At 41.3% G+C, this 144,179-nt stretch overlaps 2 long non-coding RNA genes across 4 annotated transcripts; one reads left to right on the top strand and one right to left on the bottom strand.

Moving 5' to 3' along the window:
• Positions 1-38,682: 38,682 nt before the first annotated feature.
• LOC143661954 (uncharacterized) lies at positions 38,683-142,972 on the bottom strand. Of its 2 annotated transcripts, none has more exons than XR_013165035.1 (3): positions 106,751-106,893; positions 106,514-106,628; positions 38,683-38,707 (listed from the first exon to the last, which is right to left on the bottom strand). It is a non-coding gene; the product is annotated as an uncharacterized LOC143661954 (long non-coding RNA). The 2 variants fall into 2 exon arrangements; XR_013165036.1 differs by lacking the exons at positions 38,683-38,707; positions 106,751-106,893 and adding exons at positions 142,187-142,294; positions 142,843-142,972 and having other exon boundaries at positions 106,420-106,628.
• On the top strand, positions 131,976-143,603 carry LOC143661952 (uncharacterized). 2 transcript variants are annotated; one of them, XR_013165033.1, is made up of 3 exons: positions 131,976-132,065; positions 133,007-133,333; positions 143,091-143,603. It is a non-coding gene; the product is annotated as an uncharacterized LOC143661952 (long non-coding RNA). The 2 variants fall into 2 exon arrangements; XR_013165034.1 differs by lacking the exon at positions 143,091-143,603 and adding an exon at positions 133,622-133,942.
• Positions 143,604-144,179: the final 576 nt, after the last annotated feature.

Raw genomic sequence — 144,179 nt, 5'->3', positions numbered from 1 at the left:
CAGACATAGCAGTGGTGCAGAAGAATGGAACTGAGGGAATAGCGGGGTCCTGGGATCCAAATGAGGGAAGGCACCATGGATGAAGCAATGGGACCTCTGTCAACGAAGGTTCTGAGGGAATGAAGAAAGATACTGGGGTTGCCAGCATGGACACTTTTGTGATTTCAGACTTTAGGCAGTGGGATGAGAGCCTGAGGGAGGGACTCTTACACACAGCATGAATGTAGAAACTTTCAATAACTCAGGACCTTGTATATATTTCTGTCATCACACATCTTAGACCAACCAGGAAAAGAGAGTTCAGAAAAGGGACATCAGAGGACAGTCCAAGTGCTAATAGGGTTTACTACAACCCAGAAGTCTCTATGTGAACAGGTATCAACTGAATCCCCCAGAGGAAGCCTGGAACCCGCAGAGGGAAGGGCTGGTGAGGTGGTAGAAAAGAAAGAAAACTCATTATCTATTTGCACAGTTCAAAAATTAATAGTAAGTGGAATAAGGGCACGGTTTGAGTATTAGACATATTAGAATAAAAAATGCGAGCTGACCTCTGTATTTTATTTCTGGCTGCCGCACCTAATGTGGGTCCTTAATAAATGCCTTGGATGACCAAGAAGCTGACGATAAAGCAGATAAAGGGGGGAAATGCTCCACAACATTTCTGTATACTCATATAAAAACTACTACTGTGTTTTCCTAGATCTGCCTTAAAGCAAACAATGACAATTACAGAAAAAAATTTTAATGTTTTATTTTGAAGTAATTATGGATTCACAAGAAGGAGGTTGCAAAGAAATGTACGGGGAGGTCCTGCATACCCCCCTCCAGCCTCCCCCAGGACTGAATCTTGGAAGCTACAGTACCAGGTCAAGGTCAAGAAATGGACACTAGTGCAATCCATAGCCTATCCAGACTTTACTCTGTACACACACACACACTGTGTGTTTTGTGTGTCCATGCAATTTTATCACATCTAGCCTTGCATAAATACTACCACAATCAAGATACTCTCTCATGTCATTCCTTTATAGACACACCCATCCTCTCTCCACCATCCCTCAGCCCAGGAAACCACTAGTTCATTCAAAATCTCTAAAAGTAAGCTATTTCATCAGTTTCACATCCATGGACTCAGGCAGTATGTACTCTTTTAAGATTAGCTGCCTTTACTCAGCATAATTTCCTGGTATTCACCTAAGTTGTGGTGTTTAGCAACAGTTTGTTCCTTTTTATTGCCAAGAAATATTCCATGGCATGAATGTGCCAAGGCTTGTTGGATCATTTACCCACTGAAGGACATCTGGGTAGCTTATAGGTTAAAGCATTCATGAATGATGCTGCTCTAAACATGTACACAATTTCCCACGTGAAGTTAAGTCTTCATTTCCCTGGGATAAATACCCAAAAGTGCAATTTCTGGGTTGTATGGTAAAACAATTTTTCATTTTGAAAGGAAATGCCAATGCCAAGATATTTTGAATATTTTCTCATTAGCTAGTAGCTGATTTTTGGGTGGTACTATTTTCCTTATTCAACCACTAAAGTATTTCTTTCCAGCATCTACTCTCCTAAATAGATAACCCATTCTCCATGCTTGCCTTGATTATTCCAAGAGTCTGCTGAAGTGCCCTCCTCTATTCTTGTCCTGCTTCAAATCTCTGAGACAATGATCTGGAAATGGACTTCCAGAGAAAGGAGTATTCTGAACCCATCTGCCCCTAAAGTAGAATTATTAACTACGTTCTCTGGCTCAATCTGGCCATTCTACCCCAATCCCCTACCCTTTGCCCTTTAAATTGGAGCCACTTAGAACTTTCTTTAATTATTTAACAAGCCAGAAATTGTGCTATTGTATGCTATTCCTTTCTCTCAAAACTTTCCTTCTGTCTCAATTGCCATACCATGCCCCCAACCCAATTTGAAGACTCCAATTCATCTTTCCAAACTTGGCTGATAACTCCCTCTGGGAAGCTTTCACCAACTTCTTAAAACTAGGCTGGGTGACCTCCATGTGACCTATAGAATCACATACTTATTACAGTTTTCTGTAAGTGCCTATTTACTTGTCAGTGTCTTCCTTTAGACCTGCACTCACCTTTGTGGTAGCCACGACCCACGTGTGACTACTGCGCACTCAATATGTGGCTAGGTCAAACTGAGATGTGCTAGAAGCATAAAATATCCCCTAGGTTTTGAAGAGTTTGTATGAAAAGTAAGAATATTTCAAAGATATTATTTTGGATATATAGGATTGAATAAAGTATATTATTACCACTAACTTCACCTGTTTCTTTTTATTTTTTTTAATGTGGCTACTAGAAAAATTAAAATTACATGTATGACCTTGTATTATATTTCTACTGCATAAATCACATTTGACTACATTTTCCACCAATTTTTGTCCTGTACTTAGGGCAGTGCCTGGATTCATTGTATGAATGAATAAATGAATTCTGCATTGATGGCAATTAAAATATCAGAGATGGTTTTGCACATATAAAATTAAGTTGCCACATGCAGAATAAAGGATTGTTCCCTTTTCGTTTGCCTTCCTGCCACAACTAAATTAACAAGTGGTTAATTTAGTCAGGAAATTGAGCATAAAGAGCTAATACTTTTGCATTGTATCTTTGGGAAAACTAAGAAATTATTCCTTTCATTAACGAATTTGGCAAACTGCATTAAAGAGTTGAATTGTAGAAATGGGCTGATGACTTTCAATCACCAGCAGCCAGCCTCTGTTTGGGCTCTGAGGGCCAGCCCCTTGGCAGGAGCTGGATGCCAGGGGACTGCTTGAACGCTAGAAGGTAGGTTTTCCTTCCTTGTTCCCCCACCTCTTCTGGGTTATTTTTAAAGAATAATGAGCCAAGATGACTCACCCTCAGCCCTGCAGGAGAGGAGCTAACCCAAGTGGCATTAATGTATGGTTTGCAGAGAACTTTCAAGAAAAATCAACCTACCCTGCTTCTCAGCCCCCTTAAATGACTTTCCACCTTCATTTCCAAGTCTGGTGAAGGACTCAACCATCTGCAGGGGAAAAGGCAATATGAGAGAGACACACTAAATTCTCTCTTCAGTGATCCTTTGGCTTTGAGAAAAATCCTTGAGCGATTTCCCCATGGACTCTTTACCCTCCCTGACTCTTTAGCCCCTATCAATATATATATATGCTTTATATTCCAAACCCTTAGCCTACAAAATGCTTCTCAACTGCCAATGCGAGCATACATTCCCTCTTTTCTACTTCTTTGTTACTGGTGGCAGAGAATGCTGTGCTCACAGCACCTGTTTCCTTTCCTACTCTGGACCTCTACCTAGATGACATCTCCCCTGCTTCCTTGTGGTTAGATGTGCCTCTGGTCCTGGTCAGTCAAGCACAGGCCATGTCCATACCTGGCCCCTGTGAACCTCCCCACATCATTCTCCACTCTTCTATTCTACATATTCCTTCCAAGGACAGACGGTCTGGCAAGGCACCCTGAGGACCTACCATGGCAGAGCTACCAGATGGAAGGAGCCTCGCTTCCTGAAGCACTGCATGCAGAGCTGCTCACCAAGGACCCACACTGAACAGTGATGTGAATCTAGCCCTGCTGTGATTAGGAAGAGAGGCCACATTCTTACTCAACCTCCTCTTCAGAAGGTGGATGCTAGGGTGACCGTGGTTGATAACTTTTGGCTGATGTTAGCAGGGATCCCAAGGAACAAAACAGCTACATTAAGAATTGGGTGGTTTTCAAGTAAAAATCAAGGGAAAGGGAACCCAGAGATCCATGATAGGGAAAGCTCTAAGACATATATCAGTCTTGAGCAGCAAAGACCCAGCATGATTTCTCAGTTCAACAAAGAATCTCAATTTTGTAGCAGATGTTGGATTAAAGGTATGACCAATGTCAGATGGATTAGAGCTGCCACTGAGTGAAGCGCCATGGGGTCAAGGACACAATAGAACAATCAGCCTTGATGACTATAACTAGGCACGGTTATCAAGGCCTGTGGACCAACTGGAAGCAAATATATGAGAAAAGTATGAATTCTGAGGAACATTTGAGAATTAAGACAAGTTTGGGTCTCCAAACTCATCTGAGCAGGAAGCAGGCAGCAAAACATGCACAACTCTCAGGGAAAACATATTCACTAGCCTGAGTCCAGGTGAGGTTATGGAGAATAGACAGCAAAAGTCAGCCAACAATGCAGAGCAGCATCCGGGCTTTTTCACATGATACCCAGGACAGGGGTGATGCAATGTCTTCCCAGAATTTCAGAATCGTTATGAACTAGGGACTGCTGTATGTGTCCCTGTGTTTCCTTTGCTGAGTAAGAGTTTTACTGTGATCATACCATCCCTTTTAAACCACTGTACATGACTAAGGACTGGGTCGGGGAGAGAGGACCTCACATCATTGGAAATTCCTAGATTTGCCTTGGATGTTCTGACTATTTGGAATTTGGGGTTCTTCCTTTGGGGAAGGTGTGAGTGTGCTCTGTGGTGATCAGAAACTGAAGTGTATGAAAGAGCAAAACAATGGAAGCCACTTTTTGTCTCCATGCAACCATTTTCCTTCTCCTGCTGAACACACTACGGAGCATGTCCCAGGCTCTTGCAGATACGTGAAGGCAAGTGACAGCTCTGGTCAGCAAATGAGGGCAGAGGTAACACTCACTTCCTCTAGGATTGACCCACTGCAGACCTCCCACAATGATCCCTGTCCCCAATCTATCTATCTATCTCATACTCTCTCTCTCTCTGTTTCTCATCTGCCAATCTATGGCAGAAGATCTAGCAGAGGACCTCAGCTCCTGGATCACAGGTTGGAAGGCTGCTCACTGAACTGCTGAGAGCCCCTAATTGCTCTGCTCCATGAGGGAGACTAAAGTCTATGCTGTTAATCCACTGAGTTAGTTTATTGCAATAACTAGACAACCTTATCTAAAAAAAAAATCACTTTACCAAATTTAACAGAGGTAGTGGGAAAAGATACTTTGCAATTAGATTCTACCCCAAAACTTTTACAGTTCAGCAAATCACGGGTGTTCTTGGGAATCTGGAAAACAGCAGAAGTATAGTATGATCCCTTGGAACTTTGACCCAAAAGGCTGCGGTTGTGAAAACTTGACTGAGCTCCCATTCCATGAAATCACAAAAGACAAGAGCGATAGAAGGGCCTTGGTCTCAAGGGGCTGACAATCTAGTAAGAGTCCTCTGAAGTCCACTTACAGAACCACGTTTATCACCCAGATATTTTCATCTCCAGAATCCCTATCATGACGACAAACAAGGATAAAAGGATAAACTAATTACATTCCAGTAACGTGAGCAAGTTGAAAAATAAGCTCATTTACATTTCTTCTAATCCTTGCCCTTTCTCTCGACACCATTTTGCAAATAAACCATAAAAGGTTAAAGAACAAACACCAGGAAAAAGGGACGGTTTCTATAAGCAAATTCTCATTTCAGTAAATAGCTTTGATTTCATTTCCCATAAATTATATACTTATGTGATTTCAGAATTCTAGAACTGCACAGAATTGTATGGATAATTTAAGCCCAGCTAAAAAATGGCAGGAATAGCTAAAATCCAAGTTAATTCTAAAGTGTGCATTTCCACTCTAAAGCAGTTAAGATATTATCATCTCTATGTGCTAAGGCACTAACTTAAGTGGAATTTAAGCAAGTCCTATGGAACTATTAGCAATTTCCATACCATCTTGAGCAATTATCAGAGAAGCCTATTGCTGTTTGCCCCACTTCCTGAGGCATATCGTGAGTCCAATCCCCTTATATGTAGAAAAGAGCCCAAGTTCTGATTACCGTGACTCACAGTAGAGCAAGTAAAACATCTTATGCCATGTTGCTTCTAAGTACATTGCAGTCAAAGGCTGTACTCAAAAACATTCCCAAGCACTGACTGCAAATACAGTACTTCGGCTCACTACACATTTGAACATCCTACTTCATTTTAGATTCCATTTTCAGTTTAGTTCCATGGCCTTAAAATCCTTTTTCAAGTATCTCCAAATAGCACGGAACAAAGAAATATTTTAGACAGCAGTATTAATCCGTGACCACAAATTTAGCAAAACTGCTGAAGCCAGAGGGGATGTAGGAATATTGTAGTCCTCTCACAGAGAGGAAAATACATAGTTGAATGCAAAGAGAAAAGCTTGGCAAGGAAGGGGGGGGGGGTTGTTTACACGTAGATTTTTCACTTGAGGTGGTCCATTGAAACCCATAAGTGGTTAAAATGGGAAATGTTGAGTTGCATATATGTTACCATAATAAAAAGTGTTAAAGAGAGAACAAAGGATTTTTCTTTCACTGAGCAGAGAAGTTGCTATGGATTTAAGACCAAGTTAAGCTTGGCAATTTGAATGCTTAGGGTATAAATCCATGGAGAAATATATAGAATTGTTAGGGCTTTAGATGATTTTGCCAAGTTAATGTGATAGGAGACAAAAGCCAAGATCAGCTCAGACTCCTGCGTCCCCTTCTGCACTCCGCCCACAGCCTGCCTGAGGTAAGGTCCCAGACATGGCCAGGAGCTAATGCTGCGTTCTAACCCTGGGTCTCAGCTTCTTCTCTATAACTCATGAGGCATAGAATTGATTTTTGTGGTTAGGTGCATTTCAGTTCTAATGTCCCACAAGACTCACTACAAATTCATTCCCTCTACTTGCTGCAGCTCAGAAATTATATATTTTAGTTACTTCTTATGGATTTTCTGGAACACGCTTTCAATGGCTATTCTAAACTATTTGCTTCCCTTTGTTTCAATAACATTTTCCTTTTCACTTGGATCTAAATTAGTCTTGCATGCAAATTAATTTGGCTTCCAGCTGATTATAAATGAGAAAACTTCTTGGGTTGAATCTTTGGAATTTGGGGTCACATCAGAGCTGCAGAATCCACACTTTCCCCTGCTCTGCCCGGCCTCTGCTCCAAACCCTCACTCCCCATCATGAGCACATGATGTCTTCAGGTTTTCTGTCTGCTCTGTCCACCATCCTGTTTGAGTCACCTGGAATCAAACTCTCCAACTTCCAGCATTGTATCCTAACCTCACATTCATATTTGTATAGCCTCCTTCCTCTGCAAATAGGCCACTGCCCATATCCTCCTCTCTTCTATGTTTAATGTAAAAATTTTATGGTAACAAAAACAAATATATTACCTTTTCAAACCCATGCAAATCTCCCCTTTTATTATCTTCTAACTTTAATTAACATTTAGCTCTTCCTCACCACTTTTTCCAATATGTGACCTTCCAGTTTCCCAAATCACTGTCTAGGAGAGGACTCAACACACTCCTGACTTCTCCTTGCTTTATCCAGGTCAGGGTTCCAGCACTATTCCTCCAGGAAGCCATTCCCATTGGAAGTCAACACCATCTGGTTAGACCTACCAGATTCCCACTCTCTACCTGCATCCCCACTCTCACCAGCTCCACCACTCAGGTTCCCCTGTGTAGATCGCCAAACTTGCTTGTAAGATTCACACAGAACATTTGTTAAAAATACCAACTCTGACTCCAGTGAAAGGGTCCAATAACCATCATTGTTAACTCTTGCTGAGATGATTCTTATGATCAAGAAAGAGACACCGTTATTGCCTTTCTTTGTTGATTTAAGTACCTACAGGTTAGGTGCCTTTAGTTAGCTATTGACTTAGAGCAAGTTTCCTAATAATTCTCTAAGAACTTTCATATGTAAAATGCAAGTAAGGTCAGTGACTTCAACATTCTAATACAAGAATTAGTTATAAAAATGGCTAGGTGTAGGTGCCGTGTCTGGTGTCTAGACAGGATCACCACCCCCTCGCAGTGGCCAGCTGTGATCACCCACTCCGACGTCCCAGCAGAGACACCAGAGACATGGTGAGGAGCTTCTGCACACACTGGTCTCAGGGTCCTGGGGTTTCTTGGCCCCGAAGACATTCATTCTCCTTCAGTTTCTACCGGCAGGTCCACACTTCAGCCACTGAGAGGCACACACTAATGATCAAGAATGAGAACTGAGGTGAGAAGTGGAATATTCTGGTGAAAAGTAAAGGACTTACAGTCTACAGATGGGTTATAATACCAACTCTGCCAATTACAGGCTCAGTAGCTTTAGACAAACTATGTAACATTGTGGTGTCCCAGGTTCCTCAACTGTAAAATGGTGGATTAAAATAAAAATACTTTAACAAGTTATGAGAATTACATCAGGCATTCATACACAGAGCTTAGTAAGCATTAAGTAGGTGATAGCTAGGATATTGCTGATAGACATATGTGGCTAGGATCGCTGTACAAAAAAAAAAGATTCTTCTAGGAAGAGGAGAAGGAAGAACTCTGAAGAAGCAGTGGTTATGCTGAAATATCACAGAGTGCTGGTGGCCTCCGACATATCGACATCATCATCTATGTTAGGGACATCTGCAGAAAATTAAGAAAATAGGAACTGAGGAAAATGAAAACTGTTTGGAATAAGCTCTGTGGAGAAAGTGCCCTCAAATGACATTCAATATTAGTTTTTACTTGCTAGGTTGAGCCAGGCTTTGGATGCTGTGCTGCCAACACAGTGGCCACCTCCTCAGGCACCTCTGAGTTCAGCTGGGAAGTCCTGGCCATGAGACAATGACCATCTATTTGCAGGGGGGGCCATTTGGCCAACTTTCCTCAATAGCTTAGAATAAAGGTGTAGACCTTGGTGATAGGTTATACAAAAAAAAAAATCTGATCAGTTCAGACTTCAAAACTATGTAGGAGGATAGAGAAACAACTAAGCTCTCCATATTTTTAGAGATTTATTCTCTCTCTCTCTGTCAAGTCTGATGCCACAGAGAAAGCAAAAAGATAAAGCATTTCCAAAAGCCATTCTGACTGGAGATTGAACTCAATTCGTTTTCCTGCTGCCAGCCAAAATGCATTTTTGTCCACCCATGAGTGATTTAGTCATCTGCTGCTTAAGTAGCAAATATTAGATGGAAACTTCCATGAGTATTTATAATAAAAAAAAATGTTTAGCTTTGACTCATAAGTCTTGGATTTGTTTGGCTTTGTCTTCAATCTTCTTTTTCTTTGAAATTAATGGCAATCTGTTAATGCTGACTATTCAGGAAGCCCAAAATTAAATGCACTCCTGTGAGGCCATGGTCACTCATGTCCTTGAATGACTGCATGTCTGATTTACTTACCCCCCCATCAGGTGCATTTTTAAGACTTTCCAAAAGATCCCAAAGTTCTACTGGTTTCCAGGTTCCTCATTATATCCTCAGTCATGGCAAAATTAAATCCTAGACTTGCTCCATTTTCTGTTCCTTTCAATATGGTGGAGTCATCAAAGAGTAACTTTCCTGAGGTCCCAGCCTCCAAGTGGTGATTCCAGGATTCAAATCCCCAGCTTGAGATCTCACTATTACACAATGGGGCATGATACCCAGAGGGAGTATGATTCCTCCTCAATCCCTTGGCTAAAACCACCGTAATGTCAACCCTCATTAGAGCCCAGTGGTGAGGACTCAGCCTCAGTCTTGCTGACCTGAGGGCAGCACCCTGGCCAAGTCACCGCTACATTCCAAGTCATCTCCGCTTCTCAGGGTTCACTGACAAACAGCTTTGGACTCTTGCCCTCCCACAAGGAAAAAAAAACTTCTAAATAGTATTAAAGCCATACATGTTCTCTGTATTATATTTGCCAAAAATATATACTGCAAAATATGCACTTTGTATGAAGAAAACGTACTACTTTGAAACTACATGAACTGTGAGTGAGGACACTCAACCAGGATTCAGAGTTTTAATCCAAGCTAAAACATTAACTCCCTGCTTGACTGTAGGAAGTTTTACTTAATTTCTCTGCCCCAATTTCTTGATTTCTGTCTAACCTCCTCTAGGTTATAGATTTTGATCATGAAACTGAAATGTCCATAAAGGGTAAGACTACTTATTTTTTCTGTTTCTGTTATTTGTCCCATTAAGCACCTCACCTTGCACATGGGAAAGAGGCACCATCTATGGTTGTTGAATGGATGTTAAGATAAGTCTGGCAAGCTCCAAAGATCAATGGAGTGGATGGATTAGAGAGCCCTTTAGAGACCATAAATTGCTTCATCACTGGGAATTTCAGGAGAGGATGTTCCCTGAGAACAAGCAGATGGACCAGCGTAGCAAAATGTCTAGAATGCACATCACTATACAGTACATTTCTTCACGTTGCCGAACTTGTTACATGGTGTTTACAAAGGCAATTAAAATGGAAGCTGTGTAAAATGTGTTTCTCTGATTCAAAAGTTATTCCAACTTTCTACTCTCAAAGGTCAACTGAATCAAGATGTGGTTATAACAGCTCTTCCTCATTAGCATGCACCCAGAGTCTGGGAACTAATAGTGGCATTTGGGCACAGATTGCTCACTGATTACTCTTTCAGTAAGCCACATGTCAGGGATGGGACGCGCACTTGCCTAACATTCCCTTTTATCTGTGGGGGAGTTTTATTTTATCCAGCACCTTAAGACTAATTCTTTCACACATTTGTCTCCAAAATTAGGTTTCCTACAATCCCATTTCTTTTTGTATACCAAGTTCGCTATTCATCTCAATTAAAAATTCACATGATCTAAGATAATTGCCAAGAGAAGAAGAGCCCAAATTCCTGATAATTAGAGAACTGAAACAGAATTAATAGTTGTGCCCAAGTAAGAGATGCAACCCGATTCCATGCCCGTTAGCCCTTTGTCTTTAAAGGGGATTTCACAGATGTGCCTGCTTTAGGGCCTGGTACAGAATTACTTTGGTAGGATGTTTCCTCATCCACAAGGGAAGCTGAGAAAGCCTGCCCTTGACTTGATTCGCCAATCTTCCAGAGCTTTGTACAATCCCGTACAGAGAGTGCATGAGGAACAAGTAGCATTTGGTGCCTCGAGGGCACTCCCTGCCAGCGACATTTTTACCTTAGGCCAGGAGCTGCCACAAAATAATCCCAGGTCTTTAGAAAACTACATCTACACCTATTTTTCCCATGTGTCTTTCAGAATGTGAGATATGTAATGATCTCTAAATAGAAGAAGAAATGGGAATGTGATATAAAAGACAAGGATGCACCCCACTTAAAATTTAGCCCACATCCTCACTGAGAGGGAAAAAAAAACTCGCTAAGGATAATATTTTTAAAACACATCTAAATTTCATCTTTGTTTTTAAAATGAACAGACTGAATGCTCTACTCACATGCTATAACATATTTAAAGCAGTATCATTCCATATTCAACAAATACACAGCAGATCATGTTGACACTATGCTGAATTTCACATGAGAACAGTAGAGACACATAAAACAGAGAAAAGGATCTGTAAAAACAAAGACCCTGAGAGAGCTGACAGATCTTAAAGGAATAAAAATCTGATATTTCGGCTTTTAATGACCAAGACTTCTAAAATGGTATGTTTTTATAACCACAGACCCGGTGAAATATTAAAGGAACAGAGATTTCCACATCCAAATCCTTCTACAGTACCCGAGTGAGTATTTTGATAAAAGTGGATTATGATGGCTCTACCCTAGAGGCCCCACAGTTTCCCTAAGATGCAAGTTTTGTGAGTGGTTTCCTAAGTCCAGTGGAAACATCTACTTTAAAATGAGCTCAGGAAAGTCTTCTCACTGGCAGAGCCATGAGTTTGCTACAGTCTGGGAGATGGCTGGAATTTGATAAGTCAAAGTTCAGGAGTTTATGTATATCTCCTTAATGCTTCTCTACCCTCTACATTCATTTCTGTTTGGCATCATAAAAGACATCTCACATGTATTAGTCAGCTTTTGCTGCAGTAACAAAACAACCCCTAATCTCAGTGACTCACAACCACCACCACTTGCTTTTTGCTCATGGCTTTGGGAGTCCCCTGCAGGCCATGTCCCACAATGCAGGTGGAGATCAGGTATGTTCTGTGTTGCAGTGAATACCTTGGACATACTCTCATCTTGGTGGAGGGTAGGACCACAAAAGTCCAAGCCTAATCACATGGGTACATTTAAGGCCTCTGCTCAGTGGGTCACATCACACATCCATCCATGGGCCAGCACAAGTCACATGGCAGGCCAGCATCACTGGACAGGTGCTCTGCAAAGGTGCTCTGCTCACAGGGTGGGCAGGAGAGACAGAATACTTGCTGAAACGGTAAAAGACGATAATCTCACATAATGTAGCTCTATAGGATATGCTCAATTATGCTTTCTGTCCTGCTTCAATCAAACAGAAATGCCTCACACTGCATTTCAGACAGCTGTCACTCTTATTCTGAGCCATAGATTTACCATCTAACCTGGCTTCCCTGTGTACCTGAGCGTCAGGCCACACCTGCCCCCTCCCCCAACTGGTGCACCTGCATTTCCTGAGCTGGTAGAGCCCTGCCCCACCCCAGAGGCTTGGGGCAAAACGGTTGTCCTCAGAGATAAATAAAACTTGACAATCTCTTCTTCATCTTTGCTTTTATAACCAAGCTTAGGACATTTCACAACATGCTATGGTTCATTTCGTTCATGTTTGTTTCCACTGTTGAACTTCGTCTTCCTTGAATGGGCAGTTTCCCAATCAGCTCCGTATCCACAAGGTTTAGGCTACATATTCGTAAGCGTATTTCAACTGAAGTTTCTAAAAGCAGGGCATATACCAAAATACATGCCTTAGATTTGGAGCTGCCCATTTCCTCTTCGATTTATTAGCGTGAAGACCCATGTAACACCATTTTTCCACAAAGGAAAAGACTAATCAGTGCCCCATTGCCCTCAAATATGCCAGCAAACATAGATATCATTCTCCTAATATTAAGGATTATAGAAACATGAGAAAAATATCTTGAGTACTTGGAGCCATTTCGGTATTACAAGATGTCTCGGCCTGCTCAGCATTTAATTAGTCATTCTGTCTGTCTTCATGTAAGAATATAGCAGGCAGTTGCTTAACTCACACACGCTTTGCAGGGACTTCTTTTTAATTCATTCCTTTGCCATTAAATGGTTTAGACTCTCATTTCCAGGACAGGCTTCTTTTAATCAACAGACTGTGCAAAGCATCAGCAGGAAAACAGAGAGTCGTGAGGGGAAGGCAGTTATTTCAATTTCCTGGTAAATGAGTTTTGTAAGACTGCATTCATTGTGACAAATGCAAACTTGCTTCAGAAAACAGCTCCTGGGACACAGTCCTTCATTCCTGAGGTGGCCACTGCTCAAAGTCCTCTTACAGCCGCTCGTCAGGATTTACAGGGACAAGCAGCTTCCTCATCCCGGGGCCCAGCCAGGCGACCTTTTAGTGCCAGCACATTTCCAGACAATGTAAACAATGTCTGCAGGTTCCAGGGCGGCTGATCTGAAACTGGTACGAATGTAGGAATGTTATTATTTGGGGGGAAGATAAGTGTAGCAAATATACTATCGGCTCTTTTTAGTAATAAGGTATCTTCAGTTTCCAAATAAAGAAATTTTTCTTGATGACAGACTAAACTCAGCTCTGCAGAAGACTGGCTCCTGTACAGAAATCTATTTATTACAACCCAGAACTACATCACTGATTATATCTTATGTCCAAGAGCAAGTGGATGCAAACACCCAAACAGAGAGCTCCGCGCAGAGGTCGCAAGGCAGAGCCGCTCGCTGAGACTGGGCCCCAGTGCCCCGCACCCCCAGACCCGGCTCCCACATGCCAGCACACCCACCACCACTTCCAACTGCTTCAAAACTCAAAGCACGGCAGAAACAGGAGCTAACCACGCAGAGAACGAGGCCTTCGAGGCAAATTGAAAATTAATCTCCCTTGAAATCAGAATTAATCTGGAGGATTTGGGGTGAGGGGGGCATCCTAGATATAATCTCCTCCCTTGCATAACATGCTTTCATATTGTTAGGGTGTCCCCTCACTCCCCTGCTTTAAGCCTGCAGTGCACTTCTATTAACTTCCCTTAGGATGCAACCTAAAATCCTCACTGCAATTCTTTGTCCCCGCCTATTTCTTCCTCCCCAGTGGTCATTCTCTCCTCCTTCTCCAGGCTCCAGCCATGCTGACCTTCCTTCGGTTCCCCAAATGTGCTAGGTGCCTGAGCCACCTCAATATCTTTAAACACAGAGTCCACCGGCTTCTCATGGTTCCCTTACCCTGGCCACTTCCTACTCGCTGCCATGGGCGACTGCACCTCTCAGCAGCCCCCAGCCTCCTTCTCTCCTGCACTCCACACTTTTCTTCTGCAGCCTCGAGCACCATGATGCTCTCAGCCCTGCTCTCCATGCACCAGTAGAGTCTAAGCTTCCTGGCTCAGCACCACATTAGCTTGCCTACCTCTTCCAGCATTCACCTGGCACATGGGAGGTACCTACTCATAGTTTCTAATTGAGTGAACCAATGAATAAGCTATACACCAGGAGGATAAAGAAAAAGAAATGTAGCCAGGTCTGAATGCTAGATAACATATGTGATGATGTACAGTCGCCGCATTAGAGTGAAAGATGCTCTTAGGAAGCATGAGCTGCCTGAGACCTCCCTGCTGACCTAAGGGATGGAGGTGTGTCAATCAGACGTGGACCATGTTACCTGCCTCCCCTTTGAGTCATTCAGTGAGTGAGAGGCTAAAAAGCATTTTCAAAGTTCACCATGCTTGTTGATAACGCTGACTTCACCATTTGAGTTCCCGCTAGTGGCCAAGTAGGAGTGAGAACACTCCCATTTTACAGATATGGAAACTGAGACTCAGAAAAGTTGAAGGACTTTCTCCAGTCTGTACGGCTAATGTGTGATAAAACCAGAGTTTTAATCTGAAAACCTAGGACTCCAAACCCATACTATTTCATTCATTTTTCAACCATTTGTTGATTGAGCAAATCCTCATACCACTGGCTGTGCAGGTTTCTCTGCTAGATATTGGGAACCAGGCTGTGAACAAGATACTTGCGGGATCTGCTTTCAAAGAGCTTGGTGATAGTAGGAGCAGACAAAGGGTAAAGAGGGAGACAACTAAATAAAGATAATGCCACTTACAGTAGGGTTTATTAAACAAATGTCCTGAATGCTGGCCATGGTGACAGGGCAGAGTGGGTGCGCCCTCAGGCCAGGGGCTGCGGGCCCTGGGAGGAAACGGTGCTCCATCTGAGCATGAGCAACAGGAATAGCCGGCCAGGGAAGGAGCTAGATCTGGGAGAAGCTTCCCAGGGAGAGGAAGCAACAGGTGCAGAGGCTCTGGCAGGCAAGGAAGAGGCCGGGGTGTGGGAGGGTCAGTCAGCAGAAGACGGGGAGGCTGAGTCAGGGCCGGGGGTGGGCCCTGAGCATGGGGGTGGGTCTAGGGGCCAGTTTATAGAAACCTAAGTCAGATACTGACACTTGCCTGCTAGAAACCCACCTAGGAACCAGGCATCCATGGCCAGAGTGGGTGAAATATGAAGGTGGGCTACACACCAGGAGACAGATGATAGCAGCTTGAATTAAGGTGGCAGCAGCAAAGGATCCAGGCTCACTGCTAGGCTAGAGGACCAGGGGACAGCAGGTACCAAGGAGGACTCCCCCAGGTTTACCTCAAGGTTCTGGGCCTGTGACAGGCTATTGTGGGGAGGGTTAGGAGGCTGATATCAAGTTGTAATTTGACCGTATTAAGACTGAGTAGGCCAGAGGTTCCCAGACCTTGGGACTTCAGGCAGACATACAATTGGCAATTTCTTTTAAAATTAGGGAGCCAAAACAGGAATACCAGGTTATTTTGCCAAGACATTTTCATAATAAATATTTGGGAAGGTCTTTTTGTCAGAATAAAGGATGGACTTTCCACCATACTAAAGTCGTTTTATTGAATCTTATTAAAAGATGGTCGGTCATTTTCCTTATTTCTCAGTTGTCCAGTGAATGAAACCTTTGACCTTTGACATTTCACCTGGAGCTTCCTCGCACAGGCTCTTCTCAGGGCAGAGGGTGATGCCTCGTGCATCTCTCCATGTCTTCAGCCAGACTTGTCTCGAGTTTCCAGATACACAACCAAGCAGAGAAGGACTTTTCCAAATGCCTTTAAATCAACTGTGCAAACACCCAACATTCCCCCACCCCCCAGTTTTTTCCTTCTATAACAGCTCCTATCTTAGTCAGTGGTTGTCCCATCTGCCCAACAGTCAATGTTTGCTGAGTCAGAAACACGAAGGAAGGGCTTGCACCCTCTCCACAGCCACCCCAGCTCCTCGGGGCTCCAGTCATGTGAATTTGGCTGCCAACTACCCACGTCTTCACCCGCTACCCCTCCGGTCACCACCGCCGCTCAGCTGGACTGCAGCACCTTCACCACCTCCTAGTGTGCTGCCGTAAAACCCACTTTCACACCACCCTTGTATCTTCAAAATAGCTACTAGAGATTTACTTTAACTTGACTGGGAATTAATGCCCCCACTGAAGTAAACAAGAGCATCCCCTTCATGATGGAAAACTTCACAAGCAACATTTTAGATTTTTATTATGTGAACAACCCAGAAAGCCATCTAAAGATTATTTTTTAGACAATTGAACGCTTAAAAGAATATTTCTGATAGGGTGCACAATTCAAAAATATTTAGAAGCTACTATTGTAGTCAAACAAATTTAAGATTATGAAGAGGAAAGCATTAAATAGCCATCCCATGATCAAGCAATGAGGGGATAAAAAAAATATTGTGAAGCAGCTGGTGTCCAAAGGATGTAACTTTTTAGTAATTTTCAACTTTTTCCTGTATCTAGTCTATTACCAATCCTGTCATTGTTTCCAATAGAATGTTTCCTGCAACATCCCTTGAGGTAATTGTTCTGGAAGCTTCCACCTCTCTCTGGCAGGGTAGCCATCACTCCCAATTTTACTCATGTCAGCTTAGGTATCCCAATTGGGACACTCATTCAGGCTGTGCTTTTCTCAAGTTTTGTTCATGATTGGTTTGCTGAAGGTAATACCCAATAACTGTAAACACATCAAAGGCGGCCCAGGAAGCTCAAATGAAAAACTCATGTATTGCAAATACTTTGAATAGAAGTATGTCTAAGTCTTCCATGCTCCATTGTATTCTTTTCATAAATTATTTGCATTTCTCATAATATTTTGAGCTGGAGTTTCTCAAATCTTAGAAATAAGGAGCTAATTGCCTCCTGAATTCATCTTAGGAAAACATGGCCTATGTTTGTGGTTGTCTCTGGGATCTGGCTTTGTCTCCTTTTCTTACTGAATAAGGCACTTCAAATCCTCTCTGTAACAAGAAGGGGAAGTGCACAAATAACCAAATGACTACAGCATCAGGACAATGGCCAGTGCAGGAATATTAATCTTTGAAGAGGGCTCTGTAAGGGATATTGTGGGCACCGTTATTTCCTTCAGAAACAGCACTGTAAATTCAGTGGGACAATGATTCATTGCTTATTTATTAAGCACTCCCTGCTTTAAAGGAACAAGGAAAAATAAGGCATAGTCCTCAACTTTACAAATTCAGGATTTAGAAGGAGAAGCCCCATGCACACACAAATGTCTAATAGAAGATATGTCATGATTAACATTAAAATGTACATTTAAAGTTTCATAGGGGGAGTTACATCCTATGGGGTGGAGCCAAGTAAGGAAACATGTCAAGCAGGAGGTGAGATTTGGACAAGAAATTAGAAAACTAAACTGTTTTCCTGAAGCATCAGCAAAGAAACCTCTTCCTGGGCCCTAAAGGTGTCTTTTCAGAGAGGGATGCTGGGGCATTAGGGGTTCTCAATGTGACAATGATTTTAAGAACCTAGAAATGAGTGAGCCCATGAACTCTGTTCTCAACACCCAGAAGACAATCTTGATGAGTGCCAGAGCCCTGGGGAACACTGATTTTCTCAAACCCCACCTTCAAGGCTGCACAGTTGTCCGTATTGCAGGGCTCGTCAAGGAGAAGGCAGATGGGGGCAGGGCAGCTGTGCTCCCAGGAAGCAGCTCCTGCTACACAGGCAGCCCACCTGCCACCCATGCTCCTGGATCACACCCAGCACCTGGAGAAAGAGTGAAAGCAGTGCCTCTCGAGACTCCTACAGAAGAAGGAAAGGAGGCTCCAAGCAGGGCTGAGTGATTTCTTCTGTAGTCATCACAGGCCACTTTTCCCCACAGCCAGCCTCCTGCCCAGGAAAGGAGGGCCAGCTGGTCTACCCACACCCAACGTTAAAGCAGAAGGAAGTAGCCTGGGTGCCCAATGGAGTGCACCTGGGGGATAAAGAAAGTTTGTCCACCACACACCTGCTGGGAGAGCACAACACCCCATGAATTAACAGCCTGGCATGCTTTATTAAAAATAAGGCCCGTTGATTCTCAGAAAGGTGTGTGATAGTCTGGGGTAAGAGAAGGGAAACTTCTTAATTATGGCCAGTCTCCTAAACTTCATGGACGTCCTGTTAAATTATTTCCAGGTCACCTTTTATCTAATGGCCACCACCACCATTGTCTCCATTCCATCTCCAGAAGTCTTGTTCTTTCTTGGCTGATGCTAACTCCATTTGATTTTCAGCTCAAATATCCCCCACAGAAAATTTCCATTCTCTGCAGAGAGTTGAAGTTCTCTTCAATTTGTTCATGAAGTTATTTTAGTCATTGATCAGGATCAGGCAATCGATCGGATAATACCTGATTCAGTGGCTAGCTCTGGAACACAAACCATGGCCTAGAACGCAGGGTTGAGTCATGCCCAGAGGTGGCACTTCCAGAGCTGGAAACAAGGGACCAGACATTCCTACAAGAGGGCAAGAGGGCTGGCCCCTGCCGCCTGCCCCTTCAGTGTTCCTGACGGTGCTGTGGTCAGAAGAGCAGAACTCTGAATGAGGAGAAATTTCAGGGAAACTTGACGAACTTATTTCATTATATTTTTATACATGTGCAGAAAAAGTATTATTCAAAAAGTATATCTTGTGATAGCTAAATAATGTTTTAGTGAGTATAAAATAAAAATTCTGAATGATAAGATTTCTTTTAGTCAGAAATTAATGGGTATAATTTTTCTTCTCTCTTACTATATAACACTTAAGTATACTGGTTCTTTCTTAGATTAATTTCAGCCAAGTGTGTCTTTTACTTACATACATTGACTCTGAAAGGAAAGGAAGTAAATCCTAAGTTGCTTGAATAACTGGGTACATGGTCGTGTCATTTATTGAAGTGTAGCAGAGAGAGAGATTTCAGAGCATTGGAAGAGGTTTCTGCATTCATTTTATGAAGTTAACATTCATTTAACTAAAATCTAAAATTGAAAATAGACAAATCTAGACTAGAGTTCCTTTTTACTTATGGAACAGATGCAAAAGTTCTAAATAAAATACTTGTAAACACAAATCAATATAATGTAATAAGAAATTACCCTGTGACCAAGTAGAAATTCAAGGCTAAAAGAATATCAGGAAGTACATAAATATAATGAATAATATCAAAAGGCTCAATAAGACACTTAGAAAAATACAATAAAATTTAAAACCTCTTGCAAAACTGGCTGTTATGGATAACCACTATTATTTAAAACTCCCTTTGAAATTCTAATGAATATAACAATATATGAAACAAAATAAGAAATAAAACTACTGGAAAGCAGATGACAAAATGGCCATTATACAAATGGGATTTGATTGTGTGTCATAACAAGGAAAAAAAGAGGAAGAAAAATTAGTATTTACTGAGAGCTTACAACTTGTAAAATATATTATGCTTAACATTTTATATAAACTCTCTCATTCCATCTTCCCAACAATCCCCCAAAATATATATTTTTAAAAGCCAGAAGAATATATAAAAAGTTCAGTTATACAGCTGATATCAAAAGGGTCAAAATAATTTGTATATATCAGCAATCAACAATTTGAAAATGTACAGTTTAAAAAATCAATTTATAACATCAGCTTTTCTAATAATACTTCTGAATAACCTTACCAAAATAAATTAGGTAACTTTACTTATGTAATATAAAACATTAATAAGGGGTTAAAAGACTGCATGGAAAGAGAAACATACTATGATACTTAATGAAAAGGTCACACATTAGAAGAATAAAAATTCTGCCCAAAGTTAATTTATATATTAATTTGAAAATCCATTAAATTACAATAGGTTTTTTGAGACCATAACAGTGATTATCAAGCTTAAATGGAAAATTATACATGTAAAAATAGCAAAGAAAGTTCAAAAAGAAAGATGAGGGAGAAATTTTTATACCTTATACTAAGAAACTTTTAGTATTACTATAATTAAATGCAAAATCACGGAGAGAAAAATACTATAAAACCAGTAGTTGCTAAAGGACCAGTGTTTGATTTTTTTTTTTTTTAATTAACCAACACGTACTGGGCACAGCTAAGGGCCAGACACCACGTCATTGGCTCAGGGTACACACTGAAAAAGAAGACAGGATTCCTGGAGTTCATTCAGCTTCATTAGACTGAATCTCACAGTCCAATGGAGAAAACAGGTAATAAACAAGAAAATGATAATATGTAACTTTGAAATTTAAGGCATGCTACGAAGGAATAGATCAGGACAGAAAAACAAAAGCAACAGGCTGAAGAGAGAGCCTGCTCTAGACTGGGTGGTCAGGTGCCACCCACCCAGGAGACGAGACCCAACACTCACCCAGTGTCCACCTCACTGCCACCCACCCAGGAGACAAGACCCAACGCTCACCCAGTGTCCACCTCACTGCTACCCACCCAGGAGACAAGACCCAACACTCACCCGGTGTCCACCTCACTGCCATCCACCCAGGAGATGAGACCCAACGCTCACCCAGTGTCCACCTCACTGCTACCCACCCAGGAGACAAGACCCAACACTCACCCAGTGTCCACCTCACTGCTACCCACCCAGGAGACAAGACCCAACACTCACCCAGTGTCCACCTCACTGCTACCCACCCAGGAGACAAGACCCAACACTCACCCAGGGTCCACCTCACTGCTACCCACCCAGGAGACAAGACCCAACGCTCACCCAGTGTCCACCTCACTGCTACCCACCCAGGAGACAAGACCCAACGCTCACCCAGTGTCCACCTCACTGCCACCCACCCAGGAGACAAGACCCAACGCTCACCCAGTGTCCACCTCACTGCTACCCACCCAGGAGACAAGACCCAATGCTCACCCAGTGTCCACCTCACTGCCACCCACCCAGGAGACGACCCAACACCCACCCAGTGTCCACCTCACTGCTACCCACGCAGGAGACGAGACCCAACACTCACCCAGTGTCCACCTCACTGTCACCCACCCAGGAGATGAGACCCAACACTCACCCAGTGTCCACCTCACTGCTACCCACCCAGGAGGCGAGACCCAACACTCACCCAGTGTCCACCTCACTGCCACCCACCCAGGAAACAAGACCCAACACTCACCCAGTGTCCACCTCACTGCCACCCACCCAGGAGATGAGACCCAACACTCACCCAGTGTCCACCTCACTGCTACCCACCCAGGAAACAAGACCCAACACTCACCCAGTGTCCACCTCCCTGTTACCCACGCAGGAGATAAGAACAACCACACCACCCAGTGTCCACTGTCACCCACCCAAAGGACAAGACCCAACACCCACCCAGTATGCACCTCACTGTCACCCAGCCAGGAGACAGGACTACCCACCCACAGTGTCCACCTCACTGCTACTTTTCTCGCGCCCTTTCCATGCTTTATCTTCACCTTCACATGGTCACTCTGACTTTCACTATATTTGACATATTCATCTTCTCTTCTCTGTAGCCTCTCTAGGCTACAATTCCATATGGCAGACACGTTCACGGCTTTCAGTGGTGTGTCCCCCACATTTATATGCCATGGTGGGTGCTCAGCAGACATCTTCAGTGTGGAACCATCACTGCAATGCCTCGGACACTCCCGAGCCTGCACGCACCTGTAACAATGTGCTCACGTAGCTGCAGCACCCTCCATTTCAGTGCTTATATTAATTTCCCATTTCTGTGCTAACACATAACCACAAACTGAGTGACTGAGAAAAACACAAAATTACTATGTCACAGTCATGAAGATAAGAAATCCAAAACAGTTTTCTGCAGGCTAAGATCAGAGCACTGGCAAAGACTCAGTCCCACCTGGGGTTCTGGGGAGAATCCGTTCCCTTCCTCTTCCAGCTTCCACCATCGCCGCGTCACCTGGTCTGTGGCCTCTTCCTCCCCCTGCAAGGCCGGCGCTGCTGGGCCCAACCTTTCACCACTCCGACCTTCCCCTCTGCCTTCTTCTCCCACCCTCAGGTACCCCTGCGGTCATGTTGGGCCCACCTGGTTCATCCAGAGCGCCCCGTACCTGAAGCTCAGCTGAGTTCCACCTTCGGCCTTCTCCCCCTTGCCTTGGAGCCTCATCCCCACAGGTTCAGGGATGGGGACATGGACCTCTTGGGGCCGTGGCTGAGTCTGGACAGGGAACGGGGTCCCTCAACCGCTGCAAGGGGCTTGGCGTGCTCTCCTTTTACACTCTTTTCTACACAGGACATCAAGACATGCTCTTCCTTTCCTTATCCTTGTGCATGTTCATTTTTACACACATCCTACTTTATAGAAGAAGGTGAATTCCTAAATAAAGGAGGCAATTTATTTTGCAAGGTGAAAAGGGATGGATTTGGGGGCAGGGAGAAGAAAAGTCAGTCACTTGCTATACTCACAAAATCAGCTTAGAATACTTTCTTCTGGTTTCCATTAGCTTTATTTTTTTAATTTGACTTCCTGCTTAGTTGCACAGTAAATTCCTGTAGATGCTGAAGAAACACTTGAGGGCTGTTCTGTCTCTGTGTTTATTTTCTAAAACTGGACAACACACACTCACACCCTTGTATCTTCTCAACCTTGCTTCTCTCTCTGAAGTGGCATCAGTCCCAGGCTGTCCATTCCTAAACAAACGCTAATCGATGGCTGGCAGGGTAAGCCCATGTCCTACATGTCTGGCAACCGTTGGGAGCTGGAGAGCAGCCAACAAACTTGAGGGAAACACAAAGCGGCTTAATGCTGGTAGCTGGTCCCTGCAGAGACTGCACCAAATGACACTGTAAATACCTATAGACACACTTCACGTGTCCCAGCCTCAGCTATGGCACGGCAGACACACAGCTGAGCGTGCAATGACAGACGCTGATGTGACAGCGGGAGTCCTGGGTTACGGAGCCCTGTGGGAAGCGCCACAGACCACATGGGGCCACGTGCCCAGGCGGACACCCTGATGGCTGTGCCAGCTTCACTCTCCTCAGATTCCCGGCCGAAGACACCAGCAGATTTGTCAATTACAACTTCTAGACTCAATTTGTGGACTCAAGAGGCAGGTATCAAGAAGAGATCTCTTCATTTTTCAAACTGCCTGGGTGCTAGGGGTAAAAAGGGCTAAGATGTGACCTATCAGTGTGTCACTCTACCATGCTTTTTGGTTAGTCGGCTTAGGTATCATATTAGTTGGGGTTCTTTAAAACATACAACTGAGTGGGTCAGGGTCACCCATATTGAAAGGTAATCAACTTCGCAGGCGAGTCCCACCTACAAAATACCTCCACAGCAGCAACCAGGCACCAGAGCCTGGCTAAGCAGATGCATTAAATTAACCATCACAGCTTGTTCTTTCTGGCTATACTAGCCAGAGAGAGGTCTTAAGAGCAGTGAGCAATAAGTGCTATCAAATATTCAGCCATAACTATTCATTATATAGCTAGCCTTTGGAGGCATTTGCTTTTCATTTTCTCAGGAACCCCTAAGCCAAGTTAAGCCAGAGCCAGTACAGCATGGTGGAGACGCAGCAAGGGCATTGCTTTTGAGAAACATTTAGGGTCCACAGCCCACCACGGCAGATTGCACTTATATTTATTACGATCGCGAGGCGCCCCGAGCCCCCTTGCTGATTAAACACAACCTTATCCTTGAACTAAACCTCACACCGCCCTCTTTTGCCTTTAGGTCATCTCCTTTATGTGGGACTGGCCTCCCGTGGACCAGAGTGCAAAGAATTATAAAGTGGACCAACCTCTGCAGACACTATGCAAAGGATGAGTGAGAAAATAAATATTTTAACCTAAAAATAGTTTAAAAGGAATTCTTACTATTTATTTTATATAAGGTTTAAAATAAAGCTATCTATTAAGCGTGTGTCCATATGACAATTTAACAACTGTCAGATTCACCTGCAGTAAATGGAAATATGTGTGACTATAGTCATTCCGAGTCAAATCCATATATTTTTTTTCCATTTCACAGTATCTGAAAACTGAGAAACCATTAGGATGGCTGACTTTATTGGTAAATGACAAGAACTGATTTTTCAAGAATAGTGAAGCTTGACTTAGTGACCTTCTTCCATGCAAAGAGATGACGTTTAGCCGGATCGGTTCCTTGAAGTGATACTGCGCCCACACAGTAACAGCGCCAGCAGCGGGCGGTCAGCAACCCAAAGGGCACGCAGTTCCTGTCCCCCAACTGTATCTGTGGGTGTCAAAGCCTTTCACGTGGTTGTGTTTGACCCCCTGTGGGGTGAACAGAAAAGGTGACTGTCAGCTCCAAATCACAGATTAGACATTTGTTTTCAAAGAGGTAACATGGCTAGCCAGAGGTCACAGGGAATTCAGCCAAATGTTAACACACAGAGAACAACTGCAAGTTCACTCATTGCTACTAGCTTGCAGGCACTGAGCACTCTCTGTGTACCAGACACTGGTCCCATTCCTTTCCAGGAATTAGCTCCTGCGATCCTCACAGCAAGCCCTTGGGGGCCATTGTTCTCATTTTGCTGATGGGGAAATTGCTGCCAGAAGACTAGGGTGGGATGAGAACAGGGAGAAGTTACAGAGGCATGACAATCCAGTGTGAGAAGCTTCTTCCACAATTTCAGTGGCCATCATGGAGGACAGGAGAGCTTCCTGAAACCAGAAACCAGATGTGCCATTCCAGACAGGGAGAAATAATGCAAGACAGAAACAACAGGTGAGGAAAGTGGACACTGAGCCAGACAAAGTTCCAGGAGAGCTTTTTAACAGACTGGTAAAAAAGTGATTACTAAGCTCTTAAAGCAGACACATTGAATCCGGAGTGGTAGTTATTATTTCTGGACTTTGAGAGGCTGTTTTCTATATGTAAAACCTGGTTTACATAGAGATAAGAACGAAGCCAATCAGGTTGGAATTAAGGTAATCCAGAACACAGGGGGAAGGAAGACATTGTCTATATTTTAGAACCACACCTACTCCTTGAAACCAAATGAAGAAAGGTTTATTTTGTCCAGAACCTAAACTTCCTGTCACACATAATCTAATTCAATCTGACTGGATAGCTCATTTAAACAACTGAAACACAGGGAGCCCAGAATTAGAATGAGGGCCTTTAATCCTGCATAGCTTAATGTAATGCCTGGATACATCCTAGAATATAGTAAGCAGATAATCAAAACGTATTGGCAAAGTCCCTTGAGGGATGGCAGAAAAAATATGAAACTATTAAACTTCATGATCAGGGAATCCCCTGCAGTTGTGTCAAACTTTAAGGACACCCAAATCAATAGGCCAAGCCCTTGATCCTGAGGATTACTCTTGTGAAGCCTATGTAGGTAGCAGAGAAGCTTAGCCTACCTATAGGCATGCTTAAGAGTTACTTCTGGAGGACCTCTTTTGTTGCTCAGATGTCGCCTCACTCTCTCTAAGCCCAGCTCTGCAAATGAAATCATTGCCCTCCCCACTATGTGGGACATGACATCCAGGGATGAAAGTCTCTCCTGGTGGCGTGGGAGATAACTCCCAGGGATGAGTCCAGCCCCAGTACCATGAGATCAACAATTCCATCCTGACAAAAAGGGAGAAAACAAGTGTAACTAATGAAGTCTCAGTGGCTGAGAGTGTTCAAATAGAGTTGACAGGCTACTCTGGGGGTCACTCTTATGAAAGCTTTAGTTAGACATTGCTTCCTATCATAATTAACCAAACCCCAACCAAAACCATTTCAACCACTCCTAAAGAACACCTAGGGAAATATATAAGACTCTACAAATGTTCCATGCACCAGGTAACTTTCCAAAAATCTACAACCTCTAGATGGGTCCCTGGACCAGATAAGTCCTGAAACCTAGAGGGCCCAGCCTCTCCAGAACATCAGCAAGTTCCATCTCCCTACCCCATATTATTGACAGCCCCTTCTAACATGAAAAAGTTAGAATGGCCATAGCCCAAATACCCCTAAAGAGTGGAAAAGAAAGATCAATAATGATGGTGGAATTATACAGAGAAGGTAGGGTTTAACAAACGAATATGATTGCGGAATCAGTAAATTGGTATTTCTTTTAGTCTCCAGAATCTTAGAGTAGCTAGAAGTAAAAGCCTAAAATTGTGGCATTGTAATCATACCAAACTCAGAAATCTGTTCAACAACTAATTATTGTACTGTGCTTTGAAATTTATTGCTTTTTTGTATATATGTTATTTTTCACAGAAAATAAAAGCTGATTGTGATGATAATAAAAATGTTTATTCTTACTAGCCTCCAATATTCTGGAATAGCTATAAGGAAAAATCTGAGAGGATGGTATGGGAGCCCATGACAAACTTTGGGATCTGTCCTGTGACTGCTTGTTGAAGAGTTCTTTGAAAATAATCATTTTTTACTTTCTTTGCTTTGTATATATGTCATATTACACAAGTTAAAAAAAATTTAAATGTAGAGCTGTGTTCCAGTAGCCATGTTTCTTGAAGATGATTGTACAATGATAGAGCTTTTGCAATGTGACAGTATGATGGTGAAAACCTGGTGTCTGACACTCTTTATCTACGGAAGGGACAGATAAGTAAAACATATGGATTAAAAAAAAGTTTAAAAAAGAGGCAATTACTAGAAACCAGAATTAATTCCTTAGTCAAACCATTTCTAATTGCTTTATTACATTGGAAGTTATGGAGAACACCAGAGACATACTGGGAATTGTTATTGACAGATATTTGGCCAAGTTCTGTATAATGTTACTTCAGATCTTAAGGGGAAAGTGTGGTTTGGAAGATACATAGGTGGATTGATATGTAGCTGAATAAATAAAAGCAGAGGAAAAATATTCTTATCAACCTGGAGAGCAAGCTCCAGAGACGAGTTGCCAGCTGAATGAAGATATAGGGTGCGTCCTTACTAAATTTGCTACTGACACAGGATGAGAGAGATGGTGAGTGCTTCAAATGGCATAACCAAGATTCAAAGTGATCCAAGCAGATGCAAATGATGGACTAAAACCTATAACACGACATTTAGCAGGGGTTTATGTAAAGCTTTTCTTAAACAAGATGGGAAAGATGTGATCAATACTCATTCCAGTTAGGAAAAAATAAACATCTACTTTGGTTTTCGTTTGCTATAAGCTCAAAATGAATAAACATGCCACAATTACTAAAAAGCCTACTTCAATTCTAATCTGCTTTAATAACAGAATAATATTGAGGAAAAAGTGTAGCAAAATCCTACTGTGACATGTACTATATACATTGCATCTGCAGCCTTCTATTCTGTTTTGGATTCCCTGTTTTAAGAGGAGCATCAACAAATACATATGTCCAAAAGAAAGTGAGCATGTTAGTGAAAGTTCTGGAAACCATGACATTTTAAAAGCAGTGGAAATGAGAACAGGGCATATTAAGTGGTCTTTGAATATTACAAGGTCTATAGAGAAAGGATGAAAGAGTGAGCTTTTAAAATTCAATTCTAATAGAGTCACCTTCCTGGTTAAAACCCTCCAGTGTCATCCACCACTCCTGGAGTAAAGTTTAAAGTTCTTTACTTGTCTTATAACAGCCCTACAGAGAACTCCACCTGCCTCTACAACCCATTTTCTTACCTCTTTCTTCATTCTCCACCCCCTGTCCCCACAGCTCACACCACCAACCCCAGTATATTCTAGGCACCAAGCACCCCGAAACTCATTCAGTTTCTCAAAAACAAATTCCCTCTGGCTTTCAGGCATCTGTCCTTCTCTTCCGTTTCCTGGACCCTCTTCCTCACTCTTTGCTGAGCGAAGGACTCAGCTTCCAAACTTCCTCTTGGACCCTGCATTTGGTCTCACCTCCTTCCTGCACAGAGACAAAACTGGGTTACCTGACTCCCCACGTGCTCTCCAAACCCGTGCCCTCCCGGGGGTAGCACTCATGACGCCGCATTCTAACTGTCTGAATCCCCTCTACCCACACTAGACCCTACAGGCTCCGTGAGGATAGGGATCCATCTTCCTCTTTCACAACACTGTGCCTCATACCTACTGCAGTGAAATGAATAAATGAAATAATAACCTATTTTTCAAGAGACAGCAAGGTTGCAGGAAAGAAAACATTTGCTCAAATTAAGAATGAGCATACGATTTCCTCTGCCCTGGCCTCCTGGATCAGCATTGCCTGTGTCCTCCTGAGCTCTGGGGCCAGCTCCTTCAAGATGACCAGCCCCCCACGCAGGGATGGAAATCTGCTCGGCTGTCTACATCCAGCTCCCGACAAAGTTCTGTTCTCTGGCTGTTCGCTACCCTGGACAATTTAGAAATTAATGAAAAAATTTTCCTTTTATTCTTGAGGCAGTTCCTTAGAGAAATGTGTGTTCTTGCTGAATGATTGGCATTTTGCATTCTGAATCTAAATGCTTCTCCAGGTATTGAAGTTTAAAAGGCTCCGTAAATGCACTTATAAAATGCTATATTTAGCACGGCAAACATAAAAGAATTCTTTGTTAAGAACTAATAGTTTCCTCAAAAATATAAACTTCCAGTTGTAGAAACTTTGAGGAGTAACAAAGCATAGTAATTAAGTGGGTGGTTCTGAAAACCTTTTATTCAGAGCTTTATTTCTACTCGGTGAAGTAAGGCAACAACAGAAATCATTTACCTGAATCAATATTGTGTTAGTAATCTCTTAAAATCTTTTAACAGATTAATGAATATATGTCTTATTTATACTTTACACTCCCCAAATGCATATGAGATGAAGGCATAGCTCAGTCCCTCGTGAGGAAATCTTCTTCCAAAATCAACTTGGAAAGACGCGCATGTGTGCACAGCTGCACGTGTCTATATCAACATCGTCAGAAACTCCCCATCTCAAAAAGAAAAAGAAAAAAAAACTTTTAGCAGCATTTTCCTTGTCCTCTGTTTTTTTTATCTGTTTGAAGCATAAATTATTCATTTTACATTGGAGCCCAAAGGCAACTGGGAGAAGCACATTTAAGAGATTCCATTTAGGATGAGCCGTTGTGATACATATCCTTATTTTAGTTTCCAGGCTACTAGAACAAATACTATGCAAGGGAGTGGCTTAACATCAGGAATTTGTTGGCTCATGGTTTCAGAGTCTAGAAGGCTCGCTTCCTTCCTCCCAGGGTGGGTGACTTCTGGCTGCCCAGCAATCTCTGGGGTTCCTTGGCCTTTATGTCATAGAGCAAAGCACATGGCAGCGTCTTCTCCTTTCTTTTCTGGGTTCCACTAACTTACAGATTCTGCGGCTCCCCGTGGTTTCTCTTTCTCTGTCCACTTTCCTTAGCTTCTGAGGACTTCAGTCATCAGATTAAGGCCCATCCTCACTCATTTGGGGCACACCTTAACTGATGACATCTTCAAATGGATCCAGCCCCACAGGACCAGGGGTTGGGACCTGAATGTGCCTTTTGTGAGGGACGTGACTCAATCTCCAACACTACACTTGTTAGCTATCCTGAGGGGGTTGTGACTCTAATGCCCACTCGCTAGTAGTCAGAAAATTTCCCTCGCAAAGGTCACGGGGCACAGGCATTGTGAAGTATTAAAAAGCTTAAAAGAAGGCAAGAATAATTACCAAATACCCAGTTCATTATATAAAAGCCTAGTAGATTCTAATAAAAAAAATCTCTAGATAATGCATTGCAGGATTATTGTAGGATTATTGTTTAGAGAAAATTGTATTTTAAATAATACTGGGAAAAGGAATTGCTTTATCTGCATTAACTCACTACAATATGAACTATTTAATTTACCTGAAGTACACAGGCCTGATTCTTCTCTTTTTTTTTTCCAGAAAGAGCATTTTCCTAATAAAACCAATCCATAAATTCCTATTATGTTTAGCTTTAAAAACTTAGATGAGGTCCTTCCAAGAGAGCTTTGCAACAATAGGGCCAGAATGGAGTTTCTTCAGCATTGGGTTTGAGAGAAAAAGAACATCTTTGAGGAGGAATTAGATGAGGAACATGTGATAATCACTTTAGTTCCCATAAAAGAGGAAGCTCAAGAGGAGAACCAAATGGAACCAGTACTTCTACTGCAGAAGTTAAACCAAAGAAGTCTAGGAAAGGGGATAAAGCTCCTCTTCCTCAAATGAATGAGTGATTCAAAGCTTGCTCCAAACCTAAAAAACCAGTGCTTTCCTTGCCAACCATTTTGTCTCCAATTAATAAGGTACACAGTGACACTTTGTGGAAGTGATGCCAACATTTTATTTTGAGGACTAATGACCTGAAAATAGAAGTTTATCTGAGACTCCAGCAACATGCTCACCGTGAGCAAAAACAGATACTCCTGACATACCACAGAAAGCCAAGTTGCAGTCATGTTTGAAGAATTGCAAGAAGATGACCAAGACAGCAAAAGGTCAGAAAAGGGAGACAGAAGAAATGACTAAAGAATTGAAATGATAACTCCAGCTCAGGAGGCAATATTGACATCATGGTCAAGAATTGCTCCAAAGGCAGTTCAGCCTAAGACTGTGAACTCATGTCCCATGCCTACTTCTGTTGAGATCTTTTTGCTGCAAGCCTCTAGTGTCAGATGATCTGTGGTTCATGGCAGGGTTCTCCCTGTAGACACAGAGGGCTGGGATTGCCTGCAGTTCCGTGCAGAGCAGGTCTGGGTACCTGACACTCCCAAGAGAATGATCTTTCTCTTTCTGTTACTAGTCCACACTTTTGCATGTACAGACTTAGAAGACAATATGCTGTGCCCTGAATTTGTGAAGAGGAACAAGAAGTTAATGAAAAGATTAATTTTAATGGGGAAGGAGAAGCAATCTGTTTTGAACATACCACCATCTCTTTATTTTTTAGGGGACAATGTTTTAATAAACCACAAATGACTGGGAGTCCATAGCTAAATGGACTTGCATCCCAGTGATTGATGTGCTGTGTCCAAATCATCTTCAATGCTGCCTGCTTTCTTGAGTAAAAATATGAATTTCTGGATTCTGGACTTTGGGTTTGCCAAAAGGTGACTGCTATTGCTGCTTTTTATGAATTGGGTTTAGGAAGAGGTTTTCCATCCACTCCAATTAAAATGTTCCACTATGTGTTGGTTCCATATAAATTACTGCTAGAGGAGAGTTCTATTACAGAAAAAGTATCAGTCATTATTTTAACATTACGTGTAGCTATATAGAATATGCTTTTGCTACTTTAAAATTTTTTATGTGTATAATATATTCACAATATTCAAAAAGTACTTGGGAATACAGAGTGAAATATTTCTTATTGTTATATTGACACAGTTAACCTTGTTCTAATCATATTGTGTGTGTGTGTATTTGTACAATGAAATTTCTACACATGGATTTGCTGTTGAATAAAATTCCTGCAGGTGAAAAAAAAAGTCACATGGAAATTGATTTGCCATGAGTTTTAACCCTTTAATGCCTGAGACCCAGTATGTTCCTATATCCTATCCCTATAACAGGGAACTGTGGCATTTTAATGAACTCTAATGTCAACAGATGCAGAATTCACTCCATAACTGTTGGTCGTTAATACAAATTCACACTGTGTAGGTGCACCTCATATGCTCCTGTTCATTTTTCTTAAAGGCAATCAGATATTTAAAGGAGTTTTGGGGGTTGATATAATGTCTCTGCTCAACAGGAGTGCTCTCTGCTGCTGTCCATGGTACTTACAAACAGACTGTAGATTTCAGCTGAAATTGTATGAACAACAGGAAAATAAGTCAAGATTATAAAAAAAAAAGGCCGCACTTGCAAAATTGTATTTCAAGTGACTCAGGCACAGTTCTTCCTAAATTCTGCAGCCCTTGGTGCACTCTCCCAGCCCACAGCATACCACTTGAAACTGTTTTTTTTAAGTAAAGTATGTCTCCGAACAGGCATTATCCTCTAGAGTACTCATTGTGGAGGCTATACAATTATTCAGTTGGTGCTGCTATTGTTCCAAATATATTTAGGAATTCTTTTTTAAAGATTTTTTTATGGAACAGTACACAGACAACACAGTAAAAGCTTCCATCTCATTACTTTTATTTTCTTAGTTTTACTAACCCAAATGATGTTCTTTGGCTTGAATGTTTTATTTTTCCATACAGTTAACTTGTGTCTTTAAAGGTCTCAAATTCACTCTTCAATGATGAATACTTACTGCCCCTAAAAATATTCAAAATATTGTGCTGAACTTCTGAGCGCCATCCCAGAAGACTTCCTGCATGTCATGTCCTGAAATGAAACACCTTCAGAGAAGAACGTAGCCTTCCATGGTGATTGCTTTGAAAGGGGCATTGCTTATTTGGATGTGTGACTGTAGGGGATAATTAAGAAATTCATTTACTCAAATCTGTAAAAGCAAATAAGTTGCTAAATTGAGCAATATCAGATTTTGGAAGTTCTAGTATTGTTTAAGTTACTCAACGGCTTTTACTTTATTTCTTAATAGGTTTATCATGCAACAGTTTGGAGAGGTGAGCTCAACCATGCTGGCACGCTTAACTATCTTGGAGAACAAAGTCTAAGATACCATAAAGTATCAGGAAAAAAGTTATAGTTTAAGAATTTGCTCTGACATAATATTACATTATTTTAGTTCAAGTGAATGTGGTAAGTAAAAGCAAACTAATAAAGACTAAATACTTGCCAAAGGGGTAGTATACTATCTCATTGTGGATTGAATCGTGTACCCCACAAAAGACATGTTCACGCCTTAATCTGCATTCCCGTGGTATGAATCCATTTATAAACACAATTTTTTGGAGGTGTTATTTTTAATTAAGGGTGATCAAATTTAACCAGGGTGGGTCTCAATCCACATGATTGGAGACACTGTAAAGAGAAGAAATTCAGACACAGTCAGTAGAAGGAAGTAGGCCTGAACTCAAGCCAGAGACGGAAGTGAGCTCACGCATGATGGAGGCCAGCCATCGCCACATGTTACCACCCCCAGGGCACAGCATGGTCTTGCCAACAGCTTGACTTTGGATCTCTAGTCTTCAAAACTGTGAGATAATAAATGCTTGTTGCCTAAGCCAGTCACTGGGTGGTATGTGTCATAGCAACCCTGGCAAGCTAAGACACACATCAAAACTTTCTCTTTTATTAGAAGAGTAGGTCATCTCAGGCAGGGCTGTAAAAATGTTCTCCCCATTTTTAAAACCACCCCATCAAGGAAATTATTCTTTGTGCTGATAGTACCAATATCTTTCATTCCTATCTGAAAGAGAAGGAAAACCAGACTGGAATTGAAGGAAGAGCTAGGTTTCAAAACAGTAACAGTAGAGAGAAATATTATTTTTCAGGTTGGAAAGAGGAAAAGAGCCAGTGCTGTCCCTGAAGTGACTGAGTGATGAATAGGCAGTGAGGGTATCAATGCAAATTTCAACCCCCTGGCCCTTCATTCTCAGGCTCCACATCCAGGGTCATTTTGTTTAGAGCCCCCCAGCTGCACCGTGTGTCCTGGCAACCAAGTCGACCCAGTGGGGCCGCCTTGGTTGGGACACATTTCTACAGAGCAATTCATTCTGCTTCCGGTCCCAGATGCTTCTGTGTTGGCTCATAGCACAAGACTTGGCAGTCAAACCACAAAGCTATTTTTGTACAACATACCAGTTTTGTGTGAATTTGTTTTAGAAGAAAAGTGCATACCTAATGCTGAAGTCTGATCTAGCCGAGCAGTCAGATCATATATAAGTGGGAACTGGGCCTGTGAACCCTTGGAGGGCTTTACAGTAATGCAATGACATCCAGGAAATTAATGAAATAGGTGCTTGGTCCAGATTCAAGCCACTTGCTAGGCAAGATCTAAACCTTCCCATGATCGGAAGGAAAAGGGGCTGAGCGTGACAAGAAGAAGAGGAGGTGAAGGAAGAGAACAGGAGGAGGAAGAGAAAGGGGAGGTGTTGGTGGAGGAGGAAGAGTAAAGCAAAAGGATTATTTTCAAACTTCTACACAGTGCTATCTGCTATGTAAGGGTACTAGGTATGAAAATCCATCTGCCATGGTGCTTCCATCAAAGTTGCTGTTTGAGTTCCATTTAAAGAAATCAGTTTTTTAAGCAAATCCTTTCCTAGAAATCAAGACCATATTCCAGTAAGTCACTACTCACATATGTGTGAGATACATTCGGAAATCTATCACCCTACTGTCTGTAACCAACGTGAATATGCAGGAAGAATGCAGGTGAAATAAACATATATTCATGAAATAAAAACTGAGAAATTTTGTCTCAACAGAGCAGCATAGAATAATGAGCTGAAAATCAATGATTAATAAGAGCCCATGCAAGAAAGTTAGATGAAGATACTAAAATAAACTCAAAGTAGAGGGAAGGAAATAATAAAAGATGATAGAAATCGCAAATAAGCATGCAATAAGGAGGAATAATAAAGTCAAATTGGGCTTTTGAAAATACCAATACAGTTAATAAGCCTCTGATGATAATGATCAAGAAAAGAAGATAGAGAGCTCAAGCAGCCAAAATAGCAAATAAAAAGGCAATATCTTAACACACCATAAGGATGTCAGAAAAGATTTTTAAAAAGCATATTTTGGACAGATTTATGTCAATGAAATTTAAAAAGTAAGTGAAATTGGCCAATTCCTAGTAAAATATAATTACTAAATAATTCAAGAAGAAATAGGATATCAAAATATTTCTAAAACCATTAAAGAAATTCAATCAGTAAATAAAAATCTTCCCACAAAGAAAAATCCAGAGGAGAATTTCTTCATTGGTGAATTCTTCAAACACCCAAGATATTATTTTAATCTTACAGAAACTCTTTTCGAGAATAGAGGTAGTTATGATGTTCAAGTTGTTTTGGTGCCAGCAATAATCTGATACCAAGGGTCAAACAGTACAGGAGATGAAAAGAAAAGTACCAATCTGATTGACACAAGTATTGACGCAGATATCCTAATATAAGCACATTGAATTAAAAGCATATGTCAAATTGATAAAATAACAAAATATATGTGAGTTTATACAGGACTGTAAAATTGGTTTCACATCAGAAAATCAACCAAAGTAATTCCCCACATTAACAAATTAAAGGGAAAAAAAGCATATGATTATCTGTATTATGAAAAACATTATTTCATAACTTTTAACATCAATTTGAGGTTAAAAAAACTTCAAGCATACCAAAAATACTTAATCTAATGAAAGATATTTACCAATAAAAAAGAAAGACAAATATAGCAAATACCACATTAAATGGAAAAGATTGACACCTTTATCTATGACCACAAAAATGAGATACAGAAGCCCAATATAATTATTTCCATTCGACCTTGTGCCAGTGGTCCTAGTCAACGCACTAACACAAGAAAAATAAATAAAGCAAAATAACATGAAAGAAAAATAAAACTGTCATGACTGTGTATTAGGAAAATTGAAAAGAACATGTAGATAAATTATTAGAATAAAGGAAAATGGAAAATTAAGTTTTTAAAAAGTGCTATTTACAGTGCCACCCAAGGATAATCCTAGCTGCCTTGGAATAAATCAAGCAAAAGTATGCAACACCCATAAGGAAAAGCATAACACATTACTGGGAGAAGTGAAAGAGGAAATGTAAAGTGGCACCAAGTGCCAATAAAAAAAGGAGTATAAAGTTAGAAGGTTTATCTTAATGGTCATACAATTTACTATAAATGTACAGTAATTAAGACAGTATAGTATTGATGCAAGAATAGATTATAGACCAATGGAACACACAGTTTAAAAAAACAGGAAAAACTACTGTATGATAACAGAAGTCAGGACAGTGGTTATCTTTGGGAAGGAAAAGCAGGATGTTGATCAGGACACAGGGGTTTCTGCAGTAACCGTGGCAATCATACAAATACGTTCACTTGGTAATAATTTATCAAGCTTTACACAACTGACTTGTGCACTTTTGTATGTTAGGTATATTTCACCAAAAAATTATTTTAATAGTATCAAAAATACCAAATACCAGTAATAACCACAGATATGGACTCTCCCCTCAGAAAAACTATTGAACTTCATTGTAAAATATTAAAGAAATGTGTATTAATGACAATAGAACATGCTCATGGCTGGGAAAATGCAAAATTGTATAGATAACAATTCACCCTAAATTGATGCGTACTTTCAACACAATTCCTTTCAATATCCCCAGCTAGTGTGTGGATATGTGTGTGGATGTGTGCAATTGAACTTGAGCAGCTAAGATTTTTTTTCATGGAAAAAAAGGTTAAAAATATCCAAAACTGTTTTAAAGAAACAGAAAAACAACAAGGATGGCCTTGCTGAACCAGAGATCAGGACCTGTTATCAGACTGTGTTATTGATGCAGGATCTCCAGTTGGTAGAAAGTCAGATTTTTAAGGAGCATTTGGGGAATTAGAAGATCAGGTCGAAAGGGTAATGGGGAAAAGGGCCTGAAGATTCAATTGGATTCGGATTAGAGTTGGGAGTAGGAGGAGTAGAGGGAGAAGAGATATTTTCAGTTAATCTGTTGAGTTTTTATTTATTTCATCCAATGAGTTTTTTTTAATTAATTAACGGAAAAAAAAAGAAATTAACCCAACATTTAGAAATCATACCATTCTACATATGCAATCAGTAATTCTTAATATCATCACATAGATGCATGATCATCATTTCTTAGTACATTTGCATCGATTTAGAAGAAGAACTAGCAAAACAACAGAAAAAGGGCGGGCCGCGGTGGCTCAGCGGGCAAAGTGCTTGCCTGCTATGCCGGAGGACCTCGGTTCGATTCCCGGCCCCAGCCCATGTAACAAAAACGGAGAAACAGAATACAATAAAAAACAAGAAAATGTTTAAAAATGTTTCCCTTTCTTCCTTCCTTCCTTCCTTCTATCCTTCCTTCCTTCTCTCTGTCTTTCCTTTAAAAAAAAAAAACAACAGAAAAAGATATAGAATGTTAATATAGAGAAAAAAATAAAAATAATAATAATAGTACAAAAAAAGACAAACAGACAGACAAACAAAAAAAACCTATAGCTCAGATGCAGCTTCATTCAGTGTTTTAACATGATTACTTTACAATTAGGTATTATTGTGCTGTCCATTTTTGAGTTTTTGTATATAGTCCTGTTGCACAGTCTGTATCTCTTCAGCTCCAATTACCCATTATCTTACCCTGTTTCTACCTCCTGCTGGACTCTGTTACCAATGACATATTCCAAGTTTATTCTCGAATGTCCGTTGACATCAGTGGGACCATACAGTATTTGTCCTTTAGTTTTTGGTTGGACTCACTCAGCATAATGTTCTCTAGGTCCATCCATGTTATTACATGCTTCATAAGTTTATTCTGTCTTAAAGCTGCATAATATTCCATCGTATGTATATACCACAGTTTGTTTAGCCATTCTTCTGTTGATGGACATTTTGTCTGTTTCCATCTCTTTGCAATTGTAAATAATGCTGCTATAAACATTGGTGTGCAAATGTCCGTTTGTGTCTTTGCCCTTAAGTCCTTTGAGTAGATACCCAGCAATGGTATTGCTGGGTCGTATGGCAATTCTATATTCAGCTTTTTGAGGAACCGCCAAACTGCCTTCCACAGTGGTTGCACCATTTGACATTCCCACCAACAGTGGATAAGTGTGCCTCTTTCTCCGCATCCTCTCCAGCACTTGTCATTTTCTGTTTTGTTGATAATGGCCATTCTGGTGGGTGTGAGATGATATCCCATTGTGGTTTTGATTTGCATTTCTCTAATGGCCAGGGACATTGAGCATCTCTTCATGTGCCTTTTGGCCATTTGTATTTCCTCTTCTGGTAGGTGTCTGTTCAAGTCTTTTTCCCATTTTGTAATTGGGTTGGCTGTAAGACAGCCTACACAATGGGAGATACTATTTGGAAATGACATATCAGATAAAGGTCTAGTATCCAGAATTTATAAAGAGATTGTTCAACTCAATGAATTTTTAAGGAGGTCAGTTTTTAACTTCCATTTCATTTGGATGCCCTATCATCAAAGAATGCACCCCATTCCTTTTGAGGAGTGCTGGATATCTTGTTTTCTAGTACACCTATCAAATGAGTTATTTTACTCATATCAAATATACCTCATAAGAGCCTTTGTAACTCGAAGTTATTATCAGTAAGGCCAGCCTATTAATGTAGAAAGTTACAGGTAGACACACCATAGTGTAAAAACACATAAGAAGCAGGAGTTTTCACCAGAAGTGGTAAAGGAAATTTGTAAGAGCAGAAAGAGTCTATTTCAAGTGATACTGAATTTCAAATTTCATCTAATAGGTTACAGTGGGTCTCAAAAACAAATAAAAGGGTAATTTACCTCAAATGGTCTTGACAACAACCTCAAAGTCAAAATCAAATCCAAATTCAAAGCTAATCAATAAGTCAGACAGCTCCATAAAAAGGACGGCGCTCCAAGCTGAGACTGACTCACCAGAGGAAGCCTCCCAACCAAACATCGGGTCACTGACGAGCACAGGGGTCCCGGTAGGTTCAGCACTGGAGACTGGACACACAATGGGAATTCCCACTTCTGACATCAGAACACTGTGAAAAAGAAATTCCAATCAAACTGATTATGAGTAAACAAGGTTTACTGAGAAGCAACTCTTTGCAAGCAAGGAGTATTGTCTGTAAAGAGATAAATACCAGATTTAGAATTTTAGTAAGTTTATATATACAATTTATAGTTAGAAGATTTTTGAATGGGAAATTGTAGTGAATGCTTGACATTTGCTTAAGTCGCAGAAGGGGGGTCTTCCGAAAGTGAGGCTCTGCTTTGAATTGGCCATTAAGCTAGCGAGTGTTGATTTATAGGTTAGTTTTTGGCTTATTTCTTTGTGATTAGATGTTTTTCTAGCAAAGTCAGCTCTTTCAGTAAAGTCAGCTCAGGAAACACTCAGCTGAAACTTTCCCAAAACTGTCCTTATCATAAGTTCTTATTCTCTTAAAAGTTCAAGTTAAATGTAAACATGGGGATCAATTTTTTTTAACACATGTCTATCATAGAATGTGCCTATTCAGATTTGCATAACAACATCATCAGAATAAGATTGAATTTAAGTTGAGGAGGAGAGAGGCATTTAAGTAGAATGTAAAATGTTTTTAAAAGTAACAAAAAAGTTGCTATTAAACTTTGGAGAAAGTTTAAAAGTTTGAATTTAGGAAAGATGGTTATGATCCCTTTATAGTTCTGTAAACTATAAAATGCTATGCAAATGTTAATATATCAACCTGACAATTTCATTATATTAAAAGTCGCCACCAGATTTTGGTGATGAAAAATTTTGGTAATGGATGGCGGCAATGGAAGCACTATATTGTGACTACAAATAATATCACTGAATTGCACATATTAAAGTGGTTTGAAATGGAAAAAAAAGAAAATGTTGCACCAGAATCTTCCTGAAAAAAATGGGACCAAAAATGCACTCCTCAATGAAACCACTAAAAAACTGATTAAATATATGACATAATGGTTTTAAGACATTGAACTACAGGCAATAATGGACAATAATCATAGAGAGACAGAAAGAAAATAAGGTGAGCTTTACAATGGCCCATTTTTTTCTAGAGAGTTTCAGGATGTAAGAGAGTATGGGGGACACAGACAGAACCTGGAAGTCTCTCTGAGTTGACAGAGAGCTGGGGGTCTGGGCAGGCCAAGGCAGGTGGAGTTCATAGGGGAGAGTGCAGAGAGGAGAGCTGCACTGAAAAAGAGAGCTCCAGAGACCTCAAGTTTTCAGCTGAGAAATGATCAGCACATGCACGTGGGGAAAGTACATGATCCTGGAGAAAGAACCGCTTGAAAGGATTGGAGGGAACAATTCCCTGAGTTCACTTAGGGCTGAGAATAGTTCCTGTTTCCACCAACCAGAGTGGGAAAGTCACAATTCTTAGGGCACTTATATAGAGAACTCAGAGGAATTTTGCCTCATTAGTAGAAAAAATAATTATCCCTAAACTAAATGTAGTTCTGGTCCTAAGACCTGAAAGGATCAAACTTTTTCTAAGAAACATAACTGTATTCCATAACACCAGAACAAAGCTCATAAATATTTACAGAATTGCAACCCATACAGTGCTTTGAAATTTATAACTACTTGTAAACTGAACTTTGAAGTTTAGCACTTTTCAGTGTGTATATATATATATATTTCACAATAAAAATGATGAAAATAAAATACAATAAAAAATTTATAGGGATACAAAATATCCAACACCCAACAAGGGAAAATTTTAAATATCTGGCAACCAATCAAAAATTATTAGGCAAGGAAATATAATGCATAACAAGTATTAAAAACAATCAGTCAAACTGATCGAGAAGAAAAAAACAGAAATGATTTAAATGTTAGAGAAGGATAGTAAACAAGTTATTATAATGGTATTCTGTATTTAAACATGGAGTAAAGATTAAGCTTGTTAAGTAAGACCTGGAAGAGATAAAATAAAAATGAAATAAGAACCAAATCAAACTTCTAGAGCTGAAAACTACAATATCTGAGATTATCTATACAACAGATGGAATTAACACCAGATTAGACACTGCAAAAGAAAAGATTAATGAATTTGAAATCATAACGGAGGAAACTATCAAAATTGAAATGCAGGGAGGTAAAAGAAGACAAAAATATGAAAATTGCATTGGTTCACTGTGGAACAATTTCAGGTGACATAAAATACATGCAGTTGGAGTCCCTGAGAGAGAAGGAGATTCAAAAAATTTTTGGAAAAATAGGCCAAAAACTTACCAAATTATATGAAAACTATCAACCCATACATCCAAGAAATTAAACAAAGCACAAGCTCAAGAAACATGAAAAAAATTACACCAAGTGACCCCATCCTCAAATTGCTTACAACCCAGTGATAAAGACAAAAGCACCAGGAGATAAAAGACAAATGATGTACAGAAATAAAAGACAAATTTTAACACAAAGTTAAAAATGACCTCAAACATCTCATAATAAACAATGTAGACCAGATGAGACTGGAGATATCTTCCAGATGCTGATGTAAATAAAGGGTCAACTTAAAATTCTGTGCCCAGCAAAAATATCTTATAGATATAAATATAAAATTAAAAGTTTTCAGATGTATAAAGTTGAAATTCTTCATCACCAGCAGATCTGTACTACAAGAAATGGTAAATGCAGTACTTCAGACAGAAAGAAAATCATACCAAATAGAAATATGGATCTACACAAAAAAAAAAGAACACCAGATACATAATCTTCTTGGTAAATAAAAATTTTTTTCTTATTTTTAAATCATCTAAAAGATTACTTTTAAAGCAAAATTTATAACTATGTATTTGGAGGGTTATAGTATATTTGGAAGTAAAATTAATGACAATAACAAAGCAAAGGCCAAGAGAGAAGACTGGAATTAATTGTTCTAATATTCTTAAACTACATAAGGAGTGATAATATCACATGAAGATAAACCATGATGTTAAAAATGTATAACATCAACCCTAAAATAAGCACTAAAATAGTATAGTAAAGAGTTTAACCACCTGTTCAACAAAGGAAATAAAATGGAATCATAAAAATATCCAATTATTACCCCCTCCAAAAAAAAGAAAAAAGAAAAGAAAAAAAGAGGGAACTGGGAACAAAGATCAAATGGGACAAGTAGATAATACATATCAGGATGATATATTTATACCCAACAATGTCAATAGCTACATTAAATAAAAATACTCTAAACATCTCATTTGAAAAACAAAAATTGTTGGATTGCATAAAGAAATATAACCCAACTATATGTTGCCTATAATAAATGCACTTTAAAATATAAAGTGCATCTTTATATAAAAATATAAAGATGAAAAAAATGCATCATAGTAACAGCAATTACAAGAAAGCTATAATGGCTATATTAATATAAAATAAAATATATTTCAGAAAATGCATATTAACAGGGATAAAAAGTTTCATTTCATAATAATAAAAGGGTCAATTCATCAAGAGAACATAATCTTACATATCTAAATACTTAACAAAGCTTTGAAAATACACAAAGCATAAACTGAGAGAACTGCAGGAAAAACAGACAAGTCCATAATCACAGCAAAATATTTGAACACCTCTCTCTCTCAATAATTAATAGAACAAGTAGACCAGAAGTCCGTTAACATCTGTCTTTTGATGGCTTGACACAGTAGAAGTCACTCTGAACTTCAAGTTGGAGCCCTGATATTGAGCTAATTGCATGGCCTTGGTAAGACACTTACTTTTTTTTAACTTCCACTTCCTTACTTAATGACAAACAAGTGATAAACTGAGAACAGTAATGTTTACTTTGCAGGGATATATCTGGTGCTGATGAGATCAGGCATCAAATGCATACTAACTCAAGCTGCCATCATCTCTCACCTAAACTACTGTCTTAACTCTTGCCCAGCAGTTCTGGTCTCATCCTAAGTCAGATCTCAGTCTATGCTCAAATACCTCCAACAGCCTCCTATTCCATGCCACATAAAGTAAAAGTCCCTTTCTAGTGTGGGCAGGGCGTTACAGGATCTGGCCTGGGCCATGGGTCAAACGTCATCTCTCATATTCTCCTCTGCTCAGTCACGGTCACCTCACTTCAGTGCCCATGGCTTCCTTGTTGGCTTTGACCATGTAACATACCCTCAACATTCCTCTGCCTAGACGGATCCTCTCCCTGGAGTCTGCTTGGCTTATCTCTCCCATCACCCTTTATTTGGGGTGTGTGACTTCGAGCTTTATTGTCTGTTTCTCTCACTGGAGTGTAAGCTCCATCAGGGCAGAAACCTTGCTGTTTTATTTAGAGTAGTGCATAGCAGGCACTCAATATATCTCTGATGAATCAATGTACCAATAGACTCAATGCATCTCAGGAATAAACAATTAAATGAATGAAGGCATTTTGTAAATTCCAAAGTTTCATGGCAGAAAAAAAAAAGTGCTATTTATGGCATTGTACTCAAAAGATTATGGAGATGACACTGGAGCTGAAGCTAGAGCATTCTCTTCAACCAACCTTCTCAGTATCAGAGAAAAGGAACACCATTTATTCTAGAAATTCATGATGCATATAGTTTAATGTGGTATTCATTTTGTCCTTAACCCTGAAACCATATCCTCTATGAGACTATAAGCTACTCTCACGAGGTCAGTGATCTGACTTTCCCTAGAGACTCATCAATTTTGTCTATATAATTTTTAAAAAACTCAAATACACCAAGCTATGGGGAAAGTCATAAATGCACAAAGAAATGTACTCTTTGCTAAAAGGCTTTAAACTTGTACTGCTACAGTCCTGTCCTAGGATTACGATCCTATCCTAGCCTAGGATTCCTTCTATTGATGCTTAGAATTACATTTTGATGCTGGGGTGCTGTGCTACCACAGTGGCTCTCAAATTTTAGTGAGCGTCAGAATCACCTAGAATGCCAATTAGAGCCTATTGCTGGAACCAACCTCAAGAGCTCATTTCAGGGCATCTGGGGGTGGGGGGGCTGCGGATGAGCCTGATCTTCAGGAGATCCCAGGTACGCAGGACGCTGCTGGTCGGAGCCCCACTGGGAGGTCACTGGTCTGCTGCGAGTGGCCATATGCACACATCTACACATCAGACATTCAACAGTAGAGATAACTGTGTGAGGCAGGGGCAAAAACAGCAGAGGAAAGAAAGTAGCTTGCTCTGTGTTCTAAGTTTGGGGACTTGAGTGCTACATTTTGTTTAAACTGAGATCTGTTTTCAGTCTTTAATAATTTACATGGATTATTCCTTATTGGTGAAATGATAATGGTCAATGATTTCTTAGTTGCAGAAAAGAATCCACTCCAGCTGGTTTAAAGCAGAACAAGATTGATGAAGGGATATCAGAAAGCTCACAGCCCCACTGGAGGGGCTGGAAGAAGCTCTGAGCTTCCAGGAACAAGTTCCAGAATTGCATGACAGAACTGGCCCCAGAAATAAACCTGCTTTTGCTGCCACGTATAGCAGCCCAGATGAGCAGCCCACTCCACACCTGATCTCTCTGGTAATTCATTTCCAAATTAGAGTCGTGTGTGGATGAGCTTGCCTGCCAGAATCCAAGCGACAGGTCTACAGCCTAACAGCTAAGAAGATTGGGAAGTATAGTTAGTTTGGGATTCTGCACCAGAATCAAACTGTAGAAGACCTGACAAGCTACAAATATCAGATGTTCTACACAGGAAGATCTCCTCTGTCTCTGAAGAGCTATGATATGCCAAAAGTCCCAGTAGCTTCTCACTGAAGTAAATGTTCTAGGCACACCGCCTCCTTCTCTTTCTCCAGCATGCCCAGTTTTTCCCGCTTTACGTCCTTCTGACAGGCATTTCTTTTGCCTGGAATGCTCCCTTGTCTTCCTCTGTGGGTGCCTCGTTCCATACATCTCAGCACAGCTACTATTTTCTTCAAGAGGCTTCTCTGATTTTACCATGAAAGTTGCTCCCCAACCCATCCCACTCTGTCACTTTACCTTGTGTTATTTCCTCCATAGCACCTATTCTAATCCAACTTAATTTTTATTTAGGTATGCATTTATTTTATTCATTTAGCAAATACCTTTTGAAATCCTACACCTCGTTATCTTTGTGCCCGTGAACAAATTATTTCATCTTCTCAACTTCATTTTTTTCATGTATTAACTGGTGATAGTACTCTGACAATTTTGGAGGGCATTAATTCTTTAATCCATGAAAAATGGCATTATACACTGTTCAGGACATAGTAGGCAATAAATAAATGAAAGCTGTTACTCTTATTATTGGAAAACCCAAAACCTGGGAGAGCTGGAAGTCAAACCTACATTCACAGTACACGTAAATCCAATTTTTTCTCTGAAACTATAGACTCCACCAATTATTAATTATTCTACTTATTCCCCTAAAATGTAATGCAGAAGCTGTGTAGGATTCACCACCCTCCAAAGGGCCCAGGCAAAGCAAAAAGAAGTTTGGTGATCAGGATTCACAAGCATTCTCCCGCCACAGCAATGCTAGTCTTTCACTAGGAACACCACAGGGTGAGGGTAAGGTCCGTGGATAAGTCGAGCCAGGAGGGTACAACATAATAAATAGGACAGAGTGAAAGGGCTTGAGGAAAGGTCTTACAGAAGGGGACAGTAGCAGGAGAAATGCCCAGGACATGAGTGAAACAATCTTGGCCATAAACCACACCAAACGAAAGCAGAGTTCTCCAGTTCTGAGCTAAAGCGGGAGAAGGATGTGCTGTAGTGCACTTAGGGGAGAGTTATTCTCTTTCTTGAACAGAGTCCCAGGTGGGAGTATGGCTAGAAATCCAGGAAATGAGGAATTCCTGGATGATGCATCTGTTCCAACATTAAAGGCAGTGGATACTCACCACCACCCCACTCCCTAACCTGTTAAAGGAGTTAAAGACACACCTCTGGGCAATCCATTCTCGTGAGATTTGGATGTTTTCTGCAGTGGAGCTGAGTCGTGTCCCTCAGCCTTTCTGATGTTGAGCTGGACTCTCAGGTTGGAGAATCCTGTACATCACTGGGGTTGAGGGTTTAGAAATATAGAGACACACTTGTCACACCTGAGAAGTAGGAGAAAACGGAAGCCAGATTGTAAAAATGTACAAGAGTTTCCCTCAAAATCATGGGCAAGTGAAGTGAGTGAAGAGGACCTGGACGTAACGGGAAGCCTTCAGCCTGGGTACAGTGGAACCAAACTTGTCCCACCCAGGGCAGAGTGGGGCGGGGGGGGGGGGAAGTTGTGCAGAGCTAAGAAGAGTCGCTGTGGGACAGTCTTTGGTTCCATGTAGCATGGAGAGTAGAAGGCATCTCCCCCATCATGGGAGCACTGTGATTTAGGAGGTCTTGGGGCGAAGAGGTCACAGGAGATGGCAGCAGTGGTTTCTGCTGGATCAAGGCAACAGTCAGCAACAGCCCAGTCAGGCTGGCCTGGGCACCACTGACCCTGTGCTCTCCGTGACCCTATAACCCCCCTTGCCACCTGGTGGCAGAAGCACCGAGGACACCAAGGACACCAAGACGAGTGAGCTCAATGGGAATATCGCTTTGTGGGGTGTTGAATTGTGGACTTAGCCGGCCATACAGCTACATCACAAAAGAGCTCACTGCTCTGAGCTCAAGCCAGACCCTCCTCTACCCACCAACAATCATAATACGAAAGAGACCCCCTCCTCACTTCAAATGACTGATAAGCCTGCAGGTTTGAAGAGGGCAGTTCCTCCGTGGAATGGAGCATGAAGCTGCAAGGACAGACTTCTTCTGGACACACCTGGAGGCCCCTTTGGGGATGCTCAGAGCCACAGACAAGCGAATGATTCTCTGGGTTAGGCATGTGGTGGGTGCATGTGAGGGCATGAACTTCTGAACGTCTGTTCAGTGCTTATTTGGTGAGGCAGTTAGTCTTGGGCAGGATGGCCAACTGGATGTGTAGAGCAAGACAAGCATGGCAGAGGACTCTCCCTTCCATTCCTTTCAGAGAAAACGGCCACAAATGTGTGTGTTCGGATGACGCCCTGCCCGCCTGGCCCCCTGACCACCCATCCACTCCTTGGCCAGCAGCAGGGTGTGTGCCCAGGACATTATCGATGACAATCAGAAAACAAGTGCTTTTTAGGACTGCAACTTTACCCTTGCCCAGTCTACCCTCTGTCTGCTGGTGGCCTGCACTTGGCAGACACTTGTCCTTGTCAGCTGGCACCTGCATACCATGAGCCAGAAGCGTTCCAGGAGGGGGTAAGTTGGGGCTGCCACAGACCCCTCCTGCTCAGAACCTGTCCCTCCTAATGAATCTGGAACATTTGATGGACAAAGTAAAAAATCCTTCCCCATATATATTCTGCACATGTTTTATAGGAAGAATTAAAGACTCTAATTTGAAGTAATGAAAATCCAGCCCTTTCTGAAAGGTCTAAATTCAACAAAGGAGAAGAGAGAAGTATGCTCTTGTTAAGGAAAAAAATCAATTTAACAAGCAGTAAAAGCTGTGCCCCTCAATATCTATAGAGATTGTTCTTTAATTAAGAAATTGAATTTGCTTCAAACTATGGACTCTTGTACATTCTTGTACACACTTGAAGTCTGAATCCCGGAGCCTTTTCCTTATTCTCATGTATCTTTTCATCCCCCATCCCCATGTCTGAAACCCCCAAGACATTAGTGTCCCCACCTGTCCCCAGCCAACTGACCAGGGACTGACAAGCCACACCAACATTTCTGCCACCACACATCTTCTGTTCCCTTCCCAACACAACTCCAAGCCCACCTGGGGGTGAAAACCAAACTGGTAACAACTCACAACCAGGTGTCCCTCGTGTGTGATGGGGACAGGGGAGAATCCTTTCAGATTTACTTACTTGTCTTTTTTGAACCATATGTTCAATATGGTCCAATGGAAAGAAATTCTCATATTGATTTTAGACCCCAGTGTTTTGACCCTGTAATTTATTGTCCATGAGATAGCACTGTTATGGAATCTCAAAGTTTCAGAAATGTTAGGTTGAATATTCAACTTTTTTTATCGTTTATTTCATCAAAGTATTATTTGCAAATAGTTTTAAAAGTGAAATACTTCTAAAAGGCTTATTTAAAAATCCAAATAAAAACAACATTCCTAGCCTACTGATCTTTCACAGCATTCTTTTGCCCAGAAGAAACCACATTCAACATCTCAGCTGTGTCCACCTCCCTGATGTTTCTAAATAATAGGTGTGTACAAACTGCTTTTCTTTTGATGCAATAATTTTATACAATATTAATAAAAAGTTTCAGAAATTGAGGATTTTAGCACACTTGCATGCTCTTTTTCTCTCTCTTCAACACATCAATATAATTTTATTTTATTTTGGCTTAACCCAAAATTAGTTTTGCTAGATACAGTTAATTATTTATTTCTAGCCAATATGTTTTCATTATATTTTCATTTTATTAAACCTTTCATTTTACCTGGAGTTAATATGTGCATCATTTTCTACTTTTTCTTTAATTTGCTTTGAATATTTCATTGTCTTTTACATTTTTTGTTGTTGTGCAAACCCTTCCAGTGCTATTTTTCTATACAATCAACTGCATTAGAAAATCCATCAATTCCAATTACTCGTGTCTCCTCTACTCTCCTTTTCTCTCTCCTTATCTCCATTTCTCTCTATCCCCTGCAGTCTAGACCTGCTGCTGTCTAAGCATGCTGCACGGTTACTGGCCTGAAATCTGGTCTTCTACCATCAGTGGCTGCATTTCCTTTTCTCCTGTGCTGCATTCTCTATATCTAGACCAACACTTTCTCCTTCTTTTTTTTTACTTCTCATTTTGTGGAGATATGTTTTCCGATAGCTTCCTGAGGAAAGGAGCTTTGGAAGTAGATTCCTGGCACTTTTTTACATCTCAAAATTTATGTAGTCTACCCTCACTCTTGAATGGCATGTATTTCAACATAGGAATTTAGGTTAAAAAATAAAATTTGCAAGATTGAAAATAAAAAATTGCAAGAGCTTTTCCTTCATTTTCTTGTTTCACTTTTACTGTTGAGAAGACAGGTGCCATCCTTTGCCAGGTTCTTTGACCTGTCTTTGTCCTCTGGATTTTTCCAGCAACTTTTCTTTATCATTATACTAAAATCATTATGCTATGGTGTGGGCTTTTTCTTATCCATTGTGCTGGACATTCACACTCAGGGTTATTTCAGTCTGATTAGTGTTCTTTGGTTTGGGGAAATTTTATTTTATTATTTTTGACAATTTTTCTCCTGCTATTTTCTTTTTACTCTTTCAGGGACTCCTACTATTAGATTGCTCCTCTGACTGGTTGAGCCTCTAATTTTCTTATCTTTTCTCTCTAATGTCTACCCTCACTTCTTTTCATTCTAAAACCTCAAAACTTTTATTAAATATTATATTTACATTTTCATTTGTATTATTTATTTAGAAGAGTTCTTCCTTGTTTGTATCTTTAAAGAACATCCTTCTCTTGAGGACACAGATTATGGTCTTTCTGAAATTCTTTTCCAACTCACTATTTTCTCTGAATTTCTTTTACCATTTGTTTGCTTCTTATTTAAACTTTTCCTCCATGACTCCTTGCACACCCAGTCATCTCTGTCTGTCTCTGAAGCACCAAAATGTTGACAGGAAGTCCCCAAGGAGGCAGAGCTGCCAATGGGTGGGCTGATGGGTGGCAAACTGGATTTATTTTTATTGAGGACCCCAACTGCCAGTACTTGTAGGTCTGTTCTCTGAAGAATCTCAATTTTTTCTGGAGAAAGACCCTCCAGTACTTATCTGAAGGGTCCTTTTAGCTGTATTCCAGGGCTGGATGGAGAAAGGAAATGGGATGTTTACCACTGTATAAGTTGGGTTCTGTAGAGAAACAGAACCCACGGGAAAGATCTACAAGTATGAGATTTATAAAGGTGTCTCATGCAACTGTGGGAATGGAAGACTCCAAAACTGGTAAGATAGGCTGTGAAGCTGGCAGCCCTGATGCAGGATCTGGACAAACTCCACAGGAGAGGATCGCTGGCTGAAGAAGCTGAGAAAAGGTCTTTCTTCTTCCTTAAAAGCCTTCTATTGACTGGATTATCTTGTTGTAGGAGACACGCCTTAGTTGACTGCAGATGTAATCAGCCACAGATGTAATCACCTGACTGATGATTTAATACACCAGCCTTACAATTTATCAACCAGCAACAAAATATCCTTGCAGCAACAGTCAGGCCAGTGCTTGCCTGACCAGACTACTGGGCATAATCACTTGGCCAAGTTGACACCAGAACCTAACATCACAACCACTGAAGACCCAGACATGGTCACGCAGCCTCTCCCACCAGCTGTCTTTGGAGCTGAGATCCCTGCTGGAGCACCATATCCTGTGAACCAGCACTTCCTGTGTAATGCCTGGCAATCCATGTTCCTATAGATTTCCCAGGTTCTGCCGGGCGAACCCACTCCCTGCCACCTGTCTTCAGTTGCTTCTTAACATCATTGATGGTAGACTTCACATTTTCTGTCTCTTTTCTCCTTGTAGTTTGTGGTGAATTTTGAGGGAAAAAAAAAAGATGATAGAAATATCTTTACTATGCCATATTGAAACCTTAAGACAATAACATTTTTATTGTTTTCTGTCTTATTTAGCCAATATAAAATTTGTTATTAATCATATTCTCTGGTTTTGTCCCCTAAAAACATCAACTATAGAGCATTCTTGTACAAATACTGATTACATATATGTATACACAGGTTTGGAGCTATGAATCATTTTGTAAATCGAAGCTGCAGGAAAATTCTTTAAGTGACACCTGGTCAACCTCAGGCAAGGTTTTTACTACTAATATAAAAACAAAAGTAACTATTTTTTTAGTGGATTTTTCCCAAAGACATTCCAGGAAAGATCATTTCCAGCTGACCTCCAAACCTTATGCGAGCAAGTGGGATCTAGATTTACTGGAATGTTTATTTTAAAATAAACCATCCCCTCTAACAATAATACCTTTTTCCGTTTCCTTCAAGTCAGACTCAGTTCTTATAGCTTATGTCTAACAAAGCCGGCTTCTGCAGGACTCAGGCAAGAGCCCCCACAAAGGGGCACGGAATGAGGTGGTGGCCAGACGACTGCCAATGACTCAGTTGACAGTTCAGACTTGTGTTCTATCTGTTAGGATTCTCAGATTAATAACAAGCATTTTTTCTTTCTTTTTTTAGCATTTATTAATTGTGTGTTTTATTTGAAAATGTTTGATATAGTCACAGATTTATACTTCAGATTACAAAATGAATTTCATGGAAGGAATATATTTTTTAAATACTAAATCTCCCATGCACATTTTTCCCCCATGCACACTTAATTCATGTAACAGCAATGTTGTTAGGCTAACTGGCCAGGAAAAATCACTCACACACAAGTGATGTTGAGCGAATGAAAGAAATTCACTGCAGTGAGTTAAATGGAGCTTTTTACGCTTTGCTGCAGGAATCTTGTCAATGTAATTTATATTCCAGCATTTCACAGGAAATGAAGTTTTCTTAGTTCCCTTCTTGTGGTAGAAATGTATGTCACTCCAAACACAGGAAAGATCCCTAAGAATTATTTGCTATTTTTTTTCCTACTTTTACTATAAATTAAAATACTGTTGTAATGATGCAATTATTCTGGAGAGTTTCTTTACTTATTTGGAAAAATAGGCTCCAAAATAAGTTCATCATTATTACTTTTTCAATGTGCTTACCAATTTCTTAAGAAGGGTAAAGATTTCTTATTAGAGAAAGGAATAATAGTTACATCAGGGATACATAGAACCATGAAATATCTTTCTAAGTGAGAGATCCAAATGTATACTTTGGTCTATATCCTAAAAATTTCCACCAAGCTCATTCCCTCAAAATACAGTTTTTTCATTTGCTTTCCCTTCCACCTTTGAGTGCTCTAGAGAACTTAAGGAGAACTTGGGGAACTGCAGTGCCATCGTCTACATGGGCGGGTGCTGGCTGTACCCCCAGGCTGGGCCATCCAGCCACACACAGAGTGACAGGAGCCCAAGGGCCATCTCCTCTCACCTTCTGCACCCAACAGCTTTAGGCCTCTGTCCTTACAAACCTACAAAGAGAATGCGTGAAGCCACTGACACCCTCAAACAAAATAGACTGAAAGGAAATGGGATGAAAGCAGGAACTGTTGAACCTTGGAAAACAGAAAAGGAAAATCCCAGAGTAGTGGGTCTATAGCAACCAAGTGTCAAAATACAGAAATCTGCACTGTGGAAAAGTCTCTGGGAGATTCTGAAGCAGATGCCCTGAAGACCAGTCTTGAGATGAGGGTGGGAGCAGGGACGACTCCAGACAGTGTGGGATGAGACAGAGGGTTTGAGATAAAGGTACGGAACCAGGCTGTGGATAGATGGGGTGCAGGAGGGAAAGGTGGAACTTTGATGCAGTAGTGAAAAAAAAGGAAAAATGGAGATGTGGAAATAGAAATAAACAAAAAATAAATAATTCACAATGTTTTCTGGCTCAGCCCATCTGCAGTTGTTCATTTATTATGCAGTATTTTGACCTGAGCATTTCACTCCCAACCTCTAAGATATTAACTTGTACCCGCTAATACAAATGCTTGACCCAGGCCGGTTACTGGACTAGTCCTCTCCTGTGGAGTCATCTCCTCTCCTGAAGTACAAATGAATGTCAAATGAATGAAACAAACATCAAATTAAAAAATAAACACCTACAGCACTGCAATGTGTAATAGTAAAAAAGAACTGGATCGAGATGTTGGCAGTCACTCTTTTTGCCTTAGTTTTAATACGTCTCTAATTTTTCCTGGGGTCACAGGAGTTGTGTTGACACCAGCACCCAGCCCAGCCTAGCCCGCTGGCCCACGTGCTGCGGTGCTCAGTAGGGAACAGGGACTGAGGATTTCAGCTCTTAAACCCCTTCCCAGTTCCTGCGCCAAGCCTCATCCACAACCACCCACCCTCTGTGCTGGGCTGCGTTCCCTGCTTGGCAGTAAAGTTTGCGCTTAACTCTCACATTTCACCCCAGGACACTTAGAGTTCATCTAACCCAATCTCCCTTCTGTTATTCGAATGGACCTCCCCAAGGCACAGATCCATTGCCCTGGGTGGCACCCTTAGGGGCTGGCAGAGCAGAAGCAGCGGCGGCTCTCCCACCACCTCACCGTGCTCTGTGCCTCCTCTCCCACCCCTGCCGCCCAGCACCATGGGGTAGGAAGCCTGAATGGCTCCCACATCTAGATAAATGCACAAAACTTCCAGGTCAGTTAGACGAAAGTTTCAGATGTTGGCTTACACATCTCCGTAGCTTGGAGAGGATATTTAGGAGTGTGGGGAAAACACAAGCATTCTCTCCACTGCAGAATGACAGATGCAGCAAGGAGGAGCCAGAGGCTCTGTGATAGGATGGTTCCCCCATTCGGACCTGAGACATGACTCATGTAAAAGTGATCCACTGGGACCCATCCTTGGGAACAGTGGGGGCCTAGGGGGGAGGCGCCAGCCCAGCCCTGCTGGGACATCAATAGGCCCCTGGGAGAGTGGCGATGGCTCAGTCCTCGCAGAGTCCTGAGGGCAATGTGTGTCCTACGGGACAGCCATCTCGTCAAGGGACAGGAAGCTGGCGTGCTGATACCCCAGACCCATCGACATTGGTTCAGGGGGTGGGAATTAGATTCCTAGGCCAGGGTCTCCTCCTACAAAGAGACACAAGTGGCTGCTCCTGGCCATGAGGACTCCAGGTGGCAGGAAGCATCCTGTTCCAGGGCCCGGCAGCCCTGACAGAGCCCAGCCCTCCCTACGGTCCCTGGGTCAGAGTGAACTTACCTGGGGGCAGTCTGGCTACTCTACGGGACAGAAAGGAGGAGGGCAGCAGAGATAAGGCCACTACAGAGAGGCAGACGGTCAGGGATTCTACCCTGGCCCTGCAGCACCAGCTCCGACAAGTGAATGGGGCAGGGGTCTCTAGGAGAGGTGCAGCTATCAGCTTGTGCCTTTAGAGGAACCCAGCGAAAAGTGCCTGCCCAGACCCTATTCCCAGCGAGTGGCCTCTTAATATCGTGGCCCATAAGCGAGTGTGCCCAGAGTGAGAGAATGTGTTAACCAACCAAAACAGATTTCCTGTTATCTTAACAGGACTACATGTCACCAAAAATAAATACATTGACACTCCCACTTGTAGCCACTAATGTACTTGGTCGGTGTGAGTCTGTCTCAGCAAAAATTCCCTTTTAAGCACCGTGACAACGTCACATGATTGAGACAAGTTCAGCAAACCTTTTTTTTTCCCTCCCAACCCTAATCCAATATCCCAAATCCTCTTGTTAGGGTTTTCACTGTGATAATAACCTCTTAACTGTTCAGGAGCAATTAATAAATTGATACTGGAGCTTGGGAACAGAATGCCAGCCTTATTTCTGGAAGGCTGGATGGGGAATGAAATTTAGCTCTGAGCAAGGACCAGTTCCATGGAGACGGGTCAGCTCTGGTGAGAAACAGTGAGAAACAGACAGGTTTAGAGAACACCAAAAACCTCAGCTGCCAAGAAGAGAGAGCCACAGGAAAGCCAGGCCAGGCCGGTAATGAGTCCGTCCTTCTCCCAGGGAAAGACAAGGAGGGAAAAGGGATAAGAAGCACTGAAGGTTTTCACAATGCCTCCTGAAAAACCAAATTTCTTTTAATGGTCCAGGACAGAAAATTGGACACAGAGAGAGAAAATAGTTCTGAGTACATAGTAGTTAATTATTCTAGCAAATTTCCTAGAGGTATCAATTTTCAAAGAAAACACATGGTACTATCACTGCAGTGAGTTATTTTTTCTTTAATGATTTAGAAAATAATTTATATTTTCAATGCTTCTTAAATATCTCATAATGGTACTTGGCAACGCACCTTCCTTTTTTTTCTTTTTTGCATGGGCAGGCACCGGGAATCGAACCCAGGTCTCTGGCATGGCAGGTGAGAACTCTGCCACTCAGCCACCATTGCTCGCCCCACCTTACTTTTAAAAATAAAATGATAACTGAAAAAAATACTAACCATGTATATTTCTAATTCTTTGTAGTTTAGATAAATGGAAGTTGAAAACCCCATCTTTATCTTCCAATTGAGGAATTAGCAGGCATTACCATAGCTCAAGGGGCATCCCGTCCAGGTACAGTGCTGTCGCCTACAACACACACACACACACACACACACACACACACACACACAACCACATGAGATTGGGAAACAGGGCATGCAGAAGCCTGTAAGGGCCAGAAATAAATAAGAAGAGTTAAAACAGAGCTTAAACAGAGTTCAAATAAAGGAGAAAAGACTGCTACTCTAGAGTGCAGTTACTGCAGTAGGGGGTAAAAAAACAGATTCTCAAAAAGAAGAGGAAAGTAGGTTTGGCCCAAAAGTGAACTGTGTAGTATTTCCCACAGAGACCAGCCCTGTCTCTCATGACCTGTCACATCAGAGGGGCATCTGCCTGCCACTCTTTAAGGGCAGTCTTCTTTCATCTCAAATCAAAAAAAAGCCCAAAGGTTCATTGGAGTAACACTAATCAGTGCTCGTGAAGATATTCATTCATTCATTCATTCATAACGTGCCACAAAATAAGCTTTATAAAGCAAAGGATAAACTACAAAGGAAAGCAAAGCATTTATTTTCCAAAACAGGGCTGATCCCAAGAAAAACCAAATACGTGAGACTTGTCTTCAGCACTATCTCCCCCCAGTGGCTTTTCAAGATAGCAGTGCCCAGAGCCCCCCAGCCTCTGCCCTTGGCTTTTCCACCTCTCCCTTCTCAAAACCTTGTTGTAGGAGGTTGCCTGATGAATTCATTAGCCTTCAAAGTCATGCATATTAAGACCCAGTAATGAGTTGAGTAAATATGAGTAAAGCTACATATATTAATACAATCATGAGTACTTGCATTTGAACTAGGGAGAAAATCTCAAGCACAAGGCCTAATGGTGACATTTCAGGAACCAGGTAGAGCACTAAAGATTGTGAAGGAGAGAGATTCTAGACAAACTTTCAATCCCAATTTATACACAGGTACTCTCTCTTGAGAACATATATTATATATACTAATGAAGCCCTTGTTGCTTTAAACCATGGAACATGATATGCGCTTTCCTAATCGACAGCTCCCTAAAGGTCAAAAAATAACTCTGGCTCCAAAATGAGCTGCTATTTCCCTATCAAGAACCTCTCTTCTAGAAAGAGCACAGCAAAATAATGTTCCCCCTAGTAACCATTGTAATTTATTCCTGGCATGAGCAGAACATCTGCAACAGATTACATGCAGACATTTTGTGATGTAATGTGGCCAAAAATAACCAAAAGGCATATAAGCAGATGGAAGACATGTTATTTCCTTTTCAAATAGAGATCTAATTCTAGGAGAACCACTAAACAACAACAACAAAAAGGCTTGTGTTTGTGTGAATTGACTATGGGGTCACTTGCAGAAATTGGGAAATGAGAAAGAAGAGCCAACAGAAGACTTAGGTACCATAATTGCAGGTAATTCTTTTTGGGGAAAGTCGGGGGAGACTGGAAAGAGAAGAAAGGTTAAGTGGCTTTTGGTATCAACTTTAAAATAATTATCACCTCTCCTCTTAAAAGCCTTCAACTCAGTGACATAACAACCTATTGAAATTCTGCCCCTCCAAGCCAGGTTTTGAGTAATATCCCTTTTAACCTTCCCAGGACTGATGGATCAACGTGATGAGATATTGGGACAAATGCTCTGAAGTCATGAGAAATCACTTCACCTTGCATACAGTGGCAATCCCGGAGACCTACCCAGGTTCTGTGCAGTTAATCATGGCAGCCTACCACAACTGGCTGGATTTATAATGGTATTTCTCACACTCTAGTTGAGTCCTTCCACCTCCCCTTTTTATTATTTGGGTGAATTATGTCAGAGTGATGTCAAGAATCAAATTTTCAGCTGATTTAAGAGTTTATGGATAAGATGGATAACTAGAAAGAATAAGGTGATTGAGGATTAATGTGATATTTTTGATGAGTTGCTGCTTTAAATATCACCCCAACCCAAACACTGGAGAATGGAATAGGAAAAAGAGAAGGATACAAACTTTAATCCCCTATAAAATCTTTGAGCCTTCAAGTTTCCAAGACTGTCTCCCCATCCTAGAATGACAAGAATCACTAGATATAAAAATTGCCCTCAATACTAGAGAATGTTTAACCAAACCCATTAAATTACATTATCTATTTCAATTTTAAACTGTTAGGGATTGGACAAGAAAAACCATGTCTCTGCTGGTATGCTAGCTGGTCCAATTTTTCTTTCCAAATAGTATAAACGATTCTCAATGGCATATTTATACAGGATAAAAATCATAATTCATGAAGGCCATTCCAAGGTTCTTTCCCTCAGATTACCAGGCTCAGGCACCTTACTGTAGCATCCTAGGTATAACAATTCATTATTGACAATTATTCTCAACTGCAAACATTTATCAGCAAATCCTCTTCTCCTTTCTCTCCAGCTCTAATCCTGCTTCTGTGGCCCACCTTTTCCTATAGGGTCCTGTTTCTCCTGTGCACTGAGTGCCCTCAGCCATTCATCAGCTACTGACTTTAGGCATCTTCTCAGACACTTAATTCATCTGTGCCTGCCAATGTATATCAGGTCATATGTGTATTCATTTTCTGCTGCTGTTTTAACAATTACCACAGATTCAGTAGCTTAAAACAACACTGATTTATGATCTCAGAGTTTCTGTGGGTCAGAAGCCTGGGTGGGCTCAGCTGGGCCCTGTGCCTAAGGATATAAAGAAGAGGCCCCTTCTAAGCTTATTCAGACTGTTGGCTGAAGTCAGTTCCTGGTGGTTGTAGGACTGAGGTCTCATTTCCTTGTTGGCTGTCAGCTGGTGACCAGTCCTTTAGGCTGCCCAAACTCCTTCCTATGTTTACCATGTGGCGCAGCAGCAATAGAGAATGGAGACCCTGTCAAACTTTTAATCTCTGACTTCCCTTTCTGCGACATCTGAATCCTAAACTTATGTCATTAGACCAACCTGGATAATCCAGGATAAGCCCTATCCTCATATCCATAATTACATCCACAAAGACCCTTCCAGGTAACCTAGTCGCAGGCTCCTGAGATAGGATGTGGACGTCTTTCGAGGATCATTCTGCCTGCCACAATCTGCCCTCTGCCCCACAAAAAGTCATGCCCCTCACAGCATCCCAAGGTCCCCTAAGGTCTTATCACACTGCCCCATTAACTCAACTCCCAAATCAATCTCAGCTAAATCTTCTCAGCTCAAATATCCCAAATCTTATCATCTGAACCAGGTTTGTGTGAGGCTCTAGGTATGATCCATCCTCCAACATGATTCCTCTCCATTTGTGGACCTGTGAAACTAGAAAACAAATTATCTCCTCCCAACACAGAAGGTTGAGAATGGCATAGAATTACAGCAAGAGGCTATCCAGTTCAAAAGGAAGAAACGAAAGGTAAAACTGAGTCAAAATGAAAGGCAAAGCAGAATGCAAAGCAGTTGAGAAATCCAGCAAGGATTTGAACTGGGATTCAAGGCCTGGGACCATCTTCTATGGCTTTCAACTCTGCCCTCTGTCCTCTGAACTCTTGGCTCTGCCTTTTTGGTTCTTACATTAGTCTTCTGAGTCATCCTTCCTTTTTTATGAGAGGTTGCAGTGGTTCTGCTGGCATAAAATTCTCAGGAACCTTGTGAGGTCTGTGTGAATTTCATAGAGAGCCTGTCCATGGACAGAAGCCCATGTCCATAGCTTTGTTGAGATAATACCTCTCTATTTCTGGCTTAAATAGAGAGACATTATAGCTGAAGAACACTGCCCTTAAGCTTCCTAAAGGCCCCTTGTTTGATTGAAGAGATCTATGAGTCTCACGTTTAATCTCTTCAAATATCCTTTTGTATGGCTGAATACTCTGACGTTTAAAAGTTTCTGAGCTTTGAGTAAAAGGTTGTACAAACATACACCTAGCTCTTCACAAGGCCCAGGCATTAGGTCCTGGACATTTTGAGGCAGCCATTCTGATTTATTATATTATCTGATTTATTGGAGCTTAGAATATATTACTCTGATTTATGGGGGCTTAGAATAATTTAATTTGCTTTCTCCCCAGTAGAAAAACAATAATGAAATAATGTCACTTTTCTTCAGTCATCCTGCAATCTCAAAATGAGAAAGAAAATAACAGAGGTAATTGAGTTCATTTAAGATAACTGAAGGGTTGAGATCAGATTGAGAGAGTGTGATACTTACACCATGTTCTAGTTTGCTAGCTGCCGGAATGCAACACACCAGAGACAGATTGGCTTTTAATAAAAGGGGATTTATATCGTTAGTTCTTCAGAGGAAAGGCAGCTAATTTTCAACTGAGGTTCTTTCTTACATGGGAAGGCACAAGGTGTTCTCTGCTGGCCTTCTCTCCAAGCGGGTTCCAACAACTTTCCCTGGGGTGATTCCTTTCTGCATCTCCAAAGGCCTGGACTGAGCTGCTGAGTGCTGAGATGAGGTATGCTGAGCTGCTTGGGCTGTGCTACATTGAGCTCTCTCATTTAAGCACCAGCCAATTAAATCAAACATCATTCATTGCAGCAGGCACGCCTCCTAGCCGACTGCAGATGTAATCAGTAACAGATGAGGTTCACATGCCATTGGCTCATGTCCACAGCAACAGAACTAGGTGCCTTCACCTGGCCAAATGGACAACTGAATCTAACTACCACACAGCATAATTTCATAAAAGGTGATTTAAACTCCATACAAGAATATTCTTATTGTGATCTCAAAAAACTCTGGATTAATCCAGGGCTACTTCCCCCTAATTAATTCTCTGTTTCTGTTACTATCTAGAAAATGATAAATTACTGCATGTGATATACATAGAGTAGAGGGGTGCAAGGTTAAAGCAATGGTTTCACTTTAACATATTCAGGATCTATATTTGAATATTGGAAATTCAATATATAATAAGAGAGAATTTCAGAACTATGAAGCTTTTTAATAAAATACTAAACATTTTTTATTTTAAAAAATATATCTTTTAAATAAAAATACTCAATACTCAGAGAAAAATATATGTAGGAAAGTATATTTGAAAATCTCCGTAGCACATGGCTAAAAAAAAAAAAGTGTAATAATAAGTATTGGTGAGGATTTGGAGAAATTAGAACTCTCCCACATTGCAGGTGAGAATGTAAAATGGCACAGCCTCTACAGAAAATAGTCTGGCAGTTCGTCAAACAATTAAACATGGAGTTACCATATGACATAGAAATTCAGCTCCTAGATATGCATCCAAGAGGAATTAAAGCATATGTCCTCATGGAAACTTGTACATGAATATTATAGCAGCATTCTCTATAATAGCCAAAAGGTGAAACAACCCAAATATCCATAACCTATAAATGAATAAATAAAGTGTGGTTTATCTGTACAACTGGATAAACCAAACCATTATTCAGCGTGAAAAGAATGAAGTTCTGATACATGCTACAATATGCGTGAACCTCAAAAACATTATGCTAAGTGAAAGAAGCCACATTCAAAATGGCCAGGAGTAAGGACTGTGGTAAATGGTGGTGGATAGCTAAAATATACAGGGTTTGTTTTTGAGGTGATGGAAATGCTATAAAATCAACTAAGGTGATGCTTGCACAGACTTCTGAGTATACTAAAAACCATACAATTGTACTTTAAATGGGTGAATTTTATGATTAAGTCCATCATGTTACCTGACTAGACATCCATCAAAAAAGTATTAGAAAACTGGACTAAATAAGTGAAATAACTGATTCAAACCTTGAACAATATAGTGCAGGACTGTGTTCCTTGAGAGAGAAGTGAGCCCTGGGTCTCACTTGCTTCCTGGAGGCATTTAATGGATTCCGGCTCAGGAAGGGAGAATCCCATAGGGGACCAGGCTGGGATGAGGAGACAGAAATCCACGGTCTGGAAGGTGGAGGAGGCTGAAGCGTGCTGGGAAGAGTATGTGCCTGAGGGTTTGAAGAGAATCACATCCACATATCTTGATGGAGGTTCCCTGGAGTCTTTGGCTGAATACCAAACTGAACAGGCATAAGGAGAGACTCCAAGGATCTGGGAAAAAAACAACTACTGGGGAAGGAATATCTACCAAGGAACTGTAATCTTAACAATTGCCTGAAATCTTACTGGATTGGAGACATTTGAATTTAACCAACCAGAACCAAAGGAATATATTGAACACTCCAGGCATTCAATAGATGCCCAGAAAGCCCACAGCTTAGTAGTAGAATCAAGTAGTCCAAGCGTAAAAGTCACGACAGACTGACCCTCAGAAACAAACCTTAAAGAGATCAAAATGCGTAACTAAATTAACTGTCTGCTAAACAAAATTCAATGCTCTTCAAAGGAATACAACAAAATCCAAACATTCAGCAAAGTAATCTGCGCAACCTCTTTTCTGTTTCCAGACATTTCAAGTAATGGGAAAGTATGACCATAGCTCCATCACTAAGAAAACAATTAGTCAAAAGTAACAGCTCCAGAAAAGATAAAGGTGATGAAATTAGCTGAAAAAGACTTTAAAACAGCTATTAAAAATATGCACAACAATTTAACTATTCACACTGAAATACAGAAGCAAAGACTGAAAAAAATTGAGAATCTCGATCTGTGAGATCATATCTAAGATATATAGAATCAAGTTCAAATAGATATGATATAAAAGATGTAAAGAATTGAAATCTTTAGAATCCATAAAATTGAGAATCCATACAAGATATACAGAATTGAGATTTATAGGAGGAGAGGAGAGTGAGAGGAAAGAAAATATATTACTTGAATAAATGCAATTTAATTAAAACTTAAAAATCTGATTTTATTAATTATATTAATTGAAAATCTAAAGTCAGATCTAAGAAGCTCAAGAAATCCTAAGTAGGAGAAACATGAAAAAAACCAGACTAAGGGTATCATACTCATAATTCAAAACCAATGGCAAAGAGAAAACCTTAAAAGCAGCAGAGGTAAAAGGTCTATCAGGTGCGTGAGGAATGGATAAAGAAGAATGAGCCCATACTTCTCACGAGAAGAAACAGCAGGCTGGAAGGAAACACAATGACATTTTTAAATGCTGGAAGGAAAAATACAACCTAAAATTGTATACCCAATATAAAGACCCATAATAAATGAAGGTAAAATTAAAACATTTGAAACAAACTCAAGTGCAAAAATTTGTCACCAATATATCTGAAGTACAAGATTTGTTAAAGGATGGAAATTGATGCCATTTGAATATTTGATCTACAAAGAGCAATGAAAATCTCAAGAAATGCTAAATGTGTGGATAAACATAAAAGAGATTCTTCCTCAATTTTTAAAAGATACATTGTCACTTAAATAAAAAACAATAACAATATACTGTGAGATTTATAATATAAATAGAAATAAAGTTATGACAAAATCAGGGGAAAGAAGGAGGGGGAAATGTAAGAATATGGTTGTAAGCTTTCTAAATTATATGTGAAGTATGTTAGGAGAGGAAGGAAGAAGAAATCAAGACCCAAGGAAACATACTAAATCATAATTTTTTATAATTTATGATTTTATGATTTATTAAATCATAAATATAGAGTTAGCTAATTTTATTATTGAACCAAAAGATGCCAGAGGGTAGACCACAAGTGACTACAAAGTTTTCGTGGATTCTCAGCTTTACTCATATGCAATTAAAGCAAATGTTCTTATATCTCTTCCTAGTTTTAATGACAGTCAGCAGTTATTTAATTGGCATCATAAGTTATACTTAACTTACTCTGACATGCTGTTTTTCATCATTATTATCAGGCTTACTCTGATATTCTGTTCCTCATAACTCTTTATTAGTACCTCCTGCATTTGCCTCTGACAGTGTATCAAGTACACACGATTAGTCAGATCCATCAGCCCACCTCAATCAGTTCAGGTTCAGTTCAGTTTCCCACAAATGATATAATATTATTCGAACTTGATGAGTTAAAGATACATATTGTAAACTCTGGAACAACAATTACAGAAAATGAAAATTATATAAACATTCAAGAGCCCAAAGAAAATATTAAATGTAATGATATTTACTCCATTAATCTAAAAGAATGCAGGGGAAAAGGAGAAAAGAACAAATGTGACACATAGAATGCAAATGAGAAAACAGAAGATTTCAAAGTAACCATACCAATAAACCCATTCAACAAAAATGGATTGAGCACAAAAGCAAATAGCAGAAATTATCAGACTTAAAAAAAAAAAAAGAAAACAAGATCTAATATTATGCCATCTGCAGAAAATTCACTTTAAATTATTTTTCAAATTCAGGTTAAATGAAAGAATGTGAAAAAGATAGAGCATATAAATACTAACCATAAGAAAGTCGTGATGGCTATGAAACATAGACAAAGTAGATTTCAGCATGAGAAATATTGCCAAAGCTTAAGAGAGAAGATTTACACTGGCAAAAGGGTCATTTATCGAAAAGACATAACACTCCTAAATGTGTGTATGCACTGAGGGATAAATAAATATTTTAAATGGCTGAAGCAGAAACAACTGGAACAGAAAGCAAAAACAGATAAATCTACAATTATAGTTGGTGAATTTAACACTATTCTCTCAGTAATTGAGGAAAAGATAGATGGAAAATAAATAAAGGTGGAAAGTCTGAACAGCATTGTATTAGTTTCTTAGGGCTATTGTAGCAAATTACCACAAACTGGATGGCAGTTCTGTGGGCTAGAAATCTAAAATCAAGGTGTTTGTAGGAGCATCTCCCTCTGAAACTTGTATGGGAGGATGTGCCCTTGGTTTCTCCAGCTGCTGGTGGTGCCAACAATCCTGAACCTTCCTAGGCTTGGAGAGGCCCCCTCCAGTCTCTGCCTCTCTCACCACACGTCCCTCTTCCAACTCTGTGTGTCTTCAGGTGGCCTTCTTACACAGACAGAAGTTATTAGGGTTAGGGCACACCCTAATCTAGCATGAGCTCATCTTAGCTAATCACATCTGCAAAGATCCTATTCCCAAATAAAGTCACATTCTGAGGTTCCTGGCGGATAGGAATTTGGGAAGTGTGGGGCACTTTTCACCATAGTACAGGCAATACCAGCCAACTTGACATAATTGGCATTTACGGACCTCCAGGTCAAACAGATGCAAGATACATATTCTTTTCAAGTGCTCATGGGCCATTCACCATGTTATGCCATAAAAAAGGTGTCTTAATAAATTTAAAAAGATTAAATTCTTATGGTGCATATTCTCAGACCACAGCATAATTGAATTTAGCTATCTGGAAAACTATCAAATATTTAAAAATAAACAAACGTAAGTCTAATAAATACATTGATTAAGGGAGAAATGACAAGGGGAATTAGAAAGATTTTGAACTTAATAAGAATCAAAACACAGATTATCAAAATTGGGGGTTTAAGCAGTTCATAGAGAGAAATTTCTACGTTCATATTGGACATGAAAATGTCTCAATCCAATGATGTAAGTTTTCACCATAAAAAAAAACTGGAAAACAAAAGAACCAATTAAGAAATTAATAAAGATAGGAACAGAAATCTATGATACAGAAATGAAAAAAACAGACAAAGATGAGTCAACCCAAAAAGTTTGTTCTTTAAAAATACCAGTACACATTTATTAACCTCATGCCATTCCTTACAATGTAAGGAATGCAAGAGTGCTATCACTGCACATTCTAAGAGATATTAAAAGAATATGAGATAATATGAATAACAATATGCCAATAAATTTGACAAATGAGAAGAAATATAAAACATATTAAAGGCACTTTAGTAGGTAAAATGGCTCCTCAAAGATGTTAATTCCCTAATTTCTGGAACCTGTGAATATGTATTGTTACTTGACAACAGGAACTTTGCCGATATAATTACAGTCACAGACATTAAAAAAAATTTAAATATTCCTGGATTATCCGGGTGGGTCCACTCAAATCAGAACAGAGAATTTCTCTGGCTGGAATCAGAGATAAGTGACAGAAGGAGAAATCAGAGTGACTTAAAGCAGGGCTCAGACCTCCAGAGGGGACCACAGGGAAAGCATGGGAAGGAATGTGGGCAGCCTATGGGAACAAAGACCAGCTGCCGGCAGACAGCCAGCACCAGCTCACTCCTACAGCTCATGGAAGCGAACTGAGCCAATGGAATGAAGACCTTGCAAGAAGGTTCTCCCTCAGAGCCTCCAGTGAAGAATACAAGCCTGCAGAAATACTTAGCAGAAGAACCACCTGGGCTCAACCAGATTTCTGATCTACAAGAACTGTGAGATAATGAATTTGCATTTTAAGCCACTACATTTGTGGTATTTCTTACAGCAGCAATAGAAAACTAATGCAAACAGAAACAACTAAATTCCACTCAAAAAAATATAGAAAACTAAACAAACTGTATCTATAAAATAAATTGAATTTGTTATTAAAAAACGCTCTCACATAGAAAAATCCAAGCCAAAGATGCCATTATTAGTGAATTCTAACAACATATATACAGAAAAAATAATACCAATTTTACATAAAATTTTACAAAATATAGACAAAAAGGAATGCTTTCTAATCTGATCCAGCATTACTCTGACACTAAAACCAGACAAAGACATTATATTATCACTCATGAACATAGATGGAAAATTTCATTTCAAAATTTGAATCCAAAAGCATATAAAAAGAATAATACATCATGATTAAGTGAGGTTTATCCTAGGAATCCTAGGATTTAACTTTCCAAAATCAGTCAATAGAATTCTGCCTCCAATATGACAGCCTGAAAAGCCACATGGACACTCCCGCAGTGTAATAAGCAAAGCTGGCAAAAACTGTAATTGCAAACCATTTAAAGTCTCTAGAATTTTCCTAAGGGTACAGAGCAAATGAAGAAACATTTATTCAAGAAAATAGACTAAAATTCAGCAAGAGCATTGAAAATCTTTGGCATTTGAGCCATGAATGTTCCCTCCATCTTCTCTCCAACTTGGCTTGACAGAAGCCCCACTATGTGTGGGTGTGGCCAAGAAGATGGGGTTCTCTCTCCCCTCAGTTCCCAGTTAAGGGTTACTATATCTAACTGAACATCACAGACCACCAGCTTTTCTCATTTCCTCTGAATCCAAGTTGAAGACCCTACATTTCTGAGATGTTGGGATTCTCTTCATCCACCCATAGGGAGGCTCTATCAAAGCATTTCTGTTGGAGAATTCTGGGCGCAATCACCTTCCACCACCTTGCGCTAAGGTGGAGGTACCATACTGCAAGAGGCAAGTTGCAAAGAACAGAGCCTAACACCATGCCCAGCACCAAGAATAGTGGCTCAGAGAGTTTGCTCACAGAAGGAGGAAGTTCATATGAAAACAGAGCTTGGACTTTCTCCCCAAATGAAGAGGCTTTACTTGAAAGACCATAAGGAAGTTCAAGCCTAAGAATGATATATTAAAAAAAAAAAGGTTTATAAGGTTTATCTTAGTTAAGACCAATGAGGTAAATTAAAGGCTACTTAGTTCACCAGAAAAAAAACAGGGAGATAGCTAAGAATAGACCTCCTGGAGTCAGAGTAAACCTCAGTGACTGGTCACAAAAACTACTCCTGCCTGAATTTAAATGGATCAGACTACTAATCAATGTAGATCCCCAAAAGAATAGAACAATCAAATATTAATTAGTGAACCCTAACAGGCTGCATGTAACACCAAATGACGCAAACAGTTTAACAAAGAGATCAGGAAAAGAGACATTCAAAGATAGTCCTGCTGAAACAAATAACATCTCAAGGTGAGTGAGTGCACACCACAGGCTATACCCTCCAAGGAGTGAAAGCAAAGGTGAAACAGAATTCACTAAAAGAGGCTATCCAAGTCACAAAGCAAATAAACAAAATAATAACAACAAATATATTACCTAAAATATCCAATGAACAAAGAAAAGAGAAACAGGTAAAGAAACAGGAACATGTGACCCACACAAGAAAGTAAGTAGGCAACAGTAACTGCCAGGAAGAGGGACCAGAAATCATATTTAACAGACAAAGACTTAAGTAGGCATTATACATTTTTTCAAAAATCTAAATGAAGCCATGCTGAAAAAAGGAAAGAAGGTATGAAGATAATGTATCATCAAATAGAGAATATAAATAGAGAGATAGAACTTTAAAAATAAATAAATAAAAGAAGAACTAAAGGGAAATTCTTCCACTGAAAAGTACAATAACTATGATGAAAAAAATCATTTGACTGGCACAAAAGTAGATTTTAATTGGCAAAAGAATGAATCACCAAACTTGAAGTTGGTCAACTAGAAATTAGATGATCTGAAGAACTGAGAGAAAACAAAATGAAAATGAACAGATTCTCTGAGACACCTTTAAATTCACTACTATACGTGAAATGATAGTATCAGAAGAAGAGAAAGAGGAAGATACTGAAAAATATTTGAAAGAATAATTGCTGAAAACTTCCCAAACTTACTAGCAAACATTAACTACACATCCAGGAATATCAACAAACTCCAAGTACAATAACTGTAAAGAGATATACACTCAGGTGCGTAATGACGAAAGACAAAGAGAAATAGAATAATTCATCCCATATAAGAACTGCAATACCCTAAACAGTTGACTTTTCACCAGAAATGATGGAATTCAGAAGGCAGTGGGATGACATATAACAGGTGCTACAAGAAAGTTTCAATGTCAGTGCCAACAAAAAAATTTTTCATTCAAAAAAACTTTCAAAATCAAAGTGAGGGACTTCCGGAGAAGATGGCAGCTTAGTAAGATGCGCGGATCTTAGTTCCTCCTCCAGAACAGCTACTAGGGGAGTAGAAACGATACAGAACAGCTCCCAGAGCCACAACAGAGATAAAAAAGACAGCGTACCCCATCCTGGAACGGCTGACTGGCTGAAAGAACCCACTCCGGTGAGATCCGAGGGGAGCGGGCTTCCCCGGGCTGGGGTGGCAAGAGGCCGGAGTCCCTCCCTTCCTCCTTCCCGGGCCAGCTGGGACAATTGGATCCGAGAACCCCAGGCCATGGAGAACGGTGACCGGGGTCCCTTCCACACACGTGACTTCCCGGTCCAGCTGGGAACGGTGCACTCTCCCGGGCCGTGGCGGCTGGTGCCCTCCCGCCACACTTGGCGCCCCAGGCCAACTAGGAGATTCGGACGGGCACTGTCCCGAGCTGCGGCGGCCAGCAGCCCTCCCCGCGTTCAGATCCCCGGGCCAGCTGGCACTCTTCCAAGCCGCTTCGGCTGGCGAACCTCCCCCAGGGTGAGAGTTTTCCAAAGTTAAAGGACCCACAGCACCTTTTACTGGTGAAACCCGCAGATAAACGTGTGCCACAAGTGCCACCTACTGGGCAGGATAAGAAAAACAGAACCCAGAGATTTCACAGAAAAATCTTTCAAACTGTTGGGTCTGACACCCAGGGAAATCTGACTAAATGCCCAGACGCCAGCAGAAGATAATGGATCACACTCAGAAAATTGAAAATATGGCCCAGTCAAAGGAACAAACCAATAGTTCAAATGAGATACAGGAACTGAGACAACTAATGCTGAATATACGAACAGAAATGGAAAACCTCTTCAAAAACAAAATCGATAAATTGAGGGAGGACATGAAGAAGACATGGGCTGAACAAAAAGAAGAAATAGAAAAACTGAAAAAACAAATCACAGAACTTATGGGAGTGAAGGACAAAGTAGAAAAGCTGGAAAAGACAATGGATACCTACAATGGTAGATTTAAAGAGACAGAAGCTAGAATTAGTGAACTGGAGGATGGAATATACAAATTCCAAAAAGAAACAGAAACTATAGGGAAAAGAATGGAAAAATTTGAGCAGGGGATCAGGGAACTGAATGACAATATGAAGCGCACAAATATACGTGTTGTGGGTGTCCCAGAAGAAGAGAAGGGAAAAGGAGGAGAAAAACTAATGGAAGAAATTATCACTGAAAATTTCCCAACTCTTATGAAAGACCTAAAATTACAGATCCAAGAAGTACAACGCACCCCAAAGAGAATAGACCCAAATAGGCGTTCTCCAAGATACTTACTAGTTAGAATGTCAGAGAATAAAGAGAAAGAGGGGATCTTGAAAGCAGCAAGAGAAAAACAATCCATCACATACAAGGGAAACCAAATAAGACTATGTGTAGATTTCTCAGCAGAAACCATGGAAGCTAGAAGACAGTGGGATGATATATTTAAATTACTAAAAGAGAAAAACTGCCAACCAAGACTCCTATATCCAGCAAAATTGTCCTTCAAAAATAAGGGAGAAATTAAAATATTCTCAGACAAAAAGTCACTGAGAGAATTTGTGACCAAGAGACAAGATCTGCAAGAAATATTAAAGGGAGCATTAGAGTCAGATACGAAAAGACAGAAGGGAGAGGTATGGAGAAGAGTATAGAAAGAAGGAAAGTCAGATATGATATATATAATACAAAAGGCAAAATGGTAGAGGAAAATATTATCCAAACAGTAATAACACTAAATGTTAATGGACTGAATTCCCCAATCAAAAGACATAGACTGGCAGAATGGATTAAAAAACAGGATCCTTCTATATGCTGTCTACAGGAAACACATCTTAGACCCAAAGATAAACATAGGTTGAAAGTGAAATGTTGGGAAAAGATATTTCATGCAAATAACAACCAGAAAAGAGCAGGAGTAGCTATACTAATATCCAACAAATTAGACTTCAAATGTAAAACAGTTAAGAGAAACAAAGAAGGACACTATCTACTAATAAAAAGAACAATTAAACAAGAAGACATAACAATCATAAATATTTATGCACCGAACCAGAATGCCCCAAAATACGTGAGGAATACACTGCAAACACTGAAAAGGGAAATAGACACATATATCATAATAGTTGGAGACTTCAATTCACCACTCTCATCAATGGACAAAACATCTAGACAGAGGATCAATAAAGAAATAGAGAATCTGAATATTACTATAAATGAGCTAGACTTAACAGGCATTTATAGGACATTACATCCCACAACAGCAGGATACACCTTTTTCTCAAGTGCTCATGGATCATTCTCAAACTAGACCATATGCTGGGTCACAAAGCAAGTCTTAACAAATTTAAAAAGATTGAAATCACACACAACACTTTCTCAGATCATAAAGGAATGAAGTTGGAAATCAATAATAGGTGGAGTGCCAGAAAATTCATAAATACGTGGAGGCTCAACAACATACTCTTAAACAACGAGTGGATCAAAGAAGAAATTGCAAGAGAAATTAGTAAATACCTCGAGGCAAATGAAAACGAAAACACAACCTATCAAAACTTATGGGACGCAGCAAAGGCAGTGCTAAGAGGGAAATTTATTGTCCTAAATGCCTATATCAGAAAAGAAGAAAAGGCAAAAATGCAGGAATTAACTGTCCACTTGGAAGAACTGGAGAAAGAACAGCAAACGAATCCCAAAGCAAGCAAAAGGAAAGAAATAACAAAGATTAGAGCAGAAATAAATGAAATTGAAAACATGAAAACAATAGAGAAAATCAATAAGACCAGAAGTTGGTTCTATGAGAAAATCAATAAGATTGATGGGCCCTTAGCAAGATTGACAAAAAGAAGAAGAGAGAGGATGCAAATAAATAAGATCAGAAATGGAAGAGGAGACATAACTACTGACCTCACAGAAATAAAGGAGGTAATAACAGGATACTATGAACAACTTTACGCTAATAAATACAACAATTTAGATGAAATGGACGGGTTCCTGGAAAGACATGAACAACCAACTTTGACTCAAGAAGAAATAGATGACCTGAACAAACCAATCACAAGTAAAGAAATTGAATCAGTCATTCAAAAGCTTCCTAAAAAGAAAAGTCCAGGACCAGACGGCTTCACATCTGAATTCTATCAAACATTCCAGAAAGAATTAGTACCAACTCTCCTCAAACTCTTCAAAAAAATCGAAATGGAGGGAAAACTACCTAATTCATTCTATGAAGCCAACATCACCCTCATACCAAAACCAGGCAAAGATATTACAAAAAAAGAAAACTACAGACCAATCTCTCTAATGAACATAGATGCAAAAATCCTCAATAAAATTCTAGCAAATCGTATCCAACAACACATTAAAAGAATTATACATCATGACCAAGTAGGATTCATCCCAGGTATGCAAGGATGGTTCAACATAAGAAAATCAATTAATGTAATACACCATATCAACAAATCAAAGCAGAAAAATCACATGATCATCTCAATTGATGCAGAGAAGGCATTTGACAAGATTCAACATCCTTTCCTGTTGAAAACACTTCAAAAGATAGGAATACAAGGGAACTTCCTTAAAATGATAGAGGGAATATATGAAAAACCCACAGCTAATATCATCCTCAATGGGGAAAAATTGAAAACTTTCCCCCTAAGATCAGGAACAAGACAAGGATGTCCATTATCACCACTATTATTCAACATTGTGTTGGAGGTTCTAGCCAGAGCAATTAGACAAGAAAAAGAAATACAAGGCATCAAAATTGGAAAGGAAGAAGTAAAACTATCACTGTTTGCAGACGATATGATACTATACGACGAAAACCCGGAAAAATCCACAACAAAACTACTAGAGCTAATAAATGAGTACAGCAAAGTAGCAGGTTACAAGATCAACATTCAAAAATCTGTAGCATTTCTATACACTAGTAATGAACAAGCTGAGGGGGAAATCAAGAAACGAATCCTATTTACAATTGCAACTAAAAGAATAAAATACCTAGGAATAAATTTAACTAAAGAGACAAAAAACCTATATAAAGAAAACTACAAAAAACTGCTAAAAGAAATCACAGAAGACCTAAATAGATGGAAGGGCATACCGTGTTCATGGATTGGAAGACTAAATATAGTTAAGATGTCAATCCTACCTAAATTGATTTACAGATTCAATGCAATACCAATCAAAATCCCAACAACTTATTTTTCAGAAATAGAAAAACCAATAAGCAAATTTATCTGGAAGGGCAGAGTGCCCCGAATTGCTAAAAACATCTTGAGGAAAAAAAACGAAGCTGGAGGTCTCAAGCTGCTGGACTTTAAGGCATATTATGAAGCCACAGTGGTCAAAACAGCATGGTATTGGCATAAAGATAGATATATCGACCAATGGAATCAAATAGAGTGCTCAGATATAGACCCTCTCATCTATGGACATTTGATCTTTGATAAGGCAGTCAAGCCAACTCACCTGGGACGGAACAGTCTCTTCAATAAATGGTGCCTAGAGAACTGGATATCCACATGCAAAAGAATGAAAGAAGACCCATCTCTCACACCCTATACAAAAGTTAACTCAAAATGGATCAAAGATCTAAACATTAGGTCTAAGACCATAAAACAGTTAGAGGAAAATGTAGGGAGATATCTTATGAAACTTACAATTGGAGGTGGTTTGATGGACCTTAAACCTAATGCAAGAGCACTGAAGAAGGAAATAAATAAATGGGAGCTCCTCAAAATTAAACACTTCTGTGCATCAAAGAACTTCATCAAGAAAGTAGAAAGACAGCCTACACAATGGGAGACAATATTTGGAAATGACATATCAGATAAAGGTCTAGTATCCAGAATTTATAAAGAGATTGTCCAATTCAACAACAAAAAGACAGCCAACCCAATTACAAAATGGGAAAAAGACTTGAACAGACACCTATCAGAAGAGGAAATACAAATGGCCAAAAGTACATGAAGAGATGCTCAATGTCCCTGGCCATTAGAGAAATGCAAATCAAAACCACAATGAGATATCATCTCACACCCACCAGAATGGCCATTATCAACAAAACAGAAAATGACAAGTGCTGGAGAGGATGCGGAGAAAGAGGCACACTTATCCACTGTTGGTGGGAATGTCAAATGGTGCAACCACTGTGGAAGGCAGTTTGGCGGTTCCTCAAAAAGCTGAATATAGAATTGCCATATGACACAGCAATACCATTGCTGGGTATCTACTCAAAGGACTTAAGGGCAAAGACACAAACAGACATTTGCACACCAATGTTTATAGCAGCGTTATTTACAATTGCAAAGAGATGGAAACAGCCAAAATGTCCATCAGCAGAGGAGTGGCTAAACAAACTGTGGTATATACATACGATGGAATATTATGCAGCTTTAAGACAGAATAAACTTATGAAGCATGTAATAACATGAATGGACCTAGAGAACATTATGCTGAGTGAGTCTAGCCAAAAACTAAAGGACAAATACTGTATGGTCCCACTGATGTGAACCGACATTCGAGAATAAACTTGGAATATGTCATTGGTAACAGAGTCCAGTGGGAGTTAGAAACAGGGTAAGATAATGGGTGATTGGAGCTGAAGGGATACAGACTGTGCAACAGGACTAGATACAAAAACTCAAAAATGGACAGCACAATAATACCTAATTGTAAAGTAATCATGTTAAAACACTGAATGAAGCTGCATCTGAGCTATAGGTTTTTTTTGTTTGTCTGTCTGTTTGTTTGTCTTTTTTTTGTACTATTATTATTATTTTTATTTTTTTCTCTATATGAACATTCTATATCTTTTTCTGTTGTTTTGCTAGTTCTTCTTCTAAATCGATGCAAATGTACTAAGAAATGATGATCATGCATCTATGTGATGATATTAAGAATTACTGATTGCATATGTAGAATGGAATGATTTCTAAATGTTGGGTTAATTTCTTTTTTTTCTTTAATTAATTAAAAAAAATGAAAGTGAAATAAAGATAATCACTGAGAGAATGCATTGCTAGCAAACCCAACTTAGAAAAAATACTTAAAGGTATTTCATATGCCTGAGAGCAAGTCAACCCAGCTAGAAATTCAAACCTACATGAAAAAAACAGAGAGCACTAGTAAAGGTAATTATGTGATTATAAAAACTATACAGGTACAAATATTTTCTTCTTTCTTCTCTTAGTTTACTTTTAAAATAATGGTTTAAAACAATATGAATGTAATTATATTGTGCAGATATATTATATAGTATATGTCAAATGTACTATATTTGACAATGACAATGCAAAGAAATAGATGGGAGAAGAGTTGAGGGAGCCAAGTAAAGAAACAACCCTAGATGGTAACTCAAATCCACAAAAATAAATTAAGCATTCCAGAAATGTGTTCAATAATATAAATAGGCTGAAAGTAAAAGATGATGAGAGATCTATCACGTGAACCACAATCATAAGAAAGTTGAAGTACCTATGCTAATATCAGACAAAATAAACTTTAAAACAAAAAAACATGGAGAAAAAGAAAAATACTTTATAATTATATAGAGTTCAATCTTTCAGGAAGTTATAAAATTATAAAGATATGCTTGTTGGCCACAGCTATGACCCTAAGGAATGTTAAAGTAAAATGAGAGAGAGAAAGGGTTCGGGGATCCAGAGATATCAGTCTTCAGACAAGTTTATTTTCAGCCAAGTACAAAATTATATAATAGAAAGAAAGGTGATAAAGGTTGTTTGCATGCCAAAGCTATACAATGCAAAAACAAGTTCCAGGAAGTAAATACTTCTAAGGCTAGGATGTTAATTTCCCTTAAGCAAGTGTTCTCCACACCTCATTGTGCTTTGTCTGCATATCTCAGCTTCTATTGAAGTTCCAGATCCTGAAAGCTCAAATCTGCATTTCCTCATAGAAATGCTTGTGTCTGCAAGCTTTAGGTTAAACATCAACCTTTTAACTCCTACATATATTCATGTAAAGGATCTCAAAATACGTGAAGCAAAGGCTGACAAAATTGAGGGGAGAATAGACAAGTCAACAATAATGATTGGATTTCAATACACTGCTTTTCTAATAGGTAGAACATATAGACCAAAGATCCATAAGGAAATAGAGACCTGAATGATGTCATGTAATTGAATGACCAACTAGACCTGACACATATATGTTGTGCACTCCATCCAAGAACAGCGGAGTTCACATTCTTGTCAAATTCATACAGATCATTTTCTAGGAGAGACCATATGTTAGGCCATAAAACAAGTCCCAATAAATGTTAAAGGACTGAAACTGTACAGCATATATTCTCCACTCACATTAGAGTGAAACTGGACATTAAAAACAAAGGAATTTTTAAAATTCAAAAATATGTGAAAACTTAAAAAAATACTATTAAATAATCAATGGGTCAAAGAAGAAATCACAAGGGAAATTTAAAAATACATTAAGATGAATGAAAATGAAAACACAACATACAAACACCTATGACATACAACAAAGCACTTCCTAGAGAGAAACTGATAGCTATAACTCCTACATTTAAAAAGAAGAAAGATCAGAAATAACAAATCTAACCTTCCATGTTAACATAATAGCAAAAGAAGACAAACTAAACTCAAAGAAAGCAAAAGAAAAAAAAATAATTAAGATTAGAGTAGAAAGTAACTAGAGAATAGAAAAACAATACAGATAATCAACAAAACCAAAGATTGGCTTTTTAAAAGTTCAATAAAATAGACAAAACTTCCACAAAAGTTTACTGAGATTAAAAAAAAATCAAATTACTGAAATTGGAAATGATAGAGGGAACATTACTACTGGCCTTACAAAATAAAAAGAATTATGAGGGAATGCTATGATCAACTGCATGCCAACAAATTTGAAAACTTAGAGGAAATGGGCAAATGCCTAGAAGACATAAACTAGTAACACTGACTCAAAAAGATACAGAAAATATGAATGGACCTATAATAATAAGAAAACATAGGGGAAAATATAGGTGGAGCTTGATTTTGGTGACAAGTTTTCAGATACAATACCAAAAGCACAGCCATGAGAGAAAATTAATGTGTTGGAATTAATTAAATGTAAATACTGGCACACTAATATTCACGGCAGCATTATTCACAATTGCCAAAAGATGGAAGCAACCCAAAGGTCCATCAACAGATGAAGGGATAAATAGAATGTGGTATATACACACAATGCAGTACTATTCTGCCATAAAAAGGAATGAAGCTCTGATCCATGTGACAACATGGAAGAAACCTGAAGACATGCTGAGTGAAATAAGCCAGACACAAAAGCACAATAATTGTATGCGTTCACTGATAAGAAATCATAAGAATGAGCAAACTTATAGAAACTGGAATAGAGAGTACCAGGGGACAGGGTGGGGTAAGGAATTAGGAGTCAATGTTAAATTGTACAGAGTTTCTATTTGGGTTGATGGAAGGGTTTTGGTAACAAATGGTGGGGATGGCAGCACCACACTGTGGAGGTAATTAACAGCACTGAATTATATATGTGCTCATGGTTAAAAGGGGAAATTTTATGTTATATATATATGTCACTAGAATCCAAATTGGAAAAAGTATAGAACTGTCCTACACAGTAAACCCTATTGTAAATGACAGACTATGGTTAATAGTACAATTATAAAAATGTTATTTCATGAATTGTTGCAAATGTACCATAATAATGAAGGGGTTAATAATAGGGTGGTATATGAGGGCTCTGTATTTTGTGTATGACTTTTCTCTAAATCTGTAACTTTTCTGAGAAGCAACAATGAAAGAAAGTACATATGAGATGTTCTATGGATATCTTGTATTTATGCATGCTTGTTCTATAAACCTACAACCTCTCTAATTAAAAATTAATTTAAAAAGTAAATACTTCTGCTCTGTGTAAGATACTGATAAGAGAATGAAAACGCAGGACACAGATTGAGAGAAAATATTTGCAAAGTGCATATCTGATAAAGGACTTATAACCAAAATATAAAAAGAATGCTTAAAATTCAACAATTAAAAAGCAGTTCTATTAAAAATGGGTAAAAGATCTGAACAGAAACCTCACCAAAGATATGCCTATGGAAAATAAGAATATGAAAAAATGCTTAACCTCTTTTGAAAATTAAAACAATGGGGTAGTACTACACACTAGAATGGCTAATATCAAAAAAAAAAAAAGGCCTTGAAGACATCATATTGAGTGAAACAAACCAGACACTAAAGGGCAAATATTGTATGACTTCACTGATAATAGAAAAATAGAATAAGCAAATTCACAGTGTCAGAAACTAGAACGTAGGTTACCAGGGCTAGGGTGGGTGGTAGGGAATTGATGCTGAAAGTGTACAGTTTCTGTTTAGGATGATGGAAAAGGTTTGAGAACACAGCATTGTGAGTGAATATAACGCCAGTGAATCATTTATCTGAATGTGGTTAAAAGGGGAAATTTTATATTAAATATATGTAACTAGAATAAAACTTAATAAAAACACATAGGACTATGCAAAACAAAAAGAGAACTCTAATGTAAACCATGGCTTTAGTTAACAGTATAATTATATTTTTTCACCAGTTTGTAACAAATGTACCCTACTAACACAGGGTGTTAAGAAAAGGAGGGGGTATATAGGAAGTCTGTATTTTCTGCATAATTTTTCTGTAAACCTACAACTTCTCTTAAAAAAAAGCAGTCAAGCAAAGTAATGAAAGCACTATATACCTTTTAGAATGGCTAACACACACACCCCACCTCCTAAAAAAATAGGCAAATGCTGAACAGGATGCCATTCATTGTAAGGGGAAATCCAAAATGGTATAGCCCCATTGGAAAATAGCTTGGCAGTATCTTACAAAACTAAATATACCCTTACCACACAATACAGCAATCTTGCTTCTAGGTATTTAATCCATTGATTTGAAAATGCATGTCCCTGCTAAAACCTGCACACAAATATTTATAGTAGCTTTTAGTCATAAAATCCAAACATTGGGGACAAGTCAAGTGTCCATCAGGGGGTTGAGATAAACAAAATATGGTATAAACACACAATGGAATACAACTCAGCATTATCTACTGATACACACTACAACACATAGGAAATGTAAAAACCTTACATGATCTCGAGCTAAAGAAGTCAGACAACAAAAGAGCAAATGATTCCATTTATATGAAGTTCTAGAAGAAGCAAAAACAAACTTCAGTGGTATAAATCAGATCACTGATAGCCTGGGTGGACTGTGTGGGGATTATTTGCCAAGGGTCACAGGGAACGTGGGGGGCCAGTGGATAGAAATGCCCATATCTTGATTGGGGTGCTGGTTATATGGGTGTATATATTTTTCAAAATTCACCCAATTGTGTACTTAAAATTGAAACATTTTATTTTAGGTTTATATTTCAATAAAGATGAAGGGGAAAAAAATACACCATAAAACATCAGAGCTAAAAGTTAGGGAAGAATCAAATAATCTGGATATTCAGTCCTCTGAAACATTTTTGGTTCAGTTGGCAATGTATCCATTATCTGGACAGTTTGTCTCCATGTAACTGGAGTCCTGCTGAAACCAGAGTCAGCTGAACCCTGTTCTGGGTTCAGGGCTCTCATTGTGGGAAAGAATTCAGGGATGAAAGAGGGCCAGTAGGAATACGTTGCAAAATTTATTAAAGAGGGTGGGCCACGGCAGCTCAGCAGGCAGATTTCTCACCCTCATGCCGGACACCCAGGTTCGATTTCTGGTGCCTGCCCATGCAAAAAAAAAAAAAAAAGGTTATTAAAGAGAGAGAGTACAACTTAAATGAATGCAGAAGCGCTCAAAATAGAGACACGCCCCAAACTGTGTGGGTTAGCTTGCTTCATAGGGAGGATTTGCAGCAGAGATTTTCCATCTCGATCTTTGAACACCAGGTGTCTTCTTTGCTCCAGGAGGAGACAACTACCGGTGCTAGTGGCACTCCTTTAACAATCTTCATGACCCCAGGCTTTCTGTCATTAACTGAGAGTCCACTTCGGGCCCATGAGTTTACAATCTTGGTGACTTTGGAAGTTTCCTGCTTAGGGGAAATTCTTGTCCCATGATTTGCAGCAGTGCATTAACGCCTGCCAGCTGGATAGGAAACAGGAACCGCAGCCTCCATGCCCTATTCCACCCTGCCTCGGTGGGTGATGTACCATCCCCTATCTCCTCAGAATACTAAGCACGTCTGGAGAGTTCCAATCTTACCTAAAAATCCCCATAAACCATTCTTTGGTACATGATGTAACCCTGGTCAGCCTGGGAAGCTCCTTCAGGGAAACTGCACTGATGACCCTACAGGGACTTGCCCTAGGGATGGCTAGAAGTTTACACTCCTTTACTTTTTCAACTGCATCCTCTATTTCTGCAGAAACTTTCCACTTCATATACCTGCTCTTTGAGGTTGACGGTAGCTATGATTCTCACAATATTAGCTTTATTTGCCTATCTAAACAATAAAACTGAGCATAATTCACCCAAAAGATTTATTTTGCCCAATACCATAATCCTCCTTTATCAAGTTTTGTAGATCTGGATATTGGAAGAAGGTAAATTTTGTAATGAATATTTCTTATTGGCAGATTATAGTAACATGTAAATTCAACTTCATGTCTTATCTAGAATGTCCCAGACGGTCCACTGTTTTTTCTGTTGTTGTTTCTTCTGCTGACCTTGTACTGCTTTCACCCCACGCCAGTTTCTCCCTGTTACATGGACTCGCTGCTGCCTAATTAAAATCAGAATGCCAATGTCGACTCTCTTTAAAAGTTGGTATCCTTCAGGGTGGAGGGGATTTAATTTTAACTCTTGCTAATCTCAGTTCTTCTAATCATTCAGAAAAACTTTGTTACCTCCCTGAAGACATTTAAAAATAGAATCTACGGGGGCGGGCCGCGGTGGCTCAGCGGGCAAAGTGCTTGCCTGCTATGCCGGAGGACCTCGGTTCGATTCCCGGCCCCAGCCCATGTAACAAAAACGGAGAAACAGAATACAAGAAAATGTTTAAAGATGTTTCCCTTTCTTCCTTCCTTCCTTCCTTCTCTCTGTCTTTCCTTTAAAAAAAAAAAAAAAATAGAATCTACGGCAGTACTGTGCAAAACGAATATAATGCAAACCATATACAAACTGAAAATTTTCTAGGAGCCACATTAAAAAAAATTAAAAAGCAATAGATGAAATTAATTTCAGCAGCATTTTCTTTAACCTAATATATCAAAAGCATTACCATCCAAACATGCAACCAATATAAAAATTATTGTTATTTTAAATTGTTTTCATATTAAATCTTGGAAATCTGCTGTATGTTTTAAACTTAAAACACATCTCAATTTGGATTAGCCATGTCCCGAGTGCTCTGTCACAACACGTGGCTACTGGCCACTCACTGGACAGTGCAGGTCTATGGTGATAGGTTTCTTTAAATAGACTGAAAATTTGGCTGCAGTAGCTGCTGACTCTGGGCGGCCCAGAGCCAGATTAAATAGAAGCTGTGCACAATACAAAATAAGCATCTTTCACTTTGTTTAGATCCAATTTCTTTATCTAAGGGGAACTGGGAGTCTTTTGGTGAACACTCTCCTAGCAGTGGGTAAAGGTCTAGAATTTTTTTTTTTTTTTTTTAACATGGGCAGGCACCGCGAAACGAACCCGGGTCCTTGGGCATGGCAGGCAAGCACTCTTACCTGCTGAGTCACCGTGGCCCGCCCAAGGTCTAGAATTTTTAAAACCAAATTTTAGATACAACAAATTTTCTGAAGTTTCTAGGGCAGTGGTCTGGAAAATGGAAGAAACCATTGTGACACAGGTCAGGGAGATAAGTGAAGAAGCTGGAGGGAAAGGGGATCAGATAAAACCCATGACAGCCTTTTCACAGCTCCTACAACTCTGAGTTACATTAACTCTGGAGCTCTTGGCCTTATAAGAGGTGACAAAATAATCTTATGAAAATACAATTTGCATGGGGTATATCTTATAAAAAATTAGGATAGTTTTTCAAACACCTTAACTTTCCACTCCACACTCAACTCCTGGCCACATACCAGGGTTATCTCAAGGCTTTGATGAACTGTCACTCTTGATCTCCACATACGGATACTTAATCCAGGTTGATTGATCCTGAAATCCTTCTGCTGCTGAGGGACCGGCTTCCAACAGCTTCTTGCACAGCTGTTAGGTGCTCTAGTAGTCACTGACACTGAAGAAGTCAAGAGGTCGGGTCCAGGAGCCCCACATGGTACTGACAGCCAATGACACAAATGGTGGACTGCAGGACTCTGCTCATGAGAGATGCCACTCATGAGACTCTCATGAAAAGTAGCACAGAGGTCAGGTTTACCTGGCTCAAGTCCCTGAACTCAGAGGAAGCCCAGCTCTGACAGAACATTCCTGAAATTCTAATATTTAAGGTCAAGATTTCCTTCAACATTCTTTTTCCCCTTTGTGGTAGTTAGATTCAGTTGTCAACTTGGCCAGGTGAAGGCACCTAATTCTGTTGCTGTAGACATGAGCCCATGGTACATGAACCTCATCTGTTGCTCATTACATCTGCAGTCGGCTAGGAGGTGTGCCTGCTGCAATGAATGACGTTTGATTTAATTGGCTGGTGCTTAAATGAGAGAACTCAACGTAGCACAGCCCAAGCAGCTCAGCATACCTCATCTCAGCACTCACAGTTCAGCCCAGGCCTTTGGAGATGCAGAAAGGAATCACCCCAGGGAAAGTTGTTGGAACCCAGAGTCCTGGAGAGAAGGCCAGTAGAGATTACCCTGAGCCTTCCCACGTAAGAAAGAACCTCAGATGAAAATTAGCTGCCTTTCCTCTGAAGAACTAACAAAATAAATCCCCTTTTATTAAAAGCCAGTCCATCTCTGGTGTGTTGCATTCCAGCAGCTGGCAAACTAGAACACCCTTACTTTTTTTTGCATGTGCAGGCACCGGGAATCGAACCTGGATCTCTGGCATGGCAGGTGAGAACTCTGTCTGCTGAGCCATCATGGCCTGCCCTCCCCTTACTTTTTAAGCCAGTTGATTGATTCCTGTAGCAAGATTTACAGGGATCATTTTATAACCAGTCTTTTTTGTTAAATATTTTTTATAAGAATATATATTACAGTCCATAATATTGATAAATATTAAAAGTATACATTCTATAAAATGACTACGGACACGAAACCTGCCCAAACATAAGATCTTATTCAGGTAACTACACTGGGTACTGAAATACCACTAGAGTTGACTGACAGTCTCCCAGCTACTCAGCGACTAGACCGTTACCGGGTTTTCCTAAACCTCACCTATACCCACCTCCTTAACTCAGTTACTGACTTTCCTATATTAGCCATAAGCTAAATTTCACCTAAGTTGTCCTATACCCATTTTCAGTTGGCAGCCTTGGTTGCCAATTCTTTTTAATTCTTTCTGGACATAAAAGTGACCTGCCCTTCAGCTAAGATAATATGTTCTAAATTATACATAGGCTTTCTGCATCCAACAAAGTTCAATTCACTATATAATTATACTACTTTCTGTACCTCCTAATTAATTAAATGGAAGGATAGTGATGAAAAAGGAGCAAGGCAGTAAGGAAAGAACATCTTTACCTCATTGGCAGTGGTGGGACTTGCCAGCTACTTGCAGACCTAAGAGTCTGGGAAGTCACTTAAATCGTCTCAAGGTCTTGGATCCTTGTAGAAAGGACAATGTAGAAAAAATGAAAATGGCCACTTCGCCAGTTACCTCTTCCGTATCTCTGCCTGAAATGCTGATAACTGAAGAATGAAACTGAGCAGATACAGTAATCACCCAATGAAGCCAAGAAAACGTGCCTCTGGTGAGCACTGTCATTATGCAGTGGTGTGGCACCTTGCCAAGCACTTCTACCTCCTCCATACACTGTGCAGGCCAGGTCCTAGGTTAAAATAAAAAGCCTTAATTTTTCCTTTAAAAAATGCTACAGGACCCAGGAAACTCACCCTCCATCCCCGCCAACTCCTCTGGCCCACATCCGATGGCCACCAGCTAAGTTCTCAAGGCCTCCCTCCAAGCATCCCAGCTGAATCACGGGCATCCATTCTAAGATCCCTGAAGTTACACTCTGTGTCATTCCGGTGCAGCTTCCTCTGAGGCCAGCAAAGGTGGCATTCTGAGGCCACCTTATCTTCCTGGAATGGGGCCAGCGCGCCCGTGTACAGTTTGTTCTCCCGGCACTATTTAAGCAAGCTCAGCGCAATCCTTCCACTCACATTGGAAAGTGTTAAAAATCATCTCCTCATTTCCACTGACAGAACAAAATGGTACAGGACTCGTCCCCTGGCTTTGCCTTCAATCTGAAGAAGAAATTAGAAGTGCAGGAAGAATTCAGAGTCCATAGTAAAGAGTGAAAAAAAAAAAAACTCAAAGAAATTCAGAAAAAGAGTAAAGAGAACTGGTCACTGGCTTCATCAAGCAAGTCCCACACTGTTCAAAACCAGCAGGACTGGGAGATTCTGAATCAAACGAGCACGTCCCTGCATCTGTAAAAGGAAAGTAGCTTAGTCCTTGAATGTCCAAAGAACAGAAGTGACGGGATCGTACCTTGCATGTTTCTTAACTGCATCGTTGTTTTAACCCCCTTTCTGGGTTTTGTGGTCAACATCTTGATCACAAATGGCGCTTCCAGTTCAAGAAGAGATACAAGTGTTAAACGAGGTGGTTTATAGCTAAAAAAGCACGGTCATAATAGCTGAAATCGATCAGTGGCTGCTGTGTGCACTCACTTTAATCAACTCCTTGAATCCCCTGGACAACCACATGGTCATGACCCCACTTCCCAGACCAGGAAACAGAGAGTGAGCTCACTGTCACCCACCCAGGATATGGGAGAGCCAGGAGTTGAGCCCAAATAATTTGGCTGCGGACTTTGGAGCTGTATGTGAAATGATCCACCGCTATGTTATTAGTCCCCATGGGGGCAGAAGCTCTGGAAACAGTGCAGGAGCAGCTGCTCAGAATGGAGCAGGCCCCCGGGTGGCTGCAGTGGACCAGGCAGCAACTGGAAGGAGCCGAGGCCCCCAGGGGAAAAGCCGCACAGTCCTCCCAGGAGGGTGGCCTCCCCTTGGCGCAGCTGCAGGACCTAAGGGTCCCCAACGCAATCCCTGCCATTTTCCTCTCTCCACAGAGCAACACAAACAAAGGTGCTTCAAAGGATCTGTTGGAGGAATAACTACCTTATTTTGAAATCTTTTATACCCACCAATGTCTCCAAGGCTTCCCCTGGCTCTAGCTTATTTAACATGTGCAAAAGAATACTTAAAATCGCATCATTATTCAATATTGCCTCCTAACAATTTGAACTTCACTTTGCCACTCAGCCACCCTTTCTTTGAACCAAGACTAAAAAATGGAGGCAAATAAAAAGAAGTTAAATTTTTAACCATCAATGATACATTTATAATGAATTGCTTACCCAGTACTGAAAGAGCTATTTATTATGCTTTTTGTGAAACTGGAGAAAATTCTGCTCACACAAAACCTGGTGTTACTAGGAAAATATTTATTTCCACTTTACGTATTTTATGAGATTTTTGTAGATCATTTTATTGCCTCACACCAAATTTCCTGTGAAAGTCAACTCTTGTACCCTGGACAAATCTTACCCGTAAGCTCAAATCAACCAATCAATCAGCCTCTGCCTCTTTCTCTCATACATGCATATACAATTTCAAGTTATTCTTCAACTCTGCAGAACTAATGGGATTCTTTTGGTTTCTTGCACGAATAAAGATAAAATGCTATCACTACTCCTAAAAATAATGCTTATAGACACAAGATCACAACTGACCACGTCCCTAGGGTCCCACCCCTTGGAGGACAGGGGAGGGGAGCAGAGTGTCCCTTTCCTGAAAAGATGCACATGTCCCCTCCTCACAAGCCCAGCCCACACAGAGTGACCGCCCTCTGCCCTCCGGAGCTGAGTGCCACCCTCGCTGGGGCTCCTGGGCACAGCCGCTTCCACGAAGTCTGCATGAACCCGTCCAGGTACGTAGGCTGGGGGAGCTAAATCGATGCCCCTACTTAGGTAAATCTGTTAAGGGAATAATAAGATCCAGTGACTATTCAGTTACCCTCACAATGTCTGCACTGTTTAACTCTATTGCTTTAGAGGGAATCTGTCTGAAATATCTACAGTCATACCTCATTTTATTGTGCTTCGATTTGTTGCACTACGCAGATATTGGTGTTTTTTTTTCACAAATTGAAAGTTTGTGGCAACCCTGCATCAAGAAAGCCTATAGGCGCCATTTCCCCAATAGCACATGCTCACTTGATGTGTCATATTTTAATTAAGGTGTGTTAACTGAATGCTATTGCACACTTGATGGACTACAGTATGCTGTTAACGTAACTTTTCGATGTGCCGGGAAACTAAACAATTTGTGTGACTCAGCTTATAAAGACTCTAGAAATCCGTATTAAAGCCAAACTTCATTCATTTGGGCCACACCTTAATTTAAAAACACATCTTCCTGAGATCCTGTTTATAATGGGCTCACACCCACAGGAATATAAATTAAGATTAAGGACATCTAAATTGGGGTGCACAATCCAATCTATCAAAACACTATTTGTGAACTGGAAAATATAGTTTTTGCACACCAGAGACCTGCTAGCCTGCTGAATCTGTCTCTCATATATGTTCCTAACCAGCACTGCAGCTGTATTTTCAATCAAATTTGAATGTTCCAAAGCAAATTATTCCTTCTGCAGTCTGTCACAGGCCCAAACCCTGCCCAGTATGTTTCAATTTATGTCCTTTCCATGCCCCTATGGACATAGGAATGTGACCCCTATTTAGTTTAGTAGAACGTTTCTTAAACACATTATACATTCTGGAGAATTTTTTAGTTTAACCAAGATTTTTAAACCGTTTTGCACCTCCATTGCAATTTGCAAGTATATGCATCTTGATAAGCAAAGACTACAGTTTAATTTTAGGATTTACATTTCAAAAATAGGTAGAGATAGATTATTATTTAGTATTTCCATGTAACTTAATTAAGTATAATTTACCTGATATTTAATAGGAGATAGGTACTGAGTATTAGGTACCCTCTTTTAGGGATTGTAACAAAAATATACTAATGAATTTATGATTTTCTTCATTGTTTTGCACACTTGACTTTTCAGATTTATAACCTTTCAATCATTTTTGCCTATATTTTATCAACTCAACAAATGTTAATCTACAGAGAATGAATAAATTATTAAAAATAGGAAAACTTTATTCACAAGGGCTTAATGCTTTGGAAGTTACTTCCAAATACTTTCTTAGGTTAAAATATTTAACATAAGCACACTTCTTTTTCATTTTCACCTGGTACTGAGAAAACATCTGTCTGCCCATCAGTATTTTACTCTCAAAAGGAAAAACTGGATCCCTACCAGAGAGACTGCTTTTCCCACAGGATCTGAATCAGTGCTCTGGGTTAAATCCACTTGTTTTTTTTTGCGAGCAGGAGGAACAAGGTGGCAGCAGGCTGCAGAAGCCAGGGCCAAGGACGTGAGACCAGGCAGGAAGGCAAAAGAAAGGAAAATCGGCACAGGAACCCTGGCCAGAAATTGGGAGAAATGCAGAACCCAGAGGCCAGAACCAGACAAGCCATAGGAAGTGAGAGTGAGGAAGGTCAGCTCAGCCAATCCAATAATGAGGATATACCGAGCAATGATGCCTCGTCGGTACTGGAATTCAGCAACGGCCACAACATTTTCCCAGCTAGAGCCTGCCATCCTGTGCAGATTGCTACTTTCCTTTTGAGAAAAAGCTTTCGGCCTGCTAATGGGCCTTAGTACAGATGGAATGCTTAACCTTGGGCCACCAACTTATCATGAGACCTGAGCTGCCCAGAGGAGCTGGGCATTGTGTGACCCGCCATGCCATAAAGTTGGGTGTGCATGGCAGCACTCCATCATCAACTGGAAGTGGTGTATATGTGGACCGGCTGAAGCAGCCCTGAAGGCAAGGTAGGTTACACAAGGAAGTGGCCCAAATGCCCAGGGCCCCCACTCCTGCCACATTACCTTCTCTTGCTCAGCCCACAGGTGTGGTCTTTGGGGATGTTCCCTATGATCAGTTGATTAAGGAAGAGCAAACTCACCCTGTTTACATATATATGGTTCTGCACAATATGCAGGTTCTACCTGCAAGGGGACTGCTGCAGCACTACAGCCCCTGAAGGACAGGGATGAAAGGAAATCCTCCCAGCGGGCAGAGCTGTGAGCAGATCTTCAAGCAGTGCACCTGGTTGTTCATTTTGTTTGAAAGGAGAAATGGCCAGAGGTGCATTTGTGTTGAGCTGTGGCCAATGGTTTGGCTGGATGGTCAGGGACTTGCAGGAAACATGATTGGAAAATTGATTACAAAGAGGTCTGGAGGAGAGGTATATGTATAGAAATTTCTGAATGGATGAAAAACATGGAGAAATTTGTGTCTCGCGTGAATGCTCCACAAGGGGTGCTTCAGTACAGGGGGATTTTAATAGTCAACTTGTCCTCTGGATACAAGTCACCCTCTTTCTCTAGCTACTACTGTCATTGCCCAATGAGCTCATGAACAAGGTGGCCATGGTGGCATGTGTGGAGGTTATGCATGGGCTCAGCAACAGGGACTCCCACTAACGCGCCAAAGCTGACCTGGCTACAGCCACTGCTGAGTGCCCAACCTGTCAGCAGCAGAGACCCACACTCAGTCCCTGATATGGCACCGTTCCCCAAGGTGATCAGCCTGCTACTTGTTGGCAGGTTGATTACAGTTCATAGGGAAGGAGCAGCATTTATTTTTTGCTAAAACAGACATGTACTTTAGATACTGATTTGCCTTCTTTGCATGCAATTCTTCTGCCAAAACTTCCACTCCCTGCAATTAAGGTCAAAGTAAAACTACAACAAACCAATCCAGGAAGGACCACTAATGGCTCAGACCCTTCAGGAATGAAGGTTTGGGTCACCCCATCAAGCAAAGAAGCATGACTAGCTGTGGGAGGGTGAAGGGAATATGGAATGGGTAGTGGAAGAAGGTAGTGATAAAAAAACAAGCTCTGACCACGTCATCAGCTGCAGAAATGACTGTCACATATGAGTATTTCTCCCTTGTTTTATTATGAATATGTTGTAATACACATAAAGCAAATATCTTTGTTTTCTTTTCTCTCTTTTCCCCTTATCATGTATGTGTTGGTTTGAGTCTATTATGTACCCCAGAAAAACCATGTTTTAATCCTGATCCAATCTCATGGGGGCAGCCATTTCCTTTAATCCTGATTCAATATTTAGGGTGGAATTTTTTAATTAGCTTATCTCCACAGAGATGTGGGTTGGCCTTTTGATTAGATGGAGATGTAACTCCACCCATTCCAGGTGGCTCTTGATTAGTTTATTAGATCTTTAAAATGGGAAACATTTTGGAGAAACCTTAGAAATGACAGAGCAGATGCAGATGCTTGGAGAACAGTTACTTCAGAGCTGACAGAGCCAATACAAGACCCAGACAGTTTAGAGATGCAGGGGCCAGCAGATGTTGCCATGGGCCTCCCATGAGATGGGGGAAACAAGCCAGAACCCAGAATTGTTTCCTAAAGGACCTAAGTGAAGGCCACAGATGCCAAGTGAGGAAACCCCACAGGAAACAAAGGTTAAAGCAAAAACTTCTGAAGCCCAGAAGCAACGGACAAGCAGATGCCAGCCACATGCCTTCCCAATTGACAGAGGTGTTCTAGATGGCATCAGCCTTTCTTGAATGAAAGGCTTGTTTCATTCTTTCATTCTCTTGTTGCTGCATTAGTTAAGATATTTTCTCAACACTAGAATTGTAGGCTTATTAAATCCCCTTTCAAAAGTCATTTCATTTGTGGTATATTGCATTCTGATAGCTTAATAAATTAATACAATACAACATAAGTTGTATTAACTTTACATCAGAATATTTAAGTATAGGATATCAAGTTTAAGAGTGAATGTTATCCAAGACTTGCAGCCTCTTCTGGGAAAAGGTTTAGTGCATTTCCAGTTATACACAAAACAAACTATTCTAGGCATTATTGTCTTCATTTAGAGATAAGTATGGAGATGTGTATGGATACCAAGTCGACAAAGGATAGACTGTGATGGTTAATTTCATGTGCCAACATGACTGGATCATGGTGCCCAGTTGTTTTTGGTAAAGCAAGCACTGGCCTGATTGTTACTGTGAGGGTATTTTGTGGACAGATTTAAATCATTAGTTAGTTGATTGCATATGACTGATTACATCTACAGTTGACAAAGGAGATTGCCTTCAACAGTGGGCATCAATTGAAGGCTTTAAAGAGAGAACTGATGATTTCAGCAAGTACAAAAAGTTTCTCTCTCTTCCTCAGCCAGCATCTCCTTCTGGGAAATTCTTGGATGTCTTCATCAGGCTTGTAGCTTCTGTCAAGGAATTTAGTGTTATCATCGAGTCCCCAACTTACAACTTGCCATATATATATATATTGTAAGTTGTAAGTTGTAAGTTGCCATATATATATATATATATATCCTGCCTGTTTTTCTGGAGAACCCTGATTAATACAAGGTCCTTGTTCTAGTTTGTTAGCTGCTGGAATGCAACACACCAGAGATGGATTGGCTTTTAATAAAAGGGAATTTATTTAGTTAAAAATCTATAGTTCTTCAGAGGAAAGGCAGCTAACTTTCAACTGAGGTTCTTTCTTACATGGGAAGGTACAGGGTGATCTCTGCTGGCCTTCTTTCCAGGCCTCTGGGTTCCAACAGCTTTCCCTGGGATGATTCCTTTCTGCATCTCCAAAGGCCTGGGCTGAACTGCACATGCTGAGATGAGGTATGCTGAGTTGCTTTGGCTGTGCTAAGTTGAGCTCTCTCATTTAAGCACCAGCCAATTAAATCAAACATCATTCATTGCAGCAGGCATGCCTCCTAGCTGACTGCAGATGTAATCAGCAACAGATGAGGTTCACATGCCATTGGCTCATGTCCACAGCAACAGAATTAGGCACCTTCACCTGGCCAAGTTGACACCTGAACCTAAATACCACAGTCCTTATAAATGATGAACATCTGAACAAGTGATAAGGCAGAGCTAGATAATCAGACATGTTCTCACAGAATTGAAAAGGCAAAGCACAGCAAGTAACCCAACTCCAACGGAACACTCAAAAGGCAAGTTATATTCAAGAGCCAGACACCTGCTTTAATTCAAGCACACACCCATTGCAGGCAGAGGTAACTGGTCATCATAAAGAGGAGACTTGAGAGCTGAGGACACCGTTCACTCCAAGTTCTAAGACTGCATGTGGCTACAGTGGTGCTGGCTACATGTCACTGGCTGCAGTGGTGGTGCTTACAGTGGCACTGGTTGCAGTGGCACTGGCTGCAGTGGTGCTGGTTACAGTGGTCCTGACCACAGTGGCACTGGCTATGATTGCCTCTTCCACACAGATGTCCACAGGGCCTCTTATGAAGGCTTAGTGGAGTAGGCAAGAAAACATGTTGGCAACAGCTATTGCAGAGTAAGGGTGAAAACATACAATCTAAATAAACTAAAAATTGCCAGTGAGTTGGGGTAGAAGTGTTTTACTTTTCTGCTTGAAAATTTAAAAATTATAGAACAAATGATCCTCAGTGCTGAAGGTCTCCTCTGAGGACTGTGGTCCTTGAAAGCATCTGAGAAAATTGAGTGTGAATTGCAACCAAATGAGGTGTTATGGTTTAATAGACATTTTCATTTAACCTAGAATCAAGAATGCAAAGAAGCCCATGGAAAAAATGATTCTTAAGCAGAATTTAGTGGAACACAGGAGGACTCACCTATATGGGAACAACCTGAGCCTGCCTCTGCCATGCCCCTGAGGTACAGAATGCTCCATCGAGATGCGTGGAGCCCACGTGCACATAGCACAGTTCCTTGCACATCCCTGGCAGATATCCAGGACAACACTAACCCCAGCAACTGGTGGAATGCTTCACATTTTCCTATAAAGAGACTCCTGGCTTCACTGGCATGTGAAAATAATGCTACAATTTACCTAAAGTCATGGCTGGAGAATTATGGAGAATTATGTGAAGGTGTGCCAGGGGTTCCTAAAACCCATCGCCAGGCTCCAGGACTCACCAGAAGGACTCACATAACAGCTCCTGGGCATGATTTTCACAGCAAATGGGTGCAGATTAAAATCAGTAAAAGGAAAGGCCCAGGGGTGGGGGGACGAAGCCTGGGGGAAATCAGATGTGAGCTTCTAGGTGTCTCCTCTGACTTTAGTCACCTGTTCATGCTTTGTGCTCCCAGCAAGGACAGGTGACAGCTCGTGAGAAGTGTGGCAACCAGGGGAGCATGCTTGAGCCTGGGGTGTGGGTCTCATAATCTGGCAGCATCAGCACCACCAGCTCTGCTACTCAGGCTCCAGACCCCCGAGCAGAAGCAGGGCTAACCCCAAATCACACTGGGAGCGTAAACTGTCTGGTCACATCAGTGGAGTGGGGTCCAGGCCAGGGCACAAAGCTCTTACCAGGCATCATACTCCAGGGGCTCAGAGCTCAGCTTTCAGGAGTTACACAACAAGCCTGTCTTGAAAACAGGCTTTCCTTGGGAATTTGCAGGCTTATGGGCTCCACAAGCTAGCTGATTTAACCCTTTCCTACCCAGAAGGCCAAACTCTCGGCCAAGATAAACACATTAATTGGCTACAACCTCAGTGACGTCTCCATATTTTTTTATCTGCTGAAACTCATTGTAGCCATGTGATTTATATATCACCATCTTTTATTTTGTCTACATCTTGCTAAAATATAATTTTAAGCACAGAAATTTCTAGTGTCTTCTAAACTTCAAATCAATGCATAAAACACTTCTGAGGAAATAACTAGTAACATTTATAAACAATGATATTTTTCTACATGAAGACGTTTTTCAAAAAAAAAAAATCTTAGAAATTGCGTTTCTTCCCACCTTTCCTTTCTCATAATGAGGTTTGGTCTCCAATCTGTCTTTTCATGTTTTCCTTTGAAAGGAAATACTAGAATGTCTTAAAGTCATATGTTTGCACGTTGTCTGCAGGTTTGACAATGCAACCCAACTAGCAAATTACATTTCCTCCTGCTAATCAGTTTTTATCCCAGTTTTCAGGTGCTAACCATTTAAGATGGCATATGAGTCCGAATGGAACACTTCCTTAACCCATCTAAATCATTTCCTCAAGAAAGTCCTAAATGCCTTCACTGGTTTTGACAGTTTTGAAGCTCTGTACTTCAGTGCAAGTGTAAACGAGTCTACGTTCTATCTAATGAAAAATAAAGTCTTAGTGGGTATCAGAAGAGCATTGAGTTTACTTTCTCAAATTTCATCCAAAGCTTTCAAAGAAATGGCACCTCCATTGGATTAACAAATATTTACAATGACCTATTCTGTGCCAAGTGCTGCTGTAAGCGCTAATTATTCAGAGATGAACAAAGACGGAGGAGGTCTTCTCTCTGACCACGCCTAGAACTCGTGGGAGGAGATACACTGTAAACAAGGAGACAGAAGAGATGTCCAATAGTCAGTGCCATGAAGGATAATGAAAAAGGACAAATGGGATGAAGTGATGAAGATCAGGCAACGCTAGAGGATGCCAAGGACGCTTCTCTTTGGATGCAGCCTTTGAGTTAAGACCTGACCAATAAAAGGAAAGGATGTGTGAAAACATGCAGAGCACGCTGCATGCAGAGCGATCACCAGGAGGAAAGTCCACGGGGTACTGAGAAGGTTGGAAAAGTCAAGGAACAGGAGGAAGAAAGTGTGGGTTGGCCAAAAGGAGTACATGGGATTAGAGAATGAAACATAGTTAAAGAGATCGAATGACATAAAACCAGAAAGATTTTGAATTTTTTCCCTCTATGTAATAGGAAGGCAATGGAGAGTTTAAGCAAAAGTGACGTTCGTGCCATATTATCAAATGCTGATAGAAGTGATGCTCCAAGAACCTACACACTAGCAAACATATGCCATGAAGGCTTTGGCTTTGTCTGCCCAGATCACTGTTAAATCACCAGGGTCTATAAAGTTACTCGAGATGTTGTAGCCGTTCAGTAAACAGTCCCATTCTGTTTTGAGTGTGTTCAGCGTGAGATACTTAACCAAATATCTGTGTGGAGATCTCAAGTAGGCAGTTGGAGATACCAGTAAGGAGCCCAGAGAAATCAGGACCAGAGAAATAAATTTTGGAGTTATTCACTTATAGATAGCCCTGGGACTCAGTGACATTGTGAAAACAGTTGAAAACTAATTCTGGAAATAACAATGATACTATCATTTATCACATGCTCACCACTTGCCAGACACTGCTGTAAAGGCAAAACTCTTCCCTTGGTTTTGATTGGGTCTCTCTTTTCCTTTCATTTAATTACTCATTGTCACACCTTGCCAGCCATCATGGTCATTGTTTAAAAAATTACTTGAAGCTTCCCATAATTACCTCCATCCTAAAAGAAATGAAAGCCTTGATTCCTCAAAAGTATAGATGGAACTTTACTTTTGAAGGTCATAGTAAATATAATAACGGCTCTGTGTCTGCCTTTGGGACCCACAAAAATAGACATTAGCAGAATGCATTAATAGCTGTCCCCCCCCAGCCCAGACGCTACTTTGGTGCAGTAAATGAAAATGTCGCTTCATGGGTATTTTAGACACTCTTATCTTACCTCAAAGCTGAAAATCTTCTACTAGGAGTTGTATATTTTTTATCTTTCCCTACCAAGCACAAAACATTTCTTATGGCTATTTCCCACAGTTCTGAGGAAGAAGAATGCAGGGTCAATTTCTGCTAAGTTGGGGAAGTACTTGAACATCACTCAAGGCCATTCCAGGAACGAAGCTTATGGTAATGAAAAAGGCCCTGAGCTCTTAACTCGGGGTCTCATTCTATGCCCCAGGGAATTAAGGGAAGAAAAGCCCTGTTCTCTATGATCCCTATAATCTTACTGATATTTTTCAGAGGATATCCAGTTAGCCATATCAACTTTATACATCTTTCATTACTACTCAGTACTGTTTCACAGACTCCAAAACTCAAGTGAGAAATCCATACAAAGGGAAAAATCACCAGAAAGAGACTCAGAATATTGTACCCCATTTATGTAGACCCTCCAGTTACACACAGGCTAGAGAAAGAGCTTTCCTATGCCCAACACTGGTCCTGGAATGTTCTGTCATTTGGGTCTCATTTGAGCTCAATCCAAACATTCAGTGATTTACCTGCTTTTTGTCAAGTTTTTGCAGTACTAGATTTTTTTTAAACATGCAAGACATCCCTGCTTTGCCCTGCACAGTCCCAGTTTGTACCACTTGTCCCAGCATCATTATTATCAGTGCCCCTTTTATTCCCCAAAATGACCCAGGGTGAACAACACATTAGATAACACTGCTGTAACGTGGGGTTTATTCCAGTGTACTCCAGCTCAACCTCACTTGCATTAGTTTATAAGCTGCTAGAATGCAATATGCCAAAACTGGAATGACTTTAAAAAGGGGGATTTAATAAGTTACAAGTTTACAGTTCTAAGCCTATGGAAATGTCCAAACTAAGGCATCCAGGGAAAGATAACCTTAATTCAAGAAAGGCTGACACATCTGGGCTCCATGCTTTCAGCCTCTGTTCCTCAGGGGGTTCCTCACTTGGCTTCTCCAGGGCTGGCTTTCATCTCTTGGCTTCCCTTGGCTCTCTCCAGGTTCTGGATTGCTTAATATCTCATGGCAGCATCTGCTGGGCTCCAAGCACCTCCAGACATGCACAGCTCTGTTCTCTACATCTGCATCTGTGTCAGCTCTGCTCTGAAGCCTCTGTCGGCTCTGAGGCTTCTGTCATTCTGTCGGCTCTTGCCATTTCTGACTCTCTCCGAAATGTTTCCTCTTTTAGAGGATTCCACTAATCTAATCAAGACCCATCTCAAATGGGTCGAGTCACATCTCCATCTAATCAAAAATTAATACCCACAATTGGTTATGTCACATCTCCATTAATCAAAAATTAATACCCATAATTGGTGTGTCACATCTCCATGGAGATAATCTAATTTAAAGTTTCCAACCTACACTACTTAACAGGAAGTAAAAGAAACGGGTGCATCCACATGATTAAATCAGGATTAAAACATGGCTTTTCTGGGGTACATAATCCTTTTCTTTTTTTTTTTTTACATGGGCAGACACCGGGAATCAAACCCGGGTCCTCTGGCCTGGCAGGGGAGCATTCTTGCCTGCTGAGCCACCGGGGCCCAGTACATAATCCTTTTAAACCATCACACCATTTTATCCCAGCACTAAGCAACTAGCCTCTCCAATCCCAGAAAGAGAATTCTTGGCTATGGGGTTTCCTTGAGGGCTGGAAAATATCTACTCTCCTTAAAGAGGTAAGTGCACATATCCTGTGATCCATAAGAGCCTTTCATCTGGACTGTCTTTCTTGAAAGGTCACATCTCCCTACACATCTCTTAGACTGTCCACGTCTCAGAGACAACACTCGGACTAGTACAACCTGTACATATCAGTAGTTTATAGGTGCAAAGGCAGTGACCTGCTGTGGCCTTTAGCAGATAAGAACCACAGATACTCAGTTTTTAATCAGGTGGGCTTTTTTGTTTGTTTGTATTATTTTCATTCCAAACTAGTGGTTAAAAGCAGCAGTGTAAATATTAAAACAGAATTGGATGCTTATTTAGCCAACAAAATTTAGGTTGCAAACAGATGGTAAAGGCTATCTCACCCTATCGACATGTTATTTCTTGGAGATTGTTACTTGTTACCAAACATTAGCTACGACACAAATATTTCCAATGATGTTGTCTCTCTCTATTAAAAAAGTTTGAATAGGAAGGGAACACTGAGAAATGGCAGTTCTGTGCACGATGCAAAATCAGTACATGCTGTCGCTCTCAACAATGTGGCTAAGGATGACTGAGCTTTTGTTTGTAATGCATTTAATTTGTTCTATAAGTTATTCATTACCATTCCCTTAGACAACAATAACATAACAGGAACCACAATAACCAACAGTTCCATAAACGGCGGGCCAGTCCCTGCACTGAGCACACAGAACTGTGAGCACTGAAGTAGCACAGAGTGGCTGGTGTCATCAAGGTCGCCTGTCTGCAGACCCGGAAGTGGGGCTGGAGTCCCGAGCAACCCTCCAGGCACGCGCAGCTGACAGGCAGCACTGGGCACAGCGGCCTGCTCCAGAGTGGTCCAGCCCCTCTGCTCTCATCCTTGCTGACTTACCCTTCTCCCCCTTCCCAAATTTCTTCCATTTTACAGAATAATAACATTAATGCAATGACAACGCAAACAGAGGAGAAGTGCCTGAAGGGTGCCACTGCCGCCTGGCAGGGGATGAGGCCAGGATACCGAGCTGGGATTGGTCAGTGAGTTCATAGTCCTTCATCCACGTTCATCGGGGAGGGCTCTTTCTTTCAGCTCTAAATGATGTTACGTCTATGAAATTCACAAATAACATTATGAGCAGTGTTTGGGAAGTTGCTTTTGGGAAAAGTGTGAATGCTCTAAAACGTGCACTGAAGCATCCTCCAGGAAATAGCATTATGTAAGCTGTAAAACCCTTAAAAATCACTTCCTTCTGATCTGGTTATGTACTTTCCTGGCTGTAGAGGGAGAATCGATGAAATGAAAGGTGGGAAACAGAGTAGGTAAAATCCCCTTATGACATTTTCCAAAGGACTCTGAAAAGCAAATATTATAAAGAGAGAGGAGAAATGATATTATTGGAAACATTGAATTTTGGAGGTGCTTTTAGTCAGGTCTTCAAAACCCACAGGAGAAAAATGATTTAAATGACACTGGCATGAGCTGACCCTTCTATATGAAGTCCTGTACCAAAGATAAATAAAGTAATTTCAGAATCCACCCACTAAATTACAGCATAACCTAGGTGAGCTATCCTCAAATTTATAAGATCTGTATTTGTGGAGCTTTAAACATATGGTTGATGAAGGTGTTTAGTTTTAAGCCTTTGCCATGCTTTAAGTACAGGAATCATCTTACCTTCCTCTCACCACTGTTTGGTGGCATTTTGGAGACATCAATAAAGCACATTTGTAAAAGCAACACAGATTCCATTCTCTGATTGAAATGAAGATGCCTTTTTCACCCTGACAATGAAATATGAAGCTTCACAAGAAACAACTGAAAATCATCAGGGCTAGAAATACGCTTTCAGAATGAGTAACTCCTACCTTTCATCTTGACCACTGATGTGCTAATAACAGCAATGACTGGAGAACAGCCATTTAAAAAAATGGCAACTTTATTAATGCCTAAACTCATACTCCTGGAGCTACAAAGCCAGTGCGTTTTTATAATTTAATGGCTCATAGTCCAACCAAGAGTGATGCTAATGTTGCACCATAAGCTCTATTGAAAATCAATCTTGTATATCTTGGTAATTTAATTTGTTCAACAGATGTGCCTTTTCAAAGGATTAATGACAGAATTTTCTCTACATAAAAAGAATGGCATTTTTAGTGCCTAATCTTATTGGTAAGTAACAGCGAGCATTCTTTTTCATTTTAACATACATACAAATTCCTTAAGAATAACTCTGCTGTATATATCCAGCCCCCACACTATTAGTTGCAAACCAGATTCAGTTCATCATCAAAGAAGTTTGGGCCAGGCAGGGAGCAAGAGAGAATTTGCACATCAATTACTTCAGAGCCTCCCAGCCAGGGGTCTGCCACACAATACAGAGCCCGAAAGAAGCCCGTGGTGCTTTCATCCAGGATAACTGGGCCTGAGACACTCAAAGAACTGAGCTGCCATGGACAACCACTTTAGGAATTGAACTTTTCCATTGTGCAAAATGGGGTTAAAAGCAGAGTACTTCTCTTATCTACTTCAGGGTTTTGGTGAGGTTGAAGCAGGCTAATATGGCTAAAATGATCTCTAAATTATAAACTTGACATGCTAACTATTTCTACTAGAATCAACACCAATTGGAAAAATGCATATCTTCTTTAATCTTCCCATCCCTTTACAGAGTCTTTTTGACAAGGCTGATTTCCGAGCAGGATTTAATGACAACAGTAGCTGTGGAAAAGCTATTACCTTAGAGGTTTCGAGTTTACAAAGTCCTTTAATGTTCTTTTATCTCATTTTGTCCTCACGGTGACCCATACCCAGAAAGAACTCAGGAACTATCATTGATAGCATCTGGTTTTACAGATTTGAACAGTGAGGTTCGGTCAGGTTTTAAAATTCCTTTAGCAGACCCCATAAGAAGTGGTACCAAATCCCCGTATCTTTCATCTATCCTACACTACCCAAATGTGGCAATACCATAAATAATTACATTTATTTTGGGTTCAGTGGATAAGAAAGGAATCCTTTCTTGGTAAAATTTGAAAGTATTTGAACAAAATAGCACAGAGGATCATCATTTTTGATTCCTTAACATAAACAGGTGGTGAATTGTTGTCTCAGGTCTTCATTTCCCAGCTACTATGACAAATACCACACAACAGTTGACTTACGGGAATTTATTGGCTCATGGTTTCAGACGCTAGAAGGCTGGCTTCTTTCTGGGGTTGGTAATGTTTGGCCAGCTGGCAATCCTTGGGTTTCTCAGCTTTCCCATTACATGGAGATGTCCTTTTCTTTCTCTTCCTGGTTCCATTGACTTTCGACTGCCTCTTTCTCCCACGGCTTTCTCCCTTATGAAGTTTCCAGTAATAAGACCAAGACCCACCCTCATTAAGCTGGCCTTAATTAAAAGTAACCTTTTCCAAAGGACCTGTTTACAATGGGCTCACATCCTCAGGGGCGGAATTAAGGTTAAGGACAGGTTTCTTTCTGGGGTCCATAACTCCACTTACCAGCCCTCACATCCAGCAAACTGGACTGCAGCCCTGACAAGGGGCTCACACACATCTCTTCCCCCTGGCACTGTCCTCCTTCTGAGTTCATAGATGAGTTTCTATACTCAGAACTCAGTAGATACCTGACAAATGTTTGTGGAATACATCTAGCATTATGAGGATGGGGCAATTTCAACCATTTTTCTCTGTGATTTTATTGTATCTGAGAAGAATGAGAAACTACTTAAAGAAAAACAGATGTGTGAGGCTCATTTGCACCTTTGAGACTAATCTTTCCCTCAACAAAGTTGGATAATAACACTTGATGGCAGGAAGCTTTGAACAGAGGGTGCTGAGGAGGCGCCAGATACCATCAGCCTTGCTCCTCTCTGGGTTTCTTCTTATTATCTTTGAGTTGCTAGGTGGGTTTTTCCTTAAAAAAAGAGGAAGAGGTCTACAAATTGCCATGGCAGAAGTAATTCCTCAAGCCTTGTTACTGTGCAATGTAATTTTGATTCTCGTTATCCATAGAAAAGCACACAAACTGAAAAGGTTTTCTTTAATCATTCAATTTATCACAACTTTTGTTCAGAGGGGAAAAAAGTAAGTACATCTGATAATGTTCAAATGTAGCAACGGCACAGAAGTAAAATACAAAAGTACATTTCCCTTTGTTCTTTTAAGCAGTGCTAAGTTTTTCTTCTGAAAAACAAGCTTTGTTTTCAAATTTTGCTTTGAGAGGCATCCTCAAGATCAACAAAATGAACCAAGTAACCAACTAGGACCCTGTTTTCAGATATCTTCATTATTCAGCCTTAGTTTGAGAATGCAGATCACTTTATCTAGACATGTATGCACGTGTATGCATGTGTGTGTGTGTGTGTGTATACATGTGTGATTCTTATCAGAACAGAGAACAGAAAGAGAAAATTTGCCGTGAGTTTCCAGAGCAGTTCTCCCAGTGCTCAGATAGACCCGGCTGGCATGAAGTCTAGGAGACCCCTCCCTTAAACTCACTGGGCATGGTCTTTGAGAGGAAAAGACACACTTCTTTAGTGGGTTCTATTTCAGCTGCAAATATATCCTTACGTGTGTCAGACAGATGTTACACTTTTTAAAGAGAAAGAAGCTCTATTCATTCACAACATAAAGTCTGAGTTCCCAATCCCAGGAGTGCCACTTATGAACTGCATGACCTTGCCGAGTACCCCCACCATTTACATGGAGCAGGACCTTCCTTAGAAGGTCATTAGAGGAAATAATGAACAGAAAGTTCTTAGGGTGGGGCCTTTCCAACAGTGAGGGCTCATGGGGGTGGGGGGAATGTTACTTATCTTAGTTACTGAGTTTTGGGTGACCCCTCAAATTCTTCACCTGAGGCAAATGCCTCACTGGCATCCAAGTCCCAGCCCTGGTGCTTAATATGTGCTAGCCATCATCATCTTCATCATCATCATCATCACCACCATCATCACCATCATCATCATCACCATCATCATGATCACCACCATCATCACCATCATCACCGATCATCACCACCATCACCACCACCATCATCATCACCATCACCATCATCACCACCATCATCACCACCATTATCACCATCACCATCATCACCACCACCATCACCATCATCACCACCATCATCATCACCATCATCATCATCATCACCACCATCATCACCATCAACATCATCATCATCAACATCATCATCATCATCACCATCACCATCATCACCATGAGGAAGTTCATCCTGCAGCTCTCTGTGTCCCAGGCCTGAGCCTGACAACACAACAAGCCTTCAACAGGCCTGGTGCTGATGTTGAGAGGGTGGTAAAGATGACAGCACCCAGCTTTTCTACATTAAAATATCAACAAAAATATTTAATAATTTGGAAAACTGGTTTAGTGTTTCCTAATTTGATCTCATTAAATAACCTTGAGGGAGTAACATTTTATGTCAATCATTCACTCATTTTTATATTTTATAAGCTTCACCATAAAGTGATTATTATTTCAAATTGTATACAAGCTAAACAAGATGTGTAATTAAAATTTATATGCTTTGGGATATATGGACCACAAATTCATTGCAAGTTTTCTTTAAAGGAAAAAAAGTGAGTGATATATAATCAAAGTCTATTCAGTTAATATAAGTTGAAATGGTAGAAGGTAAAAAGAAAATAATTATATGAAAAGATTTGATAAGTACTTACTATAATTAGTATATGTTGATATTAAAAGTTCATAGTCCTTATTATTCCCCCATAGTATACTATATATTCTAATAGCAGCTACAATAGAAATTTTATATTTGTAAATTTTAGAAATATAGATTGTGCTGGTTTGAAAGGATGTATGTAACCTAGAAAAGTCATGTTTTAATCCTAATCCTACTTTGTAAAGGCAGCCGTTTCTTCTAATCCCTATTCAGTATTGTATGTTTGAAACTGTAATTAGATCATCTCCCTGGAGATGTGATCTAATCAAGAGTGTTGTTAGGCTGGATTAGGTGGAGGCATGTCTCCACCTATTTGGGTGGATCTTGATTAGTTTCTGGAATCCTATAAAAGAGCAAACATTTTGGAGAAAGCAGGAGATTCTGAGAGAGCAGAACAACACAGGCACGAGAAGCAGAGAGTTCATCAGCCAGCGACCTTTGGAGATGAAGAAGGAAAATCCCTCCCGGGGAGATTCATGAAGGGAAGCCAGGAGAGAAAGCTAACAGATGATGCCATGCTTGCCATGTGCCCTTCCAGCCAAGAGAGAAACCCTGACCCTGTTTATCATGTGCCTTCTCACTTAGGAGAGAAACCCTGAACGTCATCGGCCTTCTTGAATCAAGGTATCTTTCCCCAGATGCCTTAGATTGGACATTTCTATAGACTTGTTTTAATTGGGACATTTTCTTGGCCTTAGAACTGTAAACTAGCAACTTATTAAACTCCCCTTTTTAAAAGCCATTCCATATCTGGTATATTACGTTCTGGCAGCTAGCAAACTGGAACACAGATTATTTCAGAAAATATACATCATTTATCTTTTTGATCAGCTATTTTTAAATGAAGTTTTCCATCTTCTATTCTTTGAAGTCTCCCATGTCAACCTACACCCTTAAAATGACTAATAATCAAAACTATCTCCTAATTAGAAGGATTTAATTTGAAATAAAATCTCGGGTAAAAACTGTGGAAAATAAAGTCAGTGTAAAAGAAAAAAATAATAAATCTTTAGAAACAAGTTTCATTAAAATAGGCCATCAAAAATCCCACTAAACTTGCTCTATGACTTTGGCCAATTGGTATATGTCTTGAGAAAATGAGGACAGCAATTCTCATTAAGGAGACAGATAAGACAAATATGGGCCAGGGTTCCCAACTGTAACCCTGGATGATTTTCATTGTTCTTTATCTATGAACATTAAGCAGGGGATGGAGTGTAAACAGGCCTCACCATGGACCTCAGATTCCTTGAAATGTCAGGGCAGTGTTATGGTTCTCATTAACAGCAAATAAAGAATTACAGATTATTTCCTCTGTGCCTAACAGAGAAAGTCAAAGATCAATAACATATGAATTATGAAAGTAGGAAAACCCTCTTAGTTTTAGCAAACATATTTTGATGATGTTGAAAGTTAAGCCATTCAAATACAAACCACTCCCTCTTTGTCCCTTCTTATCACTTTATAGAAATCCTCAATGTGTCTTCTAAGAGTTTAAGAATGGGTTCCTAGTGCCAGGACGTATTTAGAAGAATAAGTGCTGGTCTAATAAGAGGGAAATTTCTCAAAAATGAGTATGTCCAATTTCTTTTCCCAGGGTATCAACCATTCTGATTGTTTCTCAGTCTGCTCGACTTCATCAAACATTCATAGAAAGTCTGATTCAAGACATGAGGGAATTTTAATCATCCATTTAAAAAAATATCACTGACATTTTAAGTATGATATAACCAGCTTCTAAATTCTTAAGGTGTGAGGAGCGGGAAACAGGAATATGGCTCATTCATAGTGATAAGGAGTTAGGATGATAAAATTTATCAGTGGATATTTCCACTGTTTTCTGCTTGACTCCAAGGATTACAAGATGATAGGAGTTCCTTTTTACCTGATGTCCCAACCTATTAGTGTCTCCCCATGGACAGCCATTAGCCCTGGCCTGAAGTTCTAAGGAGAAGTAAAAGTTGTTGAATTGTTCCATAACCTGGAAGATCTCCCACAAGACACAAAACCTTATGCCAGATACCGCACCAGGGTATGAAGCTTTTGGTCTGAGAACATCTTCACTCAGGTACTGGATGACATACTGGATAAAGTTTGATGCTTCCCTGAAGCTCATAATTAAGATGTGAACAACTTCCATCTGAGGCTGTAGGAAAATGATGATGTCTGCACTGTAATTAGTCCATGCTAATGATAAAATATCAGCCAGGGACTTATAGAGCATAAGCACCCTTGAATGCCAGAGAAGATATCTAAGAGAATATGGTTTGAATAGTGTATTAAGAAAGAAAGCAATGCAGAGCTGTAGTTCCTTTTTACCACAGAGAACTGTATGCCTATGCTGTCAATATGTAAAGAATAAAATAACAGCCATTTCCATGTATTATTGGTTATGGTCAACAAATGATTTAGCATCTGCTCCAGATTTATCCATGAACCTTCAATCCATGATAACTACTCTCAATTTCACATTTAGAACCATTTAAAAGTTGCCAAATTACCATGAGATATATCTGAATGCCCTATAATGCTGGGCATCTTGCCATATGGATACATAAGGCAAATGCTGGCAGTGCTGAATTGAGGAAGGCTGAGCACTAATGTGAAAGATAAGCAATCAAAAGGGAAAACTTCAAAAAACTTTAAGTAATGCCCATTTAATGGCCTTCTAGAGGCCTTGCCTGTTTTAATAAAAATAATAAAAAGATTAAATAATAATAATAAAAGGAATGTTGAGTGATAGTGTGTTGGCTAAAGTTGTATGTGTGTTTAACATTCTCACAATTTCACATTTGATTAATAAATATATGTCTTAATTCCAGCTGCTAAGAAAAACACAAAACAATGGGTTGGCTTAAATGATGGGAATTTATTGAATCTCTGTATTGAGGATAGGAGAAGCCCAAAACTGAGGCATCAGCAAGGCAATGCTTTCTCCTCAAAGACTGTAGCACTCTGGGGTGGCTGCGAGTGATCCTTGGTTCTTGGCTTTTCTGTCACATGGAAATGTCCTTTCCTTCCTCCTCCAGGTTCTGTTGTCTTCTGGCTTCTTTCTGTGGCTTTCTGTCTCTATGTCTGAATTTCACTCTGCTTATAAAGGACTCTAGTAACCTGGATTCAAGCCCAACCTGATTCAGCTGGGCCACACTTAAGTGAAGTAATGTCTTCAAACATCCTATTTACAAATGGGGTGCCATATATACACACACACTGGATTGGGGGTTGGGATTTGAATGAACATGCCTTTTGTGGGGAACATGATTCAATACCCAACAATACAGTTTGTAAATAATTTTAATCAGATCTTTGACACTTCTTGATGGGTTATTTAGAAGAATTCTGTCAAATATACTTATTTGTTCAAGCCATTATAGAAGAGAGTTCATAAAATTAGGAAATCTCTCCCAACCCATTTTATAATATTAGCGTTCTGGTTTGCTAGCTGCCAGAATGCGATATGCCAGAAACAGAACAGCTTTTAAAAGGGGAATTTATTAAGTTGCAAGTTTGCAGTTCTAAGGCCATGGAAATGTCCAAATTAAGGCACCAAAAAGAGGTTACCTTCACTCAAGAAAAGCCAATGAAGTTCAGTGTTTCTTTCTCAACTGGAAAGGCACATGGTGAGCATGGTAACTTCTGCCGGCTTCCTCCCCAGGCTTCTTGTTTCATGAAACTCTCCTGGGGAAGTTTTCCTTCTTCAACTCCAAAGGTCTCTGGCTGTATGGACTCTCATGGTTCCATGACTCTGAAGCTTTTTCTAAAATGTTTCCTCTTTTAAAGTTTCCAGTAAACTAATTGTTCTAGTTTGTTAGCTGCCAGAATGCAATATACCAGAAATGGAACAGCTTTTAAAAGGGAGAATTTAGTAAGTTGCCAGTTTACAGTTCTAAGGCCAAGAAAATGTCCCAATTAAAACAAGTCTATAGAAATGTCCAATCAAAGGTATCCATCCAGGGAAAAAGACCTTAGTTCAAAAAGGCCGATGAAGTTCAGGGTTTCTCTCTCAAGTAAGAAGGCACATGGTGAACATAGTCAGAATTTCTCTCTCATTTGGAAAGGCACATGGTGAACATGATCAGGGTTCCTCTCTCATCTGGAAAGGTACAAGGCGGACATGGCATCATCTGCTAACTTTCTCTCCTGGCTTCTGGTTTCTCATGAAGCTCCCCCAGAGGAGTTTTCCTTCATCACCAAATGTTGCTGGCTCATGGACTCTCTGCTTCATGGTGTTGTAGCAGTCTCTGCTCTCTCCGAATCTCCTTCATTCTCCAAAATGTTTCCTCTTTATAGGACTCCAGGAACTTACTGAGATCCACCCAAATGGTTGGAGGCATGTAGTCACCTAATCTAGTTTAACAACCACTCTTGATTAAATCACATCCCCAGGGAGATGATCTGATTACAGTTTCAAACATACAGTACTGAATAGGAATTATTCTGCCTTTATGAAATGGGATTTAGATTAAAACATGGTGTTCTAGTTTGCTAGCTGCTGGAATGCAATATACCAGAAACGGAATGGCTTTTAACACGGGGAATTTAATAAGTTGCTTGTTTACAGTTCTAAGGCTGAGAAAATGTCCCAATTAAAACAAGTCTATAGAAATGTCTAATCAAAGGCATCCAGGGAAAGATACCTTGGTTCAAGAAGGCCAATGAAGTTCAGGGTTTCTCTCTCAAGTGAGAAGGCACATGGCGAACACAGTCAGGGCTTCTCTCTTGGCTGGACAGGCACATGGTGAATATGGTGTCATCTGCTAGCTTGGTTTCCTGTTTCATGAAGCTCCCAGGAAGCATTTTCCTTCTTCATCTCTGAAGGTCACTGGCTTGTAGGCTCTCTGCTTCTTGTGGCTATGTCATTCTGCTCTGCTCTCTCTGAATCTCTCCTTCATCTCTCTGAATCTCTCATTCTCCAAAATGTTTCCTCTTTTATAGGACATCAGAAACTAATCAAAACCCACTCAAATGGATGGAGACATGTCATCCCTTAATCCAGTTTAACAACCATTCTTAACTAAATCTCATCAATCAGGGAGATGATCTCATTACAGTTTCAAACATACAGTATTGAATAGAGATTATTCTACCTTTATGAAATGAGATTTATATTAAAACATGGCTTTTCTTAGGGGGCATACTTCCTTTCAAACCAGCACACATGGCTTTTCTAGGGGATATACATCCTTTCAAACCAGCACACTAATCAAGACACACCTGGAATGGGTGGAGTCACATCTCCCTCTAATCAAAGGTTAATACCCACAATTGGGTGTGACATCTCTCTGTGGAGATAATCTGATCAAGTTTCTGAAATACAGTACTGAAGAGAGACTAAAAGAGATGGCTGCCTCCACAAGACAGACTCAGGATTAAAACATGGCTTTTCTAATGTAAATAATCCTTTCAACCCAGCACAATTAGTGATCTTAAAATTAAAACCAGGTAAGTATCAAGTGAGAAAGGAATCTCATTTTTAATACAGATACAAAAATAATCACTTAAATGTTAGGAACAAATTCTTGTAATTAGATTTTTAAAATCAAGACATGTAGAATTTGTCACAGGAAAGCAAGGAGCCCTTAACATAAGGAAAATCTGTTAATGAAATTCATCACATTAACATATAAAATGATATGATCAGCTTTCAAAAGAGATAGAAAAGCATTTGATAAAATTTAACACTCAATTTTTAAGAAAAATTGTCTAAGTAAACTAAAAACAAAAGAGAATTCTTAATTTTAAATTATGAATCAAACAGAAAAATCATATAACAAACACCATGCTTAATCATGAAAGATTAGATGCATTCTTGTTAGGGTCAAAGTAAGCTGTCCACTAACATCACTTCTACTCAACATTATAGGGCTCCCAGAAGTGGGATTACTGGGTCAGAGACTGAATGCATGTGCATTTATACCTGTGATCTTCACTGCCAATTAGCATCCATGGATGTTGGATCACTTTACAATTCTGTTAGCAATGCCTGAGACGGTCTCTTCTCCAGAGGCCCACCAGGAAAGCAGGTTGTCAAACTGTAAAAATTTTGAGTGAGAGATGGTATCATAGTATGGTATCATGGTATCATATTCATTTATTTGTGTCTATTTTAGAAGTCTGCTAAATATGTGAGCTATAACTAATATTAAGTACATACACTACTCAGGTACTTCAGTTGGCAGCCCCCACTGAACTGTGGAGGACAGCAACAATGGGCCGCCATCTTGGATAGCCAGCCTAGTTGGTCCATCCCCATCAGCTATCAAACAGTCACTGCAGGAAGGACTTCAGCCATCCAAAGCCAGTCAATCTATGGGATCATAAGAGGTAATAAGTTGCTAATCTAGCACTAAGATGTGGGTCAATATGTTATACAGCTATACATAACCAGAATATCCCTAGCAAGTATAATCAAGAAAAAAAAAAGATAATACAAATTACCTATACTAGGAATGAAAATGGAGACATAATTATAGATTCTACAGACACTAAAAAGAAAAGTAGAGGACAATATAAATAACTTTATGATAAATAATGCACAGCTTACTCACTTGGCCCAAGAAGAATTAAAAAAGCAGAATAGCTACTAAATAAATTGAACTCATAGTTAAAATCCTTTCTATAGAAAAGTTTTCCAGGTCTAGATAGCTTCAATGACAAATTTTCCAAATATTCAGAAAGTAAATGATACCAGTCTTATATAAACTCTTCTAGAAAATAGAAAAAGAAGAAACTCTTATCAACTAATATTACGGGGGCAAAATTCCCTTGATACCAAAATCTGGCATGGATATTAAAAGAAAGGAAAATTACATCCAAAATCCGTCTTGAATAGGAACACAAAAATTCCAAATAAAATATTGATAAATAGAATCAAACACTATATCACATCATTCCAAGTGACACTTATTGCAGGATATATTAACATTTAAAAATCAAGATGTTTATCATGTGACTGTGTGATTGTAAAAACCTTGTGATTGACACTGCCTTTATCCATTGTACGGGTAGATGAGTAATAAAATAAAAACAAAAAAATAATACTAATGGCAGGCTAAGGGGTATGGGATGTTTTACCTCTCTTTTTATTTCTTTTTTTTTGGAGTAATTCATTGTGGTAATGAATGCACAACTGCATGATGATACTGTGAACCATTGTTGCATACATTGGATGGCTTCTATGGTATATGACTATATCTCAGTAAAATTGCACTTTAAAAAAATCAAGCTGTCTAAATCACCACATCAACAGAAAAAAAGAAGAAAATTCATATAGTCATCTCAACTGATACAGAAAAGGTATTTGACCAAATTCAACAATTATTCGTAAAAATAAAATCTAAAAACCCAGAAAAACAGAAAGAAAAGGAAACTTCCACAAGCAGATAAGGGATATCTACAAAATGACTTATTGTGTGCAGTGTGCATCCTACTTGTTGGTGAAATATGGAACCCTTGCTCCCAAAGTCCAAGACTAAAACTAGAATTCCTACCATCAACTCAAAGATATTCAACATAAAGGAAATTCCTCAGAGAAATATGTTAAAAGCAAAAAGAAATACAAATAAGCTCTCATTAGCAGTCTAAAATTAAAGAACTGTCAACAGCAAGTGCCGACAGTGATATGGGGTCACTGGCACATCTGTAAGTGAAGGATACACCTGTTGAGAGACTGTGATCTATGTGTCTCACTCACTTCTGCACACATTGGGAGTGAGGCCCTAATGACCCTTTGTTCCCAGTTCTCTTTCCAGTGAGATTTATGGAGTGAACAGCCTTGAAAGATAGAAAAGCAAGTCTTTCCTGGGCAAAAGGCCTTGATGCCTATTGACAAAATGTTCCAATTTGCTAGCTGCTGGAATGCAATATACCAGAAATGGCATGGCTTTTAAAAATGGGAATCTAACAAGTTGCTAGCTTATAGCTCTATGGCCCTGAAAATGTCCCAATTAAAGTAAGTCTATAAAAATGTCCAAATTAAGGCACCAGTAAGAGGTTACCTTCACCCACAAAAGGTCAATGAAGTTCAGGGTTTCTCTCTCAACTGGAAAGACACATGGCAAACATGGCGACATCTGCTAGCTTTCTCTCCAGGCTTTTTGTTTCATGAAGTTTCCTCTGGGGCATTTTCCTTCTTCATCTCCAAAGATCTCTGGCTGTGTGGGGTTTCATGGTTCTTATCACTCTCATCGTTCTGAAAAAGGACTCTCTCCAAAATGTTTCCTCTTTTTTTTTATCGTCTTTCTTTCTGATTTCATTTACGCCCCTAGCCCTCCTCCCTCTATCATTCACACTGTTTCATTCAGTGTTTTAACATAATTGTATTACAGCTAGGTAGTATTGTGCTGTCCATTTCTGAGTTTTTATATTCAGTCCTGTTGCACAATTTGTATCCCTTCAGCTCCAATTACCCAATATCTTACCCTATTTCTATGTCCTGATGGTCTCTGTTACCAATGAAATATTCCAAGTTTATTCACTAATGTCAGTTCATATCAGTGAGACCATACAGTATTTGTCCTTTCGTTTTTGGCTAGTCTCACTCAGCATAATGTTCTCAAGGTCCATCCATGTTGTTGCATACTTCATAAGTTTATTCTGTCTTACAGCTGCATAATATTCCATCTTATGTATATACCACAGTTTGTTTAACCACTCGTCTGTTGATGGACATTTGGGCTGTTTCCATCTCTTTGCAATTGTAAATAATGCTGCTATAAACATTGGTGTGCAAATGTCCATTTGTGTCCTTGTCCTTATGTCCTTTGAGTAGATATCTAGCAATGGTATTGCTGGGTCATATGGCAATTCTATATTCAACTTTTTGAGGAACCGCCAAACTGCCTTCCACAGCGGTTGCACCATTTGACATTCCCACCAACAGTGGATAAGTGTGCCTCCTCTTTCTCTACACTCTCCAGCACTTATCATTTTCTGTTTTATTGATAATGGCCTTCAGGTGGGTGTGAGATGATATCTCATTGTGGTTTTGATTTGCATTTCTCTAATGGCCAGGGAAGTTGAGCATCTCTTCATGTGCCTTTTGGTCATTTGTATTTCCTCTTCTGAGAAGTGTCTGTTTAAGTGTTTTTCCCATTTTGTAATTGGATTGGCTGTCTTTTTGTTGTTGAATTGAACAATCTCTTTATAAATTCTGGATACTAGACCTTTATCTGATATGTCATTTCCAAATATTGTCTCCCATTGTAGAGGCTGTCTTTTTACTTTCTTGATGAAGTTCTTTGATGCACAAAAGTGTTTAATTTTGAGGAGTTCTCATTTTTTTATTTATTTCTCCAGTACTCTTGCTTTGGGTGTAAGGTCTACAAAACCGCCTCCAAGTATAAGATTTGTAAGATATTTCCCTACATTTTCTTCTAACAGTTTTATGGTCTTAGACTTAATGTTGAGGTCTTTGATCCATTTTGAGTTAACTTTTGTATAGGGTGTGAGATATGGATCCTCTTTCATTCTTTTGCATGTGGATATCCAGTTCTCTAGGCACCATTTATTGAAGAGACTGTTCCGTCCCAGGTGAGTTGGTTTGACTGCCTTATCAAAGATCAATTGTCCATAGATAACATGGTCTATATCTGAACACTCTATTCTATTCCATTGGTCAATATATCTATCTTTATGTCAGTACCATGCTGTTTTGACCACTATAGCTTCATAATATGCCTTAAAGTCAGGTAGTGTGAGACCTCCGACTTCATTTTTTTTTCCTCAGGATACTTTTAGCTATTTGGGGCATCTTGCCCTTCCAGATAAATTTGGTTATTGGTTTTTCTATTTCTGAAAAGTAAGTTGTTGGGATTTTGATTGGTATTGCATTGAATCTGTAAATCAACTTAGGAAGAATTGACATCTTAACTATATTTAGTCTTCCAATCCATGAACACGGTATGCCCTTCCATCTATTTAGGTCTTCTGTGATTTCTTTCAACAATTTCTTGTAGTTTTCTTTGTATAGGTCTTTGTCCCTTTAGTTAGTTCCTCTTTTAAAGGATTCCAGTAAACTAATTAAGACCCATTGGAATGGGTAGTGTCACATCTCCCTCTACTCAAAAGTCAATACCCACAACTGGGTGAGTCAGATCTCCATGGAGATAATCTAATCAAGATTCCAACATACAGTGCTGACTAGGGTTTAAAAGAGACAGCTGTCTCCACAAGACTGGATTAGGATTAAGCCATGGCTTTTCTGGGATGTATAATCCTTTCAAACTGGCACAGCCAGTTTAGACATTCCAGGTCCTTGGCCCAGAGTTCCTCTCTCACAGCAACAATCCACTGCCTGTATAGCTTCCATCTGCCCTCTTCACATCTCACTGTGGAAGTAGAGTCAGAGAAATAGAACAAAACTGCTGATACTGGCCATTGCCATCGTTCCAGTGAACTGTCTGTCATTACCGGTCTTGTAGCTGAACTCTGGCAGGCTGACATGTCAGCTTGCAACAACGATAAAATCTCAGACCGTTAAAAATCCCTGACAATTACCACTTTGAAAAACTGTTTGGCAGTACCTGTAAAGCTAGGCCTAAACTTCCAGTTCCATTCTTAGGTACATACTCAACAAAATGAATGCGAAAGTCCACCAAAGGACAGAGGGCATGTACAAAAATATTCATGGCAGCTTCATTCATAATAATTTCCCAAATTGGAAGCATCCAAAATGTCACAAGCATAGAATGGTCAAATAAATTGTGGCATATTCATACAGTGAAAGTGTACACAGCAAAGAGTGTGAGGACATGGATGAAGCTCATAGGTATAATGTAAAAGAAGTATTACACAGAAGAGAAAATACGCTATGATCCCAGGAATGTAAAATTCACAATTAGGCAAAACCATCAAGTAAGGTAAAAACCTAGACAGTTGCTATTTCTTAGGAGGAGGGTGGGGCAGGGTACTGATTGGGACCAACTATGAGAGAGCAGTGGAAAGTTCTGGAAATGCTCCCGATTTTGAGCTGAGTGGGTGGCTGAGGTAAGTACTGTAAGTAAGATTTCATGCACCTGTCATGTTTAGATCTGTGCAATTAATTTGAGTGAAACCTCAACCTCAAACCATCTAAAATGGAAATCAAAAGAATAAGATTGCAAAAAATACCATTGGTGCCATTTCTGGTCCATCAAAAAGTCAAAAGTTTGACAGTCTGCTTCTGACAAGTCTATAAAGAAAGAGACACTCACACATACCCCTGAGAAGCACAAAATGACTAAGCAGCCACAAAGGCTCCTTGGTGATAGCCACTGTAACTATAGATGCATGTGCCTGTGCCCTTTCACCCAATCCAGGTATCCCACCTTGGGGAATCTCTCCTATAGGAAATGACGTGTTTCTAGGGCCACTTATCATAGCATTATCAGGAATAACAGGAAAAATCTGGAGATGACCCAACCATCCACCTATGGAAAGGATAGTGCCACACAGTGGAATGTGATTCAGCTGCCAAACAAAATGGCAAGAGGTCTAGGACAGAGTCAAATGAGAAAACTAGGTGCAAGACTATATGTCTGTCCTCCTTTGTGAACAAAAGAGAAAAGAAGAATAGCTCTTCTTGTGTGCATTACATGCATAGAGAAACGTCGAAGAATAAAGAAGAAGTGGTTGCCTGTGTGGAGTGGAGAAGAGAGGAGGGTGCAAGGGTGGGGAGGAACCTGCCTCAGTATGTATTTTATAACATTATTCAGACCATAAAAATGTGTTACCTAGTAAGAAAAATTAATTTTAAAAAATAGTGGTGGTGCAGATGGTTATCCATGGAAAATAAAATAAGATTAGATGTCTTTCTTATACCATTCCAAAAGGGGGGAAAATCCAATCTGTAGAAAGCAAACTTTCAACTTTAAAAGAAAATAAAGCAGAACATTTTTATAACATCAGGATAATGAAGGATTTCTTTCAAATATATATATATATAAAGAATATAAAGAATAAAACATGAAGAAAAATCTTATAACAAATTTAAAACATATGTAGAAAAAGACTACCATAAATAAATTGAAAAGAAAAGCACAGACAGAAGATATTTGCAATGTGAATAGGTCCCAAAGTTTTTCTAGAGATGGTTAATAAGGAACTATTTAAAACCAAAAAGAAGAAGAGAAATTACCCTAGAAAAAAAGAGGTAACAATATGAACAAGCAATTCAGAAAGAAAGAAACATGAATAACCAATAAACATATGGGGGAAAAGATAATGGTAGTAATAACCCAGGAAACACAAGATAAAACAATGCAATACTGTGCTGATTTGGAGCTGTTATGCATCCCAAAACAGCCATGTTCTTTTAATCCATTCTTGTGGGGGCAGACATACTGTGGGTGGGACATTTTGGTTAGGATATTTCCATGGAGAGGTGACCCAGGCCATTCGAGGTGGTTCATAATCCCCTTGCTAGATTCCTAGGTGAGAGGGTAAAACACAGACGAAACTCAGCAAACCCCAGAGAGAAGCTGAGAGAGAAATGCTCAGGAGAAACAAGCAAGGACCCAAAGGAGCCCAGAGACATTTTGGAGAGAAGGATCAGCAGATGGCACCATGTGCCTTTCCCATGGGACCGAATAATCCCAGATGCCAGCAGCCTTTCCCCAAGTCAGGCATCTTCCTCTCAGTGCCTTAATTTGGACATTTTCATGGCTTTAGAACTGTAGATTTGTAACCTAATAAATCCTCTTTTAAAAAGCCAACCCAGTTCTGGTATATTCCATTCCAGCAGCTTTAGCCAACTGCAACAAATACATGAGACACCTGTTAGATAGGGAAAAATGAAATATTGGTGAGGATGTAGGAAACAGAATTGTTATTCTTTGAAAAATGGTACAAATCATTTTGGACAACTTGATATCATCTGACAAGGCTAAAGTGGCCCAGCAACTCCACTCACACATGCGCATTGTCATTGGCTTTTGTTGGCAGTTGTCATCCCCCACAAAAAAAGGAAAAAAAAAAAAACTTAACCATGACTCAGTAGGGGAATTGATTAGTAAGTCATGGCTTATTCCTTTAACAAAATATTTCAAAAAGGTAAATTAGTGAACATAACTGCAAGAATTAGCACAGATGCAGCTTAAAACCATTTGGAGATTAAAAAAGAAAAAGCAGGTTACAAAGGGTTACGTACAATATAGTGTTGCTTATATGAAAATTTCAAACATACAAGTTTATATCAAATCTACAAAGGCACATAAACTGTGTGATGAAAACAGCAAAACTGAAGTAGGAATAATACACATTAACTTCACAATGGTAGTTGCTTCTGGGCAGTCAGCAATTCAATGGAATTTATGCACCTAGTCAGCAGGATGTATTCTGTCCTTCCTGCTTGCCTGGCACTAGTCTATGCGTGGGTGCTGCTGGGGCAGACAAGGTGAGTTCATGGAGCTTACAAGGGAGACAGACCACAAACAAGCATATAACGGGATACCAGTTGCTTATCAGCCGATGACAAGAAGGAAACAGCACACGAGGATGTAGCAGTGAGATGCAGGCAAGCAGGGTGGGCAGTAGGAATGGTGGAGGAGACTCTGTGAGGTCTCTTGGAGCATGCGTCTTGGAGCAAAGAGCTAAGGTAAGCGAGAGAAGGAGACAGTAGATCTGGGGAAAGAGCTTTCCAGGCAGAGGTGCTGCAAGTGGGAAACCCCAGAGAAGGAAGAGAAGGAAGGAGCTCGCTGTGGTCCCGGGAAGCGGAGGGTCAGTGTGGGCCAACCACAAGGATGAGCTGGACAAGGTAGGGTTGGGGTTTCTGGGATGGTGCAGGGAGGAGGTAGCCATGGTGGCATTTGGGATACATGCTGGTGGGGGCAGGGAGGAGGTGGGTATGGCAAAAATAGAGGAGTGGGGGAGCAAGTGGTGGGACAGAGGAGCCCCTCACTGAGATGGGGGAACCTGAGGCATGAACATATTTGGGGAGAAATCAAGGGTTCATTTCTGAATGTTGAGCAACCTGGTATGGGGACAGAGTTCTGACCTTATCTGAAACACTTTACTTCTTCATTTAAAAGTTGAGCAGCAAATAGTACAAAATATTTAAATGTCTTACATTTCAATGATGGGTACCAGAGTATCAGTAAGGCTCAATATGTTAGAAATATTGTGGCATGCTGAGTAATTATTATTTCTGGATTTCAAGAGGCTGTTTTATATATGTAATATCTCCTGATATTTAGAGATAAGAATGAAGCCGATCACGTTGGGGTTAAGGTAATTCAGAACACAGGGGTAAGGAAGACAATGTCTATATTTTAGAACCACACATATACTTTGAGACCAAAGGAAGAAAGGTTTATTTGGTCTGGAACTGAAATAGTCTGTAGCACATAATCTAATTCAATCTATCTGTATAACTCATTTGAACAAATGAAATATAGGGAGCCCAGAATAAGAAAGAAATCCTTTAATCCTGTACAGCTTATTATAATGCCTGGATACATCCTAGAGTATATTAAGCAGATAATCAAAAAGTATTGGCAAAGTCTACTGAGGGATGGAAGAAAAAATATGAAACTATTAAACTTAACCATCAAGAAATCCCCTAATACTGTGTCAAACCATAGGGACACCCAAATCAATAAGCTATGCCCTTGATCTTGAGGCATACTCTTGTGAACCTTATGTAGATAGTGGCGAAGCATAGGTATGTCTAAGAGTTACTTCTGGAGGACCTCTTATGTTGCTCAGATGTGGCCTCACTCTCTCTAAGCCCAACTCTGCAAGTTGCCCTCCCCCCCCCCCCCAAACGGGACATGATATCCAGGGGTGAAAGTCTCCCTGGCAACATGGGAGATGACTCCCGGGGATGAATTCAGACGTGGCACCATGGGCTCAACAATTCCATCCTGACCAAAAGGGGGAAAAGAAGTGTAACTAATAAAGTATCAGTGGCAGAGAGAGTTCAAATAGAGTCAAGAGGCTACTTCTGGAGGTCACTCTTAGGCAAGCTTCAGTTAGACATTGCAACCTGTCATACCTGCCAAACCCCAACCAAGACCATTCCAGTGAATCCTAAAGAACACCTAGGGCAATAGATAATATTTCACAAGGATTCCTTGCACTAGGGTAACCTTCCAGAAACCTACAACCTCCAGATGGGTCCCTGGTCCAAATAGGTCCTGAAACCTAGAAGACCCAGCCTCTCCAGAACATCAGCTAGTTCTATTTTCCTACTTCATTTTAGTGACAGCCCCTTCCAGCATGAAGAAGTCCCCTAAAGGGTGGGACAGAAAGATCAAAGGTGATGGTAGAGTTATAAAGAGAAGGTAGGGTTTAAGAAATGAATATGAATGCTGAATCATTAAATTGATATCTTTTAGTGTCCAGCATCTCAGAGTAGCTAGAAGTAAAACCCTAAAATTGAGGAATTGTAACCCATGTGAAACTGAAATATATTCTACAACTAATTGTGGTGCGGTACCTTGAAATGTATTCCTTTTTTGTAAATATGTTATTTTTTACAAAAAAGAAAGAAAAAAAGTTGATTGGGTGATAAAAAAAAAAATGTTTAAGCCTTCTAGCTTCCTATATTCGGGGGCAGCTAGAAGGAAAACTCTGAGAGGATCTTATAGTAGCCCATGACAAACTCTGGGATCTGCTCTGTAACTACTTGTTGAAGAGTGCTTTGAAAATTATTGCTATTTTATTTCTTTGCTTTGTATATATGCTATACTATACAATAAAAAAATTAAAAAAACAACTATTGGGAGGGCCACAGTGGCTCAGCAGGCAGAGTGCTCGCCTGCCATACCAGAGACCCGAGTTCAATTCCCAGTGCCTGCCCATGCCAAAAAAAAAAAAGAAAAAAAGTTTTATAGTAAACAGTACAAAATATTTAAACGTCTTACATTTCAATGGTGGGCACATGTAAGGCTCAGTATAATAGGAATATTTTGGCATGCCGAGTAACAACAGAGCAGTGCTTTTCCATCTGCAGGTAGCTGACCTTGACTTATAGGCATCTAAATACACCTATGGGTAGGTGCACAGACTTAGATGTTTTTCTATTAAAAGGAAGGAAAGAAGGAGGTAATGAGGTAAGGAAGGAAGGAAGGGTGAGAGGGAGAGAGGGAGGAACAAAACACCCGATGTGGCTATTCCATCACAGATTTCTCATCCTTAAAATGGATAAGCTCACCTGCCCTGCTTATTCCACAAAGTCAAAGTCCAAAATAATGAGAATGTTTTGTAAATGTTGAAAACTAATATATAATGATATTAATTGTAATGGTATATTAAAACAGGGAACATTAATTCAGCACCACAGAAATCAGAATATCCGTTCATCTACAGGAATAAGAGAAAAGAGGAGTAAAAGTTTCCAAAATTAATGTGCCAAAAGAAAAATCAGTCAAGTGTAACCCCCGGGCCAAGGAACAGTCCTTTCAAGTTCTTGTCAAACATTAAGGCCAGAGCTGGGCTGGGTAAACACCGAGAAGCTTGGTCTCTCCCTAGTCTTCAGAGAAGGAGTAAAGTCCAAAGCCAAAGATATTGGAGCCAAAACCCACCATTTTTATCTGCCCAAATGCCTTGTGCCAAGAGGAAGTAGAGTAGCTGCAGATGAAAAGGTGGCTTCAGGGAAGGGGAGGAGAAGCGAGGACATGGAGCCATCAGAGAAGGATGCAGAGCCAAAGGCAAAAGGGCCAGGAGTGGCCCGCGAGGGGGGCTGGAGGGGGACCAGAGGGGGCAGGGAGGCGGGCCAGGAGAGGCGGGGGGGTGGGGGGGGTTCTGGAGGGGACCCGGAGGGGGCATGTAGCAGCCGAGATGAGCAGAGGTGGAAAGAGGCACCTCAGTTCCAGACAAATCCCTGACACTGTGACTCCCACGGCAATGGCCGAGCCCTCCCCATTTGCTCCCCTCCCTTTCTTTACTCCCTGCGCGTTTCTGGGCGGCGGACCGTGGGCCTGGCACTGTGCTGGGCGCCCAGCGCGGGGTGCAGCGGCAGTGGTGGCGCAGGCAGCTCAGGGCCGGGCTGCGCAGGAGCGCTGTGACCAGTGGGCCTGGCGCGGGCCTGAGGAGAGACGCCTGTCCTTGTTTCCACAAGAGAAGAGAACGCTCCATTACCGCCCTTGTATCCATAAGAAACAGCTGATGATTGCTGCCTTCTCCTTACCACCCTTTATAATAGAAGACAGGTGAGGAAATAAACGTTGAGATCAGCGGAAGGAGTGAAATGGGGCACTGTGGGGGTGTCCCGCGGCCAGGAGCACCGACCCCGGGAGCACCGACCCCGGGAGCTCTGGGAGCACCGACCCCGGGAGTGCGTCCTCGGCGGGAGGGACCAGGAGAGGCTCGGTTCAGATCACTGTCCGGGAGCACTCACCACTGCTACGGAGATTGTGAACAGCCCCATCACACTGAGTTTTCCTGGGCTTGAACTATCCTTGGGGAAGCAGTGCACAAACGAAAAAGAAAACGCCCGAGAATACTCGGGCGAGAAACGCGCGCGCGCCACCAGCACAGAGGCAGCCTTTCTCCAGCGGGTCTACTGAAAAGCCGCTCAGTTAGTGAAAGGTCTAAAACGGTTCGCTCGCTGAGAGATGTGTTTTCCTTACCCCTTTCATCACCTGATGCTCATACAAACAACGTAAAGGTCCCAGCAAGTGAGTGGGGAGCCGCCAGGGAGTTCAGTTGGGTCTGGCGTCGCAGAGGGTCGCTGCGTCATGAGAGTCTGGTCTGGAAACACCGGGGGAGCGAGGGTCACCCCGAGGAAGCAGGGATCACTGCGGGGGAAGCGGGGGTCACCGTGGGGGAGCGGGGGTCACCGTGGAGGAAGCAGGGGTCACCCCATGTCCAGCTGCAGAGGCCCGGGGCGCTGGGTGCTGGTGCTGCCGGCACTACGGAGTACGACAGACACCAAGAGGACATTGAGGGCGCCGCCAGGGGAGCCTGGCTCCTGTCACAGCTCTGCTCGAACTGGCGTTGCGACCTCGGCACGAAAAGGGGCTGCTCTTGGCCCTGTTCCCTGCTAGGGGCCAGTGGGCAGAACTGCAGCATCCTGCCTCATGCGATGGCTGGTAGGAGCCCCGAGGGCGCTAAATGACGTCGGCTCCCTCCCCTCCGGTGTGCCCCCAAGGCCAGCACCCCTGCTCCAGGCGGCCACCGTGGCTGAGGCTGGGCAGGGCCACCCGGCTAAAGCAGCAATGTGACTTCAAACAGCCCCTCTGGGGGTAGAACCCGCCCCCCTCAACCCCAATGCAGGACCACAGCCTCTGGGGCCCCTCTGGCCTGTGCCCTCGTGTGCTGTCTGCCAACATCTGGGCTAAGGGCATCTACCACCTGGTCTTCCTTCTGAGGCCCCTCCACAGGCTGCCAAGGCAGTGATGGGATCCCTGGCTCAATGACAGCTGTGCTTCACCGAAGGGGCCAGTATTCCCGTGTCCCTGGAAGGACGCCAAATCACACATCAAGGGAAGGCATTCTCGTGCCTGGCCATTTGCCCCTGCTCTGCCCCATGGTGCAGGACCCATGAGGTTGTCCCCCACACTCGGTCCCCAGGCTCCCCTGATGCAGCAGGTCTTCACTGCTCTGGGTGGCCAGGCTTACAGGAGCAGGAATGGATACCCCCCGGCTGCCCATGACCTTGGATGCTGCACGGGAGGTGATGCTGGCAGGTGAGCGGGGCTTGGGGAGGTCCAGCACCTTACACAGACCTACCACAGGTGATGGCTTCGTGGGGTCTCCAAGAGAGGGGGGGACGAGCTCCCAGTGAGGGGGGACGGTTTCCTCCTATTAGTGAGGGGTAGCTGTTTTGGCTGGATAGAGAATTCAGGTGACGGGGATGTAGGGTTTACATTGAAATCACAGCTGGAGCTTTAAAACACGGATACTTGGGTCAACTCTAGACGTGGTGAATTAGTTACTCTGAGATATCACCTGGGCCTCAGATCATGGGGCTGTAACATGCACCCAAAGACGAGAATTGTTTTCCTGATTTTCACGAGGAGATTTCACTGGATAAGGTTGATGTTTAACCTTACCCTGTCACCTCACCCCCACCCCAGGCTTGTCAAGGGCCAGGCAGCTCGCCAGCCTAATCCCCTTTGCTCCTGTACAAGTCAAGGGCCCCGACCTCCCACCAGCGAGTCCTATAAGGAGGACGCTGCTACCTGCTGGGGCTCATACAAGGAGGCCCTTCCCTGGTCCAGTTGCAGAATGCCAGCCTGAGGGTCTGCCTGCCGGGGCCGCTCCCCTAACCTCTCCCAGTTAGCAGAAGCAGAGGCCTTGGTGCAGGCAGGTCTGAGAGACAGGTGATCTCAGGAATAGAAGTGAGGGAGTGGCAGGTGGAGCCGGAACAGAGAGAAACCCAGTCCCCAAGGCTGCATCTGAGCTGGTCACTGATGAGGGTCACTTGGGTCAATCCTGCCGGGACCTTCTGAGGGAGCCTGAGAAAGTCCATCTGACTCATCCACAAGGGGAAAGCTTGCACCCCAGGAGGGGCTAACCCTTCGTACTTTCAGGCTTGATCAGGAGCCCAAACTCGGCCCCAGAGAAGCCCTCAAGCACAGAGAGAGGTGACGTGATGGCAGGAGCAAGGAACAGAGTGCGAGGTGGGCAGGGAGGATGAGAGATGGGCACAAGAGCTGACTTGTAGGGTCAGCCCAAAAGCTCAGAAAAGGGAAACCAAAGAGCAAAGGTCAGCAACAGCTTTCCTTTTGATGCCGGGGAGAAGGGCATCAGCCAAGACACAACGTGCCCATTTCTGATGCAGGAAGCGCCTCCTGCTACCCTGATGCCCCATGGGGCAATTGAGTCATTTCCTAAGCCCCGATTGTAATTCCATACACAGAGCGACCATCTGAAAATAATGTGGCTTCCACCTGAATCGGCTTCAGGAAGAGAATGTGTTTTTCTTGTCCCCATGGCAATTATGGTCTTCGTTATAAATTAATTAGGGCAGCATGCTTTCACACGTCATGACCTCATGAATGATGAGGCTGAGCCAACTCCGAAAGCCCATAGACACTGACACGCTTCCCTTGGAGGCAGGGAGAGAAATGGGGAAGGAGCTGGGAGTTGCGTTACTACGGTTCTAATGAGCAGGGGAAAAGCTGAGAAAATTGCATTATTTGACCTACTTTATGCCAATGGTCTGGTAAGAAGAAGAGCTGAGAAAATTGCATTATTTGACCCACTTTATGCCAGTGGTCTGGTAAATCGCTAATTTTTACAAAATCCATGTACAGTGACTCTGTTTGCATCAGTAACTAAAGGCTGCCCTGAACTCTGCCAAGAAATTCACCGGGGTAAATGCCTCCTGATGGGAATTCTGGATGGCTAGTAAGCTGCCTCTCCCAGCCTTGCCATCAGCCTTTTATTAAATATTTTTACAGTCTGAACATATACAAAAATAAAACCAAGAAATAGTCATGGCTTACTACCTGCAAAATACTATGCAGAAAAGAGGGCGGTGTCATGGTAGCTCAATGGTAGAGTTCTTGCCTGCCATGCCAGAGACCTGGGTTCATTTCCCGGTGCCTGCCCATGCCAAAAAAAAAAAAAAACTGTGCATAAAAGAAGGCAGGAAGATTCAAGGGCAAAGGAGGATAAAGACAAAACAGGACCACCCCCGAGTGAAGGGAGAAGTGACCACAGGCTACCTAACACTGGGGGCTCAGATATTCTTCTGTCATCTCCAAAGTTTTGGGGCTGCCATGCACGTGCCTTCAGAGTGTGACCTGCCACTCATGTAATGGCCAGGGGACAAGACCCTATCTCCCCTTGCTTTCATGTTTCCTCCTGTTACAATTACAAAAGTGTGGCCAACGCTGAAAAAAAATAAAATAAATGCAGATCTGATTTTCCTAAGCCCTGATATGAGGATTGAGTAGTGTTAGCAAGAGAGTTCTTTGATAAGTCCACAGCTCTGTTTCCCAGGAGAATAGCCATGCCCTTGCCCTCAAACAGCAGCTTATTCTTGGGGGTTATCTTGGAGTAGAGGGTTTTTGAAAGGAGCCCTTCTGTTGCTTTTAGGATGTAACGCGCTAAACAACAGCTGTGATTAGTTAGATTCTGAAATGGAACTAAATCAGTTTAATTAATCACAAAAGACATTTACTGCAAGTAAACTGTGCAGGCGAAAAGACCATGGTGATTACACAAAATAGGGGAGACCAGAACTGCTGTTCTTCCTTTCTTTGGTAGTTCTTTACAAATACAGATATCTGCACTACTCGTTTGCCTAGTGATTTATCGTACATACGTCAGGCATTTACTAAATGTAATTACCAGTGTTAATTAGTTAGGAATGAGTATAAACCACAACAATTTTCAAGATGATGCAGTTTTTTTTCCTCCATAATTCAAAATGAGGAGGAGGATGGAGAAGAGAAAAGAGGGAGTCTTTCATGGGCAAGATATTCTCTAGAAAAGACATCTCATCGAAAGACAGAATCTGTGTTGGGGTTGTTCTTTGAGGTAGGGTTATCAGATAAAATACAGTTAAATCTGAATCCACAAAAAGATGTCATTTGTTGTTTTTCTGAAATTCAGACTTAGCTGGGCCTCCTGTGTTTCTATCTGCTCACATGGGAACCCTCCTCAGGGGGTCGTGAGTCTGAGTGGAACGGCTCTATAATAAAAGATCACAGTTCCTGGAAGAGATGGTATGAGGCTTCCCTGTTTGGGCAAGTTTCAAAAGTACCACCTACTACAAACCATCAGAAGAGAAATTTTACGTACCTGGGTGAAGTAAGTCTTTCCTGAGGAACTGTAAGTGGAGGGAGCCTGCTGTGCCCCTAACCACTGAGGGCTTCTCCTGGCAGGACCAGGGGGTCAGCTAGTAGGATGGGGAGCAGGAGTGGTGGTTTCTGTTTATTTCTGGACTTCATGCTTTCACCTTCATAAAATGCAACCCAACTACAAAACATCAGACCCAGAGAACCTAGCCACATGCCCCTGTGGGAGACAAGCAGGGAAATAGCCAAAGAGATGTAACCCCAAAGCTGAGAAAGAAAAAGGAAGCTGGGTGCCAGAAGAAAGAAAGCAGCCCATGATACGTTCCAAGGAGAGAGTGGAGAAGAACATGCAAGGTTTGCTGCAGAAGAATGAATAGGGAGAGGTTACGTTCCCCTACCCCTTCAATGGCCTAAAAAACAGAGACTGTGAATTAATGGTTTGTCTCCAGGACTCCTTCATGACTTTGCAAGGAGGACCCTTGGCTCTCAATTGGAGAAATGCAGTCATAGCCCAATAATAAAGGTAATGGAGTTATTTATGTATAGGTTATCAAAACTAAAAATAAGACTTCTGGGTCAAGATGGAGGCTTAACAATGTGCACGTTTTAGTTCGTCCTCCAGAACAACTACTAAATAACCAGAAACAGTACAGAACAGCTCCTGAGGCCACGTCAGTGACCAGACACACAGCGTACCCCAGTCTGGACCAGCTGGACCAGCTGCGAGCACCCCCCAGAACCATGAGTTCCCAAAGCTGCAGTGACCAGTGCCCCTCCCCCACAGGCCGCTTCCCAGAGGGGAAAGGAAAGGACTTTACTGGCAGCAGGGACTGGGCACAATCAAACGCCAATTGTGGAAATAATTAACAAATTCTGACTACTAAAAATAGGCCCCCAGCTTAGGTGAACCTGATCAAAGCAGAGGTTGCTCATTTTTGCCCTGGCGCCAAGGGGGCAGGACTGACAGAAAAGGGGGGGAATAAAAAGAAGGAAACAGAGGTTTTTGTGGCTGTGTATCTACAAAGGCTTGACTGCCTCTGGATACAGCGGCAGGACTTTTCAGGCTGCAACTGCCCCAGGCATAGGCAGAAGTGAGCTCTTTTGGGGGCTTGTCTGGAGCCTGTGTCTTCCCCAGGGGAGGGGTGAAGCCCAGCTCAGGTGGAATTCCTCCATCAAGGAATTCAGACACCAGGGCTTGGTGATTTGAAGCCATTAAAACCAGCCTACAACCTCTCCTCTGTCTCCACCACGCCCCCAGCAGGGAGAGTCTGCCAAAGTTAAAGGTACTGAATCATCTTATGCTGGTGGGACCTACAGTCAGACAAGTGCCACACACAAGGCAGGATAAGAAAAACAGAGTCCAGAGACTTCATAGGAAAGTCTTTCAACCCGCTGGGTCTCACGCTCAGGGAAAACTGACGCAGGTGACTTTTTCCTCCTGATAGGAGGCCAGTTTGGTCTGGGAAAATCTGGCTGGGGTCTATAATATCTAAGTAGACCCTCCTAAGTGTGGGGGGAGGGGGAAAGCACCACGCAAGCAGGGCAAGAAACAAGAAAACAAGAACTGAAAAATTCTCTGTTAAACAAAACTTAAGCTAAATGTCCAGATAAAGCTGAACGGAATGTCAAAGAACAGATAGAAAACAAATTCATCCAGCAAGAAAACCCTAGATAAAAGAAGTGAAAGCAATCTCCAGAATAAAACTAATTAAGGTAAATTAAATGCCTAGACACCAGAAAAAAATAACAAATCACACTAGGAAAATTGAAGATATGGCCCAGTCAAAGGAACAAACCAACAATTCAAATGACATACAGGAGCTGAAACAATTAATTCAGAATGTACGAACAGACATGGAAAACCTCATCAAAAACCAAATCAATGAATTGAGGGAGGATATAAAGAAGGCAAGGAAAGAACAAAAAGAAGAAACGGAAAGTCTGAAAAAACAAATCACAGAAACTTATGGGAATGAAAGACACAATAGAAGAGATGAAAAAAACTATGGAAACCTACAATGGTAGATTTCGAGAGACAGAACATAGGATTTCTAAACTGGAGGACAGAACATCTGAAATCAGACAAGAAACAGAAATTATAGGAAAAAAATGGAAAAATATGAGCAGGGACTCAGGGAATTGAAAGACAATATGAAGCGCATGACTATACATGTTGTGGGTGTCCCAGAAGGAGAAGAGAAGGGAAAAGGAGGAGAAAAACTAATGGAAGATATTATCACTGAAAATTTCCCAACTCTTAGGAAAGACTTAAAATTAAAGATCCAAGAAGTGCAACGTACCCCAAAGAGAATAGATCCAAATAGGCGTTCTCCAAGACATTTAATAATCAGAATGTCAGAGGTCAAAGAGAAAGAGAGGATCTTGAAAGCAGCAAGAGAAAAGCAATCCATCACATACAAGGGAAGCCCATTAAGACTATGCGCAGATCTCTCAGCAGAAACAATGGAGGCAAGAAAACAGTGGGATAATATATTTAAATTATTAAAAGAGAAAAACTGCCAACCAAGAATTCTATATCCAGCAAAACTGTCCTTCAAAAATGAGGGAGAAATTAAAACATTTTCAGACAAAAAATCACCGAGAGAATTTGTGACCAAGAGACCAGCTCTGCAAGAAATACTAAAGGGAGCACTAGAGTCAGATACGAAAAGACAGAAGAGAGAAGTGTGGAGGAGAGTGTAGAAAGGAAGGCTATGAGTAAAGGTAAAAAGAAGGAAAATTAGATATGACATATAAAATCCAGAAGGCAAAATAGTAGAAGAAAGTACTACCCATGCAGGAATAACACTGAATGTTAATGGATTAAACTCTCCAATCAAAAGACATAGTCTGGCAGAATGGATTAAAAAACAGGACCCATCTATATGCTGTCTCTACTCAAAGGACACGAGGCCAAGGACACAAATGGACATTTACACACCAATGTTTATAGCAGCATTATTAACAATTACCAAGAGATGGAAACAGCCAAAATGTCCATCAACAGACAGTTGACTAAACAAACTGTGACATTTACATAAGATGGAATATTATGCAGCTCTAAGACAGAATAAAGTTATGAAGTATATAACAACATGAATGGACCTTAAGGACATTTTGCTGAGTGTGATTAGCCAGAAACGAAAGGACAAATACTGTATGGTCTCACTGATATGAACTAACATTAGTGAATAAACTTGGAACATTTCCTTGGTAACAGAGACCATCAGGAGATAGAAATAGGGTGAGATATTGGGTAATTAGAGCTGAAGGGATATAGATTGTGCAACAGAACTGAATATAAAAACTCAGAAATGGACAGCACAATACTTCCTAACTGTAATGTAATTATGTTAAAACACTGAATGAAGCTGCATGTGAGAATGATAGAGGGAGGAGGGCTGGGGACATAAATGAAATCAGAAAGAAAGATAGATGGTAAAGATCGAGATGGTATAATCTAGGAATGCCTAGAGTGTATAATAATAGTGAAATGTACAATGTACAAATTTTAAAAATGTTTTTGCATGAGGAAGAACAAAGGAATGTCATTATTGCAGGGTGCTGAAAATAGATAATAATTAATACTTTAAAATGTCACCTTATGTGTGAGACTAAAGCAAAAAATGTTTGTTACAAAATTTATATTTTGACTAGAGCATTTCCTAATATAACTCATGTACATAGTTTGATTGAATGTCATAAGTACTTGGAATCTCAGGTAGGACATGAGATTTTGTTGGTTTGTCCAGAGTGATGCCCTGATGAATCCCAGAGTGATTTGATCAGTGACTGGAAAAGTATTTGCAAGCCCTCTTCGGGGAATGGTGAGAGTGGGGAGAAATTCAACTTCCTCAAGTTGAATTCTTGATATTCTCACAAGCAGTGTGAACAACCAAAGCTATAGGCTGAACCCCCAGTCTTGGGGTTTGTTCATATGAAACTTAACCCCACAAAGGATAGGTCAACTCTACTTAAAATTTAGGCCTAAGAGTCACCCCCAAGAGAGCCTCTTTTGTTGCTCAGATGTGGTCTCTCTCTCCAGCCAACATGATGAGCAGTCTCACCACCCTCCCCATCTCTGTGTGGGACATGACTCCCAGGGGTGTGGACCTTCCTGGCAACGTGGGACAGAGATCCTGGAATGAGCTGAGACTCAGCATCAAGGGACTGAGAAAAACCCTAGAATGAGCTGAAAATTAATATCAAGGGATTGAGAGAACCTTCTCTACCAAAGGGGGAAGAGTGAAATGAGACTAAGTATCAATGGCTGAGAGATTCCAAACAGAGTCGAGAGGTTATCCTGGAGGTTATTCTTATGCATTAAGTAGATATCACCTTGTTGTTCAAAATGTAGTGGAGAAGCTGGAGGGAACTGCCTGAAAATGTAGAGCTGTGATCCAGTAGCCATGTTTCTTGATGATGATTGAACAATGATATAGCTTTCACAATGAGACTCTGTGAATGTGAAAACCTTGTGTCTGATGCTCCTTTTAGCTACTATATCAACAGAAGAGTAGAACATATGGAATAAAAATAAATAATAGGGGGAACAAATGTTAAAATAAATTTAGTTTGAAATGCTAGTGGTAAATGAAAGCGAGGGGTAAGGGGTATGGTATGTATAATTTTTTTTTCTCTGTTATCGTTTTATTTCTTTTTCTGTTGTCTTTTTATTTCTTTTTCTAAATCGATGCAAATGTTCTAAGAAATGATGAATATGCAACTATGTGATGATATTAAGAGTTACTGATTGTATATGTAGAATGGAATGATATCTTAATGTTTTGTTAATTTTTTTAATAAAAAAAGTTTAAAAAAATTTAAAAACTTAAAAATAAAACCCAGTGACTGCTGATGGTTTGTTTTATTAACCAGCTTCTGCTTTAGGAAACTGCTAAACAAACCTTTGAAGTAGGCAGACTCCTCTCCCTGCATTCCCTGGTATTTTTTAAGGAGTGCTCAAACCAAGTCCTGCCCAGACACTGCCCAATTTGCACATGGTCACCCTCTGACCAGATTTTCTCATTTAATCTAAATATTTCCAAAGAACACAGACATAATGGAGGTTGTCCAGCCAGCCCACTGCAGCTCTCCATTCCCTCCTCACTCCTCAGAAAGCCAGACTTAAAACAATGAGCCTGCAGGAGGAGAGCAAAGTGAAGTCACTAAAGACATAGCCTGACTTTACTTATTTAATTCAGGAAAAACAAAGCAATGAGAATTAAAGCAACATACCTACAAGTGAAGATGAAGTGGATAGCTCATCCTATGGTCCTGACATACGAGAAAGCAATGTATCTACACATGAAGGTACACAGACGGCTCCTTGTACAGTCCTCACATAGAAGGAAGCAACGTGCTTATGCATGAAGGTGGAACAGACAGCACATCCTATGGTCCTCACATAGAAGAAAGCAATGCGTCTCACCTGAAGGCGCAATCCTATCGTCTTTCCATAGAAAAAAGCAACATGCCTGCATGTGAAGGTGGAACAGGCAGCTCCTCCTATGGTCCTCATGTAGAAGAAAGCAACATGCTTACATCGGAAGGTGGAAAAGATGGCACATCCTGTGGTCCTCACAGAGAAAAGAGCAATAAGCCTGACATGAAGGTGGGATGGATGGCTCGTCCTATCATCCTCACATAGAAGAACTCAATGTGCAAACATGTGAAGGTGAAACGGATGGCCAATCCTGTGGTCTTCACATAGAAGAAAGCAACGTTGCCTACACATGAAGGTGGAACAGACAGTTCATCCCATGGTCTTCCCATAGAAGAAAGCAATGTGCCTACATGTGAAGTACAGCAGACGGCTCACCCTATGGTCCTCACGTAGAAGAAAGCAGCGTTGCCTAATGTGAAGGTGGAACTGACAGCATATCCGATGGTCCTCATATAGAAGAAAGCAATGTGCCTACACGTGAAGGTGGAATGGATAGCACATCCCATGGTTCTTACATAGATGAAAGCAATATGCCCACATATGAAGGTGGAACTCATCCTATGGTCTTCCCATAGAAGAAATCAACGCTCCTACACATGAAGGTAGAACTGACGGCTCATCCTATGATCCTCACATAGAAGAAAGCAACATGTCTACATGTGAAGTGGAACCAACGGCTCATCCTACGATCCTCACATAGAAGGAATCAAAGTGCCTACAGGTGAAGGTGGAACAAATGGCTCATCCTACGATCCTCACATAGAAGGAATCAAAGTGCCTATAGGTGAAGGTGGAATGGACGGCTCATCCTACAATCCTCACATAGAAGGAATCAAAGTGCCTACAGGTGAAGGTGGAATGGATGGCTCATCCTAAGGTCCTTACAGAGAAGAAGGCAGCCACCACTGCAGCTGAGTATGTCCACCCTGACATGTAATTTGTCACGAAGGCCATCCTGGATGTACTGGTGATTCTACGGACCTGTCCACCCTGTAAAAAAGCATCACTCCAACCCTGGCTGTGAATTACTTAGGTCAGATGCCCTTCCCTCCGCCAGGTGAAGAGCAGGTTCTGCACCAAAGAGAAAGGAGCCTTCTCCAGTGCCACGCAGGTCGGGACAACCTGACCAGCTGACTGGCCCACCAGAGGCAGCGTCTCCAATCTGCCATCTGCAATCTGCTCGCATGACACAGGTCTGTGAACCAGCTAGAGAGCCTTCTGATAGAGGCCACATCTGTGCTGCAGATTTGCAAAAAATCCGGACAAAATTAGTACTAAAAAATGACTATAGAAGCTGCAGAAGTCAGGTTGCTGAGCACACCATGCACTCACTCTCTTTCTGTCTTCATGATCACATAGGTCTGATAAGAGAAGCTATGCTGGCCTAACACCCTACTGTCCCCACCCAAGAAGTCAGGAGTGGGAAAGCCGTGGCTTCCCAGAGCCTAACTCAGTTCGATGGAGGAAAGGAGTAGCAGGGAGCAGCGTATCTCAGAGCATCAAGTGGGTCTCATGACAGCCCCTGTGACCGTGGAACTCTCCGCACATCCCCAGATCCCAGGCACCATGTCACGGGACACCTCGAGTCGGGAGGCAGCGACGTTTCTATGGCGTCCTCTGTGGGAGGGGGCGGGTGGTGCAGCCGTCATTAGTTCTTCCAGCCTGCTCCACCGAGCAACCCTGAAAGCCAAGCCTGACCGAAGCCCCTGCGCTTTTCCATCGCAGGAGCAGCCCTGGGACGCGCTCTACTGCCTGGCCAGGGCTCTACCTACCCCACCAGGACTCTCCGCTTCCAGCCAGGGCTCTCTCCGAGTCTGGCAGAGGGACGGGCAGCTGCACGGAGCCCACTGGAGGAGGGTAGGATCGGACGCTGGGAGTGGAGGCTCTTGTACTGTTCGGTATAAAGCCGCTCAGCATGGCTAACATGGAGCCGGGGGCAGGCGGAGCTGCGGGAGGGCCTGGATGGGGAAAGTGAGGCTCGGGGCACTCAGCTTCTGAACCACTCTGCTTTAAAAATCATATATTCACAGGTAAAGAAGTCATCGAAAAACACAAAGGGCACAAAATGTGTCTTTCCCGCCCCCTGCCCTTAGCTCTATGCTGTAACTACGACAGTTAACATTTTCTTACTTTTCTCCAGACTTTTCCATACTGTTCAAATACTTATGCATGTGTGTGTATTCATGGATTCTTACTTTTTATACAAAAGGGGCTATATAAATATGATTCTGCAATTCACTTTTGTTTTACTTGATATTTCTTTATCATTACATAGAACAGTTATCAGTAAATGTGAGTCTACCGCATTACTCTGTTTCAGTATCTGCATTGTATTCCACTGTTACAGTCATACCAACATCCATTTAACATATCCCCTAATGGGAAGCATTTAGGTTGTTTCTGGGCTTTTGTTCTTACAAACAATGAGACAAAAAGTCTTTGCACATACACCTTTCGCTATTTGTGCAAGCATATGCTTAAGATAAATTCCTAGCCCTGGACCAAAGGTTATTTTAAATGCTGCTCTAATTTGCCAAATTGACCTCCAAAGAGGTCATGTTTATTCACGCCTCCCCGTAATGATAGCTGATCTCACTCTCTAAGGGATACCTGTTCTGCAGCTAATATGCAGGGCCTGTATGGACAAAATGTAAAATAAAATAATTGACAGACTTCACCACCCAAAACATATTCTAACTAAAAACTCTTTGCTCAATACTCATATCAAAACACAGACCATTAAGTTCCAAATGGAAGTAATCCAGACAGAAGGCAACATGCTGGGGGTAGGAGAGAAGGAAGGCGGGCAGGGTCCGGGAGAGTGGGTCCTGAGGTTACATTTCAGGGCGGGTTTGCCCGCTGGGTGCCGGTGGGGATTTCATGCTCTGTGCCTCAGAGCTGGATGCTGCCAGTAAAACACCTTTGTTTCATGGGGAGAGCAGTGCTACATGGTGAATACACACCCGGCTTTACGAATATGTCAGAGCTGCCATTGCTTCCATTCCCAGGGAGATTATACCGCGCATGAAGAGGTTTTACAAACTTACGTTTAAAATCAAGCAGGGGGAAAAAAATCAAACAGGGTAGAGTGCTCACCAGGATAACTGTGTTCAAGCATGTGAATAAAGAGGACAGAGGATAGGATTTTAACATTTTTCTTTCTTAACATTTTTTTTGCCTTCAGAAAAGTAGAGATGGCTTTGGAATAAAAGACACCTACATTTAAATCAAAAGTCTCTCTCCTCCTCCCAATATACTTAACTAGAAACATAATTGATTTTGTGGAGAATGGATAGGAGACTGTCAAGCTGACATTTCCCTCCCCAGATCTCTGACAAATGTGAAAAGTTGTGCAGAAAAAAAGCAAATAGTCATTGCTTTATCCACAGCTTCAAGGAGATCCCATTATTCATTTCGTGGATCATTTTGCAAGTGGAATGCAAATGCCTTCTCCAGGTGCGCCATCTAATGGACAGAGTCAGCAAGCGCGGCTCGGGCTGCTCCCGGAGGCCAAGCCCCGACTCCAGGAGAGAAATCTTAATGGGTGGAATAATTAATGCCGCCATTTGTTTTAATCTTGACAACTATTTGATAAAAAACTCTACAAGTTCCAGTTGAAATAATGCCCACCTTGAAGATGCTTCCGTATTCCCTTTGGAGGGGAGAGAAATGTTGTCAAGACAGCAAGAAAAAAATTCAAGGTCTTGAGCTTGTTTGGTGCCCAGAGTCCCAAGGGAATCGATCAAGACTGTCATCAGAAAATGAACAGAAGATAGTCGGCATGGTAACGGGGACACTGAGGCAGGCCTTGTCCTTTGTGGCGTGTGTGTACATTCATTTCTAACTCATGAATCATCCCAACCAAGCAGGGGACATGCTAATTAATAAAATGCCATCCAAATAGTCTTCATTCCGCAACCACCGTTATTCAAGCTGGCTCTGCCAACGGTGATGATCAGATCATTGCTCTGGTTTCTAAAAATACCGATACCGCTGTTGTCCTTCCATGGCCAGTTGTGCCCACCTCTGTCTTGGGAAATGACAGAATGGGGGAATTTGATAAACTCAAGCCACCTGGATGAAACAACAAGCTGCCTTCCACTCAAAATATCTCCAAGGAGAGGCAAGCAATCAGCCCTGCCGGGCAGGGGTCTAATGAGTCCCACAAAGGGCGGTGTCATCAAATGCTTTCATCCTGCCTGGAGCGAGCTCATCCATGACTCACAATTCAGACTCCCCCCATGCCCCAAGAGCTTTCCTCTCCTGCCCCCACCAACACAGGACAGCCACTTGGGGAGCACTGTCATTTGGAAAGCTGGAATCAGCTCCCCAACCCAACAAAATAATTCCAGGTAAAAAACCAAATGGAAAATATCTTCCAGAGCTTATTTTCAGGCACCGAGGTATAATGGCATCAATATGCACTCCAACTCAAGATCAGTTCTGCCAGAAAACATTTCCGGTTTCTAATAAGAAATCAGCTATAAGCAAAAGCGCGTTGAACCTCTGCTTCCCTGTCACTGACCCAGCCGGGAGATGCATCTGCAGGGCTGGAGGGACACGTTTGTATCCCCGGCAGGGCAATTGTGGGCCCGCCTCTCCTAGCCAGGAAAAGAAGGGAAAAGGGGGGATCACAAATATTTTAGGTGAACACACATGGAAATGCCTACCTTGATCATTTTCGTGTTGTTTTAACCTGGAGCCTGCGAGGCCGGCTGTGGCTCTGTGCACTCGGCCATCGAAGTACAGAGATGACATGGCTCGGGGACACCACTCAGGACCACCCTGGGACATGGACTGCTGTGTCCCGGGAATTTGGGAAATGGGGGGTGGCGGCTGAGGCGCAGTGTGGAGAGGACTTCTCCCTAACAAATGCGGGGTGCAGGCAAAGACTACCTTTTTCAAAGAGAGTTAAGGGGAAGGCGCCAGGCACCTGGTGCGGTGTTAGCTGCCCCGCCGCGGGGTGGCGGACGGAGGGTGAGGTACAGTGCGCTGACCTGTGCCAGGCACGGACACTGGAAGACGCCCCCAGGGGGGGCAGAATGACCGGCTTCCCTCCACCCCAACCTTTTCGTCAGCTCTGCCAAGTCCTGGAGGAGGCAGAGGGGTGAGCCCTCATCCCTCGGGCCAGCGTGGAGACTGTCCCCACTGTGGGGAGGGCAGTGTCAGCCAGCGGCCAGGGCCCCAGATGGACAGACAGCCCTGAGCCAGCGGCAAAGGCCACATCTCACGGTAGGCGGCAGCTTGATGGGGACAGAAGAGTGAATTGGTCAGTGATTGCTCTGATTTTCAGAAAAATGGCAGAAGTGGTGAGAGACCCACGCCTCCCGCGCATGAGTCAGGGATGCAAGATGGCATGACACAGACAGACTGGTGTGGTGTCGCTATGTCCAGCCTCAGCCAGGCATGTGTGGATCGCTGTGACGCAGCCCAGGCCCACCCATGGAGAACTCTCTCCTTGGGTGTCTTTGGTGGGTCCTTAATCATTTCGGAGGCAGCACAGCTCCTTCCTCCAGAAGGCACTGCCAGAGATAAGACAACAGATAAAAGAGGGAGCAGCCACCACTCCTCAAGGACATCAGAGATTGATAGATGGGATGTGTTAAATCAGAGAAATTGGGTAAGAATTTTGCATTGTTTTGAGATTGAAGAAGGAGCTTCTGTTGGTCACAAACCCCACTTTTAATATTAGTTGTTGCATATATACCTTCTTATTGAGGCTTGTTCTGCAAACAGAAGCCCAGACCCTAAATCTGTATGTAACATAGTCATTGTCAATTCTTGAGGCTGTTTTGAAAAGGAATCACAATTTCCAATTTACTTTGTGAAATGTATGAAAAATGTCTGAAAAAAAATCAGATTGTTTACTAAGGACTCTGAAAATAAATTGCTGCTCTTCCCCTCGCAGAGTTAAGGCGATGGTTTTGTGGAAAGCCCCAGAGCAGAGCTGGGAGTCAAGAGGCCACAGAGACAAGGGGCAGGCGTGGGGCAGGCGTGGGGCAGGCGTGGGCCTCAGCCAGTGGGTGTGAGCTCAGAGCCCAGCTCTCCACTGAGCCCCCGAGTCCCCAAGACTTGGGGGCGCAACTGTCTGAGTCTCTGGGATTTCAAACCTCAACTGCACATCAGGAAGACAGCACAGACCAAGAGGTTCTTAGAAACACTGAAAAAAGTCACACACACATGTGCACACACTCAAAATACACAGATGGATTGATAGATGGATGGATGGATAATCAAAGAGTGCCTGGAAAATGGTAAGTGCTCACCCAGTTAATGGTGGGTATAATTAAAATTGTAACTATCCTATCACCTCTTGAAGTCACTAGTAGGGTTACGTTAAAGACATAAATGGACATTTTTGAGACACGTCTGTTCACCCAAAGCGCACGCAGCATGGTCTGCTTCGGTGGCAGCCCTAACCGAAGTGCCTGGCCCGGGGGGCAGGGCTCACCGTTCCAGAAGATTTGTGCTTTCTGCATCTGCGAAAGGAGTCTCAGGACTTCCTTCTTGCCCTTCCTCACTCCCCTGCAGGCCCACACATTCAAAGAGCCACCACACGCATGCTTCTTTCCTGAGTGGTCCCACACACTCATGGATATCAAAGTGACCTCGTCTTCAAAGCACAGCATTTTAAAACTGAAATTGGATAAACATGGATCCTTAAATTCTAAGTTAGAAAGAAAAGAGGGGTATGATTAAAGGGAAATTCCATTTATTCTAAAGCCATGATTTCTGCTCATCAGCAGATGTGCTCAGTCCTGGGGCTCTAAGGAAGCCGTGGAGAATTCTGAGAAAGGCACGAAGCGACTCTCACTTCTGGTCCCAAGTCTGGGTAAAGGCTCCTCATTTCCTCATCTCCCACAGGCTTTGGTGCCAGCAAGGAAAGAACTCGGGGTGACCTCGAGCCAGTGACACTTAGGGGCTGACTTGGTTGAAAGGCTGGGCTGCTCCCAGCTTCTACTGACTGCCTCCCTGTTCTGGGGCCCAACTTCCTAAGCAGTGGCCAGAGGAGCAATTCCTGTCGCCATTTTCTCTACCTGCAGGCACCCACACAGATGTCCTTTTCCTTCTCCACTAGCCAAAGGCAAAATAAAACAAACTGCCCCATGCAAATCATCTCTAGTGGCTCCAACACCACCTCCGGGGGCATGTTCATGTCTGAATCTCAGTGTCAACTCCAGTGAGGAAAACCCAGCTTCTGGCAAAACCGTGTTCATTTGAAATGGGGGAGGGGTGGGTGCGCCTCAGTATAGGATATTTTAAATAAGATATCATCAGTTTCAAAATGAATTCTACACCTTAACAAAACGCATTCAATAGTTTTTGTAAATCAGACATCATGTAGAAGGTGTAATGGATACAAAAGAATAGTGATAGGACCTGAAAACTCTGCAATTGGTAAGTGTTCTAGCTTATTGGCTGCCGGAATGCAATATATCAGAAATGGAATGGCTTTTAAAAAGGGGAATTTTTGAAAATGTCCCAATTAAAGCAAGTCTACAGAAATGCCCAATCTCAGGTATCCAGGGAAAGATACCCTTATTCAAGAAGACTGATGACTTTCAGGGTTTCTCTCTTAGCTAGAAGGGCACATGGCGAACACGGCGTCATCTGCTAGCTTCCTCTCCAGCTCCCTGGGAAGCATTTTCCTTCTTCAGCTCCAAAGGTCACTGGCCGGTGGTCCCTGCTTTGTGGTTCTGTGGTGTTCTCTGGTCTCTCAGAATCTCCTCATTCTCCGTCATTCTCAAAAGGGATGCTCTGCTTTACGATTCTGCAGCATTCTGAAGCTTTCTCCAAAAGCTTCTTCTTTTGTACGATTCCGGCAAACTAATCAAGACCCACACAGAATGGGTAGCACCCACACTTGATTGAGTCACATCTCCATGGAGATAATCCAATTAAAGTTTCCAATATGCAGTGCTGAATAGGGATTAGAAGAGATGGCTGTCTTTACAAAATGGGATTAGGATTAAAACATGGCTTTTCTAGGGCACAATGAATCCTTTCAAACCTGCACAGTAAGAGAAATAAAAGACAAAAACACAACAACTTTGCAATAAGGAGTTAAAGATGACTCAAGTCTTTTAACCCTCAGTGACTTGGAAAATGTTATTGTCCATTGACAATATAAACAAATAAAAGGCAAAGACTCTAGTTTTGGAAAGAAGGGAGGTAAAGATTCAATATGGGCAATGCTGAATTTTATAGTCCACCAGGAAGTTTTACATGAAGCTGGAGTTCAGGATCATTGTTTGGGATGGAACCAAAGAGACAGAAGCATACTTGGGGAACATCTGGCTTTAGGGATAAAGTATGGGTGGAGAAAGTTATTGGAGAGTTAGAAAATCTGGTGGCCCAGACATTAATGAAGGAAATGGTGACCAACGATATCAAGGGGCATGGAATGGAAAAGCCATTCTATTTAGGGATTAGCGCATCCATAGTCAAAACGGGAACAATTCCACTTGCGTTGAGGAAGAGCCCAACTCGTGGCAACCAGGTTACCCAGTACATCACGGGGAGCAGAGAAGGCTGAGCACAGAGAAAAATCAGGGAAGGAGCAGGGTGCACAGCCAACCCACGAGAATTCATCGGCATTAGCCCTTCGGAGTGGGGAGGGGGGTTCCTTGTATTAAGCCTGGAGAACCGGACCCCTTTCCCCCATGATGTGACCTACAGCTGGCAAATATTTCAAACAGCTCTCCCACCCCAGCCTGTGCCTTTCCACACTCCAGCAGCTGCCCTCTTATAATCCCCATTACTTAACCTCCACCCTCTGGCAGAGGCAATTACAACCCTGCACGCTTCAGGCAGCACTTAAATTTTAACTTTACCAGTGAAACACTGCCAACTCCTAACTTAACCCCTAGTTCTGAAAGCTGGACAATAGGAACTTACCTAACCCTTGCCCCCAACCCTCAACCTTAAGCCATAAATAAACCCTATCCCTGCAACCTTGGCACAGCCATCTCTCTCTCTTTCTCTCTCTCTCTCTCTCTCCAATACTGCCCTGGCGGGTCGGTTTCTCCCTGAAATAATGCCTTTGCCTGAACTCCTTTGCTCTCACCTGGTTCCTGGTGAGTTTGCCTCGCACCTTGGCTCAGAGCAGGCCAAGTTCAGGGGTGTGAATGTGTTCTGGGTGCAAATTTAGAAACAGATGTGCAGTCGTAAGCCATCTCCACCTTGTCACAAATTGTCTCAAGAGCAAAAATAATAGTAAAGTGGAGTGAAATAATTAGGATGTGATAAATGTTGAGTATTTATTACCCTTGTTGTTAGTATAATTTAATTGTAAGTTTATATTCCTTGATGTTTAATGATCGCTGTGTTGAAAAACAAGCTCATAAAATGCCTGGAAGTTTAGCCATCACTTCCCACAGGCCGACTGCAGCACAGCACCAAGTACGACTGAATGGACTGGAAAATATTAAAAGGTCTCCTTCCTGGATGGTCACAGCCACTGCCCGAGGCCGCTCCAGCTCCTCCTTTAAATCTTCCTGGGCCTTCCCATGATTCGCAAATGGAAGGGTAATTCCCAGTTCCAACAGCCCACGGGGCTGGCGGGGCTGGTCCAGAGGCCCAGTGCCTCGACTTGCTCAGCGGTCACTGCTGTGACACCTCCCTGGCACAGGCACGTGGGGAGAGGGGCGACTTAGGCTGAGAGGCAGCAGCACACCAAATGCGCGTACAAACGCTCTGTCTTCATCACCCAGCACCTACCTCTCTCTTCCCATCCTCCGTTTCCTTTTACGCAAGATACAGAAGGAATTGCAGCAATTTTCACTGAGCTCTTCCCTTCCCAAGGCTGCAGCCGTGGGCTGAACTGTCCCCCAAAAAGCCACGTTCACTCCTAACTCCCAGTCCCAGTTGTTTGGGGAAAGGGCGTTGCAGATGGAACTAGTTACATTAAAGCAAAGTCACAGCAGCGCAGGCTGGGCCCTCGTCCAGCCCGGCTGGTGTCCTTACAAGAAGGGAGAGGAGCCACACGAGAGGCAGGGAGAGGTCACGATAGGGTGCAGGAGGCAGGGGAGCAGCGAGGCCGCACCAGCCGAGGATGCCAGGGATTGCCTGCAGACAGCAGCAGCTGGCCTAGAAAGGCAGGCACCTCTGCTGCCCCCAGCTTGCGTTTGGACTCAGCCTCCCGACCGTGAGCCGACAACTTCCTATTGTTTGGCACCTCCCCAGTTATGCTTTGTGATGATGGTGCTAGGAAACTGAGGCAGCTGCTGAGTTTACAGCAGGGTTGACTTGTGCTAAGACTAAAAGTCACAGAGTTGGTAGTTGTTTTGAACTGTAGAAATGCTAAACTGCTGCAAACTCTGCATAAGGTAAGATCAAGGAAAATGGTCTTCAGATACAACATCCTTGGCCATCCCAGCCCTGACTCAGAGGAGAGAGATGCAATTTCCTGTTCTGTGGCCAAGCATCGAAGAAAAGGAACAAACGAGGCCAAAGAACAGTTGGAGAACTGGTGATGAAAATAATTAAAATTTGTGGTAAAGAAGAACTCTGTTACCGAAGGACATGAGTCAGTAGTAAGCAGAAGCCAAAAAAGAAAAAAGTTTGCCTTAGGGTATTACTGGAATTCTTGCTTACCTCAGGAAAGTTCTCTTTTCAAAGAACATCTTGATGCTGTAAAAATGTAAGCAACAAGGAAACACGGGAAAGAGGCAGCTCTTCAGGGCTCTAGAGCTCAGCATTTATCGGTGAAGGAAGGAGCCAGTAAAGTGGTAGGAATGGCACTCAGTGGGAGGTGTGGAGCTGAGGAGCTGGGCCTAGTTTTACCACCAGCTGGCTGAGAACCTCATGCAAATCACCCCAGCAACCCTGGGCTTCATGACTCTCATCTACAAATCAAGAAGAAAAGATAAAGACCCATAATGCCTTGCAGAGTTTAACGGCAATGGAAAGTAGTATTCAATATCTTTTAGGATCGTTTATCTTTAGGATCTTTCCCCAAATCTCTGCTTACTGAAATGCTCGGTGTTGCAGCTCACATAAGATTGTACTGGTAAATTAAATAGAGAAAATTAAGCAAGGAAACCTATAAATGCATTTTTGTCCTCTGATAGCCAGTTCCAACTTGACAGCCATTTGAATAGCTCATACATTTTAAACATTGTAATACGAAATATTGTGTTAATGTATTTGCAATAAATAAAAGGGAGGGAGGTGGGTGGGGGGCAGCAGTGATGAGCTGGGAAATCGGAAGGGTGCCCCTTCTCAGAGTCAATCCCAGCCTCAGAGAGCCCATGTTTTAATCAGTTGCACCAAAGTGTTAGATTTGCCTGTGGTCAAACAGGTCATGTCATCGAACACCATGATTCAGGGACATTTTCCCTGATTTAGAAGGATTAAACCTGGCACCAGGGCCTTAGTCCTATTTTTCAGTGATAATTTTTTTGGTTTTGTTTTGCTTTTTGTTTCTTTCTTTCTTTGTTTTTTATTTAGCTGCAATTTAATTGGGTCAAATCTTCAGGCCACAGCAAAATCACCCTGATGACCCTGTGCTTCTCTCATTGATGTAAAGCCACATTTCACCAAAGAGACATTTAAGAGTCTCTCTATGAAACACAATTTTTAAAAGAAGAAATTAAATGTCAGCAAATGGTCTATCTACAGCCCTCTTCATCATCACACTTGGTTTGGACAAGAGAACAAAAGGCATACATGGGAAATGCAAGACACACACCTGGGGAATGTAAGGCACACCTGGGGAACTCAAAGCACACACCTGGGGAACACAAGGCACACACCTGGGGGATGCAATGCAAAGCTGGGGAACTCAAGGCACACACCTGGGCATCCATTAAATGCCCGACATGCTGAATGGGCCAAGGTCATGCAGTAGCTCCTGGGCCTGGGCCTGGGCCTGTGCGAGGCTACTCACAGGCCAGGCTGATCTGGGATAAGGAAGCTGTAGGCATGACCTTCATGTCCTTTTGGACAAAAAAGAATTCTTGAATATGTTAGGGCAGGGGCCATGGGGAAAGTTGATTTAATTTAAGTGTTCCTGAACCAAGACGTGCAGGAAACCCTGCCTTGCAACAGTCCCTTCTAAGAAGCAAAGGGGGTTCAAGGGAGAGAAAATCACTTTCCATACACTGAAGCCAACTAAACTAGAAGTTAAAATTCAATGCTTATATTTAAAATCTAGACTTCTGGACCTCAAGTTTCTGCTGATAATTCAGAGAGTCATTATAGGCCAAAAAGGCCATATAAGGTAGTTGTTTCAGAAGAAAAAAATTTTTTTAAGTTTGAGTGATTGCAAATGATTAATGTGATTCCTTAAACATTTTTCTTGCCATTAATGTTCCATCGCTCTCCCCCCTGAAATAAGGCTGTGAAAGACTGTCAGCTCTCACAGACAAAAAGCATCCTCCATTCTGAATAGATCAGCCAGGAGCCAGAAGTTCTAGAATATGAAACTTTCCCTAGTATGTCGATTAGAGGACAAGCATCTCAAACTTGGGAAAGCTCCATGCCTTGCCAGAGCTTCACATAAGCAAATAATGTATGGTTTTCATAATATATGAAAATAGGACCTTGAGTACTCATTACAAATTAAATTAGACCCACCTAAGTTCATCAGTGAAATAATGTCTCATTTTTCACACAGCATCTCACACAGTTTTCAAAAGTAGACAAAACTCAGATTGTGCAAAAAGTTGTTCTGTAGTATGAGCTTCCCAGATTCCTTAAAAAAAAAAAAAAAAAGTTCAACAAAAGCATATTGGGTTCCAGAAGCTCCGGAGAGTATAATATTAATCAGGAATAAAATGCCAGCATGAGTGTCCCAGGGAAATGTGGAGGCAACTCCAGCAGGTTGACATTTCATTTCACATGCGAAGTCCTCGTGCTGAGTGTCCCAAAGCTCAGTCTGCACCATGCAGGTGCCACGTGGGGGAGTAGGGAAGGGATGGTGAAGAGGAGAATAAAAACCTGCGCCTGTGAACGAGGGAAGGCCAACAACGGCCCACACGCCTATACAGCCAGCCGCTTGTTCAAATTTTTGGTTACAGGTCACAGTTGCATCAATGCCACTGACTTCAAACAGTTCTAGAATAAATTTGTAGAATGCCCAGCCCACCTGGGGAAACTGAGGGTCACAAATGTTGGCACCCCAATCCCTGAAGCCACGACGCACCCAGGCCTGGAATGCAGAGTCCCACTCGCTCCGGGCCATGGCCCCCACTGGGCAGGGCACAGCCACCTCAGCCCAGCCAGGCCATGCTGGGTGTCAGTGGGGGGGTCAGATCTGGAGATCCAGGACCGGAATGCAGTCCCTCCAAGCTGCTGCAGCCCCCCACCCTGGGCCCTCAGGGAGGGACAGTCTCTCACTCTGGAGGGGGGTCAGCACAGGGCAGATGGCAGGGCAAGGAAAGTGTGTCGGGGGGCCCAGGGGAGACCCTCAACATTCAATAACATACTCAGGCTCTTCTGCATTTTGGGCTTTCGCCCCGTTTTTGGCTTTAGGAACTAGAATAGGCAAGAGGTCAATTTGACAAAGACCCAAGAGGAGATGGTGACGTTCACACATGAGGAAATCAAGGTAGAAAGAAGCCAAATACCTTGCCTGAGGTCCACACAGGCAGTAAGTGGACAAACCAGGTTTCAGGTCCAGCCAGGCTGACCCGAGTCCCTGTTTCTGGCCTCAGTCTATAGCAAATCATATCAAGAATACTAAGATAGCCTCCCACCCCCGACCCCTACCCCCAGTATGCATGACTAATTCTTTATATAACAGTTTTACTTTCAGAGAAACTAAATTATAAATGAGAATTTGGAAAGAAATGGGAATTCTGATTGGAAGTGAATGATAGAAATAAATAAGGTCTGGCAGCGTTCAGTGTCTTTGGATAACTGCTATCCATAGGAATCATTTCCTAAGGCTTAGTACACTGAGCAATCGTCCTGTCCCTTTCTTGGAGAAGAGAAGTACTCTTGTAATGAGTACTCAAGGTCCTATTTTTATATATTACGAAAACCATACATTATTTGCTTATGTGAAGCTCTGGCGAGGCATGGAGCTTTCCCAAGTTTGAGATGCTTGTCCTCTAATCGACATTTCTGGGAGGGCAGAAGGAAGAGAGAACTGGAGAGGAAGAAGCGGAAGGGAGGCACTGCGGACAGCTGCGCCCGGAAGTTGAGTGCACCAGTAGGAGACACCGCCCTTCTACGGCAGTTCTCTCCTTCCCTTTTCCACCCACAAAAGGCCTTTAGGACACTCAGAGGTTAACTGGAATTCCTATTGGGCTGACGTGCGGGCAGGGGCAGTGTTGGTAAGGAAATTGTGGATAAATGACTGGTTTGGGCACACCCAAAGGCGTTGTATAAGGTTCAGTCTTTTTTAAACTGACCATTACCAGGTAGAGTGAAAACCTCCCCTGTGAGCTTCCCAGGCTGCCCCCCAAGATGTGGCCTTGTCCCAGAACCAGACTGGAGTCTGCCACTCCCCAGACTCGAATATTACCTGCTCTCGCCACTCTCAAAACTCCCACTTCCACCTGCTCATAATCCAGAACCTGGAGGAGCTCACCATTTCCACGTTTAGACAAAAAGCAATCTTCTATCCCCATGCCTAAAAAATGAAAAAGAAAAATCAATGCATGTCATTTTGGGGAGAGCTACCTATTATCTTGAAATTCTGTTTGGAAAAATCCAAAGTCATTTATAGTTGCAGAACTCTGTAGAAATGCCAGGCGGAAATAATTGCTGGTCAAATTAGTCCCATAAATATTGCAGATTCCCCTTCCTCCAATCCCCAATTCCATTTTCAGTGGCATCCAGAGGCTCCTCCTAAGAGCAATCTCCAGGGAGAATCCCCAGACACACGCCACTGAGCAGGGGCTGTGTGTGAGCGGAGTGACTTATCTCCAGTCCATTAGCTGCCTCCACTTATTTTAGGTTCTGCCTCCTGCACACACAGGGGTTTCAGACTAGAAATCTAGCGCTCAGAAATAGCTGTGTAGAAAGAATTCCTTTCAGTTGGCACAACCTTATTATTTTCTCTTTTGACAGAGACATTAGTTCAGCGCCCTGCAAATGCTGTCCAGGGAAACGTTTAGCCCTGTGGCCTTACACATGGGGCATAAACTAGCAATACCAGCAGCAGGCAGAATGGCTCACCCTGGCCTGACTTGACAAATGAACAATTCCAGTGCCTAGATATGAAATTGGTATTGATCCGATATGGTTGAACGCAGGGCTGCTGTTTACGAGAGAAGAGCCCTTATTCCGCAAGGCAGACCAGTGATCTTTTCCCGTGTAACGAGAGTGCAAACGGGGCTTGCAAGGGCTGCAGGTACAGCCAAAGATTCGTTTCCTCTTCCTATTTTCTAAGTAAAAACAGCACTGATTCTCTCCATTTCTTCCAGAACCGTACGTTCCCAATAAAAAGGAGATCTTCTAAACTTGCCTGTTGGGAACTGGGCTGGGAGGCAGCCCAGGAGGTCACGGGCTGGCTTGGACAGCCCGGCCCGTGGGAAGAGCAGGTCGCGCCAGCCGAGGATTCCCACGCACTGCACCGCAGCCGGCTGTGGGCTCTGCAGGGCCCGCTTTGTTCTGTCCCCAAGGGGGGAGGCAAGTTAGGGTTATTGATTCCTTTGATCAATCTTCCTTCAGGTTTTCGCTGTTTTATCAATATATTTGAATTTCCCCATGACATATTTATTACTAATTAATGGGACTCACAGAACAGCAATAAAATATGATACCTGTCATAAAATGGGAGTTGTCCTAGGAAAGAGCATTCTTAAGAAGAGTGGATATAGTACAGGTAAGTTCATCTCATTCATTCATTCATTCAGTTATCCACCAATGAGAATTTAGTTTGCGGGCTAGGTGCTAGAACACAGCAATGCACAGGACTTCATGAGGCTTGCACCATCTGCCAGTACTTCCTTCCAAACACCCTCAGCTCCATGCCTGCCAGCACATTCAACATCTCGTGTCATGCCTTGAGAGCTTCGTGTTCTAAGATGCTTGTCTCTACTTTCACCCTACTCATCCTGTGAGGCCCAAAACAAATAGTTTGCTCTTGCCTTGGCAAGTATTTAAGGGAAAACAGAATTTCAAGTTCCCTCAAATGGAGGTCCATTCAAAAACTTTTTCCTGGAGAACTTCGGAAGTCAGCATCTGTCACTCCATTCATTGTGTGTGCTCTGCCCATGACCCCTCCTTACATGGTCATTTCAGGAGAGTCAGGCTACTACTATGGCCAAGCAGCCATAGGTTAGGTCTCCCCAAATTGTTTACAAAGATTTGGGGTGGCATCAGTTAAAATCTAAATGGTTGGATGGAGACGAGTGATGTAGCAATCCACCCCCCGTTACCACACAGCTATTTTCAAAGCTTGCAAGTCATCCTAGGAAATACTGGAGTTTATGATGTATGGTTACCAGATTCCCTGCAACCACTTTGAATACAAAAAAAAAAAATGCAGATGATAATTTCAGGGCTTAGAA

Source organism: Tamandua tetradactyla, chromosome 18 (genome assembly GCF_023851605.1).
Source record: "Tamandua tetradactyla isolate mTamTet1 chromosome 18, mTamTet1.pri, whole genome shotgun sequence".
Lineage (NCBI taxonomy): Eukaryota > Metazoa > Chordata > Mammalia > Pilosa > Myrmecophagidae > Tamandua > Tamandua tetradactyla.
The sequence above is the reverse complement of the archived record's forward strand: the minus strand, read 5'-3'. Positions and strand labels throughout refer to the sequence as shown.